General features: G+C 35.1%; 2 long non-coding RNA genes and 1 pseudogene across 3 annotated transcripts; 2 read left to right on the plus strand and 1 right to left on the minus strand.

Moving 5' to 3' along the window:
- Positions 1-15,418: 15,418 nt before the first annotated feature.
- Positions 15,419-15,576, plus strand: LOC112832103 (U4 spliceosomal RNA; annotated as a pseudogene).
- Positions 15,577-22,683: 7,107 nt separating this feature from the next.
- On the plus strand, positions 22,684-31,516 carry LOC141374091 (uncharacterized). The gene is made up of 4 exons (XR_012380659.1): positions 22,684-22,946; positions 28,924-29,024; positions 30,628-30,646; positions 31,379-31,516. It is a non-coding gene; the product is annotated as an uncharacterized lncRNA (long non-coding RNA).
- LOC112831893 (uncharacterized) lies at positions 24,845-115,502 on the minus strand. Of its 2 annotated transcripts, XR_012380657.1 has the most exons (7): positions 115,303-115,502; positions 98,400-98,498; positions 97,229-97,303; positions 80,920-81,006; positions 63,099-63,232; positions 61,179-61,265; positions 24,845-25,074 (listed from the first exon to the last, which is right to left on the minus strand). It is a non-coding gene; the product is annotated as an uncharacterized lncRNA (long non-coding RNA). The 2 variants fall into 2 exon arrangements; XR_012380656.1 differs by lacking the exon at positions 80,920-81,006.
- Between the last annotated feature and the right edge of the window lie 28,677 nt (positions 115,503-144,179).

Below are 144,179 nucleotides of genomic sequence, written 5' to 3' on the forward strand. Positions count from 1 at the left end.
TCTGTGCACAATATAGTTGAAAATGTATTGATGAAACATAATACTTTTGAAAGCTCTGCTTTAGTCTAATCCTCAGCTTTTTTAATAGGGGTGAGTAGCATTCTCTGGGAGAAGTATAATATGAATGACCTCCACCTTCAGGTGTGCAGAGGAATGAATGGGCAAAGCTCTTGGTGATGGAAACAGTTAATGTCCTCCACACACTTAAATGTCACAAATCTGCTTTATCTGCTAATCAAAATCATCTAGAATCACAGCTCCTCTCTTAAAATAAAGAACTATTTTCATTTATCAAACATTTCTGTCTTTGGGGTAAAATTTTTCAATCACATAATCCATCTGAAATGAGATAAAATAATCAATATTCAAATAAATACAATAAACATATGCTAATTATGAAGCCCTGGGATCCAAAGAGGAATAAGGCACATCCCTTGTCCTTATGAGACACATGATTTTCCTGTCCCATCTGTAGTATCTGAAGCACTATTTACTTTGGGTTTTTCTTTGAATCTGTTCTAAATCAACTCACTTTTTTTTAAACTTAGTTTAATTCTAAACAATAATGTCTCTCAAGTCATGGGTTTCAAGTGCATATTTTATTTTTTCTATCATACATCGAAATACACAGACACACACACACACACAAATATTTACATAAAATAGTGCATTTATGGATGCCTCATCTGGACTCACTCATATACCACAAGTTGCATAGATAGTGTTTAGGGAAACAGGCTTTGGGAGTCACAAACCTATGAACAAATACTATGTTTCCTTTATTACACATCATTAAAACAAACACTTTCTAACTGATACAGTAACATCATTCAGGGGGACAAAGAAAAACATTACCTCGTCAATTATAAACGGGAAATATAAGATGTAAATTCAGTATGCGCCCTCCTTAATACCCATCCCCCCTCACCCCCTCCCCTCTGAAACCCTCAGTTTGTTTCCGGGAGTCCATAGTCTCTCATGGTTCGTCTCCCCCTCTAATTTCCCCCCCTTCATTTTCCCCTTCCTTCTCCTAATGTCTTCCATGCTATTCCTTAGGTTCCACAAATAAGTGAAACCATATGATAATTGACTTTCTCTGCTTGACTTATTTCACTCAGCATAATCTCCTCCAGGCCCATCCATGTCAATGCAAATGGTGGATATTCATTCTTTCTGATGGCTGAGTGATATTCCATTGTATTTTTGTACCACTACTTCTTTATCCATTCATCTGTTGGAGGGCATCTCAGCTCCTCACAGTTTGGCTATTGTGGACATTGCTGCTATGAACTTTGGGGTGCATGTGCCCCTTCTTTTCACTACATCTGTATCTTTGGGGTAAATACGCAGTAGTGCCATTGCTGGGTCATAAGGTAGCTCTATTTTTAACTTTTGAGGAGCCTCCATACTGTTTTCCAAAGTGGCTGTACCAGCTTGCATTCCCACCAACAGTGTAAGAGGGTTCCCCTTTCTCCACATCCTCTCCAACATCTGTTGTTTTCTGCCTTGTTAATTTTTGCCATTCTCAGGTATTGCATGGAGCACTGGGTGTTGTCATACACAAACAATGAATCATGGAACACTACATCAAAAACTAATGATGTGCCGTATGGTGACTAACATAACATAATAAAATTAAAAAAATAAGATAAAAATTTGTCTATATTCTGGATTGGTTTTATTGATAGTACGTTGTGATGTCATCAGTGTTAAAATTTTCTCTTACTCCCATGCATTCTTCTCTGTTTTTAAGTAATTTAAAAAATTTTGAGTATAATTGACCCAGTAATTCCACTACTGGGTATTTACCCAAAGGAAATAAAAGCACTAATTCAAAAAGAAAGGAAAAAGATGTAAATTCAGACACTTCTAAATGAAAAAAAAAATGCATTTTAGAATCGGTGAGATAAGGTGATGGAAAAATGCACAGGCTACTTATATACCCACAAAGAGGAAACTAATTATTTCAAAAGCTAGCATTTCAATTAAAAAAAAAAGTATAAAGAAGAAAAAATAAGTTTGAAATGGGAAATATGTAGTGTAGAAATCCTACCTGATATCTTAACCTGAGGAATTTGAAAAGGCAAGAGAACAGATAGAGAGTACTAGGTACACATAAGAATGTTCCAGAATGTTGGGAAGTTGAAAAGGAAGTTTTATATAGGCTTGTAAGCTTGGATCCAAGAACCAGTGGTGAAAATCATTCACTGTGTCACACTGACACTAGCCCTTTAGAATTGCTGAAGTTTGTCCTATAATTTATTCAACTGGGGATCTGGGGGGCTCTGGCTATGTTTATAGCAAAGGGAGAAAAAAATGTTCTTGCTCTTAAAATGAGTTTTTACTTTTTTTCGTAGCTGATTTCTTTTTTTTTCATTTTTATTTCTAATGGTTAAAGTATTTATGTCAATGGTATCAAAGTTACATAGGACAGTTAGGTCTGAATATGGTCCCAGATTATGAAATATCTAAGGAAAAATATTCTAGAGATCACCCATCATCCTCAAAATTCTATAGCTGAATCAAACCCTTGTCTAAATAACCAGAAAACTAGGAGAAAGTCTTTGTTGTTGTTGTGTTGATTTTGTATTTGCATTTTAACATTTTCCATTTAAAAAGTATCTTAGATGGTAAAAAACAGAAAATCCAAAGTGTTTTCCCTGGCTGAAAATACCAGTAGTCCCTAAGCTAGTGAACATTAGAAAAGTCAAACAGTTTTAAATTTAGTTTTTTGGTAAAAATCAGATACCTCTAACTAAATTAGAATTTCAAAGACTATAGCTATAAAGATAAATTCTTGTATTTTAAACTTGAGTCAAGCCATTATTATCAGTTCCTAAGTCCAATAAATTTATGTAAAGGTCCAATTTATTTTACAGAATTTCAATTTGGAATCATCCTTACTTCCACATAGAAAAATACTTAGCAATAGTTTTGAAAGGAAAATGTGATATGCTGAAATTCAATAATCATGTGGGTTGTGATATTAAAATATATACCATCCTGACTTTAAAAGACTGTATGGACTACCTTTCATTCATGTTACTCTAAGAAAGTGTTAATTATGTGATTCATGGAGACATTTAAAAAGATTTGCTCATTTGACACTTGCCGTAGGTGGCATTAGTAAATTGTTGTTTGTTAATCTGGGCTACCTTCCCAATGCTATGATGCATATTATTCCAGCTGAGGTAGGACTTGACTGGGAAAAAGGTCATAAAGGATATACAATTAGAATCACAAAGCATAAATATGAAATGCCAAGTGGAAATGTAATCATTTTGAAAATGTCTCTTATAAAAATAATTTAGAATAATCTTAATGAAGTCAATATCATAAACTATGGGAAAAAATTCACTTAAGAGAAGGTTACTTATTTATTTATTTTTATTATGTTCAAGGTTATTTAAAGATGATTTCTTTTTTCTTAAAGATTTTATTTATTTATTTATTTGAGAGAGAGAATGAGAGAGAGAGAGAGCATGAGAGGGGGGAGGGCCAGAGGGAGAAGCAGACTCCCTGCTGAGCAGGGAGCCCGATGCGGGACTCGATCCCGGGACTCCAGGATCATGACTTGAGCCGAAGGCAGTCGCTTAACCAACTGAGCCACTCAGGCGCCCTAAAGATGATTTCTTTTAATCAGATTTTTTTCTCTGATTCATAAAGATAAATCTAAGGGTGAAGTCCTTGGATTATGAAAGAGATTGTTAACATTTAGATTTCAACTACCTCGGTATTAAACATAAAAGATCAAGACTAAATAATTGTTACATTTTGTCTGGTTAGTGGCAAAATGTTCGTCTAGTTAGTCTTTGGTCAACTGGGTCTTCATCTTTATTATGCATCGTAATTGAGTTATTTTAGCCTCAGTTTTAGGAAAATAACATTGATTTTGTACATTTCACAGTCATAAGAAGACCCCCTTTCTCCTTGATACATCCATGTTCACTGATGCATTTTTAGTTTGTTTGTATGTATGTATGTATGTATGTATTTATTTATTTATTTTAGTTTGTGATCTGTTTTCTTCTTCCTCACTTGTGGCATGGAATAATGCATTATATTTCTAATACGTGTTTACAATATTGTGGCTGATTTTCACTCATATGCAAAAGACCATATAAAGGGAGCTAAATAAGACTGGGAAGCAATATCCAGTAAGATGTTGAAAGCATATAGTCACAAGAATTTGTATGCAAGACTGTTTCATTTATCCCCATCAATTTGCAGTGCAAATAAGAACGTGCAACCCAGTTAACTGTACCATGAATATTCATGCCGGATTGTCTGTATTTAGAATCCAAAGAACTATGAGCATGTTTTCACATAATGTTGCATTAACATATGTTTTTCTATATAATTTTATTTTTTTAATAAAAATAAATAAGTGAATCCATTACCAGACTGACCAGATGGGAAGAGTAACGGGGCTTTGGCAGAGGGTCTATAGTTGTCAAGCCTGGATGATGATCAGAATCACTCTCAAAGCCATTAAAAATAAGAACTCCCACTTGAACCTGGGGGGGGGGGAGTAACTACAGGACAGTAGTGATCTTTCTGCTGCAGCTACCTCTTCCCAGCATGTGTAAAATAGCCTCCAAATCCCGAGAAGGTATATGATGCTCCCTTTTCTCCATCAGCAAAACCACTTTCAGGTTGCCAGAATCTCACCATCCTTGCTGAATTTATCTTGACTGGTGAGTCACAGTGTCAGAATAGGATTGTCCCACAGGTTGTACATGCCAGACAGGTAAAAAGGAGTACATGCAGTGATGAAGAACACTCGTGGCTGATAGACTCACAGTGCTAATATTTGAGCAACTTTCCATATATTATATTTGAAGAAAAAGGCATAACTTTGGTGTATATAAACTATACACATTTTTTAACTCCATCTACGATGATCCTTTAATTAGCTTCACTAAAATGTTAAATGTTTCAAGATACTGAGAATAATAACAGTCCAGGGGTAGTCATCAGAAAATAAGGTAGATTAAGTATGAGCCCTCTTGGAAATGAGTGATATGGAAATCATATGATTTAACTGAATGGAAGCACTATGATAAGTAAAAGGAATCAGATGCAAAAGGTGTCATTTTTTATTTATGTAAAAGCTAGAGAAAGTGAAATTTGTGATTAAAATCAGAGCAGTAGTTTCCAGGGACTGTGGTAGAAGCAGAGGACTGACAACCAAGAGCCATGAAGGGGATTTTTTTGAGGGTGTTAGAAATATTCTGTATCGTGATTGGTGTGGTGGTTAGATGATTATACACAGTGGTCAAAACCAATTGGAAGGCACACCAAATGTGGTGAATTTTGGTAAATGTTAAGGTCTGTAAAATTGATCTCAGTAAACCTGACTTGAAAAGCAAAAAAAAAGACTCAGAGAAGAAAAAAAAAGGGTGAATTGTTTTGGAACAACATTCATAACAGATAATTTTTATTTCTCTACTGTGAGCCAGTGCAATCAAAGAGGTGACAGGCAGGAATCTAAAGCTATGGCTGAGTCAGGAATTGGAGATGATCCCTGTATGTCTTAAGTTTAAGATCTAGTCCAGGTCTTGAACAGAACTTCATCTGGAGGACTGTGGTAAGAATAAACTTGTTGGATTGCATTCTAGAACAATTCATGGATAGCTATGGAGCTCGATGGCTCCTATTCCTGGGGCTCAGCCAGTGAGACCTGAGTTCCACGGACCTCCTGGCTATCCTATATTAAAATAAAACACAAGGGAATAGCAATGAAAGCAGGGATTCCTTATGAAACATTTTTGATGTGTTACATGTTTGTTGCATATATTGGAGTTGACTTCTTTAGCATTTCTAAGCCTAGATTTTTCTCATCTATAAAATTAGGGCACTAAAATCCACCTTGTAGAGTTGTCTAATAAGTGGAATCATGTGCATGGAAGCATTTTGTTGGTGGTAATCTGAAAGCTGCCCTTACGGGGAGTCCTGGAGACATGACACTATGTTCCACATTAGTAACAGCCAGATTATTGTGCTAGTTTTCAATACTGCTAAGGTGATGAAAAGAATCTGGTGAATCATAAAAATGAGTCAAGAGATGGAGAAGAGGCTCTATTGAAGAAAGGTTAAAGTGGTGGGGGAGAGTTGATCTGAAAGGAAAAAGTAACTGGAACTGGACCCATCAGTGTTTTCATGTGGAGAATGGGGGTCAGCTGTTCGTCATCACCAGAGTAATCAACTCCATGGAGTAGGCACACATTCACACACAAATCGCAGAAAACACAAGAGAGTTCAAGCAAGAATCAAACTTCTTGAATCACATGGCAACTGCATACTGGAACAGCCTTCAAGAGGAAGTTTACTTTCGGGGAAGTGAGAGAAACCATCAGTAAAATGATTCTGAATTCACGTACACAGCACCTGGGTTTGCCAGGTCACTTGATGAGGTGGCGTCTACCTGTCTGCATGGACAGTGAGCTCAGTTACTGTGTTTATTTACTAAGGGTAACTATGCAGGGCTGGCTGAGAGCTCAAGCTTAGCCCCATTTTCAAGGTTATTTCCCTGGTCTGGTCTGTGGACTACTTCAGCCAAAATCACTCGACTAACTTGTAAAAAAATCACAAATATCTGGACACCACCCATGCCAGCAATATTTAGATTCTTTGAGAGTTGAACACAGAATATAAATTTAATAAGCACCCAAGGTGATTTTGATGCACAACACAGATTGAGAACTGCTGTTTTAAACAACCTAAAAATCTGAGTCACTGCTCTATTCCTATGCAATTCTGTGTTAAAGCTGTGTCATATCTTCCAGAGTTCCCTAGTTCCTACCTGATTTAGTTAGCCTCTATAATATTTTAATTGGTAATTAATATTTTCAACCATCTTTATAAACAATTATTAAATTTTGCTTATTTGTCATTTGGCTTTTTAATTGTCCAGTTATCAGGGAGCAAACACACCATCTCTCCCCACATCCCCACCAGCTGACACACATACCCTTTTCTATACATATCACAGCTGCTTAGCCTTTCTAAAGGCAGTGGGGAGAAGGGCATTGGTAAAAATAAATATTTAAAAACTGCATGAGAAAAACAGTAAAAGGACATAGTTATTTTTTTTCTTAAGACTATAGGGGATTTTTATGGCAGTGGAAATTTCCTATATGATACTGTAATGGTGGATACATATCATTATGCCTTTGTCAAAACTCACAGCATATCGTATTCCTACCCAAAGAGTGAACCCTAATATAAATTCTGAACTTTAGTTAATAATAATGTGTCAATATATGCTCATCAATTGTAACAAATGTACCACACTAATCAAGATAATGGGAAAGGGGCGCCTGGGTGGCTCAGTTGGTTAAGCGTCTGCTTTTGGCTCAGGTCATGATCTCAGGGTCCTGGGATCAAGCCCTACGTGGAGCCCTACGTCGGGCTCTCTGCTCAACGGGGAACCTGCTTCTCCCTCTCCCTCTGCCTGCCGCTCCCCCTGCTTGTACTCTCTCTCTGTGTCAAATAAATAAATAAAATCTTAAAAAATAACGATAATGAGAAAAAGAAACCGGGTGGAGAGAAGAGATACAGGTATCACCTGCTTTTCTAAACTTTGCATTATGCCACTTGGTTTTTATGAAAGACCTACATTAGTGCTTGTTTTCACTAACTGAAAGAAATCTGAAGAGGATATTACCTTTTATTTTTAAAAAGCGAAAAATGAAAATAGTACTCACGGTTTTGCGGTGAGCTCTTATAGAGAGGCAGCGTGCACCCTGGGCAGTGAGTGTGGCTCCTTCCCTGGGAACCACACTCAGAATCTCGTCATCAAGCCACCATAGGTTTAAACTGTCTGTGAGCATCTGTGCTTTATCTCGATTTATTTTGTCCATCCATTAGCAAGATGTATGCTTAGATATCAGAAAAGCCTGAAAGAGGTTATTTTCTGGATCTGGAAATGCTCAAAAATTTTTCCCAGATACATTAAAGGTAATTGCTTCTTTGCTTTACATTGTTTTGGTTGTTTTGGCTTACAAAGGTCATAGGAACACTCCACTTTCAGATAGTGGGGGAAACCTGCGTCTGGTAACTGTACAGTTAGCCCTGTATCCTCCTTCCCTCTCATATAGATCCAAGAAGAGTTTATTTTTCAGTCTGTTCAGTTTTTTCCTTGTTGTTAGAAGTGTCAAGTTCTAAGCTCCTTGTATATGGAGCCAGAAACTAGAAGTGTGAGTTGTATATTTTTGCTAACATAATTTTAAGACTAATTTACAAAAATAATTGAAATAAAAAAATAGAAGCCCTGTGGGTTTGTGACAAAAATTATGACTCTTATTTTTAGGTTTAAATACACTATTTTGTTTAAAATTTTTCTCTCCATTAATACACATTTTTTCTTTGATATCAAAAAGCCAAGCATTAAAAAAAATAAAATTTGGTTGAAGTAAATATCTCAGGCTTAAATGAATGTGTATTCCTAAAAAAGGAAAAAACATCAAGCCAAAAGGACTGAGACCATCCTCTTCTCTAAGACTTATGGGAAAATAAGGTTTGGTGGTTTTTACTTCTGATTTAATGTATTTGTGAAAAGGAGACCCAGAAAAATGGTGGTCGATGGAAGGTATTCTAGAAAGCTGAGCTCTGGTGACAGACCAGTGCTGTTGTTGTTACATTCTGCCTGTTTTATTGGTGCCTTGAGGTCCATTCTGTACCATTTAGGCTGACTTTTGAGGAAAGTTTCTCCTCACTCTGTGCATTATGTTTCTTGCTTCTCTTTTATATTCTATGATTACACCCACATATAGTGTCTGCTTCTGTGCCCGCCTCCTCCAAATCCCTGGTCTCGTGGAGCTAATTTTCTGGTGGAAGAAGACGGACATATAATAACATCAAACGGAGAAGGAATCTAAACCACATAATATAGTCAAATAGCGGTAAGTGCAATGGAGTAGAAGCCAAGGAAAAGGGACAGGTCGTGTGTATGAATGGGTAGTCAGGTTTGAAAAGGGTTCAGTAATGCCTCATTTAAATGAGACATTTGAGAAAAGACCTTAAATGTGTGAGGGAGTGAGCCTTGCAGATCTCTCTGCGGGGGGTGGATACTCTAGACTAGGGGAAGATAGAGTGCCAAGACCTTAAGGCTATGGTGTGATGTCCCAGGAAGAGTTGGAATGGAACCGGTGAAGGGCAGAGCGGTAGGACATGAAGTAAGAGAGGTAGCAGGGAGGATTTATTGAGCAGCCAAATTTGCAGTAGAGATTACCAACAGGTAAGGATTATAGCCCAAACTGAAAGCATTAGGAATAAAGAAGAAAGAAAATATATGTTACTTATTACATAATTCTAGATACCAGAAATACTTGTGTGCACATCTTCTTTTCCTACTAGACCTTACATTGCTTGAATGTAGGTACTTACTCCTGTACATGTTTAATTCCTATAACAATTGGTATATTTGCTCGCAAAGAATAAGCACCCCATGCAAATTCTGTTGAGTAAATGAATGCCTGATTGGGTGAACTGAGTGAATGAAATGTAAATACATAAATACCCAAAGAGATTGTCTTAAGCAGAGTGGGAATCGGCTGGCTTGGATCTGAGTTGGCTTCTGACCCTATAAGAGCACCAGGGCCTCTCCTTCTCTTATCATCTCTGTGGTCGTCCCTGTGTTAGCATCATTTAAGTCTTAATGTAGTAAAAGGTCACTGTAAATAGCTCTAGCCTACATAATTTTGGATGCAATACTACAAAGAAATTAGGGAGAGAGAGAGAGAAAGAGAGAGAGAGAAGAAATTGATTTTCCCTTCCATCAATGAAGAAAATTTGGTGCATGATTCACACTGTCCCAATCTGGGTGAACTAATCATGATAGCCAGGGAAAAAGGATATACTGATTGGCTAATTGGTCAACCAGGGCCTACTTCTAGAGCTAGTTCCCCAAGAAAATTCCATTCAAATTTTATGACAAGAAAGAATAAATCTAGAGCAATAAAAGCAGATGTTTACTAAAAAGTAGAATTATCATAAATCTACAGATCTCAATTTTATCTCCCATGAAGGGCCAGATACCGTGAAGTCACAGAAGCCATGCTGGTCTCCCAAACTAGTTTTAACATGAATTGTACTCATATGCCAGCAGAGCCCAGTGGTTAATAGAAAGTTATTGTTATCATTAATAATACAATAATATGCATAAACATAATAGTTTAAAATAACACATGGAATAGTTTCTTTTTTTTTCAATTTCAGGAGCAAGTATATAATCTATTAAAGAATGTAGTTGTTAAGATTTGACTATAGCCCTATCACCTCTGCATTATTCTGTCCATTTTATTTATTTATTTTTTAAAGATTTTATTTATTTATTTGAGAGAGAGAGAGAATGAGAGATAGAAAGCACGAGAGGGAAGAGGGTCAGAGGGAGAAGCAGACTCCCTGCTGAGCAGGAAGCCCGACGTGGGACTCGATCCCGGGACTCCAGGATCATGACCTGAGCTGAAGGCAGTCGTTTAACCAACTGAGCCACCCAGGCGCCCTCTGTCCATTTTATATGATCTGATTTTTGGACTTCTGAGTAATGTTCAATTAAAATCTTAATTTGTTATTGCTACCTTAGGTTATGGATCATGCATTATGTTTTATCTCTCCATTGTTGGACTAAAAAATTACAAAACTCAGTGGTTTAAATAACAAACATTTATTATCTCACAGTACATGTCCATCAGAAATCTGAGTTTGCCTTTGCTGGGTACCTCTGGCTCGGCTCAGGCTTTCCTGTGGTTTAAGGGCTCTCAGGCTGCGTTCAAGATATTGGCTGAGGCTGTGATCATTGGTCATCTCAAGACTAGTTGTGGGGGGAATTTGCATCCAAACTTACTCACAGGACTGTTGGCCGACTTCAGGTTCTAGATTGACCATAGACATCAGTTCCTTGCCAACTGCCTTGCAATAGGGCAGCTCATTCTGGCTTCCCCCAGGGTGAGGTCTCTCTGAGAAAGTGAGTAAAAGATGGTGCCCAAGATGGAAGCCAGAATCTCTTTGTCACTTAATCTTGATAGTATTGTCCCATGGCTTTCACACTATTCTATTTGTGAGGAGAATCTCACAAGGTTCAACCTATAGTCAAGAGAAAGGGATCATTCAGAGACATGAACACCACAAGGCAGGAATCATGGGTGGCCACCTCAAGGTTCCCTACCACAATCTGGGCATCTTATCTATCTACAAAGTAATGAACAGAAGGAGGTCCTCAATAAATAATTGTTAACTGACAAGTGCTTCTTTAAAATTAATGATCTCTCCAAAGAGAAAAGAAGTGTTTTATAAGAATTTAGGCTTTCCAACAATTTAATTGTAGGAAAAGACATCTTTACCTTCAAAAGAGTTTTTGGATTTTTTCGTATATTAGGGCATCGACATATTTTGACATATCTCCAGGAAGTAAAATATAATCTGGATGCATGATAAGCAAAATTAGGTGATACTTCATTTTAACAAGATTATGCTAATAGGATTTTGTTCTTTGAAGATGAATACTCTGATTTGAAATGCTTTAGTGTATTCGTTCTTCTCTTAAGGTTTATTTTATCCTTAAATTTTCTAACATTTGTAAAACTTATACAAATCTCATTGGCATTTACTTTGAGAGTCTCGAGAATCCCTGGAAAATACACTCTCTGAATTTTTACTTTACATCAGAAGTATAATTTGTAGAGAAAAATGTCTCAGTGTATACAAAATTAGAAGTAGCCTATGAGTATGTTCTCAAATAATAAATTTCTCTATTTGCTAGATAATGAAAAAGGTCATGAGGCAAGATTGTTTCTATCTTTTTCTGATTTATTTTCCTGCTTCAATTCAGCAAGATCGAGAAGAAAAAACACAAGCTTTGGTGTAAGGAGTTGATAAATCCTAATTTTAAGTGTGATGTTGGGCAGTAACTCTGAGTCCCTATATGTGAATCAGAAATAAACACGGCTTACATAGTTGTAAAGCCTGGATGAGATAAAACATACAAAATGCTGTGTAAATTGCCAAATAATATAGAAATAGAATGTATTACTAGTAGGCAACCAAAAGACATGAAAACACAGATGGGAAATGCTCTCTAATGCCTTGATATCACCTTTAATAAAGTAGGATTTCTGGACTATAATGCCCATTTTTACCATTTATTAAATGCCTTCCTGTATCAATTTCTGTAATAAACATAGGAAATATAAAGATGACAAACACACAAGCATTGCCTTCAGAGAACTGAAAGTTTATGGATGAAAGTTGTAGTATAACTAGACATTTAATAAAATTGGGGAAAGTGTCCACAGCCTAATACTAGATTGATTCATTAAGTCTTTAGCTAATAATTGTACCCAAATCTTGTTGTAGGCAAGCATAACCTCTTCCCAAATCAATTCTGAGGGTAATGACTTGAGAAAGAATGTCTTTAAATTGCTTCATTCTGTAGGTTTCATTGCAGGATGTAATAAATGTTTTCAGATGCGGTAGTAATTTTATTTGAAACTCTTTGGGAATTCTCTGTAGACATATGAATTTGTGGATACTGAGGCTATTGAAATTTTCACTCCATATTGACTTAAAATTATTTCTTCCCAACTGTGCTAACAAAAGACAGTATTTCCTCACTTGTTAAACACCTAACTTTTGTAGTTGTTTGAATGGATTCTTCCTCAAGGGGAAAATACTAATCTAACCATTTACTTAAATAATAACAATGTATCCATTATAAAAGTCGATCTTCAGGGCGCCTGGGTGGCTCAGTCATTAAGCATCTGCCTTCGGCTCAGGTCATGATTCCAGGGTCCTGGGATCGAGTCCCACATCGGGCTCCCTGCTCAGCGGGAAGCCTGCTTCTCCCTCTGCCTCTGCCCTGCTTGTGTTCCTGCTCTTGCTATCTCTCTGTCAAATAAATTAAAAAATCTTAAAAAAAAATAAAAGTTGATCTTCATATCTATCAACCTATATTAGTCTGGGCAACAACCTATTAAATCAAAATGGTTTACATAAACTAACTTCTATTTCTTTCTCATGTTGTGTGAGGCCTATAGTTTGTCTGTGGCTCTGCTGTAGGTCTGTGGGTTGACTGGAGGGCTGCCCCACTTGACTTTTTTTTTGCAATCTTAGCTGAAGGACCAGTTTCTATCTGGGATATTTTATTCTTGTGGCAGAAGACAAAGCAAAAGGAAGACCAGCTGAACTAATCCATTTAGATTAAAGCTTTTGTTCATTCATGGCATGTTGTCATATCCACTCAAAAGCCATTGACCAAAGTAAGTCACACAGACAAGGTTGATACCATTGGGGTGGAAAAGGAAGAATATATTTTCACAAAAATAAAATCTACAGTAGAACTCTACAGTAGAGAGAGTAGACATTGTGTTCTTATTTAAAGATATACACTTGAAATGTATCACTTAAGGGTCAGTATGGTTTAGTGGTTGAGAACATGAGATGTGAGTCAGACAGATTTGAACCTGATTCCTGGCTCTGCCACTTATCAGCTGTGCAGTCTGGCCTCTTCATCTGTAAAATGGGAATAATAATCCATACTTCAGAATAATTATCAATATGTAATAAGATAAAATTTATGAAGAACCCAGTGCAGTATCTAGAATATAGCAGTCACCTTGTAAATGCTTGCTTTTACTTTAATTGAGATAAATTTCCCAAGTCACTTGGCGAGTAAGTGGGAAGAGCTGTAATGAAACAGAACTGATGTTTCAGCCTCGTGTTCTTTCAGAATGCTTACGTGTCTCCATGGTAAATGGCCCTTCTCAGATAATAGTTTACTGTTAAGTCTGAATCCGATCAGTACTAAATGGGGATTTCAAAAACGTTATGCAAAAATAGTTCTAAGGAAGTATAAGAAATTTGTATTGGAGTATACCTGCATCCTTATTTCATAAAGCATGGATAAACAAGAATGTTCTGTTACAGAGTTTTTTTAAGAAAGTAATTATATACCCCCACAACATGATGAATCACTTGATAAATTGCCATATTATTTCTTTTTAAGTAAACTGGTTTTAAGATAAGTAAATCACTTGACAGCTTTTCTTCTCTTTCACTAACTGGTAAGCCTTTATTAGTATTCCAATCAACTCCCTGGAGACTTGCCTTAGCACATTAGATATTTTCCTTTTTGAATTTGAACATTGAATAAATTTGTCTTTTACCTTGAGTTTCATTAAATAAATGTGATTTTTATTGAAAAAAAGGTGTTTTTAAATAACCTACTCATGTTTCTCATGAAAAATAATTTTATAATATAAATTATACGAATTGGTCACCTGGTGTTACATTATGAATTTTCTATATAACAGCGGATAAATACACCGATTTGCAGTCAAATCCAATGGCACAAAGCCTAAACAAAGGTATAATTAAAACAAAACCCAATAAATTGTTAGAAAAAAACTAGTATGAATAATGCTTACTAAAATTAAAAAGCTCTATCAGGTTATAAAATCATTTTGGATATAGATACTTTCTGATTTAGGATGGATGTCTGAAATTCCAAAGGAATCAAGTAAAGAATAACGTAATGCAGAACCTTTTATTTTTCAGTTAAACGGAGTGAATTCACAAGGCCGCTGCTAGTCAACATGGTGCCACTTTATGAATTAGCTACAAACTTCCCTTCCTGTAGTGCCGCTACAAGGCACGCAGCTTGGTGAACAGAGAAGTCACTGTATTTCTATCTCAGCCCCCCCTTGGGCACATGCTGTGGTGTAGGATACAAAATGTCCACATTGCTGGGGTGCCCCAAATGCTCAAAAGCATGTTATTGATGAGGTAAATAATCATTGTCTGGTCTTGAGCAAATCCTGACAATTTTCAAAGTCATTCCAAATTATAATCTTACGGTTTGAATTTAAAGTCATCACAGATGATGTTTATTCTAGGCATAACGTTATTTAGCCAGTAAATAAACACAAATAAAGAGTGGAAATAGTTTTTGTCGTTGTTGTTGTTTTTAAGGCTTGTGGTCATAAGAACCCTATTTGGAACTCACTTATAAATTGTTTAAGTTTAATGGGTTTAACTTAAGTTTAATGAGTTTAACTTAGGGAAGTAACAGATGATGATTTATATTTGTTAATCACTTATTTTAGCCAAACACTGTTTGAAGCATTTTACTTGAATTAAACATTTTCCTCAGAATAAGGGAGGTATTCCTACTGTTGCAGTTTTCCAGATATGCAGGGTATGAGGCACCTGAGATGCCCAAGGGAACATGTCTAATAAAAATGAAGGATTCTATAGATTTTTAAAGGACAATTTAAGAAGTTGACCTTGATTCATCTTCATGTGACTAGGAAGCTCTTTTAAAGGATGTAGCCCATTAGTTATAGTAAAGCTACCACAAATGCAATTACTTATTATTAGTCCATCATCCATTCATTCATTTCTTTCAAATATATTTATTAGCTTTGCGCAGTGGCAATATCATAGCCAATGAGGTTTATCCGAGGCGCGATTATTGCTAATTCAAATATATTTATTAAGCACCTACTATGTCCCAGTCACAGTTCTAGACACTGAGGATAGAACTGTGAATCCCTAAACCTCATATAGCTTAGTAGGAAAAGAACGTCGTTACAATATCTTATGTTGCTCCTCCCCCTGCTTCTCTTCCTCTTCCTCCTTTCTTCTTCTTCTTCTGCTTCTGCTTCTTTTCTTCTTTTTTGGTACATTTAATGTTCCCTATGTAGTTATTTATATGCCTGGAAAGCAGATTTCTTTAGATCATTTAACTTTCTATAAAATACTGCAGGGTTAGAAAATGTGAAATGAATGTTATTTTCATACTGATGCACTGGGTTTTTTATCCACTCACCTTGTATTATGTCTGATCCTGTGGAGTCTTTTAAGTCTTGACTTGGAAGTTCACTTTGTATGCTACTGTGATTGGTAAAAATCAACACACTGTAACAGTAAGCAAAATGGATATTGACATAAAAGAGAAGTGTTTTAAAGAAACAATTTAAATTCCTGTGATGCCATGTGGTTTCCCCTAGTTTTACCTTCTGAATGAATGCATAGATTGGTGAGACAAAATAGCGGGTGATTTTTTAGTGGACAGAATCCTGACAGCTTCAAACATTGAGAACATGAATGCAAAATGGGAAGTGAACAACAATAGTAAGAGATATTTACTCAATATCTAAAACAGTATTCTTGTTACAAACAACTCACGAGTATTATATCATGAGTGAGGAATAGAGCCATTAGCAACTAAACTGACCGGTATTTAAAGTTTACTAAAAGTTTTGTTTCTATTACCTCCTGTCCACCTGTCCTTAGTAAAATTGCAAAAGGTAGAACATTAGAAGCAGTGAAAAAAAGAAAAAAGGATTAAGGTTCATCAGTATGATTGTACTGAGAAGTGGGAGAAGAAAAAAGCAACAATCAAAATCATGACTACCTGGGAGACAGCTTGGAATCATTAGGTATAGGAGAAAACAACCTTTCACAGCTCAGTAACTCCTGAGGGCATTATCATCTGAATTCTAAGATGATAAGTTCAAATGACCCATTGTGCACTCTGTCTACATATTCAAGAAAGTGAGTATTGTAAACTTCTAATATCAACACAGGTGTAATCAATGTTCTGTGACATTAATTTAACATTATTTAGTATAGATCATAAAATGGAAGTTAGACTTTTTAAGAATGAAAAACAGATCGAGGAGTTTTACACTTCATGCCTTGATAATAATTTAACAGACATTTCTTTCTTTCTTTTTTTTTTTTAGATTTTTATTTGAGAGAGAGAGAGAGAGCGTGAGCAGGGGAGATGCAGGGGCAGAGAGAGAGTCCTGAGCAGACTCCCCACCGAGTGTGGAGCCCTTTGGGCTCAATTCCATAACCCTGAGATCATGGTTGAGCCAAAACCAAGAGTTGGTCGCTCAACCAACTGAGCCATGCAGGTGCCCATTAACACGCATTTCTAAAAGTACGACTCTCTCTAGGAGCACCTGGGTGGCTCAGAGGGTTAAACATCTGCCTTTAGCTCAGGTCATGATCTCTAGGTCCTGGGATCAAACCCCATGTCAGGCTCCCAGCTCAGTGGGGAGTCTGTTTCTCCCTCTCCCTTTGCCTCTCCCCTTTGCTTGTGCTCTCTCTGACTCTGTCTGTCTCTCAAATGAATTAAAAATACTTTTAAAAATTTAAAAAAATAAAAATATGACTCTCTGCCAAGACTAAGAATTCCCTCAGACAGCTGCTTTCATGTTAACCTAAGTTCATTATACTTTGATAAATTGGTGACGTAATTCCTGTTTGTAGAAGAGAAAACAATATCACTTAGACTGAGGACTAGAATATGCTCATTCAAACAATTGGACAATATTGGGTATCTTATAGATCTGTTTGATATCCTAAGTGGATAACCAAAGTTTTTGAGATGGGACCATTGCATATCATTAAACCAATTAAAACCCAGTATCAAATATTAACCTTCAGAAAGAGAACTTCATATAAGATAATTAGATAGGATTTTTGATTAGAAGGATATTAGTTTACATCAGAGTCCAGTGAACATCTACTGAATGTAAATGTGATTTAGAGATGTTTGGAATATAGACAAATGTCAAACCATTCTGTGTTTTATCTCACAATATGTTTTATCAGGGGATAGAACTTATTTTTTTTTAAGATTTTATTTATTTATTTGAGAGAGAGAGAGAGAGAGAAACAGTATGAGAGGGGAGAAGGTCAGAGGGAGAAGCAGGCTCCCCGCTGAGCCGGGAGCCTGATGTGGGACTCGATCCCAGGACTCCGGGATCATGACCTGAGCCGAAGGCAGTTGCTTAACCAACTGAGCCACCCAGGCGCCCAGGGGATAGAACTTATAATACTAGCATGTGAATTTAAAATTTTTTACGTTCAGAGTCTCCTTACCCATCAATAAACAAATGGATGAAAACTTTGAACACTAAAATTATTAGTACCTAACTTCTAATCATTTATTTTACAATGGATTATTACTCTGAAATGTCTGGTTTTGATTTTTAATACTTGATATGGCTAGTTATAATCACACACACAAACACACCCTCAGTCACTAGCACACTACATGTCTAACCTTGCCATTTTATTCTATTATTAAAACATATTATTTTGGAACAATTACTTGGATATTTGAATAAAGACAGAAAATGAGTATTTGATCCCATTGGACGCATTAGCACTGCGTATGGCTAAGAAACAATGTAATTATAATTACCCAAAAGATTCTTAGGCATAAAAAACAAATAGCATTACCATTTTTATAATTATCCTATTATTAAAAATATGTATGGCCATTTTTGCAAAAAGTATATCTGTGAGTACTTCCTCTTTGTTTCATGAATTGTCTCTTCTAAAAAAAAGAGGATTAAAAATTCAAGAATGTTTTAATCATCCATTATGCTAACCAAAATGTTAAAGATATTTCTATTTAGTGGTAAATTTTGCTTGAAGAATTGGCAAAGCTTCCATTTTCTAAAAATATTTTAGGGTTTTGCCAATATATGTAATGATATCTGGAGGCTATATAAACATAATAATAGTAACTCCATAATACACAAGGCAGTCTTTTCAACAATTATGTAGGAATAAACATATAAACCATGCTACCTTGTCCAAAGTTAGCATTTCCTAACAAAAGCTTTTTTGATTATAAGTAAGTCAGATTTGTACTCTACCTTAAACTTTACACAAAAACTGGCTCTATTATTAGTTACAGTTAATGAAAAGCCTACATAATTGCCACCTGCTTCCCATATTTCTCTAATTGGGTTGTCCCTTCTGTTTCTTCAATTAGGTAGTTCCTTGAATTTCCATCACTCAACGCATTTCTTTGGATTGAAGCATTGTTTGAAGTCTTCCGTTAAAACCAACAAAAGTCCAATCATATTCCAGGAAGTATCTTAGGAATGTACAAGCTAATGTAAAAAATATATATGAAAAGCAAGAGAGATAGAACAACTAATACAATTTTTAAAAAAAAAGATAAATGAAGTTGGAGGATTCATCTGATTTCGGGACTTACTATAAGGCTACAATAATCAAGACAGTGTGGTATTGGCATAAGAATAATCAAATAGATCAATGTAGCAGAAGATAGAGTACAGAATTTATATGATCATAATAGAAAGTTATTCACAATTTATATGGTCAATTTAACCTCTTGGAAATCTGCATGCAAATAAGTAAACCCTAATTTTTACTTCATAATACATAAAATGGAACTCAAGATATAGCATAGGCTTAAATCTAGGAGATAAAACTATAAAACTTCTAGAAGGAACAAGAAAAAAATATTTGTGAACATGGGCTAGGGAAAAATTTCTTAGAACACAAAAAGCAAAACCATAAGGGAAAAAATAGATAAATGTGATTTCATCAAAATTAAATCTTCTGATCTTGGAAAATACTAAGAGAATAAAAATCTGTCTCCTATATATGGTAAAAAAAAAATGAGAATCTGAAAAACATAGGGACTTCTAAATTTATTTTTTTCTTTATTATTGAGGTATTGTTGACATACAATGTTATATTAGGTTCAGGTGTACAACATAGTGATTCCACAGTTGTGTACATTGTCCAATAGTGAGTGTAGTTACCATCTGTCACCAAACAATGTTATTACAGTACTATTGACTATGTTCCCTATGCTGTGCTTTTTATCTCTGTAACTAATTTATTTTGTAACTGGACATTTGCACCTCTTAATCCCTTCACCTACCTCCCCAACCGCCTTCCCTCTGGCAACCACCAGTGTATTCTCTGAATCTGAGAGTTTGTTTGGTTTTTATTATTGTTTGTTTGTTCTGTTTTTTAGATTCCACATATAAGTAAAATCGTACGGTATTTGTCATTCTCTGACTTACTTCACTTAGAACGATACCCTCTAGGTCCATCCATATTGTCACAAATGGCAAGATTTAATTCTTTTTTATGGCTGAGTAATAAGCCACATCTCCTTTATTTATCCATCTATTGATGAACATATAGGTTGCTTCCATATCTTGGCTATTGTAAATAATGCTGCAATGAGCATAGGGTGTGCATATCTTTTCAAGTTAGTGTTTTCATTTTCTTTGGGTAAATATCCAATAGTGGAATTATTGGATCATAGGGTATTTCTATATTTTTTTAATTTTTTGAAAAACTTCATATTGTTTTCCACAGTGGTTGCACCAGTTGACATTTCCACCAACAGGGCATAAGGATTTCCTTTTCTCCAAGTCCTCACTACCACTTGTTATTTCTTGTCTTTTTTAATAGTAGTCATTTTAGGGGTGCCTGGGTAGTTCAATCGGTTAAGCATCTGCCTTTGGCTCAGGTCATGACCCTGGGGTCCTGGGATTGAGCCCCACAGCAGACTCCCTGCTCAGTGGGGAGTCTCTTTCTCCCTCTCCCTCTGCTCCTCCCCCTGCTTGTGCTCTCTCTCTAGCAAATGAATAAATAAAATCTTTAAAAATAGTAGCCATTCTGACTAGTGTGGTTTTGATTTTCATTTTCCTGATGATGAGTGATATTGAGCATCTTTTCATGTGTCTGTTGGACATTTGTATGTCTTCTTTGAAAAAAAATGTCTACTTAGGTCCTCTGCCTATTTTTTAATCATATTGTTTATTTTTTTGGTGTTTAGTTGTATAAGTTCTTTATATATTTTGGATAATAACCTTTTATCAGATATATCATTCGCAAATATCTGTTCCCATTCAGGATGTTGACTTTTTGTTTTGCTTATTGTTTCCTTTGCTGTGCAAAAGAAAATATAGGAAGTTTTAAAAATAACAGTAAGAATTCAAAAATATACAACTGAAAATGGGCAGAAATATATCAACAGGCAATTCTTCAGAGAAGATATATGGATTTCAAACATCAAGAAAAGATGCTTAATATCACTAGTCATTAGTAGAACAAAAATAGATAAAACCACAAATACTCTTACATGTACACTAGAAAGCCTGAAACAAATGAACAAGCAAGCAAACTATGTGACAATAACAACTGTTGGTAAGGACGTGGGGCAACTAGATGCTCATACATTACTAAAGGAAATCCAAAATGATAAAGCCAAAATGATACAACCAGTTTATATATAAACTACCAAAGAGCAGTTTGGCAATTTCTTGTGAAGTTACAAACATACTTAAACGCAGCCCAACTCAGGTATTTATCCAAGAGAAATATATTCATACAAGTATTTACACTAATGTTCACAGCAAGTTTGTTTTCCTAATAGTCAAATACAAGAAGGGACACCAAATTCCATTACCTGGTGAATGGCTAAATAAATAGTGGTACAACCATACAACGGAATACCATTCAGCAATGAGAAGGCATGAATACTGAGATATTCAACAAAATGGATGAATGCTAAAAACATTATGCTAAGTGAAAGAACTCAAACACAAAAGTTTATATATAACATGTTTCCATTACAAGATATTTGAGAAACAATGAAACTACAGGGATGGAAAACAGATTAATGATTGCCAGGGGCTGAAGTGGGAAAAGGGGATGACTTGGACAGGAACCCACAGAAACTTTTCAGGGTCATGGATATTTTATATTTTGATTTGGTGGCAGTTGAACAATTATATGCAACTGTCAAAATTCATCCAAATGTATACTTTAAAAGGATGACTTTTACCATATGTGTGATATACCTTAATAACCCTGATTAATAAAAAAATAAATAAAAATAAATAAATAAAATAAAAATCTTCCCATTTGATTCTATTTAACCCCCCAATACTGTATTACTCCCCAAACTACGCATTGGGGATTTATGAGATTGGTGTTTCTCAGAGCGGTAAAGGCAGACACCATCTTGAGTACAATGTAGAACACATTTGAAATGAAATGTTCAATGTAATAAAATAACTATCAATAGATCAAAAAACATAAATATATAATTCTCAAGACATGATAAGAGGTCAAGAAGCCACTAATCCTAAAATAAGGTGAGAAAATGTTCAATACCACATAGATAAGTCTAGGGTTCTGGGAAGATTATTGTGTGATAAAGTTGCAGGTCAGCTGGTCAAGATTAAACTGGCAGTTATAAAAAAAAATAAAATAGTAAGTAGACAGAATAGGCAATCATTGTTTTTTGTTTGTTGCTGTTTTTTGTTTTGTTGTTTTGTTTTGTTTTTTTACCTGCTAGCTATCAGTAAGCAGGTATGAAAGTTTAGGAGAGAGTGGATCACACAAAAAGTATGACGATGTGAAGGGTGGGTCAAGAAATATTTGGAGTGTGGGAACTCAGTTGCTTCAAAAGAAGTTCATGCTTCTGCTAGGAAAGGAGCACAAGTATATGAAGGCAAATGTGGGGAAAAAGCACTCACTGACTTCAGTTTACATTTTCTTGCTTTCTTATGTATTCATTATTAAAGACACATATTAACATAAAAAAACTAACTGTAAGAGCACCTATTAATTTAGATGTAGCGTGTTGTGTATTTGTTTTGATTTCAAATCTATTTGTTCATGGCTTAAGTGAAGTTGTTTTGATCTAAGGGTGGATTTGTTTACATTGGAGACCATCTCAGGATGATGTCATCAAAATTGTTGTGCTACAGAGTGCTTATCAACATGAACATATAAAGGAGTGACTATGACATAATGGGCATTTAAACTTTAAATACCATAAATTTGTGAGGACTTGACCAAGAGTGCTCAATCTGGACAAAGCTATGCTTTGCTAATCTAAATAGGTCCCTGAAGACCTTGGGACATTAGCTCTCATTGTGGCAAGGCTCCTTTTTGCCGGCAGTGATGAAAACCATGCAGCAGCTCCACGAAGGAGATTATCTTGCCTGCCATCTTTAGTACCTTTGTTCCACTAGCATCCTGCTCTAGCAACAAGGGATTTTCGATTCATGTTGGCAGCTGGATGGATGTCAGCTCTTGGTTAACTAAGCCAACTCTTCTGCAAACCAATTCATGGAAAGGTACACCTCAATTAAATTTTAAGTTTATTGTTTTCATCTCCCCTTTTCCTGGAATAATAGTGTAATCAATCTATCATTGGTTTGGAGTATGTTATATCTCTCTTGGTTTATTAAGAGACATTGTCTTGTATACTACTGGCTTGTGAAATATTATTTTTATGAATTATAATTCCAGCAGTCAACCTGTGTTAAATAGATTATTGGCAAAGACACTCAGTCCCTGAGCATAACTTGCTGCAGACAAAACATAGTATATCTGTCTGTATTTCTATAACTATGTATCTGTAGAGAAAGGTATATAATATCACAGTTTTAATATAAACTGCTACATTTCAGGAGTTACTATTATTCTATAATGTCAAAAGTTTGACTTTGTAAAAACAACAGCAAAGAAAAACCTAGGATAATTATTGCCAGGTTATAAAGGACTATCTCATGTTTATAATATATTATTATCTGTTCTCACACTTTTTCAAGTATTATATTAAAAATAAAGTTAAGATTCATGTATTTTATTTCAATAATTAGAAATATCTTGTGTGAGATAGAGACCCCAATTAAATAATTAGATAATAATGTAGTAAAATTTCATAGTCAGTATTAAATTCTGGATAACCTAGAATAAAGTTTGTTTTTCTCTCTCAACAAATCAGCCTTTTGGGTCATTTTACTAGTTTAGCTGACATATTTTCAATTGACTAAAATATTTTTCAATTGACTGTTCAGTTATTTTCAACAATTATTTTAGTAGCTCAGGACTTAAAAGAAGAACATTAGCTACTTGTTCCCATGAACACCTTTACCTGCAGTGTAGTTAATTTATAAATAAATAAATAATAAAAACTGGACAGTTTTTTTTTAACTAAAACATTATATCAGGGCTGGGTTTCCAACTCTTTATATTATGAGGTTGTATTTCTGTTCTAAAACTGCTAATAAAAAGTCAGGTTATAGGTAAAAGAAGTTCCATGAGCTCAGCTTTTTCAGTACTAAGATAAATCAATAAGCTCAAAATCAGGATCAGGTCTGTATGCCAAGGTCAGAAATACTAAAACAAAGCTGGAATAGGGGAGAAAATAGCAAAGCAGCAATAAGCTCCAAAGGTTTAATAAAAGGAGCAGGTAAAGTACAGCACAGGAATAAGACATGTTTAGTTTCAAACTGAACTTGGACTGCAATCTGACCCTGACTATAGTTAAATCCTGTATTTTCAACCTGACTGCCTCCTAACTGAACTTCAATATATTTCATCTTTTCTTCTCTTCTTGTCTCCTGCCTTCCTGTTCTCCTTCCTTCTTTCCTTCCTTCCTTTTGTTCTTTTCTTTCTCCCTTTCTTTCTAAGCCTTATTCAACAATTGTTCAATGAACACTAACTGTGTGCTATGAACTTTACTAGGCATGTGTATTTATTTTCAGTTATTTTAATATTAATGATGCATTATTTTTATTTAAAATTAAAGTGTTTCTTAGTGGGCCATCTGGGCGGCTCAGTCAGCTAAGCATCCAACTCTTGGTTTTGGCTCAGGTCATGATCTCCTGGGTCATGGGATTGAGCCCCATGTGGGGCTCCCCTCTCAGGGGGGAGTCTGCTTAAGTTTCTCTCCCTCTGCCCCTCCTCCCACACACACATGCATGCTCTCCCTCTCTCTTTTACTCTCTCTAAAATAAATAAACAAATCTTTAAAAAAAATAAAATGTTACTTAGTAACAAGGAACTTATTTCTTTTCTCTCTGTCTTTCTTTCTTTCCTTCTTTCTTTTTCTCTCCCTTTCTTTCTTTCTCACCTCTGCTATAAGAAACTCAAAAAAAATCCCAAAGAGGCAAATTCTGCATACCACATATTCTCCTGACACTAATGAGAGTCAAGGCTTTGAAGATCCAAGTTATTAAGGGCTTGATTCAGGTTTTGTAGTTAAGGAAGGTTAATTTTAAGGGCCTTTGAGAAAAAGAATACAAGGGGCACCTGGGTGGCTTAGTTGGTTATGCCTCTGACTTGATTTCAGCTTAAGTTGTGATCTCAGGGCTGTGAGATTGAGCCTCATGTTGGGCTCCTTGCTCAGCAGGGAGTCTGCTTCAGATTCTCTCTCTCTCCCTCTGCCCTTCCCTGCTCCATTTGCACTCTCTCTCTCTAAAAAAAAAAGAAAGAAAGAAAATTTTAAAAAAGAAAAAGAATGCAAAATTATGAACTCAATATGAAATATGAAAATGAACATTTATTTAGAATAAGGAAGGAAATCACAAAAAATTATAAATTTTAAAAAACAAAAAAGACCATAAAATCTATAAAAAATGCTTAATTTATTGCCTGTGATAATTTTTGTCCCTTTATCTTTTGGTTGTTTACTCTTTGATCATCTTTTTCACATAACAATGATTTTATGATATCATTATCCACAGAGATTCATTCCTATAGTAAGGTAGGTCAAAGTGAATTTTTTTTTTATCATTGATAATTTAGAAAAGTTTCATCTCAATTCTGTTGACTGACCTATGAAATCATGCTAGCAAGAATGTAACTATACATAGATATTATGCAAACCACATAAATACACTGTAATCCAACAAAGTTCACTCCCCTTAACCAGATCTCCAAAATACCCTCCTGTACCCCAGTGCCCTTCTACCCATGCTCCCACCCCTCTCCTATATCTCACACTAGAAGAGAATCTACCTAGAAGTCAGAAAGGAAAGAGATGGTCATCTAATTGTGAATACCATCCCATAATTCTCCTTGCTGGCCTTGGCTTGAACAATTTTTGTAACAAAATATCTATGAATGAAAAGAGAAAATGGAAAATTATATAAACAGAAAGGTAATGGTTAATATTATTATTGATATTATTGGCTAAAGGTATTTAGAAAATTAAATGAGGTAAGGGAAAGCACAGAGTGATCATTTATTTATTCAAAAAATATTGAATTAAACTGAGTACATACCATGAAAGATATGTGACAGTATTTCTACATGTGATTATATTCTCAAAATTAACATGCATTAAAATTGACCCTTTTTTTTTTGCATTTGACATGAAATTATATGAGTTTTAACACATGCATAGCTTCATGTAACTACTACCACAATCAGGGTACATGATTGTTCCATTACTCCATGCTCTACATTAGATCCCCAGAACTTATTCATCTGTAACTAGAAGTCTGTCCCTTTGACCAACATCTCCTCATGCCCGAGACCCCTACACCCTAGCCCCTGGCAAGCACCCATCTACTCTCTATGAGTTCAGCTTTTTTAGATTCCACATACATATAACTGAAATCACACAGAATTTTATTTATTTATTTATTTATTTATTTATTTCACTTAGCATCATGCCCTCAAGTTTCATCCCTTGTCCTTGCAAATGGTATATTTGGATGCCCTCCATCAGGTTTATTTCTAGGGTGTTGAGTTTTTGGTTTCAGTTTTTATAACTGGATATTGAATTTTGTTAAATGCTTTCCTTGTGTAAGTTGATAAGATCATATTTTTTTCCTTTGGTCTGTGAATAGGGTGGATTACACTGAATACTTTTTCACATACTGAACCAATCTTGCATTTCCAAGATGAATTGCTCTTAGTTGGTGCATTATTCCTTTTATATGTTCCTGGGTCTGATGTTAGTAATATGTTGAGAATTATTTGAAACTATGTTCACAAGGAATATTTGTCTATAGTTGTCTTTTTTCATGCTGTCTTTGTAGAGTTTTGATGTCAGGATAATTCTGACCTCATAAAATGAGTTGTATTCACTCTTATTCTAGTATTTGGAAGAGATTATATAGCATTGGTGTTATTTCTTACTTAAATGTTTTATAGAATTTTTTAATGAAACTATCTGGAGCTACAAACCATGTTTTTCAGAAAGTTTTGAATTACAAATTAAATTTATTTAATTATTTTATAACTATTCAACTTATCCCTTTCTTCATGTGTGAATTTTCATACTTTGAGACTTTTGAAGAATTGCCTTATTTCATATTAGTTGTTGCATTTATGTGTTTACGTTCTTCATATTTTTGTTTTTCTTTAATTATCTGTAAGATCTGTGGTGATATCCCTCTTTCATTTCTGCTATTGGTGGTTTGTGTCTTTTCCATTTTTTCTTTGTCAGCCTAGTTAAAAATTTATCAATTTTATTGATATTTGGAAACAAATATATAGAATATGTATTGCAAAGAGCATAAAATTTTCTATATAATTTTATGGTGAGTGCATATATTCATTATATATATTCATTATATATATTTATATTTGAATAAATAGATATATGTAGATATAATATAGTTTGATAGATGGATATGATTGGGGCAAAACATGAATAATTGGGGAATCTGATCCTTGTATAATTTTTTAAATTTTCCTTAAATTTGAAATCATTATGAAGATAAAAAGTCACAACATAAGTTAACAAATAAAAACACTAAATATGGAGAAGCAAGAGGAAGAGAATCAGATTACTATACAATCACCAGAGCAATTTAGATTTTTATGGAGGATTGGTAGAGGGTGGGATTTATTCAGCTGTGCTTTGTGAACCAATACATACAATGCTAGATGTTAATTAATATTAATTAAAGTCTACATAGAAAAAGAAAAAAATTAAAAAATTTAAATTGCAGAATATATTTTAAAAAGAAGGGGGAAAAGCAGACTGTGTGTTTTGCTTGTGTGAGACTGCAAGTCTCTTCTTGCTTTGTCGTGTTTGGCAGTTTGTCCATCTGCCATTGCTTAGGTCAGTCAGGGTCAGGGCCACCATATCTACTTTCAGAAACAAAGGTGGGATATCCGGCCATAGCCCTCATTCTAATTCCACCTTCCACTATTCTAAATTGCATTCTAGAAAGGTGGTATCGTTTTATAATACCTTCAGTAACGTACAGAGTTTGCCGGATTCCCATGTCCTTATTTGAAATAATATGAAAAACATTTGGACCTTTCTGTTTGTTTACTAGATCTGTAAGTGAGAATAGCCTACTGAATTCTATTCATGCAAACATAACTGACACTGGCCACTTTTAAGGCACTTGAATGAATCTCTCTTTGCCTTTTCTCTGTCTCTCTTTGTCTCTCTGTCTCTGACTCTCTCCCTCTCTCTCCCTCATCTTATCCACTTATCTGCTATGTGTTTAGTAGATACTGTAGCATACGTATGGATTATGCAAATATTCTGTTTTCTTAAGGAATGAATCAGTGACTTCTGTGATGCAACTATTACCTGTGTTGCTAAATTATTTCAGTCTAACTATATGTTTAATCCTAACTCGATGTATAAATAAAAAGTGTTGCATTTTAAATGTTCACCTGTACACTAAAAGAGAGATGGGATGTTGCCTGTTTTTAGCAAATGTATTACCAACACCAATAATTTCTACTAGCTTCAAATATACAAGTTTTTTTTTTAATAACTGACTTCAGGGACTATACTGTATCTGCCAAATTCCACTAAAATATGTAATTTTGTTCAGACTCATTCATATGCTTCCTACATAGAGCAACCCAATGTATTTAATGAAGAGCCTTCTCCTGAACTCTGAAATGACCTCAGGTGTTATTTTACATTGATTACCAGCCTATGTATACTGGTATGGATAAAAATTTAAATTCATAATGATTGATTTTAATTACTAAATATTGAAGTTCAGTTTAGACAACATGGAAAAATACATGGTCACACACCGAGAATACAATAGCCGGTTTAACATTAAAGGTAATAAAAAGTGACATGGGCACTGTCTTTATAGATATGGCTGGAAATTAACTTTTATGTGATCAAATCTGCTAAGATATAGAACGTAAGAGAAGAATCCTAAATAACTCATTAAAAAAATCTCATTTGAAGCTTTTTTTTTTCAAAATAAATGCATATGTGTCTTGTCAAAAAAGAGACTAATTAGTTTTGAGCTATTGCTTTAAAGATACCAGGCATTCTTTCAGGGGCAGGAGGAGAATGACGGTGAAATTTTATCTTATATCTCAAAGGCAGATAAATGTATTACGATGGTGAGGATTAATGGCTTCTCGTCATTGAAGTTTAGAAAATTTCCATTTCTATCTAGAAATGAATGAACTGGAATATTTTGGTAAGTGACACTGTATTCCTCATGTGAATGTTCTTTATTTACAAAATAAGTAATTCCTTCCAAAAATTCATTTTTATGTTTGGGAAGCATTCAAATGTGCCCTTTAAAAATACTACTTGCCTCAAGCCTATCAAGCTTAATGACAGTGACACTTTACATATGGAAGAATAAACAAAATATCTCAGCAGATTTTTCTTCCCATATAAGCTATATATGGGAAGCAGCTTTCCCAGTTGTTAAAAACTGTTTTTGTCTCCTAAAGTTTACTTGTCAGAAACAATAAAAAACAAAAGACTCTATACTTTAAATTATGCTAGCCTGAGGCAAAATATCTTTTAAAGCCTACTGCCTCCTTCTTTCCTATTTTTAAAGGTTACTGGCAATATGGAGATACATTAAAAAGCCACTTTCATAATATTGCAGAAATTGGGGTAGAAGATGAATAAGGCAGTATTGTGTATATTAAGTCAAATTTATAAATCAAGGGAGATGTTACTTATTTTTGCATAAATATTAGTAATAAAACATGTGTAAGTTGTAAATGAAATAATTTTATTTAGACCATCACCGGGGTATTTAATTTTAACTGTAAGTCTTTTCTCAATAGGAGTTTGAACAGAAATTCAATAAAAATAAATTATCAATCAGTAGTACAGTAACACTGAGAAAAAGATTCCATTGGAAGTATTATGGTGAGCTTTATTTATTAACAAATTCAACTTTCTTAAAGGCCGTTTGGGAGTAATTTACGGGAATAGTACCTAATGACTTATAAGAAATGGTCCATCCGTTCAAAGTATGGTACAATTTGTGGGAATGTCATATAGTAGTAACAATGAAAATTTAATACGTCTGAGAAAAAGGCCTGTATTTTGTGGCAATTTAAGTAGTTTACTGGATTTATGAGAATATTTTTAGAGGAATGCCATAATATTTTTACTTTTTATCATTGTTATTTTTTAATGTTCAATAATACAATGTTAATTTCTCTTACCATATTTAAAATAAACATTCTAAGTCTATTTAGCATGAAATATAAAATATTGTACATTTGAAAATATATTTTACATTTGATTAGTAACAGTAGTTGTCTTGTAAGTACATGGTTTTCTAATTTTTTGTCCAGACTTTATTAATGTTGTCTAGAACTTAAAATCTATGCACGTTAGGAATCATGATCATATTTGGCTTTATAAACTTATAATTTGACAATAAACTGATGTGACTCAGCAAACTGACAATTTATTTAATGTACCAGAGGAAAAATAATGGTACCCTGAGAACTAGTTTAATAGTGAAGGCCTCTGGGAAGGCTGAGAGCCATTTATCTCGTGGAAAAAATGCTGTGTGCTCACATAGGGTAGCAACAGAGAGAGGCAGAAGTGGAGGAAATGGAGAAACATATTGGATGTAAGAGCAATGTGAGAAAGGGAAGGATCTTTAGGATGATATTCTTTTCTCCAGCAAAACCTAAATGTGCTCAGACTATGATCTTCAGGTTTCTGTATAATCAAAGGAAGAAGTCAAAACACAGTTGAAAATGCATACTGACCACCCAGTACTTTGACAGCTCAGCCCTAATTATTTCATTCTTTGTTCCCAGGTGAGAGCCTGGAAATAAGGTAAGTTGAATGAAGTGAGCCCAGTGCCTATAAATGAAGCCACTGTAGGAGGTATGTTTTACCTAGGGGTACAGGTGCTCTTGGCATTGAGACAGTGCATGATATCAAGAGTAAAGCTAAGCAGATGATAAACACATAATAGTGATAAGCAAAAAACATAATCCCAGTGATATTGTAAGAAAAGAAAAAGTGCCTTACACAAATAAGGATCTGGAATGCAAAGCCAGAAGATTGACTAAATCAAACAGACAAATAGGAGGGTAGCTTCAGAGTATCCAAGAATTTCAACTTCTCTTAGAAAAACTGTGACCATGACACTTGGGCTTGTTTAAAGAGCCAGGAAAGATGTAAATTATACCAAAGTTCTTTAATTTTGTCAGGCCTGAGATCTTCATGTGTATAGGAATGTTTTGAAGTGGGAACTTTCTCCAGGCTTAGTTCTTTCCCAGCGTGGAAAGCATCAGAACTGACTAGAGTGTCAGTATGAAACCCAAAGCACCTCACGGATGTTCTCAATCCCTTACTCCATAGTCATAGAGATTGAGTGCTGGTTTTATGGATAGTGTCCATTGACATAGTATTTGTTCTGACTCTTTTCTGAAAGGACTGACTGAGACGTAAAAGTTTTGGGGAAAATAATAAAAAATAATCCCATTGACTGAAAATAAGGCATTCTGGATGAAGGGTTTCAGTGACTTGCTTTTTTTTTTTTTCCTTTTAATTAAAATTCAGCTTTGATCAAGTAGAAGGAAAAGTTGTATTGACTAAAGAAGACATAAAAGGAAGTGAACATGGATAAACATCACACTGGGTATAGTCTATAAAACTAAGCTGTAAGAGTTCTTGTGTTATTCATATATTCTAAGATTTAACTAAAACATTTCCTCTGGTCATTTATCTGTGGATGTTCAGTGGTATATTTAGATGTCAGAAGTTCCTAATGTTATCTTCCAAATCAAATGCAAACTGAGAACATTGGTTGTGTTTTAAGTGCCTGAGATGATAGAGAAGGAACATTTTTTATTAAATAGAAACATCTTTACAAGAACAAATGAAAGGTTGATAAGAGAGTAATTACACCACTTCGGTGAAGGCATTTGTTTACTTAATGTATGGTAGAAGATGGTTCTAATAAAATATATGCTTGGTTTATCTTGAGGTATTCAGGTTTACAAGTAAATGTTAGCAATATTTCAGTCTACTGGGATGCCTTTGCCCCAGGAGTATGTACCACAGGTGTTTGTATACTATTAGCTAATAAATATCATTAATATCTGGACCAGATAGTGTTCTAGGAACTGTGTGTATAGCAATGAACTAGTCGAAGTCCATTCTATTCAGAAAATTGAAATTCACAGGTTTGATAGAAGACCATCAACAGTCACTGTAGACTATGTTTAAATTTTGGAACACAGCTTTGTGCCCTGCCAGGGTGGTGTTATTTCCAGCCTGCCACTCAATAGGACAACTGTCTTTGCTTTCTCTCCACCATGGCTTTACTTCTGAATATCTCTGAATCTTGTTCAGATGTTGAGGAACAGAGGACTTGCCTTACTGTTGGTCTTTGGATTATCAAAGTCAATTGTAGGTGTGGTTATATGGTCACAAAGTTCTCAGACTGAAAAATTTGGTTGAATGGGTCTGCCTCTGTTTTGCCAAAATTAGATGTGGGGCAAGTTATCTACTCCTTGATTTGGATTTTAATATATATATTATAAATTATTGAATTTCTTGAAGAAAGCAGCCTAAATTCTTTGGCAGGAATTATAAGTCTGGCTCTGCATTAGCAGCTCCAGGATTATGGTGGTCCAGATGTATTATTTGGTGTCCCAAGGACCACCCAAAGTAATATCTGATGTCTCAAAGTTAGTTTTGATAGTCAATAGCACTCAGTACCACATGGGTTAATTTACTTAACTAGAACTAAATACCTACAAAAGCTGGCATAGTGATTTAGGAAGTGGACACCTGGGCCACAATGTGGTAAACAGACTTTCCTGCTGTTTGGGAAAATCATTTTGATGGTTTAAAACCAAGGATTAGGTAAAGCCATTACTGAGGCAGCAGTAAGTAGGGTTGTAGTGGATGGAAGGCTGGGAAATGATAAAAGGCTAGAAATTTCACTAACCTTTTCTGATACCATTATTGAGGAGCTCAGGATAGAGAGTTGGAGCATAAGAGGGGTTGACAACATTCATGGAGCTCCCAGAATCACTGATTATCCTTGAATGCTCCAGGGTTTTAAAACGGGACAACTGATATCATGTTGATACCTTGGTTAGGTAGGAATCTCTCCTATTGACTTTTAGGACACACTAGTACACGTTTCTGGGGCTGGGCAGCAGCAATGACACCTACCCAGATCAGGGGTTGATCAGAGATTAACCAAGTACATTTAAATGAAACTTCCATTCAGGAGATTATATATGAGTCCAATCATTACTCCTAAATCTGAGTTATCTGAACGATTTTCTACAAGGAGGCACCTATAATCTCTCAAAGGATGCCTTAGGAAATGTTTCTACAGTGTTAATAACTGAATTTTAAAGAGAAATAAAGTAATACCTATTGGTATAACTGATATCTTTTTTTACCTTTAAGGACATATTATTGGAACAAAGGAACATGAAGAAATAATTTTTAAAAAATTTAAATCTCATAATCATCCCTTTAAAGTTACGGGCTAGTGTGTTCTACCCTTGCAGCTAAATTAGGGATGCATGTAGTATTTTGAGAAGCTGGGTTGTAAGCATAATATGCTGGTGTTTACGGGATATCATAGTCCATAAAAAGCCTCATTAGTGCATTGCCTTCATTGCCCTGTAATTATCCATTTAAGTGTTTATATGTTGTCCACTTTTCAACAACTGTAAGACATCTTGCAATTAAAGCACATGTTTTAATATCTTAATAATTTTATGGACTAACAGCAGCCTAGCCCTTTCCTATTCACTTAGCTAAGTGGGCAATCAATACATTTTATTAAATGCATCAGAGTGTGACTCACTAAACTTACTGGTATTCTACCTAGTGAAACATCACATGGCGATAGCTCACTCACACTGTAGAAAAATTCTCAGGAGAAAATAAGCAAGCTCTTCATTCTTAAATTTGACAAGACACACCTATAAATTGAAGGCAAATTTCATATGTAGTTATGTCTTTAAATGTAATAAATGACACAGATGAAAAGAAATTAGTAACAGGAGCTACATATTGGAAGTCAAATGAGGTGCAGGAATGTTAAGGTCAAGCGTGACTAGAAGATGATGAGGTGTACATAATGTACAAGATATGGTTAGATATGTAAATGAAGTGGGGTAATGAGTTATATTAAAAGAGAAGTAATTAGAGCACCATATATAAGCATTGTAATGAGATGCCTCAGCCTTAGAAAAGTCAGATTTTAAGAAAAACAGCAGCCAGGCATAGGGAAGCACAGTTTGATCCTTGTCATCTCACATAACTACTGGGAAAAGCTCTTCCCACCCTCATAGCCCCAAGCATGCTTCTTGCTCTCCCCCCAGAAAATCACTTTATGATTTTCTTGCTTTGGAAAACTACTTATATTTCTATAATAGCACCTCCCAGTAGAATAAGGTGATTTGGTCAAGAGGTGGCTGGTGTGATTGAATTAATTAAAACTGCACTTTGACTAAGGTAATTCTGTGTGGATTTATTTATTTATTTATTTATTTATTTATTTATTTATTTGCATTTAAAATGATAAATGGATCCAAATGTCATGGCCAATAATGGAAAACGAAATAAAAACAGCAAGCTCTTTCTATTGAGTCAAATTAATAATGAGACTTTTATCTTAACAAAGAGTACTTTAAAAGATGCCAGTAGCAAAACTTATAATGATGAGACACAAATTATTTCAATAGAGTATTTAAATCTATTTTATCAACTTTGAAACTATAATATTTTTAATTTGGAAAATAAGCAAATTTACAGAGTAAGCACTGTTTCTCTTTTTCAGCTAGCTTAATTAAGTAAGTAAAAATAACTTATCCTTACATGTGTAATAAATACATGCTTGATACTACGTAAGGGAGGCAAAACTCTATTTCTGCCCATCTGAGGTTTTCAACTGGGACTCTTTTACAAAAAGACAGATTAACAAGAGAAAAACAAATGATTTATTAATGTGTCCAGTGCACGTCACATGGGAGAAGCCTAAACCAAAGTAACTCAAATTGTAGCTTCAAATTCCAGTTTATATAGCATCTTCAACAAAGAATAATACATTTGCAGAGGAATGACAGGACAGAGGAAAGCAAGTGTAAGCTTCCAGGGGCAGCAAACTATGACAAGGTAAATATATGGGGGGAAAGTAAGAATCGTTTTCAGATTCCTCTGGTGCCATCTATGGGATGATAAATCTGTCTCCAGTTAAAGGAGAGACCTGGGGAGATGTAGATCCTGCCTTTTGGCAGAAAAGGGGCAGCTTTTTCTGCATTTGCTGCTTCTGAATTGTCTTCAATTCAAAATGATTTTTATGTCAAAGAGGCATATTTTGGGGGTGACATATTCTGGTTTCTTTCAACTAAGAAAATTAAAAAAAAACAACTAAAAAGAGGGAAATGAAAACCATATTCAATTTCAACAAAGAAAATCTCTGTTAAAACTTTGGCATATATCTTTAACTTGATACAAGTTCATTTCCTGAATATTTGTAATATTAACTCCATTGCATTGCTCTATTAAATGAATCATATTCTTTGAAATGCTTGGAGGCAAAAGCTTTGGTGTCAGAATGAAGTTCAAATCTTTAAATTGTTCTATAGCTTCAGATTATTACTCAGTTTTGTGGCTGTTGTCATTTGCATGTAAGTCTATTTCCTGTGAGGCAGATCAAAATGTTTTTATTAAAAATTTGATTTGATATTGTAATTTTTCATTCTACAATTTCCATTTGGTACTTTCATTATACTTTTTATTTTTCAGCTGAGATTTTCTGTCATTTCATTCATTATGAGTGTATTTTTTAAATCTAGTTCTGTATAGTTAAAATAAATGCTTTAAAATCCTTGTCTGATAATTTCAACATCTGTAGCAACTTGGGGTTGTCTCCATTGATTATTTTATATCTTGAGAATGGGTTACATTTCCTTGGTTGCTTATATGTCAAGTGATTTTGCATTGAACACTAATAATTTTAAATGTTATATTGTGGAGATTCTGGATCCTGTAAGATTATTTTCAAGACTGCTGAATTTTTTTTTTTAAAGCAGGAAATTAATTTGATTTGATTCAAGCTACAAACTAACTCTGGGGTGGCAGCTTCAGCCAAGTTCAGTTCTTCCTTCTCCCCAGGTCATAGCTAGGCATTTTTTTTTTTCAACTGCCTCATGCTTAGGTGGCTCAAGGTTTAGCTAACGTGTTAGAATGAATTTACACAGAGAATTTGGGGCACCTCCTCTCTGGATTTCTTTTTTTCCTTTACTCTCCAACAGATGTGATTGTTCTGAAATCCTTTTCTTCTTCAAGCCAGAAAGAATGACTTATCAGAGTTTTAGCCACAACTGAGGCAGCATGACTTCCTACCCTCACGCTAAACTTAGAAAACACACACACACACACACACACACAGAAAACTCACACTTTGTGTTTTTTGTGTTTCCTTTTTCCAAGTGTCAAATCTCCTTTAGAATTTGCCTGATTTTTTCACTCTCCAGAGCCTTCAAGTATTTATTTTGATGTTTCTTTTCTCATCAGAATTTATAGCTATTATCTGGGATAGTGTCAGATGGTTAAGAATTTGCTTGCCTATATAAAAAGATATACATCTTTTTGGGGCACCTGGGTGGCTCAGTTGGTTAAGCGACTGCCTTCGTCTAAGGTCATGATCCTGGAGTCCCAGGATCGAGTCCTACATCGGGCTCCCTGTTCAGCAGGAGTCTGCTTCTCCCTCTGACCCTGTCCCCTCTTGTGCTCTCTCTCTCTCTCTCTCAAATAAATAAAATAAAATCGTAAAAAAAAGAAAAAAAAAGATATATATCTTTTACTTGTCAGGGAGAGTAAGAGAGGTGGGGGAGGGAAGGAGAAAGAGAGAGATCTGGGCTGGTTATTATGAATAGTATATTGTTTAAAGACTGCTTTCCTAGAAAATGTATAATTGAAGATGCTAAGAGTATCAGATTTTCAAAAACCCATCAAGAAAATATATGCATTACTAAATTTTCATTGGTGCCTTAGAGATTCCTAATGATATAGCAAACACTGGGGTAGGTGGGGAGAGAAGGAAAGACTAAATAAAGTGTTAAGCTATAGTGAGTGGCCACAGTTTGGTTTAAGAATCTAGTTCCTTGGGAACTGGAAAATGAACTGTTCCAGCAATTGTTGATAACTTGCCCAAAATGGGCCATGTGACAAACTGTACCTAGATGGATACTGGGATGGTGAAGCTTCTTCTTAACTGTATTCAGCCCTTATGGTGGACCAGCAAATTCCATATGATTTTACCATGCTCCCCAGTTGCACAGACTGTGAAATGCGCCATCAGACCCCATTCTGGTCTAACTTTCATTGGAGGAGTCCCAGTGTGACTTCCTTCTCTCAAAGGCAACTGGCCCAGGGGATCCAGCAGGCTCAGGCCCAGTCTGGATAATTCAACCCCTGAGGGACTCAATGAAGCTCTGCTCTGGCTACTGTAAATATTTGAATGTCATAGGGAAAAGTTCTATTCTTTTTTTCCCTTCTCTTTTACCTTTTCTTCCTGGATGACTTCATCCATTCCCACAGCCCTATTACCTCCATATGCTAATGACTACCAAATTTATATCAGTAACCCTCATTTCTCCTATGAGTTCCAAATTGGAACACCCAACTGCCTAATTTACATCTATTTTAAATGTCTCACAGATCTCTCAAATTTAGCATGTCAAAAATCAAACTCTTAATTTCTACCTCCCTCCTCCTCAAACCTTCATCTTCTCCAAACTTTCTTTAATGAGTTGTTCAAGTCAAAGACCTAGATTAGTCTCATTCCAACTTTAAAAACTTCTAGAAATCTATGGGAAAAAAGACAACCCATTGGACAATGAGGCAAAGAATATGAACAGATAGTTCACAGGACAAATATATGAAAACATATCAAAATTGACTTATATTAAGAGAAACACACTTATTTTAAAATATCACTTGTCACATATCGAGTGGAAAAATTTTCCAAAATCTGAAAATACTTTAGCTGTGAAGTCAGCACACCAACAATGGGGCATCTCTGAAGGAGGCAAATATTTGGCAGTATCTACCAAAATTATAGATGTGTTTACCCTTTCACGCAGAAACCTTACCTCATGTAATCTAAATAACCAGTAGGGTATTCTAATATATAGACACAGTTGTTTTGTGTGGGTGTGGCTTTCTTCAGAACCAATGATTAGAAACAATGTAAATATCCAGCAATAAGGATCTGGTTAAAGAAACTTGTATCTCTGCATGGAGCACTGGGTGTTATAGCAAACAATGAATCATGGTACACTACATCAAAAACTAATGATGTAATGTATGGTGATTAACATAACATATAATAAAAAAAGCAAAAAAAAAGAAACTTGTATCTTTTATTCTGCAGAGAAAAACACAGTTAAAAAAACAATTAGACTTAGAACCATGTGGAACAATTTTTAGGTTATTTTTGTAAAGAGAAAGAAAAAAAGAGTACATAACCATGTATATGTTATGCCACCATATATAAGATAAGAAGGTGATATGTATAAACACACTTGCTTTTATTAACTTAAAAACTGAAAAAATAAATGAGAAACTAATAAAAATTGTGAAATGAGGTGGAGGGACAGAGAGGGGAGGAGGAGTGGGGTTTCTTGGTGTATATTTTTAAAACACTCTTGTCTTGAAGTCATATGATACATTAACTGATCACAAACTTTACATAAATTAAATTAATAAAACTCAACAGAATAATTGAAAAAAGTAGCCATACATTGGAATCAAGAAGAGCTCATCTAGGAATCATTTAACATTAGAAATCTAATCTAATCTAGTTCTCAACATTAATGTTTTAAGGAGAAAATTTATACTATAATTGTCAAAGTTTCAAAAATAAATGGTGTGTTAGAATTTGATACTCATTTTCAAAACTCATCTCATCATTTTCTCTTCTATATTATCCCAAGAATTCACATAGTATGATTTTCCAACTCCCATAAATTAACAAACATCCAGTACTTGAGTGAAAACCGTACCTGTTAATTTAGCAAAGTTAATACTGAAAAATAACTGGTCTTTAGTAGCTATGTATAAGAATCCCTGAATATCGTCTGAAAAGTCATTTTCTTAGTCAATGCTTTAATTATATTAAGAGATGTAAAAATGACTGACCGTGTGTTAGAAACCTTAGAAATTATAGAACAGATGCTAAAGAACAGAAGCTAGGTCTTATACAACAATGACCCTGCATAAGAATAAATAGGAGGGCTTGTTAAAACACCAATTCCTGGCCTTGCCCTCAAAGATTCTGATTTAGGGGGCCTGGAGTGGGACCTGAGATTTGTGTTTCCAATATACTATCAGGTGATCTGTTGATGCCTGTCGGAGAATATTTTGAGTAGGACTGAACTAGATCATGGCACTAAGATAAAACACTACAAAGATAAATAGAGGACACACGGATAAAAGAAGACGAATTACAAGTGATAGAGAAATTTATGGGGCGCCCGGGTGGCTCAGTCAGTTAAGTGTCTGCCTTCAGCTCAGGTCATGATCTCAGGGTCCTGGGATGGAGCCCATGTAAGGTTCCTCACTCAGCAGGGAGTCTGCTTCTCCCTCTCCCTCTGCCCCTCCCCTCTGCTCATGTGCATGCATGCTCTCTCTCGCAAATAAATAAATAAAATCGTAAAAAAAAGATAGGGAAAATTATTAATTGGGTGCACATACATTAGACTTCATGATCTATATTACAGCAATACAAAAGTAGTTGGAGATCTCTTAAATTGCCTTATACATTTTAACTTCCTGCATCTTTGCACATCATATACTTCTCCATGTGTAAGGACATCTTCTATCTGCCAAAATTATGAAAGGTATTATAGACAATGTGAATGTGTCTTGAGTTTATTCTGTGGGGACTAGGGACTCATCAAAGAATTCTAAGTAGAAGAATACTATGTGTAGGAAAGAAAACTCTTCCCTCTGCATTCCAGGTTCTGTGACTGGCATAAGACAGATTAATGGGAGAAAAACACACACATTTAATAATTTTACTCACACATGAGAATCTTCAAAAGGAAAATGAAGACCCAAAGAAGGCTTTAGGCCCCTGAAGTTGTATATCTGTTTGAACAACGGATGATAAAGTATGGAGATGTGACAAGTCAAAAGGGCTTGGCCTAAAGGAAGTAAGTTGTAGGGCACTGACTGGGAGATATACTGGGGTGGAGGGCAACCCATGAACTCCAAAGGTTATTTTAATAGGTTTGTTTGTACAGGTCCATTCCAGCATCAACTCCCCATCTCTGGTGATGTTCTTCCTTTCTTGGAACAAGGAAGGCACCTTACTCATGGGAAATTTTATGACCTGCTTTTAGGTAGAGAAGAGGAAGTCAGAAAGCCTTTCCTGCATCTGCTATTTCTCAAGTACCATCAGCTCAAAATAATCAACATGCCAAAGTAGTATATTTTGGAGTGGCATGTTCTTAAACCCTTCACATAATAACATTGTTTTTTATTCAGATCAATATGACAGCAGTGTGGAAAACGGATTGCTAAATTTAAGTCAGAAAAGGCACTTAAATATCACAAATGATAGACCACACTTAAGTGGTCAATTAATTTTTGACAAATGTGTCAAGGTAATGTATTATAGAAAAAATGCCTTTTCAGAAAATGAGCCTAGAACACTTAGATTTCTGTGTGGTGAAAAACAAATGAGCCCAGACCCTGACTTAACACCACATACAGAAATTAACTTGAAGTAGAACATAGACCTAATATAAGATCCAAAACTATTAAATTTTTAAAAGAAAACATGATAGAAAGTATTTGTGCTATTGAGTAGGGCACAAATTTCTTAAACAGGACATTTAAAAGCATAAACTGTAAGAGAAAACATTTGATAAGATGGACTTCATTAAGATTAAAAACTTATACTCTTCAGAAGATACAGTTAAGAAAGTGAAAATGCATTGCCAGAGATTGCAAAAAAAAAAGTAAAAATAAATAAAATATGTATTTGACAGATGGTTTGCATCCAGAATATATTTTAAGAGAACCTCATACAACAAAACAAACAACTCATTTAAAACAGGTCAAATGATTTGAATAAGCACTTTACCAAGAAGATATCTGAATGGCTAATAAGCTCACGAAAAGATACTGAACATCACTAGTCATCAGGGATATGCAACCTGAGACCACAATGAGATCCTACTCCCCACCCATAAGAATTGCTAAAGTTAAAATAAAAACAGTTAACAAGGACATGCTGGAGATAATGTAGAGCATTTAAAACTTGCATTCTTGGTGAAATACAAAGCATACAGCCACTTTGGAAAATAATTTGGTAGTTTCTTTTAAAGTTAAGCATATATTTTCCATATGACTTAGGCACACTCTCAGTATTTTCCCCAGAGGAATGAAAGCATATGCCCACATAAAGACCTGTATGCAAATGTTAATAGCAGGATTGTGAATAATAGCCAAAACTGGGGGGGGGGGGGGGGAAATCAGTCCTTCAGCTGATAAATGAAGAAAATGTGCAAATATCTATACTATGGAATACTTCTTTGTAATTGTAAGGAGTTAGAGGGATATAGGGATTTATCAAGGGAAAAAAAATATGACCACACAAGCTAGTAAGACACAGCAAACTTTACTGAGTGGGTTTTAGACAGGGATGCCAAAGAAGAAAATCCTTCACAGGAGGAGACTGTTCCGGAGGTTTACAGGAAAGGGGATACCATCCAGGAGGGGAAGAGTGCAAGGACTTATAGGGAACAGGGGGATTAGAGAGAAAACCTACATGTCTAGTTGATATGTTTCAGCATCATAGTGGGGAGTCTCTAAATCAGTGACCAGTCACCTCTAAATGGCAATAGCAGCTCTGGTTTTTATAACCGTAAGGCTCTATCTTAATAATGATCAGCAGATACTGGGTGTAATTTCTCAAGGGATGCAAAGCAAGCAAATCCTAAATGCTAAAAATCCGTCTATTTTTGAAACAACTGGATGTGTAAAAATTTTAGTTTGGTGCCAGCAGCCTACTGAGTTAATGTATTTCAGGCTTCTGTGAAGAAACGAAAAAACTTAGGGTCTAAGAAACTTGGGGTCCATCTTTGGCTCATTTATATAATGGTAACAAGAAGGGGGAAATAGTAACACATTCAACATCATGCATAAATCTCAAAAACATTATAAGTAAAATAAGTTAAATGCAAAAGAATATGTACCTGTTGGTTCTGTTTATGTGAAATACTAGAAAAGATGAAACAAATAGCAGAAAACATATCTGTGGTGCTCAAGTCGAGAAGGGGAGGACAGACAGTAAAGGAGAGAGAGAGAGGACTGATCTTTATGTTGATCATGGTGGTGGATACACAATTGTATGGCATCAATCATACTAATAAAACTCGGTTTAAGTAGGAGAGTCTTCTTGTTTGTAAATAAAGAAATAAAAATAATTAATGATGAAGTTGATTTTAAATAAGAATTGTAACTCTAGAAGAAATATGAATTAAAATTCATTTTTGGTAATTTTCCTATTTTGATCCTTTCCAGTGGTAAGAATTGCTAGCCATTAGGACAGAGACAGAGATATTTTTATTGATTAGAGCCACAAGAGAAAGCATGTTATTCAAAAAGAGATGTGAGACAGGTAAGGTTCAAAATGTAGACAGAAGTATTTTTATAGGTTATTTATAGGAAAGTTTCCCTTGTTCAGGCATGATAACAGGTACTCTGGGTAAGCAGCAAAACTAGTCATTTCTGGGGGAACGCACATTGTGTTTTGATGGAGTGCCTCTGAATGAGCAGTACAACATACCTCAGATTAAACAATAAGTTAAGTGGGAAGTTGTAGAACACCAGAAAGAAAGTTCTTAGTTTACAACCCGCACCTGACCTTTATGGTAGAAGAGTTTACTTCTTATTGCTCCCCTCTGCGTTATAAGGCAGCTGGGAGGGTGGATGATACTGATCACTGATACTTTTAAAATCTTTTCCATTGTCTTTGGAATGCAACTTTTAGTCCAGTTTGCTTATTTAAGAAATTTGGTTCTATCAAAATTATGAGGCTACATGTTTTTAAAAATCAAGAGCAACTGTGATCTCTTCTTACCCAGAAACTTTACCCACAGCTCTTTCTATGCACTCTTAGCTCTACTTTAGCACAGACTTAGCCTGGCTTAGGTCTTCCAAGATTTCTCTGGAACAGGAACTTGTTAAATTGTGTGGCTTCAAGGAGGATCATCAGAGACAAACAAAATAAGACTTCATATAATCTGAGATAGGAACACAACTAGTAATTATGTTCCATAGATTTACTGTATTTCTAATCCATTTTAGAAGGTATTCTAAAAGAACAGATAATTGTGTAGAATGAAGCAACTATGAAAACTTAAAAAGATTTTTTGAAGTTATGTGGTACACAGAGTATTCAAAAAAGTGTAAAATTTATTCTTTTGAAAGCTTACTCTTACATTGAAAACTTGAGTCTTATCTGCAAGGATATCTTTCATATTATTTTGAATTTCTTCTTTCTCTACTGTGAATTAAAGATGGATAGTTCAGGACACCTGGGTGGCTCAGTTGGTTAAGTGACTGCCTTCAGCTCAGGTCATGATCCTGGAGTCCCAGGATCGAGTCCCGCATTGGGCTCCCTTCTTGGCAGGGAGTCTGCTTCTCCCTCTGACCCTCCCCCCTCTCGTGCTCTCTCTCTTTCATTCTCTCTCTCTCAAATAAATAAATCAATAAATAAAGATGGATAGTCTACCATATTTCATTGTAGACATCTTAATTTCCATAAATGATAGATAATATAAACTATAAGGTCACTTTATATTTTGCTATTCATGAAGTCAGGAGATCTGGGTTCTGGTCCAGTTTTATATTATCTCAGGTTAGTCTCTTTAGCTCTGAAAACCAGTGCCCTTATATCTAAAATGAGACAAATGATATCAGCTCTGTCTGCCTCATGGTGAGGTTATGAATATCACATGCCTTTGAGAGAGCTTTCAACACTGTAAAACCATCTATAAACAGCAGTGCTTAGCTCCAAAGTGCAATAATAGTAAACATACCATACCAGCTCATTTTTATTCATTCATGTATTCAATAATTCAATCCTTTTTCTTTTCCTCTACTAAATAAATACTGAATATCTCCTGTGTCCCAGGGATTATCCTATGTGCTGGAGATGAAGAGATGTAAAGGACACAGAGTTTATCCTTCAGGCAGCCAAAGTCCATCTAGGGTGGGAGACAGATGCATAAGCAGCTTATCAAAATAGAAAGTCATAATTGCCATACTAGACATAATAACAGAATGCTAAAAATAATCGGAGTCCAGTAACTCTGCGCAAGAGAAATGTTTCATAATAAAAATAATTAGAGGTGAATTTTGGTAGATAGATGCAATTAGAAGTTTGATTTTTGGTGAGACAATGGTGCAGTAAAGATTAAGACTCAGGTTAGAGTCTGAGGATAGAAGATCTGGGAAACCATTTGAACTGAGGTTTTGCATGAAGGAGATGTACTTTAGTCGAGATTTCTACAAAGGCTCCAACCTGGATAAACCAGTAACAGTCATCAACAACAGGCCTCTGAATGGTTTAGATTAATGAATTCAACCACATAAATTTATGCTTTTAGAAGATGATTGACAGCCACCCTCACCCTAGCAGTCATAAGAAATAGCACTCGGGCTACTGCAATGATTAAGTGTAAGTGTGGTTCATCAAGAGGGATTTTCATGCTCAATTGCAAAGGCTTACAAAAACCCCAACTGAATCTAAGAATTGATAGGGAATAATAAAGACCAAGTATAAGTATAAAACTTCCTGAATGATGGAAGTAAAGGGATTTACGCCATGCCAAAATATACCTCTTTGGCATTTTGATTATTTTGAGCTGAAGATGCTTGAGAAACAGCAGATGCAGGAAGCACTCTCTGACCTAACTTTTTCAATCTAACAGCAGGTCATAAAATTTCCAATGAGAAAGTTTCCCTCCCTGTATCAGGAAGAGAAAAATAATCTTATCATCAGAGACTGGGAGTCGAATGGACCTATGCAAACAAACTTACTAAAATAACCCTTATCGTTCATTAATTCTACCCCCTCAGATATTTCCTAGTCCCTGAACCACAATTTACTGCCCCTCACTCAAGCCCTTTTGTCTTGTCACATTCCCATGATTTATTGTTCTTTGTGTAAAAAGGTACACAAGTACACAAACATTTGAGCTTTTTTGGGTCTTCATTTTCCCTCTGAAGACTTGTGTACACATAAAAATAAATGAATAAATAAATTTTAAAATGTGCATGTTTTCTTTCCTATTAATCTGTCTTATGCCAGTTTAATTCTTAGGCCAGCCACAGAAGCTAAGAAGGTAAATGGAAGTTTTCCTTCCCTCAGAGGTAGTGGGGTAGTCTATAGACTTCTTTAAGTTGTGCAAATGTAGTTGTCTGACTATAGAAGTGCTTTGCAGTCTACTCCTTCTTCCAGACTTAGACCAAAGTGAGGAAATAAGGGTTTTATTTTCTGAGGTATTAGCATTTCTGAACTCAAATGTTCTGAGTGCTGAAAGATCTTAACCAAACAAGGTGATCTGAGCACTAATGTTTGATAAAGATCTTAGATTTTACCTTACAGGCAATGAGGACATTGGCAGAAAAAAAGTGACAGCTAAATTAAGTTTGTGCTAATGCTTATTCTGGCAGCATCAAGGTCAAAAGATAGAAATGGGGGTGAGCCTGGAGTTGACCAGAGAAAGTGAGAACAGTTAAAAGTAACTTACTGACTCTGAAGTGAGATCATCCATGGAGGGAGAGGTGGAAATGGCAGTAAAAGGGTGATCTAATCATGAGAAAAGACTGTCCTTAGAAGTCCTCCTAAGCACGGAACTGAATAAAGAAAACGTAAAGATTAAAAAAAAAAAGAAGTCCTCCTAAACAGGATGTGATGAGACTGGTGTGGAGAAGGGTGAAGAGGAGGAGTTAAAGATTCTGGTTTTGGAATCTGTGCAGTTAACAGTACCATTAACTAAGATAACCACATAAACCCGGGGCGGGGGGTGGTATGGCAGAGAAGATAATGAGTGGTTTGAATGTGTTCATTTCCAAGGCACTTGTGGGATATTCAAGTTTAGATGCCAACATGTTAGTTATAAATATGATTCTGATGCTCAAGAGAAAGATCTAACTGGAAATATGTATTTGCAACATCAACTTGGCTCAGGTCATGCAAGAAAATGGATTGATTTTAAAAAGATTATTTTAATTGATAAGAGGACAGCAGTAACAGCTAGCCTGAAGATGAGACACAAACAAAGGATTCTGAGGAAGAACCTTACAGAAAAAAGGGAAGTAGTGAAAGAATTAATAAAAAAAAAGTTTTAAAAAGGAGGAGAGGGAAAATGGGTGCCGATAAAGAGCCAAATGATATTGGTATATGAAAAAATGAAAAATATTTCCAAAGTACAAAAATCAAGGACACTGTTAACCTTAGTGTAATACTTTGGTATTGTAGTTGAAGTAAAGGTCAAGTTTTAATTAGCTAAGTAGTAAATAGATGCTGAGAAAGAGTACAGAAAATGTGCATCCATGTTTCAGAAGGTTTATTTCCAAATTACAGAATAAAAAAGATAGTAGCTTGAAAGGCAACTGGAGTAAAGGAAAAAGGACTTTTGTAATTGATTAATTAATTGTGAATTTATTTTATTTTATGGAGGGGAGTACATTGGTAATAATAAGAGGACATCATGACTGAATTCCAGACCCAATTTTTCTATTGCTGAAGGACGCAGTATACAATAGTTAAGGGTATGTTTTTGGAGTTAGGTGTCTTGTGTTCAAATATCACTTAACCACTTCGTACCTTAATTCATTTATATATACAGTGAAAAAAAAGATTATTCCTATCTCATAGATTTGTTGTGGCTGGCACATCTTAAGTATTTAATGTGTGTTTTAGATTGGTATTGCAGATTTCTTTTCAGGTAAGCATAGAGTACTTTTAAAGAATATATATGTGTTCATTAGGTAAGAATTTGGCCCCAAATCAATTCCTGGTCAAGATTTTATGCAAATGCCAATACTGTTCTCTTTCTACATGAGAGAATTGCTTTTTTCTACGATTAGTGAAAGCCTGTTAGAACATGGGGTTGTCAATCAAACCTTCTTTAGTGCCAGAAACAAGTTTTATCCATGTTAATACCAGAATATCACTGGGGATCAAGATCTTTTCTCAATGATACAGACATGCTCTAAGCCTAGGGTACTTATCCTCAGGAAGAACAACTGTTCTTCCAGTTTGAGGTCTCTGCATGTGTTTGCTGCCCCAAATCTTGTTCCCTGGATATATTTTCACTTAAAATGGAAAAACTATACTAGATATTCAATTAAAAAAAAAAAAAGAGTAATGATGGCCCAAATATCAACATCCTTAATCAGGTACCTATAAAGTAGAGCATAGTGGTTACATATGGAGGTTCTGTAATCAAACTTACTTGCTCAGATTTGGCTCTAACTATGGATAGAAAATGGGGGTATGGGGCACCTGGGTGGGTCAGTCAGTTGCGAGGCTGCCTTCGGCTCGGGTCATGATCCCAGGGTCCTGGGATCGAGCCCCGCATCGGGCTCCCTGCTCAGCGGGAGGCCTGCTTCTCCCTCTCCCATTCCCCCTGCTTGTGTTCCCTCTCTCGCTGTGTCTCTCTCTGTCAAATAAATAAATAAAATCTTAAAAAAAAAAAAAGAAAAAGAAAATGGGGGTATGACAAGAGAGTTGAGTAGAAGATATTTTCTTGAATAGTTTTAGGTGATCTGATATGTATTTACTTTCCCAGGGACCTATCCTGATCCTACTTAGCAACAATTTAAAGGTAAGTGTATAATTTCAATTAGGAGAAGACCCAAGACATATATTGTCATGGCAGTTGAAAGCAAGGTAAAACAGAGATAATAAGGTGATGTAGAAAAGACCTATTTCAATAAGAAAGAGAAGGGATAGAAGATGGAGGAGGAGGAGAAGTGGGAAAGGGGGAGGAGGAAGAGCAAGTGGAGGGGGGGATGAGAATGAGAGCGAGCAGGGGAGGAGGAAAGCAGCAACGCCACCATACCACTACCCAAAGATAGCGGCTGCATGAAGAACACATTGTCCAATCCTGCATGCCTAAGAAGATAGCCTAGCACCACAGTCCGAGTGAGTGTGCCTGATGACTCCAGTTCATTCTCACTCACACCCATACCCCTCTTTCTTGGTGATTGAGTGAGGACCAAGAGAAACTCCGAATAACACACTGGGAATGAGGCAGCTATAATCAAGAGTAGTTCAGACAATCTAAGTGGAAGATAAAAAGCTATAAAATAAAGAGATTAAAAATAATATAAAAAGTGTGGTATGGGAAGAAAGAAAGAAGCCTTCCTTCATAGTTAAGAGAAGAAAGTCTTGATGTACACATGAGCATTGAGAGAAGCTGAATTTCCGTGGCTCTGACTCTGGCAAATGTGAGGCATCCATATCTACTGTGAGTGAAAGGGCTTGAGGAGATTCAGAGCAGTTTGCAACAAACCTTGGAGAATCCCAGGGGTAGAGGGATGTAAAAGGATTATTGACAGCATTGCAAAATGGACTGAGGTAATGGGAATCACAGGGCTCCTACATTTCTCACTAACTCTTCACTTCTTCAGAGGAAGAGAAGAGGTCCAATGATCTTTGGAAATTCAGTGCCTAGCATATTGCAGTGATGAAAGTAGAATGCATGTGAGAACATTTTGTAAATTATCACATTTTAGTATCAGTTCAGTTTCCATTATATTTTTTAACTACAACTGTATACTTATAAACGCTCTCTAATTTTTATAACTGGTATGAAGGAGCAATGGGAATGTTTAAAAAAAGGAAATTGTTGGAAGTAATAAACTATTTTTAATATTACATTTTAAATTTTTTCTTACAAGTATAAGGTCCTTTTTATTAATTTAAAAGTATAAATCATGAATTAAATAACTTCATATGCTCCTATGAGCTTAATATATCCTGTGTGATATATTAAATAGTATATTTATAATTTGCATATTAAACTTATTTGTTCAGTGAACATCACACAGGAGAAAAATCCAATATTTTAACAAAACAAAGAAAATCACATATTTTATTAATAAATTTCCTCCATAGTGGCAAGCAGGTATCAAAACACTCTTTTTTAAAGATTTATTTATTGGCGGGGGGAGAGAGAGAGAGATAGCATGCAAGTGGGGGTAGGGGAGGAGGGAGAGGGAGAGAATCTTTAGGCAGACTCTGAGCTGAGTATGGAGCCCAATGGAGGGCTCGATCTCGTGACCCAGGGATCATGACCTGAGCTAAAATCAAGAGTTGGACGCTCAACTGACTGAGCCACCCAGGCGCCCCAAAACCCTCACTTTTAGAGAAAAGGACTATGAATGAACCCAAACTTCATAAGTCTGCATGAAACTTTTTCTAATCAATTATACTTGGAATTACATATTTCATGTGACAGATTTTGTACATAGCTTTCCCCCAATCCCTAGGATAACACAGGAAGAGAAATGCTTTCACATGCTACACGTTAGTTTCCTCATTTTTCTGAGTGATTTTTGGGGCTGGGGGCTGGGAAGTGAGGAGGATGTTAGCAGTGGCAAGGGACAGAAGTTGAAGAAGGGGTAGAAAAAAAATACCCCTCCCGAACTAGTATTAAGTTAAAATCAAGTTTCTTTCTTCTCAGTTTCAATCCAGTTATGCTGTGTTGATTTTTCCAGAAGGCATTAAACTAAAATAGGACTTTAATTATTTTCTTATCATTCACATCACTAAAAAATGTGTCAAGGCTGCTAATATTTAATTTAATAGTTTAAGTTCTGATAATTGATAACTTGTCCCCTTAATAAAAAGCATATTTTCAGCCACTCTGGAAACGTCAAACCCAAAAGGCTAGAAGGAATCAGGATTGCAACTACTTTCCAAACTAGAAATCCTTAAAGTCTTCATGTCCTTTCTCTATAGCCTTTTTTTTTTAATTATTATTTTTTGTCATGTTTTAAGAAAAAGTGGAGTTAACACTAATCTCTAATCTTGACAGAACTAGCATGGATGCTAATTTCCTGTTCTCTTCACTCTGTTTTTAAAGACATAGTAGAGGGGAAAGAAACAAATCCTCTAATTTTAAGCTATTGGGAAGGGGGAAAAAAAGTATTTTACCTATTTAGGTTCTTTGGATGGTCTAAAAATCAAATTAACATACGATATATTAAATAGAGAAAAATAAATTTATTGTGCACTATACAAGGGCCCTGTAAGAATAGGAGACCCAAGAACAAGTTGGACAGTTGAAGCTTATATGCCATCTTCAGCTAAGGAATGGGATAGGGGCTGGGGCTTCAAAAGGGAGGAGGGTGATTCATAGGACAATAAGAAGAGCAAATGTTTGGTAATTAGATGTCTGCCTTGCCTTACAGATAGGTCATTCAGATAAAAAAGTTATCCTGTCGTAATAGCTCTCTTTCTGAGCCAGGCCCCCTATCTAAATGACTTTAGGTAGTTTAAGGGAAAGGTAATAATTTTTCTTGAATCTTCTCAGTCTTGAATACCTTCAGTTCAAAAATAGTCTACATGCCAATGTGACACATTTTGGGGAAACTTGTTTTAAACCCCTTCAAAGTTCAAAAGTCAGTTACAATTAAGCCTGTAGCATAAAGTATATGGAATACATCATTTCTCATAGGAAAGTTTTACTTGCTCCTTCAAGTTGAAGTGCAATTTATTCTTGAGGTGCTGGATATAGTTTTATATAAGATTTTACCAATGATATTATGAAAATTAATAATAGGAAATCTTACTAAAATGGAATCAGGAGGTTTTGGCAGGGGGAGCTCTGATGCCCTGACACTCCTAGTCAGTTGCAGACCAAACAGAAAGAGATGGACTTGACTTTATATAGACTTGACCTTGAATGTGGATACCACTCTACTATTCCAGCTGGAGGAAGAGATGCTTCCCTTACCTCCCTGGGCAACAGCTGAACCAATGAAAAGCCACCCTACTTCGAACCTCCTATTCCAACAGACTTTTAGTTTACAACAGCCTTCCCAACTTACCTCTTTTCTCCTTTAAAACAAACAGACAAACCAAAAAACATGCCTCTCCTTTGTTCCTCAGACTTACCAATGGTTTTGCTGCGGCTTGTTTGTCTCAGATTACAACTCTTTTTATTGCTGAATAAACCACCTTTTGCTGGTAAAATAACTGCCGTTTTTATTTTTAAGGTTAACAATATAGTTTTTAGAAAATAACATTTTTGTGGTGCAATATTTAACACTTTACCTGAAATATTTTATTTATAAAGTAATGTAATCCCTGTTCCTGTTAGTGTTCTTTATGGAGAGCAGAAGAATAACTCTAGGTTACTTAGGCTCAAAGTAAAGATTCATTAGAAGAGCTGATGGTAGTCTGGGTAGCATAGAGAAATCTAATTAAGGGAAAACGAAGTGTCAGAAAAATATGAAATAGGAGAGTTCTATGGGCTCAAGTAGCGGGAAATAAGGGAAAGTCTCCTTAAGGCATCATCGTCATCTCTATTTCTCTTTTTCTTTTTGTTGTTTCTTTTTTTCTTTTTAACAAAGCCTGTTTCATTTTGTTTGCAGTCATTTTCTTTGAAAACCATATTATTGGGGTGGAAAAAATTTTACTCATCCTTTCTCAGTTCTTTGGCTGGTCTAACAATCAAATTAACACAAAACAGATTAACAGGAGAAAAATTTAATTTTGTGTGTATGGGTGCCCCACGTACACGAGAGGTTCAAAGGCAGGAAGGTGAAAGGAGGTATATGTGCCATTCTGAACTAAAGAAAGAAACAGGTACCTGGAGCTTCAAAGGAAAAAGGGACACATCACAGGGCCAGAGGAAGGTGATCAGAGGTTGGGGAATTAGATGTTTGCCCTGCCCTGCAGATGAGTCACTCAGATAAAGTTTATCTCTGGTAATAACTCTTATTCTGGAAAAGACCCCAATTTAGATTCTTCTAGGCAGTTAAGGGAGAGGGAAATTTTTTCCCTTGAGCCCACAGGATCTTGATTACCTTCAGCTCAAATTAGTTCACATACCAAAGTGGCACATCTTGGGGAAACTTGTTCTGAACCCCTTCAATATCCATCAGGAATAAAAATGTAATTTTTCAGTTTGGTCTTTTCACACCATACTAAAAATGTAATCTTATTCTAGTGTAAATTAAATTCCAGTTGAAAGCTATATCTGGGAGGGAAGAACAAAAGGCATAGTCATGCTATATTGTATTCATATAAATAATGAACAGAAGGGAGTATAAGGGAGGAAAAATAATTTTCCCTCTACTCTTCTAAGTTCTTGGCTATGACATGCCCTGTAATCTTTCAAGACAGACTAAAAGGAGAAAAACAAACAGAAGCTTAATAACATGTGCACCTCCTGTACTTATCTAGGAAAACTCAAAGTGTCCCAACATCATCATAAATACCATCTTCATGGCCAATAGACACACAAAAAGATGCTCAACATCACTCATCATCAGGGAAATATAAATCAAAACTACAATGAGATACCACATCACACCTGTCAGAATGGCTAAAATTAACAACCCAGGAAACAACAGGTGTTGATGAGGATGTGGAGAAAGGGGAACCCTCTTATGCTGTCGGTGGGAATCCAAACTGGTGCAGCCACGCTGGACAGTTTGGAGGTTCCTCAGAAAGTTAAAAATAGAATTACCCTATGATCCAGCAACTGCACTCCTAGGTATTTACCCAAAAGATACAAAAATACTAGTTCGAAGGGCTACATGCACCCCAATGTTTATAGCAGCGTTCTCAACAATAGCCAAACTATGGAGACAGCCCAAATGTCCATTGACTAATGACTGGAAAAGGAGTTGTGGTATTCCATTTTATATATGGAATAGTACACAATCATGAAAAAGAATGACATCTTGCCACTTGCAACAACATGAAGCTAGAGAGTATTACGTTAAGCAAAGTCAGTCAGAGAAAGAAAAATACCATTTGATTTCACTCATATGTGGAATTTAAGAAACAAAACAAATGAACATTGGGAGTAAAAAAGAGAGGCAAACCAAGAAACAGACTCTTAACTATGGAGAACAAACTGAGGGTTGTGGATAGGGAGTGGGCAGCGGTGGGGGGGTTGGGTTAAATAGGTGATGGAGATTAAGGAAGGCACTTGTGATGAGCACCGGGTATTGTACATAAGTGTTGAATTACTGAATTCTACACCTGAAACTAATATTCCACGGTATGTTCACTAACTGGAATTTAAATAAAAACTTGAAGAAAAATAAATACCATTTTCAGCTAATGACAAAAGAAAGATACTGAGGGTAAGGAGTGTCAGTTGTGGGAAGTTATCAGGCAAGCACAGTAAACAAGAGTATGATTGATATGCAAATTTAAGTCCTTGTCTTCTCCATTTAGGTTTCTAGAGATTTAATCATATTTCCTTCCTGGTACAGAGAAGAAAACACAAATGATTCTTACAAAAAGGTAAATTGTCTGTTTTCAGAAGTTTTCAAAAATTCTCCCATATCTGTTGTGTTTAAAAAAAATAAGTTCAAAATAATCCTTATGCCAAAGAGACATATTTTGGGATAGTATTTTCTGCTCCTTTTGAGGAGTAAACATTTCTAATTTTGTCTAAGAACAGAGAACTGTCAAACAGGATTTATCAGGCAAATAAGAAATGAAGCAGAATAACCACCTGTACATGGCAATTTTTTGAGAGAAATGTTCTGTCTTGCAAAAGCATTCTTCTTTTTAGCTTTGGCACACAGGAGACAAATTAAAAATTTCCTTTGACACTTCTGACTAGTCAATATCTGTGATAGTAATATAAGCTAAATAAAAATAAAGGACTGCTGTTTATTTGCCATACTCATATAATACCACCCGAACTATCTATGACTCTAAAATACTTTATTATAAAGATAGTTAGAAAATTATGTTTTTTTCCTGGTGAAATACATAAGCTCAAACAATGTGCATTTTGAAGTGAGTTTATGTTAAATTAATTTTATTTGTTTAGCACATAAGCAGATGTGCCTTCGATTGTGAGACTGGGTCTTCCTATAAAAGAGATATATGGAAAAGTGAAAAATGAACACATCTTGGTGTTGGGAAATTTGGTTAAGACCCAGTTTTGCTTTGTAAACTTGAGCATTGAATCCATGTCTTTCCGCCTCCTAAAAATTTGAGTATCTATCCTAACTCTCCATAAGATATAATACATGTTATAATTGTGTCATATATTCTGATGATCACTCTGACAGTTTCAAAGTAAAAGTCCATTGGGGTATTAAAGCAATGGCAAGGGTTCTAAAGGACAAGAGCTAATTTCCCCTATAAGCCTGAACTTGAAGGAAATAAAACAAGCACAATTTTTCAGTCACTTTGCAAATCTCTTATACCTAAGCCCTCTCTTTCTTCTTCATAAAGCATTAGCATGTAGGCATTGATACACTCATATGTGATCATAGTTGCTCTCCCTTCCTTAAGGTATTTCTGCTTTGAGAAGTATCTTCGGGAATGAACGTTTAACGTTTGAGATAAGAAACAATTTAAAATAGTAACATTGCTGACAAGAATTTTCAAATTAATAGGCTTGCTCAGCATGTTTTTATTAAGGAGTGATTAGCTGAAAAATCAAATTATATTTATGCCTATACATGTGTCTCAATGCATATGCATAGTAAAATGACTTGGAAAAAGGAATAAACCAAAATATTGGTAAGTGCTGGGATTTGTGGATTTTGACTTTCGTCTTTATGCGTTTTTACATTTCCAGATTGTCTGTAAGTATTAACTTTTATCAGTAGTAAAGACTTTTATAAGACTAGAACCTGATGTGTAAGAGAAAAAGTCTGGGTGTTTCTAATGGAATGTTTTGATAAGTTAATAGGCCTTAAAGTGCCCCCAAGGGTCTCTTTCTTCCCCATTCCTGATTTTGGAAAAACGAATTTTTGAAAGGTCAAGACAGTAAGGGAATTCTTTCAAGCATAGAAGGAAATAATTTCTGTATAAGCAGATATAAAAATAAAAATTGGGTGAGTAGAAAACAAGGTTCTCTTGCTGTTATTGTATTTAGAATATATTTTTGCCTTTAGGTCATCTAATATTAGTGTCTTCATCTGGTATCATTTGTTTGGTGATACAGTTTTATGATATTCTCCAATTCAGCTTTTTTTTTTCCCCTGTGTAACTTCTTTTAAAGATAGAAAATTACATTAACATACTTGCAAAATAATGTTAGTTTAAAACCAGTAATGGAGTAACTTTAAGGTACACAGTAACTAACTCTTCCACTGTCCTTGGAATTAGGCAAAATGTCTTCATTTATCATAGAAGGATTCATTGTAATTGATTCTTTAAAAATTCCTTTCAGATGGCAAACAAAAAAGATCACAGGTTTACAAAGTAACACAAGCTAGATTTTAGATCCAAAAAGGCCAACTAATAAACTTCCAACAATTTTTTAAAAACATATTCTAGATAATTGTTTCTTGCCATAGAGTTAGTTCTTTCCTCCCTCTCTCCTTCCTTCCCTCCCTCCCTTCCTTCCTTTCTTCCTTCCTTCCCTCCTTCCTTCCTTCCTTCCAAAATCAAGTAAAAAAATATTTGAAGCAGCTGTGTCTCCCTATGTAAAAGAGAGAAGTGGAGTTGCTTGGGGTAAAATGGGGGCTGCCTACCTGGCTCTCAGTTCCTGCTTTTCCTACCCATGCTGGAAATAAGGGGCCCAATTAGAAAATTCATTTTGTAAGCTAAGATTTATCACAGCTTCCTAGTGTTATACACATAGTTTGTGTTTTGTGTTTAGTGTGGGTGTGGTTGGGAAGAAGCAATAGAAAGGGAAGCAGCTAATCAGGCTATAACTTTCACATTTGCCCAACTCATTAGTTATTCTAAGTTCTCCATGTCATTCTAATAGACATCAAAAATGTTACTTTGTAAATTAGGAATACCTGACAGAATGGGATCCATCAGCAAAATCTCATTCTGTTACTCTTACAGCAAATAAACAGATTAATAAACAAATTAGTTAATTTAAGTGCAAATTCTCATTTCAGGGAGAGGTTTTATGTTGAAACTGTTAATTTGGCAATTAACAAACTGGGAAGACAATGACTTTCAGCTGAAATTTACAGGCATTTAAGTATATTTAAAAAATGTAAAAAAACACTGGAACTAGTTTTCACCCTATGGAAGACACCTGGGGATGGGGTGTCACACTCGAGTATCACTAAATTAAATATTATTATAATTTGAAACTTGAAAGAATTTTTAGAAAGAAAAAATTTTTAGAGCTGTCATGTAAGTGGGGGCTCAACAAAAATGGGAATAATCACAGTACTATTCTATATGAGCCCATTTCTTGTCACTCCTTCCTAAGGACTGAGCCAGTGGCATTAGGCTTAATGTCCAGAATGATCATAAACTTCATTTAGAAATAAGCTTTTTATTGCAATGTGAAATTTTAAATATTTAAATGATAATAGAGGGCCTGTATAAGGCCCTTTTTGGGGAACCTCTGCAATTTGTAGCATTTGTGTAAATACTTATTAACAACCACCAACCTTCACTATTCCACCCTAAGAAACCAATTACAGCCCCACATTCTCATTTCTTGGACAACAAAACTTGTATATTTTCTTTTTAAGATTGGAGTGGTTAAAGGACTTGTTTCTTGTTCATAAGGATAACACTAAGAAGTTGTATTAAAAGTGGCACTAATATGAGTACTAGCTTTTTAAAAGGACTACTTAGGAAAAAAAAAATTATGGATGCTCTTGTTTGAACACCAATTTTACAAATGAGGAAAAAAGATCCTATTTAATGGTATTGCTAGGGAAGTCTTATTAGTCAAGCCCCCAAAGTCCAAACACATGCCTAACATTAAGAGAAATGTTTGATCTGTGTTTTCTGTGCATTCAAGTGTTTCAGTTATAATCAAAGAGAAAGATAGATGCACCAACTTTATCCATTTTTACTTAAAATTTCTCTTTCCATATTTTACATCCAGTAATCAGCATAGCATATATTCAGAGAATATTGCAATAAGTGATAAATGTTCACATTATATTCATGTGTTTTTTTTCCAAGGAGAGTTGATCCTATTTCTAGTTTTGACTGGTTGCATAGACCTGGTCATTTTTTATATTGATAGTAGACTCAATGTTAAGAATATTAAATCAGCCTTTATTCAAGCACAGTTTTATTTACTTCACAAAACCAGGATAAGCATTATTAATTGACACCTTCAACATTTTTCACATGAAAAGGTAAATTTACTCTTGAACAGCCATGTGCTTGCTTACCATTTACAGAAATAATCTCAGTAAGTTCTCTTGAGATTTTATTCACTTGAGAAAGGGCTTTTTAAAGGTTCTGGACTTTGAGGCAAAACAATTGGCATTGTCCATTATGCCTAGATAAATGTTTGTACTTTATAGCAGTTTCCTTGCATTCTCCTTTTAAACAATGCCTCGTCTCAAAATCAACATTGTACTCAATGATGCTTCTATTTTTGTTTTCCTTGATCAGTACAAGGGGAAGAAGACTATAATGGGCCCTTCAGAAAGCCTGTTCAGGGTGACATGGAACTCAAGGGAAAGCTAATCATCTAATGATTTCAAGGCACTTTAAATTCTTGCCACCCAGTTCACTTCTGTAAACAATCGATGCATGATGAATGCCCGAAGGGCTGAAACACTGGCTGCACATTTCTGCTAGATTTACAAGAATAAAGCTGTTCACATGTACAAAGCATGTGAGTGGAGAACTACCCCCTGCTTTTGCCACAACTCAGCTCAAAAAACAAGACAAATGAAGCAATGTAAAACAGGTTATAAATATGAGTATATGTGCTAGTTTGACTTTCTTTTAATATATCTAAAAGAAAAATATGCAATTGTGCTGAATAAGGACATATTTTGAACTATATATATGTATATATGTATATATACACACACACCAAAAGAATGGAATTAATATTTAATTGGAAAGAAATAGATATTAAAAATCATTTCCCTTTCATGAAAGCAAGTTCATACAGGGAACATCACAAAGATTAAATAGGAAAGCACTGAAAATAAAATGCATTTTTACCTAATAGCATGGTACCTTGGAGGCTGAAAATGCCTCAAATAAAAAGTTATTTATGCAAATTTTGTTTTCTTTCCTAAACTTTTATTAATATTTAAAACTTGCATTTGTTGGTTTTTCACTGATACAACATTTCAAAATAGAATTACCAGTTTCATAGTTTTCTTTTCCTTGAACCAAAATAAAATCCCTTCACAAAAAGTCTTTTGGTAGTGAATCACTAGCAATGAATAGCTCAAGGCCTTGTTTAAAGAACCTCAATAATACCAAAAAGCAGAAGAGGATATGAAAGGAAAGAAAATCTGGACTAAGTATGGTCTAAAAAATTAATTTAAGACATTCTTTTTTCCTCTTTCTTTTTCCAACAAAGTAATAACATTTGGGAGTCTTTCATGCAGAATTGGCCTCAAGCATTCCATGAAATACAGAGAATGTAGAGACAGAGAATTGAAGTTGAAATTGTTTCAAAGACCTCAACCTACACTGTCTCCAATATGCAAATAGAAGACTTTAAATATGGGATTAGGAAAGCCTGATTTCTGGGGGGGAGAGATGGAATCCCGTGTAATTACTCAGACTTAGGACAAAACATACTTTAGAATCATGGAACCTAAAATACTTCACCTTATATTCCAAGGCAAAATTAAACATATCATTGTGGTAAAAATCATGTATCATTAATGGAATCTCTATTAATGTGACCACGAATAATGGTCATTTTTTAAACTGTATGTATTCATTTAAAAAATTACAATTTTTAAATTTATCATTTATCTGGACAAAGGAATTACATTAAAAGATCCCATTTTATATTGTACTAAAGCTACATAGTTTATATATAAATACACAAATATGGGTTACAAATAAATACAAACATAAATTATTCACACTCCAAATCATGTATGACACCACACACAATATTTTCTGTTTATATATATATATAATATATGTATTATGCATGTATGTGCATAAATATACACATTATATATGCTTATACTTATATATGTACACTATGTATACATATATATAGGTTATATAAATCTATTATATATGTTTTATTAATAGATACCAACTTCTTTCAGATTAAGACACAAAAATGATTTTTTTCATATAATGGCATGACATAAAAGGAAGAACTAAGGCAGTCCTGAAAATCCATTACTATGAATAGTCAAAACTTAAGGTTAAAAGTAAGATGTCAAGAGCCTCAAGCATAGAATACATATATATCATTCTTTTAAAGGGTGTTCAGGATGCCCTACAATCTGTCCCAGGATCTAATTATTCTAAATATATCTATTTATTTATATCTATATATCTTATTATTTCACTTTGCTTATATGTAAAGATGATATTAAAATAAGTAAAATTTAGGATACAACTAAGATTGTGTTATTAAATTATCAAATGTAAAGTAATTTTTGCAGTCCACCAAATACTCGTATTTCCAAAATTCCCAGTAATAATAATAGCAAGCGTGACATTTGTTATGTGTTGGGCATAAACTTATACTAAATCATTACTCACAATGACTTATGAGGTTTTACAATTGACATCAATAATAGTTTCCACTCTGGGGCCCCTGGGTGGCTCAGTTGGTTAAGTGCCTGCCTTGGGCTCAGGTCCTGATCTCAGGGTCCTGGGATAGAGCCCCCAGTCGGGCTCCCTGCTCAGGGTGGAGTCTGCTTCTCCCTCTCCCCAACCCCCCTCCCCTGTTTGTGCTCTCTCTGTCTCTCTCAAATAAATAAATAAAATCTTTAAAAAATAATAATAATTTCCACTCCTTTCAAACTTGATTGATTCCTGCTGTAAGACATAGTATGGAGTGGAGTTTTTGTCATTATTGAGCGATGTCACCCTCTTCCCAAGAGAGACAATTCCCAGATATTCCTCATTCATATTGACTTAATTATCTTTAATTATATTTTTAAATAAGTATGGTCACATGCTAGGTAGAAGGGGATAATATATAGGTATAAGCTCTTTACGTTTACAGGTCCAATAAAACTATAAAGCCAAATAGGCTTTCAAGTTAAAACTGAGCAAATCAGTTATCAAAGTTTTATTGTTCCTTTTGTACAATGGATAGTTTTTTAAATCTAAAAATTACTATTTTGACAGGTCCCAAAATGCAACATAAAGAATTTTAAGTTATTACTTTATGAAAAATTCTTCCTTGAAACAAATAAAAATAGGATGCACAAATGTTTTTGTGATAACAAATCACTTTCTTGTTTTATTAAATAAATTAAGAAATGGATAGGTTGCGCTATATAAATGTCTTCTTATCAGGCTTAGAAGCCACTACTAGACTGAAACTACTTGGTGAGGTCCCTAATGACCCCGGATTGCTAATCCAATGGTCAGTTGTTAGTCTTGATCATATTTAACAACCAGCAGCATTGGTTACAGTTGATTATTGCCTTTCTTGAGATGTATTTGTTGCTTGGTTTTCAGTGTACTATACTCTTCTGGTTTTTCCTCCCACCTCTCCTGCTCTTTTTTGCTTTCTTTGGTTGATTTCTCCTAATTTTTCTGACCTCTTATAGTTAGAGCTCTAGGGTTCAGTCTCATCTTACTCTGTCCTATATACACCCACTATTCTTCCATATTCATGCCATCCTGTATGGCCCCAAACTCTCTCTTACTTGGATTGTTGCAATAGCCTCCTGACTCATTGCTCCTTTTCCTGGACCTTTACTATTTATTTTTGACAGTGCAACCAGAGTGATTTTTTTTTCCAAATATGCAACATCACTTTAATCCTCTGCCCAGAGCCCATCAATGGCTCCTATCACACTCAGAATGAAGCTTAATCCTTATGATAGCCTCCAGATCCCCACCCAATCTGCCCTACTGCTTTCACCTTGCTTGTTCTGTCCCAGCACATTGATTTCCTTGCTATTTCTTGAACACAGCAGGTGTCCAGCAGCTCCGGATCCCCTCCTTAGATTGCCTCTGGCTGGATTGTTCTCCCAGATGATCTTAAGGCTTAATCTGTTCTACTTTGTTTACTCCCATCAGTTCTTGGATTAAATATCACCTTCTTAATGAGGTCTTCCCTGACCATCCTCTTTTAAATTGCAATCCCATAACCCCATGCATCTCCTCCCCAGGTCCTGATTTCTTTTTCTTTTTTTTTTTCACCCTCACTTACCACCATTTTCCATTCCATGCATTTTAATTACTTACTATTTAGTGTTTGTCTTCCCTCACCAAAATGCACACTCCATGAGGAAGGAATTTCTATGTGCTTAATTTCTCCTTTCTCTCCAGTGCCTAACAGAGTGACCAGCATATTCTGATCAATAAATATTTTGGAAAATAGAATGCAAAATAATTCACTTTACTACAATATTAGGTATGGACCAATTGTTGCTTCTTTCATTAGAAAATGTTGAACTCGTGGCAGTCATACATATTCACTCAAGTGGAATTCTCAAACTCACGAGAATATATCCACAAACTTTTAAGCAGGGGAAACAGTAACATACAGGTTAATGGCATGGACTTTGGATTTTACATACTTTGGTTCAAATCCTGGTTCTGACAAGTACTAGCCCTGGATCACCTGGCAGTCCACATAACCTCTCTAAGCCTCCATATCCTCAAATGCAAAATGGATGTGAAAATCTCATATGATTGCCGTGAGCGTTAAATGAAGCAAATCAGTTGACTGTAGCAATTATTTATTATTTAATTATATTACAATTTTACATTTAGTTTTAATGTTATTATTGTAAGACCTCTATGACCGGGATCTTGTGTTCCTAGTCGGGAACGGAGACTATGATTACTTAATTTAGCACAAACCTGACTGATCCATGAGAAACTCAAACCTGTAATAGCCCAGTAGCTTCTCTAACCTTTTGAACAATCATCCTCCAGTGGAAAAATGATGTTAAACACTAATTTTAATTCAGTTCCTGCTAAGAGACCATGATGTAAAAAGAGCCTTCAGAAATAAAGGATCATTTCAATTTCATAATTGGATGCTCAGTGCAGTGACTTTTTAAATGAATGCTTCTGAAAACATGATGTCTAATACAAACGCTCTACAGACACAGACTCTTAATTCATACTAATGTGTAAGAACTACTTAATTACCATGTAAAGTTTGAAAAAAAAAACCTCAAGTTTACATTTGTTTTTCCTTTGCAATTGCTTTGTTGGTGCTACTGAGTGACACAGTTCTCAGGTTTATCAAATAGATCTTGGAACTCTGTTTTTCTTTTCAGCTTTATTGATGTATAAATGACAAATAAAAATTGTAACATATTTAAAGTACGCATTGTGATTATTTGATATACATTGTGAAAAGATTCCCCCCTTGGAGTTAACACACATATTTGCTCTCTCGCTCTCTCTCTCTCTCTCTCTGTGTGTGTGTGTGTGTGTGTGTGTGAAAACAATTTCTACTTTCAGCAAATTTCAGTTATACAGTACAGTGTTACCAACTTAGTCACCATGTTATAAATTGGATCATCATCCTATTCATCGTATAACAAAGTTTGTACCCTATTGTTGGAGGAGGTCATCAAGAGGATCTGACTGCTGGTTGACTCAAGAGCTAGACCCAGGCAACAGGGAGCCCCGACCCCTCCCTTATCCTTGGAATGGACATTCTGCTCACCATTCCCATGCTGGGTGCCATTTTCAAGGATGTAACCTTGAGGAAGCACATGTATTGTTGAGACTACCTGGACAGTATACATGACCAAACCCAATTAAAGCCTCTGTAGAGACCTGTAAGATTCTGGCAGGCAGTTGCAGAGATCTACTCATCTTGCAGTCACCCAAGACAAGCCTCAGATGTATGTGAGTTCCTTTACTCATTAAACCTGCCACCTACCAATCTGGAGTGGTCTGCCTCTTTGCCCTCTCCTTGCTCTTCATATATGTAGAGGCCATTTTCAGTTTTTGCCTGGACAACTTCTTGAGGCTGCAAACTACCTTTTGTTAGCCTCTACCTATTTCCCCCACTTCTGAGCCCCTGGAAAACACTTTTATACTTTCTGTTTTTATGAGTTCAACTTTTTTTTTTTTTAAGATTCCACATATAAGTGATGCCATGCGTAATATCTGTCTGGTTTATTTTTCTTACCAACATACCCTCCAGATTAATCCATGAATTTCAAATGACAGAATTTCCTTCTTTTTAAAGATTGAATATTTCATATTTTTGATCCATTTATCCACTGATGGACACTGAGGTTGCTTCCATACCTTGATTGTTGTGAATAACGCTGCAATGAACATGGAAATACAGGTATCTCTTTGAGATAATAGTTTCATCTGAGATTCTGTTAAACTAGGGCTTCCTTAACTTTTTTGTCTGTGCCTAAAAATATTAACCTTAAATTAAGCAGGATAACCACATTTATCAATTTATTTAATCAAGAATATCTGGAAAGCATCAAGGGTTTCTCTAGTTTACATATTAGACTCATCATGTATTACAGAAAGGCAATATATTTTCCATTTAAATAATTTTCTTCTGAAAACATCAATAATAGAAGATTGAACATAAAAATTACACAATGAAATATCATATTGATATTGATTTGGAAACTTCCTCGACCTACCTATAGATCCTGAGAAATGGCTTCAATGAAGGTAGAAATCCTATTTTCCTCTAATTTATATTATTAGTGAGTCATGCCTGAGACAGTCAGCATTTATGACACAAAATTAAGCTATTATGAATAAACAATACATCATCATTACCCAGCATATGGAAGAATTCAAAGTCAAAAATTTTACCAGAATATTTTACAATTTGGCAATGCTTAAGTCATTTACTCCTCTAGAATTCACAAATTAATTCACTTTCTTTTATCTCTCAAACAAAAATGGGCTTTGTTTTTTATTTCAACTTTACTTCTGAAGCAAGATTTGGCTAACTAGATAATTTCCCTCACCTCAGTTCAAAACGAGATGGTCCTACTAATGAAATTACTCTCCTCTGTCCTTTTTCACCATTGGATCACAATTTACTGCAAGGGTTTACAGACTGTGGCCCTCATTTACTTATTGTAGTCTGTGAATAAGTATTTCCATAACTTCAATTGCCCTTCAATTCTATTTTCAGACATAGAGCTTCTCAGTTCAGTTCTATAAAGCATTCATTGAACACTTATGTGCGAGGCACTATACTACATACTGAGAGAGCAAAAAGGAAATTTTATAAATCATATATACGTATTTATAACATCTTCATTGCCCATAAGATCTGAGGTATGTTACAAAATTCATATATAATATAAAAGGATAAAAGAAACTTTTAAATTCTCTTTGAAGTAATATAAATATAAAAATGATTTTAAAAATTGAGATAGAAAGCAGAAAAATACAACTAAAAAATTCATAATGCCCTTAAGATTTTTAGGGATTACAGCTTTTCTAAATATTAGGGCCAAACTGAAAAATATTCCTTTAGTTATCTGTCTTGATAGAAATATATATATCCATTTCCCTGAGGACATTTTCAACATTTAGAATTTTCATACACACTAGATATTGGAGAATTATGGTTTGTTTTCAGGATGAGTGCCTGGAAGGTTAATATTCTGTGTTTTTTTTTTTATTCTGTGTTTCTAATTAAGAACATATCCATGGGCTTTAGTATTTGGTCAGACATTGAGTTAGATTAAGGGTGTTTTATAAAATAAAGGAATGATTGGTGGCCTCGCTCATACCTCCTTGGAGGTGGCACTACAAAGATAAGGAGCCCACAGTGAAATGGGAGAAAAATGTAATTCAATACCATAGTACCTCAATACAGCCATACCTGAAAAGAATATCTCCAAATTGGATTTATTTATTGAATAACCATCCACTGATTACCTCCTATGTATCCAGCACAGAGGAGGCAAAGATAAAATAAAACACTCCCTGCTTCCCGCAAACACAGCATTATGCTCCCTCTTGAAAGCCCCTGCTCCCAATAGCTGTCCCAGGAATAACAGAACAGAGAAATATGACTCATAACAACTCCCACAAGGGGTGATTTTTATCCTGCAACTTTTACAAAAAAAAAAAGCAAAATCAAAAATCACATGGGCTATCTTTATTCTAATTTAAAAAAACTGTCATAAACAATTTTTAAAATCATTGCTTGTCTACAATGATACTTATATAACTAAATATCTTAATCATTATAGTACATCTCTGGCTCATGAAATCTGAAATTCAAGTGAATAAAGACTTGGAATGCCACTCCCAAAAGGTCACTGGCCATCGATTTAATTGTTGAGTGCTAAAAGTAGTACACACTATATATGTCCTACTACTAATAAAAACCTTTGATAAATGAAGCATTTCTTTATTCTTATGAACAAAGGATACTTTCCTCTGTAAGGAAAAATCTCATTAGTACTTCAAAGATAATAAACTAGTAACTTGATCAAACTGTCCCCGGAAGATAAAGTGTCAAATATATAAATGCTATTCATCTGTGAACATCTTTGTTTTCTCCCTTTGAAAAAATAGATTCTCATAATTTTCTCTGACAGGGAATAAAAACAGAACACCGTGAAAAGCACCATTCATTTAATGAGCTTTTTTCTTATTGGAAACCCCAGTGTCTCAGAGTTCTACTGACGTTTGTGCCTTTTGATTTAATGGGGCAGCTTTGTCTTTTGGGCAGCTTCCTCTGACACAGAACCACTTTATATTTGCCGAATTAGAATTCAGAAGGCAATGAGAGGTTGGAGATCCCTTACACTGCTTGCCAAAAGTCTCCCTTTCATGGCTATAATTCAAATTCTTTAATTCAGTGAAAATTTTAACTAGAATCTTCCAAATCTGACAAATCATGACATAGCAACCAAGAGCACACCATTTTGAAACTTAAAGTGTTGTCCAATAATATAAATCAATGTAAATATATATAACAATTCAATATATATATATATAACCATGTAAAATTGGCTGGAGGATAAAAATTTTAAATAGATGTTCACTTGAACCTCTTAGAGAGGATCAACTGAAGAATCATTAATGATAAAAACTGCCTAGTCTTTTAAAATAATTTGTAATAAAAGGCACATCTACATCAGTATATTCAGGATCCGTGTTGGATGCCACTTTGTCTAAGGCTTTTATTTTCCTCAACCCCTCCATTGGTACTGTTCCTGGATCACACCCAAGACATCTGCTCAGCTGTGCTCTAGTCTTTAAATATGATGATGCAGCGATTAGTGGGCCAGAATGCTTAATGCTGGAACTGGGCTGTATAATAGAGTCCAGTGTGGCTTACCCTGCCCCTTCTGCTCATTTGCTAAGCAGATGGTCAGGATTAGGGTCACATCTGTGACCATGAAAGAAATGTGTTTTCAGTGCAACCCTAACTGACCTAAATAGGGAATGAACCCCTGGTTCTTGCCTTGTTAACTCTTACTCTAACAAAACAGGATAACTGGTCCAGGTGCTAAGTCAATAAACTAAGGGAACACTAATTATGCCCAAGAAGAAAATAATCAGGTTCAGGATGGTATTTTGTTGTGGCAATATTTATTCAGTTCAACATCTTAGAAAGAAAAAGGTAAACATTTCAAAAGTAAAGGACTAAAGACAAGTGAGGTCATACAAAAAGGACTTAACTGCTTTAGGCAGTTATGTGAAATGGTGAAGTGAGGAGAGACGATGTTTGGAAGTCTAGAGGAAGCTCCACATTGATGTTAAATCTAGAGAGTCACCATAACCATATTGTTGAACATTATCCTAAGTGCATACACATTATTCAGTGTAATTCTCACAATATTCTCCAGGGCTGAAATCTCTATCTATATTTTACCAGCTGAGGAATCTGTGATTCAGAGAAGTTGACTCTTTCAAGATAAGTATCTCCTAAGATGAACATTCTTAAGAATTGTAAAGAGTATGAAACAAAGAGCAATTTAAAAAGAATAGTATTATTGAAGTGCCAACACTGTAAAAGAATTAAAGAAGAAAAGGCAGGAAAGTATGAGAATATATTATAAAACAAGAAGTTACCGAAGATACGAGGTGGGTGGGGCGCTGAGTGGCTCAGTAGGTTGAGTGTCTGCCTTCTGCTCAGCCCCTGTCCAGCTCCTTGCTTAGGGGGGAGCCCGCTTCTCCCTCTCCACCACCCCATCACCGTTCCTGCTCTCTCTCACACCCACTCTCTCTCACTCTCTCAAATAAATAAATAAAATCTTTAAAAAAAAGTAGGAGGTGGGTTTGGAACCGGTGGGCCTGTTCTGCCAAACATTTACATTTATTTACTTGTCTCTGCACAGGAGTGACATGTTGGTGTTGATGTCGGTGGGTGAAAATGTGCAGGGCACCTTCTGCATGTAGGGACCATATGCTAAAGCAGCTGGTTCTGAAATCAGTGACAGTAAGGGTGGCATTTTGTTGTGTAATAATGATAAAAACAACAAGAGGTAAAGCCTTAAGATGTTGGATAAGAATAGCCTGATTAAGAGTCAATCTATTGTTGAGATTTGGACACTATTTCAATTTGGGTAAAAGGTAGAAATGGATGTTCACACCAGAAATATTTATATACAGATAAAGCTAAAGATCTTAATAAATTTCACAATTTAGACTAAATTAATGTTATATAGGTCTATGTAAAAAATGTGCATACCTATATATACATAACATTATTTTACTATTATATCAGTTATACAACACATATACATAACTATATGTACAATTAGCTATCTTATAGATAGAATATACATATAAAGTTAGCATAGTTATATGTTATTTATGTATAATTATTAACCAAATTATAGTTATCCATATATATAGTTTTAGATGTTGTATACATATATACTATTTATGATATGATTACCCATTGTAGTTAACGGTTTCTATGTTCTCTTTATCATCTTTTTAGGAGATCAAAGAGGAAAATTATGATATTACTTGCCTTTAATCACTCAATGTAAATAGGACCATATTATTACTATTATTATCTGTCTCTACTACTAGACAGATCCGTGTGGTCTGGAATTCTGAGTATTTGTAGGTCCCATTGATCTCCTGCACCTAGCACTGAGGTGCAAATATTATTGAATCTGTAATTTAAAAAAAGGCCAAACTATAAAATACCTAAAACTAAAGAATTGGAGAAGCATGATAACAAAATAGTGTCAATTCCTGCTTAACAGTTATTGAGAACTAATACACTAATAATTTATTGGAAGAAACCTAGCATCAATGAAGGGAAAAAAATACTTAGGAGAGCAAGTTGAAAGTTTGACATAAATTTTAAAATAACACAGTCCTTTTGATTACAGTTAGGACCTCACTTCACAGATGTTGAACTTGTGTGTAAAACACATGTCATAGTAAGATTTTTTTGAGATAAGGATCTAAAATATATATATATATACATATATATATATATATATATAGTAGTTTTGTCACATGGATGACTGGGAATATTTTCCTAGACTAGTCTATTCTTTTTGAAAAGTTGATTTGTTGAGAACTACCAGAATAGCAATGCTTTCATATTTGGAAGTCTGTAGTGCATAAATAAACCACATGTAGAAAGCTTAATTACTGGCTGTCCTGATAGACACTAATATGAAAACCTAAAATACTAGATATTTAAGAACAATTCAGATGAAGGCAAGAGATCATTCAGCTATTATGACTTAATTTGACATGGCTAACTCAAATATGATGTGCTTTACTATCATATTCTTGAATCATTCTCACTTTCTTTGTCCACTTGTCATGATATATGATGCATGTTGCAAAATAGTTCCTAGCCCATTATTTTAATGTGGGAAAATACGTAATTCTTCTTTTGCTGTTTACTTTGTGAATCTTCCACAGGAACAACTCTGCTCTGACATCTTCAATTCTGTTACTCTTTTTTGACCTCTCTTTCATTAGATGCCCCGATATTTTATTCTTCAAGAAGATTTACATTTTCTTTTTTTTTTAAGATTTTATTTATTTATTCATGAGAGACACACAGAGAGAAAGAGAGGCAAAGGGAGAAGCAGGCTCCCCACTGAGCAGGGAGCCCGACGTGGGGCTAGATCCCGGGACTCCAGGATCATGACCTGAGCCGAAGGCAGATGCTTAACCGACTAAGCCACCCAGGCGTCCAAGATTTACATTTTCTGATACGAATTCTGCATTTTTCCTCATCATCAACTTGACAACTTTTCTTCTATACCTTTCTTCTTGTTTTTCCTCTTTAGCTCTGGGAAGAAAGATCTCTTTTAGAGCTAGTGCTTCATCTTATATTTGCATTCCATTTCTCCCTGATTTTCAGTAGATCTGAGTACTAATCATAAAACCCCCTCCTAGCACTGATTTTCTTCTACTGACTACAAATTTTATTTCTGCTTCTCTTTTTCTCTTTTTGAACTCAGTTTCCCAAGAAGTGTACCATCTTCCTGTTATCTCTAAGTTTCCATGTCTTCTCTGTTCCTGCCTAGGGATTGGCTTTAGTGCAGAAGAAAGGTATGAGGAATTTACTAGATGGCGAAGACTAGCATAATACCATTCTGAGGAAATCCCCTCAGCTGTTGTCCAGATGATTGTTGGAACCTTTGGTCTTGACATCATTGTTAGCCTGAATCTTTGAGACTCCTTGTGCAACAATATTCTGATCTATCAGCAACCGGCTCAAAATCCCAGGTCTGTGTCAACAATGACTCCTATCATTTCGGTGGCCCGAACCCACTCTGGTACCTATTGATTTTTCTGCATTCTTAACCTTTAACCAGCATCTTGAACTCTCACACTCAAATTCAATTCATCTCAAAATACTTTCGGTATGCCTACTAAATGCCAGGGACGGTGATAGGCTCTGAGAACACCAACCTGAAAAATGATCCCTGTCTCTTTAAGGATGGATGGCTCTGTCTCTTCCCCATGCCCCACTGCCTTAACTGCCCACCCGCTATCTTCCATCATCACTTCTCTTCTGCTGTTCTCTCAAAGGTGGCTAATGGTTTCCTTGGTCCAAAATTAAATTTTTTTAAATTTCATATTCTGTTTGTTCTCTTGAAGGTTGCCAATGGTTTCCTTGTTCCAAAATTAGTTGTTGTTGTTGTTTTTTAATTTAATATTCTCTTTCTCCTTGACTTTCCTCCTATTATTGGTTCTATTGAACATCCATTTGCAACTCTGCTGCCTCATCTTGTCTATTACAATGTACTGGTTTTACTTCAGCCTCTACAACTGCTACATTTTATTTTCCATGATATTATTTTACTGAACTGCCTGATCAAGTTCGCCTCACACTAAATCCTGATTTTATGTTTTTTCACTGTGCATGGTCTCCCCAAAACAAACAACAGCAACAAAAAATCTGACTTCAAGACTTTAACTAATGAGAAATTATATTTTATTCATCTTGTTTCATTCATTCATTAAGCATCCTCTAAATCTGTTGTTTTGCCTAAACTTTGTACCTAAAAAGTGAGGAGGCAGAGTCCATCTCTAAATAATGATGACCTTTAAAAATTCTGTGGCTGTGTAATAGCAAATCCAAGTTGTCTTTGAAGTGCCAGATTTCAGTGTATGGTTGCTTGCTTAACTTCAGCATTTCTACCTCCACTAAAATGTTCTAGCACAAATGCTCTCAGTGTTAGCACATCCATAGTATAATGAATGGTTTTGCTCCTTTAATTGTGCCTTTTTTTCATATATACACATTTTCGTTAGTAATACCTTGAACATAGATCTGAATTCACAAAAAGTAAATAAATGGTAAGCCCAGGCTTTCTTCGAAACAGTGCCATTGTTTCAGTTATTTAGACCTAGGATCCTGGAATAATTTTTGAGTTTCCTCTTCTTTCCTTTCTAGGATAAAAGGAGTTGCCAAATCCTCTCTGTTTACCTTTAGCAATAAAAGCAATCATGAATAATACCTGATATTGGAATATAGCTTGGAAGTTTACATTGCTTCCTCCCACACATTATCTCATTAAATGGAGAGGAAATGGAAATGTAAGGAAATAACAGTATTACTTTACATAATCCTGTGAGCTTGGCTTAATTGTCCTATTTCCCATATGGTAAGCTGAGGCTGAGTTAAATGATCCATAATTTAAGATTTATGCTAACCCTAATATGCCATACAACAACAGTGACTTTCAAACTTGTTTTTTTCTTTCCATATTTGCTAATTATATTTAGTTTTGGTCTTTTTATCTCTAGCCTTAACTAGTAGAAGAATTTATTTTGTATCACTACACCTTTGCAATTTTATACTATTAATTCTGCTCATTGTTATCATTCTTTGTTATACTCACATTCCATTTAAAATAGGTTTTTTTCTCATTATAAAATGAATAAAGAGATTTTCAAATACCTGAAGATGTTTTATTTGTTGTCTTTTGGCATTTATTATTGTGGAGTAAAAATTTGAGGCCCTTTTAAATTTTGTTTCTTTGAAGGGTCTTTTGGTGTTTTTTTTTTTTCCTAATTGTTATGTTTGTATAGATTCATCTACATTTGCACATGCCTATGCCTAATCACTGGACTGTTTTTGTCTATGTTTTCAGTTATATGTTGTGTTTCTTTATATTATATTTTCTTCTCTCCTTCCCAAACTCATGTAACAAATATATTTAGGCTCCTGCATTTGTTTCCATTTTGCTAATTTTTTTCATTTTAATTTGTGAAAGGGGGGATAAAAAAGGAAACAAGGCAAAATAATTTGAAAATTAATCAATTAAAATTTCACCTTAAAAAGTCAGAAAAAAATCACAATAACCATAAAGTAAAAGAAATGATATAATATGATTTTGAACAGAACTTAATGACATAGAAAAAAAGTGGAGTAAAGAGCTTCAACAAAGCCAGAAGTTGGTTCACTGAAAAGATGAATAAGATCAACAAACCTTTGGCAAGACTAATAAAGACAAAGTCACCCTAAATTTTAGGAAACAGGTAAATCTCTTGGGAGTGATTTAAATACTGCATTGGTTTTTACTAGCTAATGTCTATATTACTTCAGTTCTCAGGATGGTATCATTTAACACCTGTTTCTGTTTAATAAAATGTAAATTACTATGGGATCTAAATTTTTTCTGCATTTAAAGATATATTTTAGACTAACAATATGGAAGCTGAATATTATAGAATAAAAGTTGTCAAATAAAGAAAAAACGTTTATCTTTCAGTTTCTGCTCCTAAGACCTTTTAAGTTTAAAGTTGTCTGGAGGAAAATGCAGTAGTTTGATTTATCTAGAAGATACAAGATTACAGCTCAACAAACCTTTGTTGAGTGTACCAGATATAGTGAAACACTTGAAAGCTTTTTCTCTCAAGTTCCTGAAGAGAGAAGTACCTGGTCAAGCTTTGGGAATGATGTGAAAACATAAGATTTGTATACAAAGAAAGATCCATATGAGAATTCGATGAGTCAAAAAGTGTAAGAACTACAGCAAGAGAAGACTTTATAGATGAAAATGGTGTGTGTGTGTGTGTGTGTGTGTGTGTGTGTGTGTGTGTGTAGATTAGTAGGATAGGGGAAAAAAAAAAAACTATGCCATGCCATGTATTGGTTCATACAAAGGACGCTGGTATTTGTGAATTCTCAATTCCTAGATTAAAAAATACTTTTTCAAGTATGTGTATATGTGTGTGTGTGTGTGTGTGTGTGTGTGTGTGGTTATTTCTTCACTGCATCAACTATATATATAAAACTATCAACCATATATATATGTGTGTGTGTGTGTGTATGTGTGTGTGTATGTGTGTGTGTCATTAGTTGTCCCTTTTTCTGTGATGCCTTTGGCACACTTCTTAATGGATTTCATTTAATTATGTTTGGAAATTTCATGGGGAAAACTTTCTAGTAAATCTCTTATTTTCACCATTGACGGTGGCAAACATAGTCATTGGCATGCTTACTATTCATCAGAACACATGAAATAGCATTTGCATGCATCATTAAAGAAAGGAGGTGAAAAATGTCTCACATTTATGAGCACCAAGGTCATAGTTTTCAGTTGTCCTAGTACTAATGAAATATGTGGCTTTTGAGCAATATCACTTTCTGTACTGGGGGGGAAATCCTGCACATATGAAGACTCCTAATCTACAAAAACAAAACTGTATATTTATTTTATTGAGGGTTTATTATAATTTGTACTAATAAAAGGTGAAGAGCATATTAGATACTATGTAAGTAGACTGACTTTTGCTAAAGCTGAGATCTTTATTGTATGTGTGTGCATGTGTGTGCATGTGTGTCCCAGAGAAAGAGACAGAGAGAGGTTGAAAGAGACATGATTGTAAAATGTGTTACTCTTAGCTTATTAACATTCCAGAGCTTGGATGGCAAATTTAAATGATATTTCAATGCTATTGAAGCACTATCTCGTTTACTACTAATTTTCTTTAAAAATTATACTTTTGCCATATCAAGTCAGAAATAGCTAATTCCATGAAGAGGGGGAAAGGAAAATAAAAGAGGTTTGGGGATAGTATATTCAAGGAATCCTAAAAATATGATGGTCCACCGTTCCCTTTATTTCATGAACCATATGTTCTGCTTCCTATTTAGGGGAGATATAACACAGATGACATCTGGAAGGCTTTTACTGGTATTAGAAGTGGTATAGAAATGCACAAGCTACAAGCATACTTTGTGACTAGCAGCAGTACTAAAATTTCAATGTAAAAGACATTCATTTTATATTTCATATCCAATTTACTCAGCATAAATGAGTTTTGGAACCTGAGTGTTTTGCCGAGCTCAATTAAGTAAGCTAGCAAATATAGACATTCATTTCTTAAACTAAGACATTCCTTATTTGTAAAAAACAAAAATAAAATAAAGGTAATGCTCATTTTAATCCCTCAAATCAGAAGCAAGGATATAACATAGGAATTCAGAAATAGGAAAATGTGTTTGATAGCTAAATTTGTTATAAATCTTGCTTATGAGTTTAATGAACAGTTATTTCAATCAGAAAGCACACTGGATATCATGACATAACCATGACCCAGATATGTGAGGTTGACTTTTAAACACCTCTAGCTGTCTCTAATTAATACACATCCCTCACCTTGAAATTGAAAATAAGTATAGCATCAAGGGGTTTCATTAGCGTTAAGAAGTTTAAACATAGCATCATAAAATGGTATCTGAGGAAAATCTAGTCTGAATGGCATTTATTTCAAAAAGTTAGGAAAACCAGGGGCGATTGGGTGGCAGTTGGTTGAGCGGCTGTCTTTGGTTCAGGTCATGATCCAAGGGTCCTGGGATCAAACCCAGTGTAGGACTCCCTGCTCAGTAGGGGGGAACCCACTTCTCCCTCTCCCTCTGCCCCTCCTCCCTGCTTGTGTTCTCTCTCTCTCAAATAAGTAAATAAAATCTTTAAAAAATTTAGGAAAACCAAATAGTTATATATATTTCATTTCATCAAGAAGATATCACCATATATGAGAAACATCATAGAAGTTTTTATAATACATAAATCAAGATTCTTAATGTCAGCTTCCTCCATAAACAGAAAGATTTTGATATAGCTAATTAATGTTCTAACATCAATTTTATAATTAAAGTCAAGTTTAAGACAATCTAAATTCAAATTTTGCTTTAAATAATGTGTTGGGACATGTTTTCCCCAAAAAACTTAAAAAATAATATCCTATTTCATATTTAATATGGGTCACCAACTAGTAAGTAAAATGTGCTTCTGCCTCAGAGCATATGGAATATTCCACAATTTCCAAAAGAACTGTGTTAATTCAGTGGCCACTAACTACATGTGGATATTTAAATTCCAATTAATTAAAATTAAATAAAATTTTAAAATTCAGTCACTCAGTTCCCTCACATTTCAAGTGCTCCTTACACACATATGGCTGGGGGTTACTGTATTGGACAGCACAGATATAGAACATTTGCATATGGCAAAAAGTTCAGTCGGATAAGGCTGCAAATAGAGTACAGAAAAAATTCAAGGGTAGGCATACAGAACTTTATGAAGTGTTAAAAATGGCAGGATTTTTTAAAAAACGGCAGAATTATTTAGTTTGGAAAGAAGAAAGAGGCCTAACTTTATGATGGTTTTTGAATGAAAAAGGCAAGCAGCTGTTGTTCATATACTGGTTTGAGACAGGAGGAACTGATTTAGAATGCAGGGAAGGGATTTAAGTAAAACAGAAAAAGTGAGGGTTATTTAAAAAGTGAATGACTTATAGGAATCTTCCCATTCATCTGTGAATGTTTATCATTAATAATCAAATCAAATGCCTGGGTCTCCTTTCTAAACTCAGAGAGATGGAGTCATTCAATCCATCAGTATTTATTGGGTAAATCCTATGTATCAGGCACTGTACAAGAGAGAAGGTATACAACAGGAGCACTGAACACAAATCATCTAACTCCTTCCCTGATAACGTTACATTCTAGGAATGAGGAAGATAAGGAATACGTAAACAACGAAATAAAATAGTTTCAGGGAATAAAAGGGTCATGAAAAAGATAAAATGGAGCAAGTGATGGTGGGTAGTACATGAATTTGAGAAGTGAAGGAAGATCCCTCTGAAGAGTTGATATTTGTGTTGAGATTTCCATAAAGAGAAAGAGGTAAACAGATAATCTACAGGAAGACTACTACTCCAAATAGAAGAAACGGGAAATGCCAAATCCTCAAACTTCATATAGAAGGGGCAGCGGGGAGCTACCATGTCTGGAGAATAATGGAGGAGGGGAAGAGTAACTTGAGATCAATTGGAGAAATATGCAGGGGCCAGCTCATGTAGGGCCTGTGGAGTTTATGATATGCAGTTTATGTAATTCTGGTTGCAACAGGAAGCCAAAGGAAGATTTAAGGAGATCATCCTGGCTCTTTTTGACAACTGGGATGTGAAGCCATGAGCAGAGGGGCAGTGCAATGAGAGCAGTTAGGGAAAGATATCCTGGTTGGACTACAGATTTATCAGTAGAGATGTCAATAAGATGTCAGATTTTAATATGTTTGGGGTAGAATGAAATCCACTAATGGGTTGAAAGTAGTGTGTAAGATTAAAAAAAAAAAAACATGGAGAAGACAGAGAGAAATACAAGATTATTCTTAGTGTTTGACCTGAGCAAAGGACAAAGGGATGAATAACGGTGGAACTTCCTGAATTAGTGGAGACTTGGTGGGGGGATGTATTTGGGCAAAGTTTCCTTTGTGAAGTCTGAAATATCTTTTAGACATTAAAGCTGACATGTGTAACAGACATTTGGATATAGGAACCCGTGAATCCAAGGAAGGTCCACAAGAAAAAAATAAGCAAGGATCAAGAAATTTGAACACCTTTGTTACACATCTTGTTCTAATTGACATTATTAAAATATGACTGCAACATGTGCAAAATGTGTAAACTTTGTGCATGTTCCCCAAGGTAAACATCTGCTTGGCTATAAAATAAACCTAACTCAAGACTAACATCTTATAAATTCTAGGATGCCTGGGTGGCTTAGCTGGTTGAGTGGCCGGCTCTTGGTTTCAACTCAGGTCATGATCTCAGCGTCATGAGATCCAGACCCAGGCTAGGCTCTGTGCTTCAGTGCTCAGGATTCTTTCTCTCTCTCCTCCTCCCCTTCTACCCCTCCCCCAACTTGTGCTCTCTCTCTCTCTCAAATAAATAAATAAAATCTTTAAAGAAAAATCTCATAAAATCTGATCTAAAATTATCATAGAATTAAATTAGTAACCAATGACAGTAAAATATCTAGAAAATATGCAAATATTTGGAAATAAAGTACACTTTTGTAGGTAAACCATGAATTTTTAAAAAACCACCAAGAAGACAATATTTTCACTGAATAATAATGAAAACATAGCACATTAAAATTTAGTGGATACAGAGAAAGCATTTCTTAGAAATTTATACTTTTAAATGCCTATATGAAGAAAAAAAATTACTAAAGCAATAATTCTAGGTTTTTAATCAGCACAGAAAGGAAAAGCAAATTAATCCCAGAGTAAAAGTTATTAAAAAAATAGTATGAGAGCAGAAAGCAATGAAATTAAAAAAAAAAACAGAAAGACAGTAGACAAAAATTTTAAAAGATAAAATTTGGTTCTTTCTAAAGGTTAAAAAACTTTACAGATTTACCTACAAAAAAAAAAGGAAGGCTCAAATTACCAAACTGAAATAAAGATTGAAATAAATGAACTAAAACTGTCTTTATTCATAGTTAATATATTTATTTCTGAAGAAACTCTTAGGAAATCTGTAAGAAATATTACTAGAACAAATACGAAAATTTAGAAAGTTCATTTCATCCAAGGTAATATATAGAAATTAATTGTATTTCCATATGCTAATCAAAAACAATTAAATAAAATTAAAATATAAATATTTATTTGCAATAACATCAAGAAAACTTAAGATAATCAGGAAGAAATTTAACAAATTTAACAGATGACATGCAAGACCTCTGCAGTGAAAACTATAACATATTGCAAAGACAAATTGATACCAGAATTTCACTTATCCTCAAACTGATGTGTAAACTCCAGGCACCCTTGATCCAAATTTCATCCGTCTTTGTTGTAAATATTAACAAACTGATCCTAAAACTTACATGGAAATTCAAAGAATCTGCAATAGATAACAAATTTGGAGGAACTGCACTTCCTGATTTTAAGTCTTACTTTAATATTATGGTTATCAAAATAGAATAGCTAAAGCTAGAAATATGGATAAGCGGACCAGAAAGGAGAGTTCAAAGATATACTGATACTTATACAGTCAACTGATTTTCAACCAAAACAACAAACTAGAAAATAAATCCTTTGAACAAATGGTACACAAACTGTCCTTTGAGATAAAACAAAATATAATTAAACTCATACTTCACAGCATACACTACCATTAACTAAAGATTGTTCAAAGATCTAAACATAACTGTTAAAGCTACAAAAATTCTGGAAGAAATCATCGGAGAAAACTTTCACAAACCACAAACTTGGGGTAGGCAAATATTTCTTTGGAAAGAATCATAAAGCACTAGCTACAAAAAAATGAAAATTTGAACTAGACCAAAATTTGAAATGTCTTATGAAAAGATTACATTAAAGACATGCAGAGGCAAATTACATACAGAGAGAGAAAATATATATAAATTTATAAAATTTATTTTAAATTTAAATATAAAATATATTTATATATATTTTCTCTCTCTATCTTTATATAAATATATATAAAGATTGACATAATATTTCTAATAGAAGATGTAAAATAACTACATAAAATAATTGAAAAGACTAATTAAATATGTGCCACCTTGAACAGGCATTTATTAGAGAAATGAAAAACATATGTCCACAAAGACTTATTAGAGAATATTAATAGTATCTTTATTCACAATAGCCAAACACTAGAAACAATCCCAACGTCTAACAATAGGAAAAATGTCTATACAAATTGTAGTGTATTCAGAATATGGACTACCTCTCAATATAAAAGGAATAAAATATTGATACAACAGAGTAATAGATTTCAAACTTCTTTTGTATGGCAAAAGGAAAGAATCCAGACATAAGAGTACATACTGTATGAGTCCACACGAAGTTCATTAACAAGTACTACTAATTAACCTATTATAGCAACAGAGGGAATGCTGCTGACGGAGTTTTGAGATTGACTAGAAAGGGACACAGGTGTAAGTTTCTGTTGGTGGCTAAGACTAATAGAACTGTAAGACATGATAGGACTCATTGTAGACATCATGTCACTTGGTGATTATATACCTGGGGACAGCTGCTATGTCCTGTAGAGAGACTGACACTTGAGCAAGTAGCAACTGAAGAGGGCAGTGGGTGGGTCCTGTGTTAGCCAGGAGCAAGTAAGGATAAAAGACTGATGCTGGAGATCTTGAGAAAGAATGGATGAATCTTAATATTTCTTTACTTATTCACATAGAAAATGCATTTCTTTAGCAAGCATTTGGTGTTGAATTCCACATTCTTACATAAGGCATTCTAATTCTATCACTCTTTAAAAAGATTCATTGATAACTTAGAGCAAATGGTTTCCTTTTTAATACTGTCATTAGCACATACTTCCATTATCAGGATCTGTATGTATAAATTAATCACCTAAAACCATACAAAAGGAGGTTACTCTAAATTTAAGCAGATGTGGTCTAGATTCAGTGATATTCTTCCGAAACTTTTCTACAAAACTGCACAACATATCCTAATAATTATGTCTTAATTGTTCTTATAGCTGCATAAAAGAAATACATTGAATCACTTAACTATTTTTTCACCAATATCACTAAAGAAGTATTTCATTCATTCATCATTTATTCATCCCACAAATATTTTTGAGTATTATGTGTCAGGCACTGTGCTAAATGCTGAGATAATCAGAAACTACTACAGTCTGGTCTAGTTTAGTTACACAATGAACGCTGTGTTATGTTAAAAACAATTCAGGATAATAAAAATTCAAATCAATATAATGTATTACTGTGTAGCTATAATAACAGGAAATGCTTTCTGGTTACTTATAGTCTGTGGATTTCATCTTCAGAGCTTCAGGGCTCCTGTTAATCCTTAAATAGTCAATGCAAAAATAGTCAAGACATTATCTCCAAATGACTGTAGAAGCTGAAGCTTAATATTGGACAGGACACATTTTCTCAAGGAATGTAGGGGTCACTTGTCAAAGGATAATTTAATTTCTGTCTTTTGTAGTGAGGGTGGGGAATGAAACATTTTATGCAAGTTTCTTATATATGCTAACAATTGTCCTAGACAGTTTAACATAATTATGTAACAAAAATCTTCACAATTCCTGATTCTTTATCCCTATTTTCATAGGAAACAGAGATTCAGACATACTGAGGGCTGTCTAATTTCATCTAGCTACTGCAAAGCCTTATCTACCTTCAGTAAGAGGCCATACACTTTCATCTCATCTCATTCAGAAGACTCTGTTAGAGTGATTCAAACAGAAATGATCACAGCATCTTTATGGGTATTTGCTTTAGAGTTTGTAAAATGATTATATATATATATATATATATATAATGTATACATATAATGTATATATATATGTATACACACATATATATTACATTTATATAATCTCATGTGTTCCATAAAATGACCCTTGTTCTTGGCATACACACTGATAAAAGTGTTTTGGAAAGAATGATGCACTAGAAAGATCCTTTTGATGCCTTCTCAGTGGGGGCTAGTTTAATGTAATTAGGTTTATTTCAGAGGTAGAAAAATGAAACATGGGTTCAAGAGCTTCATTACGGAAACACCATTGTGCTACACTACCCAAACTATTTTAGTGAGATATTCTGGACCACCTGATTATTTTTAAGAGCTAAATGCAATAAGGGAATCCTCTGGAAGTTCTCCAGGTATGTCATTTCGCTCCTACATCCAGCACTGTTAATTACAATATGGACGGGAAGGTTTGGCTGTTAACAGAGAGCCATGTGTTGGAAATGTTGAATATGACAGTGCTTCATGACTTCATTTCCTAACATGTGGACTAAGTAATCCTAGGGGTAAAATATTCTAATTTCAAGTATATTACCTTTCTGCCATATTTGGGTTGAAAACAAAACCTTTTTATTCTGAAATAATGTTAAAGTCTACATGGAAGTTGTAAAAATAATACGGAGTTCCATATGTCCTTTACCTACCTTTCCCCAATGATAACATCTTACATAACCGTAATGCAATCATCAAAATCAGGAGGTTGGTACAAGACTACTAACTAAACTACAGTCTATATTTATATTTCAAAACTGTTTAATTTTTAATTTTATTTATATTAGTGTATTATTCTATTTATTCATTTATTGATGCTTTCTTAGGAAAAGTTTTAACTTAATGGTTCTGTTGAGTTGTTGAAAGGTGTCAATTTCTATATTTACAGTTACAAGTTAGGAATGGAATAGAAGACTGCTTTCTAGGGGATAGAAGAAAATTCTGGAAGTTACCCAAATGGGGGAAGAAAAAGACATCTTGTCTTCCCTTGTATGAGAATAGCTAATACAGAAACTTCTTCCTTTAGGGTTTGGCTCACCCTATTGAAAAGAAGAGAAAGAAGGATAAAAATACAATCTACACTGAATATAATCTAGTATACAAAAGAATACAATATATTAAAATATGAAGTATGTATCTTATATTGTCATTAACAAATCAATTAAAGCCAAGCAAGAATTTTTTTATGGAACCTGAGCTACCTAAAAGTTGCTGATAAAGGCTCAGCTTAGGCATTGAGACTCAGGTTATTTCTTTATTTTATGGGAACTTCATGAGGGGGCTTTTGGGAAGGTAAGTTTCTCTTGGTGATTTTCTTGTTGGAACATTTGGGGCAGAAAGCTCTTAACTGGTGCCAAAAGTTTGTGTCATTGCAATTTAAGTGTCCAAAATTAACTGTAAAGTCACTGTCTTAACATGACTTCCCTCTAAAATTCCCTTTCCTATATTTTAAACTTTTGTTTGATTTTAGTTTTGATTATTTTCTTTTGTATTTTTCAATAACGTAAATTATTTTACTTGCAATATTTAAAGTACACTATTGTAAAACAATTATTCTAGTCATTCTTACTGAAGCTTTTCAGTTCACAGCAATATTACCAATAAAATGTAGAACTTTCCATATATTAAGACATTTCCTGAGTTCTGGTACAAAGTCAAGCAATGGTTTATTTCTGGAAAGATAATATCCATAAAATCCGTATTTGGGCATTATAGGCCTTGGGCCAAATTGTAATAATTTTCATTAGAAAATCACTTAAATGTATTGGGAGTGGTAAGGTTAGATCTCTACAACTTGTTTGTTCCTCAAAAAAATTATTTTTTAATTAATTAATTATTTTAGAGAGGGGAGAGAGGGGCAGAAGAAGAGGGAGCGAATCTTAAGCAGGCTCCATGCTTAGAGCCTGATGTGGGGCTCAAGTTCACAATCCTGAGATCATGACCTCAGCCAAAATCAATAGTTGATGCTTAACCAACCGAGCCACGCAGGTATCCCCCCAAAAATTACTTTTTAATTTTATTTACTCTGCATTACTTTAAATTTTATCCCAACTCAGAGAAAGCTGTTTATATTTCTAAATTAGAGAAAAATAATCTTTATAAAGAGTAGACTACATAATAAGAATTACTCTAAGCATTTTACATAATCATTCTAAAATTAAGTATTATTATATCTTCATTTTTTCAGATGACTGAACTAAGACAAAAAGAGATTGAAGAGAGAATTCCTATATTGCTTGGAAGAACGACCCAAAATCATCTATAGATTCAGTGCAATCCTTATCAAAATCCCAATGGGGACTTTTCACAGAGATAGAAAACACAATCCTAAAATTCATGTGGAATCACAAGAGACCTTGGCTAGTAAAGCAATCCTGAGAAAGAATAAAGCTGGAAGCATCACACTTCCTGATTTCAAACTATACTACAAAGCTATAGTAAGCAAAACAATATGGTACTGACATAAAAACAGGCAAAAGAAATAAAAAAAAAAAAAAAAGAATCAAAAGCCCAGAAAGAGAGCTCTGTGGATACAGTCAACTAATATTTCACAAGAGAGCTAAGAATCCGCAATGGGAAAGAGATATCCCTTTGATAGATGGTGTTGGGAGGACTGGGTAAGTTTATGCAGAAAAATGAAACTGGACTCCTATTTTACACCACTTACAAGAATGAACTCAAACTGGATTAAAGACTTAAACATAAGACCTGAAACTGTAAAACTCTTATAAGAAAACATAGAGAGAAAGCTCCTGGACATTGGTCTTGACAACAATTTTTTGGATGTAACAACAAAACCACAAGCAACAAAAACAAAAGGCATTAAGTGGGACTACATCAAGTTAAAAAGCTTCTGCACAGCAAAGGAAACAATCAATAACATGAAAAAGCAATATTCGCAAACAATAGTTCTGATAAGGGGTTAATGTCCAAACATACAAAGAACTCTACTATCCAATAACAAAGAAACAATTTGATTTAAAAATGGACAGATGGAGCACTTGGCTGGCTCAGTCAGTGGAGCATGCAACTCTTGATCTCTGGGTTATGGGTTCACGCACTACATTGGGTGTAGAGGCTACTTAAATAAATAAATAAGCAAACAAACACACACACTTTAAAATATGGGCAGATGAATTAAATAAACATTTTTTTCCCAAAAAGTACACAAATAGTCAACAGCTACATGAAAAAGTGTTCAATATCATTAATCACCAGGGAAATGAATATCAAAACCACGATGAGCTATCACCTCATACATGTTACAATGCCTATCATCAAGAAGCTAAGAAATAAGTGTTTGCCAGGATGTGGAGAAAAGGGAACATGGGCATGGCTGGTGGGAATTTAAATTGTTGCAGCCACTATGGAAAACAGTATGAAGATTCCTCAAAAACGTAAAACAAAAAACAAAACAAAACAAAAAACTACCATAAGACCCAATCATCCCACTTCTAGGTATATATTCAAATGAAACAAAAACAGGATCTTGAAGAGATACCTACACTCTCATGTTCTTTGCAGCATTATTCACTATAGTCAAGAATGGAGACAAGCTAACAGCTCACCAATGGATGAATGGATAAAGACGTGTTACTATGTATGCAATAGAACATTATTCAGACATGAGAAGGAAGGTGAGATGGATGGACTCTGCTAAGTGAAATAAGGGGGAAAAGACAAAGGCCATATGATTTCACTTACATGTGGAATCTAAAAAAGCTGAACTCACAGAAACAGAAAGTAGAATGGTGGTTACCAGGAAGGAGGGATGGGGGACATGGGAGATATTGGTCAAATTGTACAAACTTCCAGTTAGAGGGTGAATAAGTTCTGGGGATCTATACAGCATTGTGAATATAAGTAACAGGACTATATTGTATATTTGAAAGTCGTTAAGAGAGTAGATCTTAAATGTTTTCACCTCAAAAAAGAAATGGAATTATGTGACATTCTGGCATTGTTAGCCAAAGCTATGATGGTAACCATATTATAATACATAAATGTATCAAATCAACACAAATTTATACAACGTTCTATGTCAATTATATCTCAGTAAAGCTGGGGAAAAACAATGTATAAATACTAGATCATTTGTTTTTCAACTATACTAAAAATAATTAAATGAAAATTTGTTAGATTAATATGTCCATATGGATTAAATTATAATTTAAATCACACATACACAAAAAAATCAAAATGACAGGGGCACCTGGGTGGTTCAGTCAGTTAAGCATATGCCTTAAGCTCAGGTCATGATCTCAGGGTCCTGGGATCAAGCCCCGTGCCCGGCTCAGCACTCAGCAGGGAGTCTGCTTCTCCCTCTGCCTCTGCCTCTCCACCTTGCTCATGTTCTGTCTCCTTCTCTCAAATAAATAAATAAAATCTTAAAAAAAAATCAAAATGACAGACCTAGGTGTCATCCCAACTCTGTTATTTCTGCAAGTAATTCACTTACCACTAAGCTTGACTTCCTCCTTCATATAATATAAATAATGGTACAAACCTCATAGGCCTGCTTTGAGGATGAAAATTAGATGAATGTAAAAACCATGCCTGACAATTAGCAGAGGGTGCATCTTATAACCATTACTTTCTAAAGGAATTTTATTGTAATGGAAGCACATTAATGCTGGATTAAAAAGACATTTCCAAATTCACATGTATGGAGAGGAACCACTTGTACAAAATAACATGAAAAATGAATATAACTCATCCACCTGAGCTTCAATTTATAATTCCAACTATTAGATCTCAAAGTTTTAAAATTTCCACTGTCTTTTAAGGATGATTTATTGTATTTATTCCCACTTCTCAACTAGACTAAGAGTTTTCATCTAGAGCAGAATATATATTTCTCATCGTGCCGATGCCTGCAGATTAAAATTAGCATTTAATTACCATAAGAAGTGCACATATTTTGAATTCAGCTTCAAATCCAGAAATGTAGAGAATTCGAAGGCATCCTGTTTTCTAATATGTTCTTTAAACATTCTTCCCTTTTATGCTGGATTCTTTATCCCTTTTAGATCTTAAATATTTTCGCTTAGTTCATGACTTATACTCTTAACAGAAAAATGGAAAGAGCTGCATTTCAAGACAATGGTGTTCTACTTATGGAAGGGAGTTCTAAGAAAAACTGAGGCAGTTTTGTGCAAAAGAACACTCCATGGGACCTTTTCTCTGTGTTATAAATGGTAGAGAGACTGATTTTTTTTTTTAATTTAGGGAAAGGTTTTATCTAGTAGACTCTATAAATCAGCCTGAAGAGAATTTAATTTATCTCTAAGTGGGCTGAAAAATAAAAAGACTGCCTTCTCTATCCTCCCACATAATATTCAATATTCTAATAAGTAGTTCTAGAGCAGTATTTCAAACCTGGATTTTCTGCAACAAGAGCTTATGTCAGTGTGCTGTCAATGTCTTTAGGATTTTTTTTTTAAAGTTTGTAGGTTGATTGCATAATATTTCATATTTTACTTTGTGCTCTCATCTAAAAGAATTACCTTAATGTGTCCTTTTTCAGTTCATTGACATTTTGTAATCTCAACCTTGAAGATCATTTATTCTCTTTTCATTTTTTTCAGTCATTACCATGTGCGGGTGCATGCAATGCACAGCTCTAGAATGCAAACATTTATGAATCTTTATAATAGTGAGAATTTTTATTTCTGTATTAGGGAAGAAGAAATGTTCATAAATAATTTTGACTGAACTTGGTTGCTCAGTAAACCAAGGAGAGGACAGGAGATAAAAATTTGAAAAACAGGGGCACCTGGGTGACTTAGTCGTTGGCGCGCTTTGGCTCAGGTCATGATCCCAGGATCCTGGGATCGAGCCCCGCATCGGGCCCCCTGCTCAGCAAGAAGCCTGCTTCTCCCTCTCCCACTCCTCTGCTGTGTTCCCTCTCTTGCTGTGTCTCTCTCTGTCAAATAAATAAATAAATAAATAAATAAATAAAATCTTAAAAAAAAAATTTAAACAACATTCCCAAGACAGTGTGGTTTGGTAGAATCATCGCTTAAATAAAAAGCTGTGTACAAGAATTTTATAAAGATAGTACAACCTCTGAAGGAGGTACAATTGGGAACAGCACTGGACTATAAGTTTAGAGAACAAGTTTTATTTCTGGCTGGCACTACTTATGACTTTGGCCAAGGTACCTAACTTTCCTGGGTCTGCATTATGTCATATATGAAAGGATGAAGTTGAATTCATAGAACTTTAAGAACATGTACAACACTGAAATTTATAATATTCTTTGGTTTACTGCTTCATTAATAGACACTTAAATCAAATAGTGCTTTTGTACATGGAAGGGACGAGAGAAAGAATGTCGACTTTTGCTATATATTGGTTGATTTGTTTTATTTTCATTGTCAGCTAGATATTTAGAGAAAAGAACCTTATAACTTGTTCAAGTTCACACAGCTAGTAAATTGAGGCACTGTAAGTGTATAAATCATGAACCAAGTGGAAATCAGGAATTCCCAATCAAGAATTGATTCTCAGTCCCATTCTCCTTCTGCTAGATAGTGGTTACTCTCAATAGCTAATAGCTATGTTTGTTTTCCAATAGAAATTCAAATATACTTAAACATTTTCACCTATGTCACAGAGATGAGTGTGAGAAGTCAGGAGTTAAAAGTTAGTACTTCCTTTTTACATATTACATTTCTTAAAGATTAGGAAAATATATGCTTATTAATTAATAAATTTACATTGTCTTAAATGGCTTAAACTAGGTCAGTATTAAGACTTTTACTACATATCTCACTTAGAATAATAATCTTTACATTTTAAGAAAGCTGAATAATAGAAATTGCATTAGGTTCTTGTTATGTACAGTTGCACAGCAGAATTTCCTAGTATTACTTCTTAACAATTTCCTCTATATTCAGATAATATGGACAGCTCAATAGCTAGATCTACTTTATAGGATTACAAGGTTTTTCAAATTTTGGTGATTTATGTAGCTGTTTTGAGCCTAAGAAGTGGATATAGATTAAAAATAGCTTCTAAAAAGAAAATCAGGGGTGCCTGGGTGGCTCAATGGTTGAATGTCTTCCTTTGGCTCAGGTCATGATCTCCAGGTCCTGGGATTAAGCCCTGCTTCAGGCTCCCAGCTCAGCAGGGAGTCTGCTTCTCCCTCTGCTTCTCCCCCTGCTTTTGCTCTCTCTCTCAAATGAACAAATTAAAAAAAATCTTTAAAAAGAACATCATTAAGGCACCTGAGTGGCATCCGACCCTTGGTTTCAGCTCAGGTCATGATTTCAGAGTGGTGAGATCAAGCCCTGTGTTGGGCTCCATGCTCAGTGCCAGTCTGCTCCCAAGCTTCCTCTCCCTCCCCCTCCGCCCCTCCCCCTGCTCAGATGTGCATGCTCTGTCTCTTAAATAAATAAATAAATAAATAAATAAATAAATAAATAAATAAAATCTAAAAAAAAATAAAAAGAACATTATTTTGTTTTATTTTGTCCTCAGGGGAGAAAAAACAGAACTTATTGTAACTCTAGATGTGAGGTTTTTACATGATATAAAGATAGTTTCCTTCAGGAATGTTTTTGATTAAAGTTACTTGTGTTGTGCCATCCCTTGTTTCTGTATTCCAAATCTTGTTAGGAAATCCCTTTAGGGCATGCCTCATGACCTGAAGCATTTAACATTTGTAACCTATTTTCTTAGAACTTGCTTTTCATTTTCCGTGCTAAGCAAGTCTGTGAGTTTGACCTTTGATATATAAAAAATGATATATAAAAAAATATATAAAAAAAGTGGGAGCAAGGAGAATTATGGTGCCTTGTCATCTTTTGTACATTGAAGAAAGAAGATCTTTAAGAACATTGTGAGCATGCATACAATTGAACAAAATATATATTTAAGTTCCATAGAACATTTTCTTCCACCAGATATATTTATGGATTAGGTTACAGTCAATACCTTATGAATTTTGGGTGTTACTACAAAGACACTATTATTTTGCCTTCTTACTGTTTTTATATATTCTTCTAGTCATCTTATTACTCAGAAAGCAGGAATAATTAAGTAACTTTGTGCTATGTACTTCTAATATATTTAGTTTATTCTTCAGCCAGAACATGTAAGTGTGGCATGGATGCATTTAAATCTCCTAGGTGAAAATATCTTCATGTCATTTTTAATAGTAAATATATTTTGTTCATTTGAAATATCCTAAGAAAGTGTTCACTCAATCTGCCCAAATGTAACAAAATTTCTGGTGACTCATCATCTTCTTTCACATAAAAGTAACAACAACTACAGCAACAACAACAAAAAAAAAATGAAGGGAAGTACAATTAAGTAGCCATATTTCCTAGTTTTTTTTTCTTTTTTTTTTTAATCCTAGTTTTCTTTTTCTGTATAAAGGTAGCATTCAAATTTTTCATTTGCATTTGGTGCAACTTACTCACTTTATTTGGACTGTACTTAGTACTTCTAATGTAGAACTTGTAAAAACTACTTTTATAAATACAGACTTTAATATTTCATTCATTCAACACATTTATTGTGCATTTATTAATGCTGAACATTATCCTAGATGTTGCAGATACAACGTGAATAAGACTTGGTCCTGGTTTGGGGCGCCTGGGTGGCTCAGTCAGTTAAGCATCTGCCTTCGGCTCAGGCCATGATCCGAAGGTCCTGGGATCAAGTCCCGCATCAAGCTCCCTGCTCAGTGGGGTCTCCTTCTCCCTCTCCTTCTCCCTCTCCTTCTGCCACTCCCCTTGCTTGTGCTCTCTCTCCAATAAATAAATAAAATCTTTAAAAAAAAAAACTTGGTCCTGTCTTTAAGACCATATATAAACAAATAGGCAATTAGTTGAGGCCGATAATTTATTTGAATGGGAATAAGTGCTTATATAGGTGCTCTAGGAGAACATAGGAGGCCCACCAATCTCATTTGGAAGAAATGGAGGAGGCAAAAGGGAGGAAATGGTATTTTAACTAAGACCTGGAGGCTGAGAAGGAATTCGCCAGATAAAGAAGAATTATATTGGGAGGAAAAAGCACTCTAAGGCTTTAAGAGTTATTCAGATATACATTAATTCCTCTTTCACAACTCAGTTGATAAATATCAAACTAGAATGTACCTTGGAGAGCATAGTCAACCCCTCATTTTATGGTTGAGACTCATGGTTTTAATATGATTCACCTCAAGTGATAGAATAAATTAATTACATAATCAGAGCTCTGACCCAAGGTTCTTATGAACATCTATCCCCCTGAAGTTTCCCAGTAAATCCCTTCTGCATGACTCCTCCAGCAATTTCTACAGAAACCTTTAGCAATTTAGATACAGAATAAGATTACCTAAAAATTTATTTAAAATACATGGTATTTAAAGTCATAATTTAAAAAAAAAGTATTGGCCTTAATCAGTTTTCTAGATTGCTAGAAAAAAAATTTTAACTAAGTTTGTGAATTATTTTTCCCATCTTAATAACTAGGTTGCACCAAACAAACCAAATGATCAACCAATGTTACTGCCATATTATAATATGAAATGTTCAATTATTCACAGTTTAATTTGGTCATGTCATAATGACAGCCATGAAATGGAAATCAGTTTCAAAATTAAAGAAAGATGCAAAATATGTTTTGGTTTGATTGCTTAAATTAAATTTCAGTGAAGAACATATATGGAGAAGTCCAGACTGAGGAAATGAGAGTATTAAGCAGTGATCATCTGAAAATGTGAAAATTATCTTACTATATTTTGAAGAGTTATCTATTTTGGGAATCAGGCTTATTCTTTCTCCAGAGAACAATATGATATAGGATTATGATTTTTTAAATTTATAATATTTTAAAATACTATAGGGGCAATTTCCAGGGGTCCCAAAACATAATCATTTATTACCAGTGTCAAGAAAAAAGCTTTTATTATAAATAAGATTGTTAAGGTCACAGGGAGAAAAATCATAATTGATGGTTGAGCCATTCTCTTTGAAGACAATTATTTCTGCTACATTTTTATTTTCTATGCACACATTCAGATTAAGTAAGATGTCAACAGGTGGTTGGTTATATTGGCTCCTCTAATCACAGGTACTACACATATATTCAGGGTATTATACTGCAGAATTTCCCGAGACAACATATGTCTCTGAAATTGAACACCAAGTATTAAATCAATAGAAAAGCTACCAGCTCCAAATGGAGACCAAAGAATCATGGAGTTATCACCCATAGAAGCAATCGAATGAAATATGTATCAAATAGTGAATTATATTAATTTGCTGCCAATCTGAATTGAATAAAGCAATATGGCATATATTAGCCAATGGAAGAAAAAGAATGTAAGTTCACTGGACTTCCAATTACCCTCCCACCCACCTAGAATTGTTGGTCAACTTGAAAACTGCTCTGCTTACGTTTCTTTATGGACTGCTTTTTCTTATCTTTTCTTTTTAAAGTGCCTTTTATTTTCTTTCACTTCTAAATTTTTTAAAGATTTTATTATTTATTTATTTGAGAGAGAGAGTATGAGTAGGGAGAGAAGCAGAGGGGGAGGCAGGGAGAACCTGAACCAGACTCAGTGCTGAGCTGAGTGCAGAGCCCAACGTGGGGCTCAGTCCGGACCTCAAGATCATGACCTGAGCTGAAACCAGGAATTGGATGTTTAACACATTGGGCCACCCAGGCGCCTCTCTTTCACTTCCATATTGAGTAGAACTGTGAAAAAGTAATGATTTACTACAATAGATAAAAAAGAGACTGGTAGGGACCAATGGGATACATTTTGATCCGTGAAAGTCCTTATCAGGAAAACCTCATTCTTTGAGAACTGATTACATGAATTCCAAAATAAAAACTTGAAAAGGTTCTTAACTTGCCATCTAGTGTCCCAGAATCCCATGCACTTTAGCATCTGTCCCAGAGTTTTTAGTTTTCAATGAAATATTACTATTAGTTGTTGTATTAAAATAAGATGGGATGTATTGTGTAGACAAACAATTTGTACCTCCAGCTTTGGTCATGGTCTGATCTAGTGGTATGAGATACATGTACAGAAAACAGAGTTCTTCTTATGACTGCGTAAATCTGAAAGATGACCAGAGAAACTTCTCTAAGTTAGAGGAAAGTGAGGTAACTAACATCTTTTCAAGGATAGTGTTCAGGGTGTTAGCTGATAACTGAAGTGCTCTCAGAATTAGGTGGCCAGACACAGTTAACTCTTTCCAGTCTATGTAGGACTAGGAATTATTTGTCCTATTGACCCAGCCGTGTACCAGCTAGTTTAGTTGTGGCCTCTGTTAACACCCTAAGGAGATGCACTTAAGTCACTTGGCCACCAGTCAGTGGAGGCTAATGAAAATGGGGAAACTTATACTTTTGAATTTTAGACAAAATATACATGGGGATCAGAGGTTGAGCTGTCCTGCCCTATGGTAGTGAAAAATCTTGATGCCTTTGCTACAGTGATTTTCTCCAATCTTTCTCAATTTACAAATATTATTTTTTTGGTTTGGTAACGCATTTCTTTATTTTACAGTAAACTCTTATGACAACAATGAATGTAAACAAAAGTCAATGTTAGTAAAATGCCTCTGGCATTTTAATTTCTCTAGAAAGTTGATGATAAACATGTACCTTCCACAAAATCTTTGCTGATATTTACCACTTACTACAAGATATCCACAAGTGATATCCTTGAACACATGAAGACCAGAAACTGCCACAAAGCCTCGGCATCTACTTCAAAAAAATTAGGGGTTATTTTAAGAACCCACACAACTTCAGCAAGTATGATTACAATTTACTCTGTAAAGTTTGATTTTGCATTTAGATCAAATTTCTTGCTTTTTAATTCTAAGCTTTCCTGTGCACATACGGAATGTGAAGCAATAGCTGTGATACCAGCTCCATTAACAGAAGATTTTCAAGAACACACAAATAATACACATTTTACATGTTATCAGATACTCTAAATAGAATAACAAAAAAATTAATTCTGATAAATGTGATATTGTTTCATCCAATTCATGTAATCTAAAAAAAAAAGTTTTAGGAAATTTGTTAGGTGAAATGTGAAATACCTGACGTCTTGAATGCTAATATAAATTCAACTAATGTTCAAAATCAAATGTGATTTTTGAGGTGAGAGTGTGAATCCAATTTTTGCTGGAGCACATTGTGGAGGAAAAACCAGGTTCTTACTAATTAAGAAAATTTAAGGAATAGAAATATTCTTGGAATTGGTTGTGATAAACACCTAATTTATAATAGTGCAGAAACTAGCTTCATTATTATACCAATCCAAAAAGAAGTTGAAGTGTCAAAATGTGTAACTACTTTTATACAGACATAGGGAAAGTAACTTTTCTGAAATGAAGCAGATGTTGAACACAAAAGACTACTTCAGCTTTGCAGTGTATGTTTTCTGACTTAGATTCCTTTCATCAATTTGATTTTAAACATAGATGAGCTTTTGAAGTCTACTTTGTGAATCAACTGTATATACTATGATACCTTTTAAATGTTTTGGTATATCAGCCCTTTGAATTTTGTTTACATTTCTTTTAAAATTTCTTTGAAATCTTTCATCAAAGTATTAAATAAATAGAGCCCCCATTAACTTTGGCTTTTGAAGCTTTTATTGAATCAAAGTTTTATTTAAAATAGAATGGGAACAGGAAAACATTAAAATTTGTCCCCGTGAAAGCAAGGGAGGAATTGAACAAATTGGATGATGAGAGTTTACATAGTGTTGAAGATTTAATTTTGTAATTGCGCTTTAGAATAGTTCCACTTGTACAAGTCTCTTTTGATTGCGTTCCTATTTTTAATTTGATAAATTTATATTCTATAAGGGAAGGAACGGAAATTAAGAAGCCTTACAATTTCACAGCACCTAAGTTTGGCAACCAATCAAAATACACAAAGAGATATTATTTGATGAATTTTATCTTGCGAAAATATTTGTCTAAGAAGGGTGCTCAACAAGTCAAAACTACAGTACTTGTGAAAATACATGAGTTAAAGTGTTCGCACCTTCAATTGAGAAAAAACAATTAAGAATTGAGAACTCTCACTTCACAGAACGTAACTCTGATCTTGCTAGACGGTTCAGCACCTGTGAAGTATGTTCATCTATTAAAATATTAGAATCGGGGCACCTGGGTGGCTCAGTCGTTAAGCTTCTGCCTTCAGCTCAGGTCATGATCCCAGGGTCCTGGAATCGAGCCCCACATCGGGCTCCCTGCTCAGTGGGAAGCCTGCTTCTCCCTCTCCCACTCCCCCTGCTCGTGTTCCCTCTCTCGCTGTGTCTCTCTCTGTCAAATAAACAAATAAAATCTTAAAAAAATAAAATAAAATATTCGGATCTTTAGAGAGGAGTCAATTGAAGATGCCAATTTTGTTTCAGCTCTCAACTAGTCATAGTGTTGATGGATGGTCCCCTTACTCAGAATGGGCTGTCTATTCAGAAGTCCAGAACACTCCAGCTTTTCCACAGGCATATTATACCGATGGATGTTACAGTGGGAGGCATTGAACAATCTACGCTGACATTTTTCTATTTTGAAGCATTTTTTATTGCACACAGAAAAGTACACAAATTATAAGTATACAGCTAAGTGAATTTTTACAAAGTGAATATGTCTGTGTAAGCAGCGCGCATATCATAAACAGAACACAACCACCGTCCTGGACGCCCCTACACTCCCATGTCACCTCTCACCTTACTTCACTCTCACCCTCAGGGGAACCCATATCAACACTTCTAAAGACGGATACTTTTAATGCAAGTTATCATGTGCAGGTTTTTGAACTTTCTATGAAACATGCGAACATGCTTTTTACATCTGATTTATTAAATATTTTCATGAGATTCATTCACATTTTCTTAAATATTAGTAATTTTTAATATTCTCATTTCTGTATATTATCCCACTGTAAAAATAAACTATAGATCACTTACCTATATTACTCTTGTTGGATATGTGGGCTGTTTTTGGTTTGGAGCTTATCATGTATAAATGTTATGAATATTCTTATACATGTCTTCTAGGAATTTATGCATTTTCCTAATGTAAACTTTCAAAACCTCATTTTATATTTTATTTTAAATAAATTAAATGTTTTATTAAAACAATTTCTCTTTTTTTTCCCCAGATGAATGACAGGGCAGTGTAATGCTTTGAGTAGATAAGAAAACATTTTACACTTTTACCATAAGCTTCTACCATGAATTTGTTTTTCCCACATCCACATATTCACTCATTTTATTTTCTGCTCAGACATGGCATCCAGTAGCAGTCACCTTATAGTTGAAACGCCAGTTGAGGGATGGCCTCAATTTTCAATTAATTCTTAATCAAACTTTAATTGACTGCTTTCATAATCTTACAGAAAAGATCCAATAATCAGTGGAAATTTCAACTACAGTAAGTTGGATTCTACCTGATTATAGACTTTGTTCTTTTGGAACAAAGTGAGTTATAGATAAATAAATTAGTCAAATAAATAGGTTGTCCTAATTTATTGACAATACTTTTTCCGCAAATGCCAAGTACAGCTTAGGTAGAAAAATTAAATAATAGTTTCAAACCCATTCTAAAGAATCTTCAGAAAAAGTAGTTATGCTTACATAAACTATATACCAATACTGAATGGATATTAAACACTTGGTATGGAATTAATTCATGACTGGGAGATTTTTTTTCTTTCATCTGAGAAGCAGGATATTTTATTAAAATGGGATCAGTTGTTTTGATGGTACACTTTAGCATTATCTAGTTTAGTACAGATTAGCTTTGCAAAATTTGAAATTACTTGATTGAAATCATATGAACTCCTTGGGAAAATCAAGACCTGAGAAAGAAGTCTGTTTTCTCTAGATATTTCTGTGCTTAAGAGTCATGTTAGAAATAGAAATTAGCAAGAAACTACTAGTAATTGAGTAAGTGTAGGGGAAATTCAGCCAATTTAATATTGTTTAACCATCATTTTATATGCCTGAATCACTGTATACTTAGTGATATTATGTTTCTGTTTCTAAATGTTTAGTAAAATAATTTCAACCTCTATATGATTGAATAAATTGCAGTAAATTCAGACCTATTTAACCACTGCAATGTAAATATAAGTTATGAAATAAAATGGTGTTAGATAGAATATTAGTTCCTTGATACTGGAACAAAAAATGATGGAGTCTCTCCAAACATTTTTTAGAAAGAACTGGGAAAAAAACAAAAAACAAGCAACTAACCAGTCAAATCAAATAGATTTAGATCTGACTCAGGATAATAATAAAAACAACAGCAGCAGCAGCAAAAATCGATAGTAATCCACAATGCTTATTGGGGTTGAATCATCTCTGTGCTGGACCTCATGTTAGCCCCTGCTTTTGCAATGACTCATCTTACCCCAGCAAAAACTGAGACGTCGGGAGGTTCGGGACTTGCACAATGTTGCAGAGCTGGTAAATGGGAAACCTGGAGCTGGATTTCAATGTCTATTCTCTCAACCACTCTAATGGTTTTCACTGGAATCAAGAGGGATCTTTAATAAGAAATAATAGAGGGAGTAGAGATTGTCATAGCATGATTTTTGTCTGTCTTAAGTACTCCTTCATTTCGCAAAGAGCTCATCATGCCAGGAGAGGTGCATGAACTGATTGTCCTACATGATAGCGGCAGACAAATTCCTCACGTCTGCTACGAGGTGACAGTGTGCGCAGCATCTCTAAGGGAGCTGTAAGCACAGCCTAGCACTGTTTCACTGTGCATTTGGCTCTCCTGGCCCTACAGTAAATGATCTTTTAAAACTCAGTTGTTGTTGTTTTTTTCCCCAAGCGCCTCTCATTTTTATTCCTAAAGCACATTTTTCACTGCCTTCTCACCACCCACATCAAGGTCAAATACCTCTCTTTCCCGTTGCTGTGCTTTTGCTCCTGCCTACACCATTTCACTCATTCCTCCTACCCGCTTCCCTGATGTCGCCTTTCATTTTAAACAAGTGCATCTTCCACCTACCTGCACGAAGATCTGAAGATTCCTTTAGTGAATTCTAGCGGCTGATATATAAATAGATATATTTTTCTCAGGCAAACTTACTCCAAAAAACTATAAGTTTGCTTTTCAAGTAAAATATATGCCCAGTACTATATATATATATACTCTTCTGAATGCAAGTAGTTAAATGAATACACTTCCTTACTTACTGAGCCTTACCAATAAGTTATGAAATTTTTTTGGTATGATCTGATATAATCATGATTTGAAAATTTATTTTCTTTTATATTTTTAAAAAAGATGTTATTTATTTATTTGGGAGAGAGCACCCATGAGCAAGAGAGCACAAGCAGGGGGAGCAGAAGAGGGAGAGGGAGAAGCAGATTCCCCTCTGAGCAGGGGCCCGAGATCAGGACCAGAGCTGAAGGTAGCCACTTAACCAACTGAGCCACCCAGGTGCCCCTGAAAGTTTATTATCCTTTATATTAAGAATAATAATTCTGGGGCGCCTGGGTGGCTCAGTCAGTTGAGTGTCTGCCTTGGGCTAAGGTCATGATCCCAGGGTCCTGGGATCGAGTCCCATGTTGGGCTCTCTGCTCAGCAGGGAGCCTGCTTCTCCCTCGTCATGCTGCTCCCCCTGCTTTTGTTCTCTCTCTCTCTCACACAAATAAATAAAATCTTTAAAATAAAGAAGAAGAAGAATTCTATACTGTATTTTTATATTAGTAGGTCTCATGATAGATGGTTATTTTTACATTATCTTCTTGTTGGCCAGCAATTAAGAAATCTTGACTTTTATTCATTAAACCATTTTATATTATTTTTGAATTCTAAAAAAAATGCAATACAAATAAAGATTTTCTATGCAATGGATTTTATAACTTTGGTCAATTCATTCAACAATGTTATTTGGCACCCTTATGTGCCAGGCAATACTGTTCCCACAGGAATACAGTGGTATGAAAGACATCGAAAATCCCTGTTCTTATGAAGCTTACACTCTCTCTAATAGGGTAGACAGTAAAACAGTTAACAAAAAGACAAAGTAAGATATTTAGTATCTTAGAAATATTAAAGTTTTTTCAGTTAATGATCAGTGGCCCAAGGAGAGAAATAAAATGAGGGGAGTGGAGTACAACAGTGGTAGGGTCAGGTACAAGTACCTTCATGCTTCATTTACTATGTAATAATTGCAATTGTAGATTTTAAGGACCTAACAAAGCACTGCTATACGTGATGTTGTCTTCCAGTATTTCAATGTTATCCATCCTGTGTTACTTACTTCAGAGACCATGTGTGGCCTTTCAGCACTGGAATGAGAGTGGGGAGAACAGGCTTTCATTTTCATGCACAAAACCTTAGGATATAAAAAGAGTTCTTATTCACAAAATGAGGGATTTGTATAAGTCAGGGTTTTTTAACTAAGGGACCTCTTCAAAACCTTTAAGTGAAATATTTAGCATTTCCTTCAATAAACTAATAATCATATCAGTACTACTTGAGAAATTTTCACCAACAGAAGTCACAGATCTTCTTGTATTATATTACAGTTGTTATGGATATCCCAAGTTATCATTTATTACCATCACTATTGAGAAATCATAATTACTAGATACAAAGTATGATCATGTCATTAAATGCAATAAAGAAGCACAAACATTACTGCAACAAAATTTGCTTTAAACACCATAATAAAATCAATTTAATATAATTTGTGTTCTTTCTAATCCTATTTTTTTGTGAAATAAAAGAACAGGATGTTATTAGACGGTTCGAGGAAATAAAAATACATCAATATAAAATAGAATATATCTATATACATTCTATTTTAAAATACCAGTCAGGAAGGGACTTTGTAGGAAGTGATATTTGAACTGAAAGCTACAGAATGAGGAGCAGTGAATCATATGAAAAGCAAAGGAGGAGACTCCAGGACAAGGGAACAGCATAGACAAAAGTGTCCAACAGGAAAGAACTTACTTGGTGAATTCTGTGGAAGGTAGGAAAAGACAATGAGTGTGGTGAAGTCTAGAGCTGTGTGTTTGTCTCTAGCCATGCTCAGCTGCATGGGAGCATGAGCAAAATTGGTGGGTAGATGAATTTGAACAAGGGTTGCAATTTAACCAAGAATTTGACACATGAGGAGTGGTGAGGACATATGCTAGGTGTTGATAACAATGATCACCAGGGAAATTAAGCAAAATAAGAACTATGAAAAGTATAAAGGTGGAGAGATAGAAGTGGGTAGTGAGGATGAGGAGAGTGGGGCTAATGATATATAGGTTCTAGTGAGGTCTGAGGATTACTGGAGCTGGATATTAGAAGGAATGAGTAAGAAGTCTACTTTAGTAGTACCAGCAAGAGATGACAATCATTGTTGCCTTAATCAGTCCAAGCTGGTACAACAAATACCATAGACTGGGTGACTTAAACAATAGAAATTTATTTCTTACAGTTCTGGAGGCTGGAAGTCCAAGATCAAGGTGTCAGCAGCATGGAGTTCTGGTGATAGTCCTCTTCCTGGATTGTAGATGGATGCCTTCTTGCTTTACCTTCATATAACAATGAAAGACATCATGCATGTTTTTTCTCCTTCTACTAATCCCATTCGTGATGGCCCCACCTTCATGACCTAAGTACATTGTAAAGGCCCCCACCTCTAAATACCCTCAAACTGGTGATTAGGGCTTCAACATCTGAATGGGGAGGACATGGCAACTATGGAGATGCAAAGAAATATATAATTCAAGATACTTTAGTGCTGTTATTGCCAGGACACTGAAAAGGAAGCTCAGGGCAGTTAGGATTTTTTTTCTTTTGCCATTTTGTTCCCAACTCTTAGAATTGTGCCAAGCACACAGAAAATGCTTGATAAATGGTAACAAATTAACTTAATGGATCATATGCATAAGCAAGATGTAGGATGACTACCAGGTTTCTGAATGGATGAAAATGTTAAATTAAGGAGGAGGAGGTGAGGGAAAGGTTTGTGGTTATTTCTTTAACATGAATATAAAATTATTCATGTTATCATCATCATCTTCTATCAATAACAGTCTTTTCTGAGTACCTGTTCTAGTAGAAATACCATTATAGGCACTATAAGAAAAAATATATGAGATATATGATTCCTTCTTTTCTAGGGATAAGAGCATGTGGGGGATTTATTGAAATTTAGGCAGGTATGGTAGAAAAGGGCAACAGATTTCTCCCCAGAAAAACCCAAACATTTAAAGAAAATGCAGAAATGTTTCCAATGTCTCCACTGAAAACTGCTTTGAAATTTGAATCCCATTCCCAGCTAAACCACCAGTCAAGTGTGAACAAAATAATAACAGTTTTAGAATGTGAAGACTAAAAAAGTCTTCACATTCTAAAAGGTATTATTTGAAGGTATACCTTAGCAGGGCCAAAAATAATTCAAGTAAGCAATTAATTATGAAAAGTCCTTGAGTGCACTTAAAAGAAAATCTCTGGATTATAGACTTACTAAAGTCTAAGAAGTCTGCCTGATATTGTCTTTTAACAAATATATTATTTTTTAAAAGATTTTATTTACTTATTTGGCAGAGAGACAGCAAGAGAGGGAACACAAGCAGGGGGGTGGGAGAGGGAGAAGCAGGCTTCCCGCTGAGCAGGGAGACCGATGTGGTGCTCGATCCCAGGACCCTGGGACCTTGACCTGAGCCAAAGGCAGATGCTTAACTGACTGAGCCACCCAAGCGCCCCTAACAAACATATTATTAAGCCATAGGTCAACTTACTGATTTGTTGAAAATAATTACTTCTTACTCTATACACCATTGAGAAACAGAAGAAAGCAAAGGAAATTAGAAATACCAGGAAAAAGAGACGGTGAAGCTAGAAAGTCATAACCCAAATAATAAGTAAACAAAATGTAACATTACTTTTAGCAAATTACTTAAATAAGAAAAAGATAATGCATTTGGTTTTGATAAAGTTTTCCATTTAAATGATACAAAAGAAATGTAGATTTCTTTTCCTCTTCAAATCCATTCCCACTAGTTAGGCAGTCATGCAGGATTTCAATATTTTATATACTTGATATTAAAAATCCATTTATTTTAATATTAAATAATCAAGTGTCTTTAAGCATAGAAGACCTACCCCACTAAATTGGAGGTTCTGTCTTATTCACTTCTGTATGAATATCACCAAGAGCAATGCCTGCCCTGACACACAATAGCAGTTAGTAAATATATTTTGTTATAATCACGGGACAGAACATACCTGTCATTCACTTTGATAGAAGTTCAAGGCAAAGGGGTGAAGGGAAATATAAAGAAATAATTTGTTGCGAGTATTCCTTGGTAAAATAATAACAACCATAACAAATACATCTAAAAGAAAATGAAGGAACAGGACACATTCCCTGTCCTCATGGAATTCACAGCCCAATTAGAGACCATATATGAATATTTGAAAAAGAAAATATGGCAGTTTCTATGATGTTGTCATTAACAAAATATAATGCAAAAAAAAAGTCAGTTTACTTGAGAGAGGCTGAGGGGGCTGGGAAAGGAAGACACATGTGATAAACCTTAAAAATGAATAAGAATCCAGCAATTGCACTACTGGGTATTTACCACAAAGATACAAATGTAGGGATCCGAAGGGGTACATGCACCCCAATGTTTATAGCAGCAATGTCCACAATAGCCAAACTGTGGAAAGAGCCAAGATGTCCATTGACGGATGAATGGATAAAGAAGATGTGGTATATATACACAATGGAATATTATGCAGCCATCAAAAGGAATGAGATCTTGCCATTTGCAATGACGTGGATAGAACTGGAGGGTGTTATGCTGTGCGAAATAAGTCAATCAGAGAAAGACATGCATCATATGACCTCACTGATATGAGGAATTCTTAATCTCAGGAAACAAACTGAAGGTTGCTGGAGTGGTGGGGGGTGGGAGGGATGGGGTGGCTGGGTGATAGACATTGGGGAGGGTATGTGCTATGGTGAGCGCTGTGAATTGTGCAAGACTGTTGAATCACAGATCTGTACCTCTGAAACAAATAATTCAATATATGTTAAGAAAAAAAAAGAAGAAGATAGGAGGGGAAGAATGAAGGGGAGTAAATCGGAGGGGAAGACGAACCATGAGAGACGATGGACTCTGAAAAACAAACTGAGGGTTCTAGAGGGGAGGGGGGTTGGGGGATGGGTTAGCCGGGTGATGGGTATTAAAGAGGGCACGTTCTGCATGGAGCACTGGGTGTTGTGCACAAACAATGAATCATGGAACATTACATCAAAAACTAATGATGTAATGTATGGTGATGAACATAACAATAAAAAAATTTAAAGAAAAAAAAGAATTCTCAAGGGGGCAGGGGATGGAATGTGGCAATGAAAACAGCATGTCAAGAGGAACATCACAGGAGAACAGCAGTCTTGATGTAGGGGAGGGCCAGACACAAGATAGGAGAGGTAAATGAAGACTAAGTAAGCAAACAGAAGGAGTTTAAACCTTATGCTTTGTCCCTTTACACAGATACAGTTAAAACAAAACAAAACAAAACCTGTCAACTTCATCATTAAAAGAAATGTTCTCTTGGAAGAAAGGCAACTTGGCGAATGAAGTGAAAGCTCATTTGGAATAAGAGTAAGAATGTAAGAAAGATATGTAGACAGATGATCATGAAAAGAGGGATCACCTTCCTCAAAATGGTGACTCTAGATGATTCTTCATATAGTAAGAGTTTTACTATAAAGAGCAGCTTTTCTCCTTCCAGCAAAACACAAACTAGACACCAACACATGTATAAAAAATACAAATTATTTAAGAAGGTTGCTTATGGGCCCCAATGGTTCTTGAAACTCAATTTTATTTCATGTGTTTTTCTTAAACTTCTCTATAAATAAGGGGTTATAGTGCATCCATGCCTAATATCTGTTCCCTGCTAACTGCCCTTGTATTACAAGTATAGAAGCTATCACTAAAGCAAAAGAAAGAAAGAAGGAAGGAAGGAAGGGAATAAATAAAGAACAAAAGACCCAACAAAAGAAGAAAAAAAAATCAAGTTGATTAATGTACCAGGAATTTATGCACATTGCTATACTTAAGCATTTATTGGCAGAAAAGCAAATACGCATTTTGCTTGCTTTCATTTTCCCAAAGCACAACTTAATTAATGCTGTCATATAGCTTTTGGTAACAGATTCATACTGTAACTGTCCTCCCACGCCACAGGATCAATGGAACCCTAGAAGCTACAACAGAAAGAAATTAGAACGTGCATCAAATTTGTGAAGCTCATAAAGAAAACACATTTTCCCTTCATGTATTTTTAAAGAGATTCTGGCTTCATTATATCTTGTAAATGGTTTCTCTGTTCAGTACAGCAGATAGAATTGAACTTTGGTGGTATTCCATTTTTCAGAAGAAGAGAATGCCATTCAGTTTTAATAAAGATTTTAGTGGTGATGTTATTATGTTTAGATGCCCAGTTAGTCTGTAGGGGCTTTGTAATATCTGAGAAAGAACCTGGAATATACAATCATTAATTGTCTTATTTTCTTCTTTCCTTACTCCTTAGCATTTGAGAATCACGTCTGATTTCCAGCCTTGAAAGATTAACTTTTTGATCAGTTGTAGCTCATGCTTTGTTTTCAGTAACATATTGAATTATGTAATAGAAAAAAATAAAAATAATAATTTAGAACAGTATTTATGATTATGTATTCATTTTAATCAGTTTGCCTTTATAGATAATATAATTTTTAGGTGAAAATACTAGTCTTGGAGTCATAACACATAAGTAATTAATTTAACCCCAGGACCAAACTCCCAGTATTGATAGAACTGAATTGTATTTAGAAGAAATACATTCTCCTAGAAGGAAACATAGGCAGTAATTTCTTTTATATCAGCCATAGAAACATTTTTCTAGATATGTCTCCTCAGGCAAGGGAAACAAAAGCAAAAATAAACTATTAAGACTACACTAAAATGAAAAGCTTTTGCACTGCAAAGGAAACCATCAACAAAATGACAATGCAAGCTACTAAATGGGAGAAGATATTTGTAAGTGATATATCCAATAAGGGGTTAATATCAAAAATATATAAAGAACTTACACAACTCAACACCAAGAACCCCCAAATAATCTGGTTTAAAAACTGGCAGAGGACCTGAACAGACAATTTCCTGAAGATGATATACAAATGGCCAACAAATGAAAAGATGTTCAACATCACTAAACATCAGGGAAGTGCAAATCAAAACCACAATGAGATATCACCTTCTACCTGTCAGAATGGCTAGAATAGAAAGACAAGAAGTAACAGGTGTTAGCAAAGTAGTGGAGAAAAAGGAATGCTCTTGCGCTGTTGATGGGCATGCAAATTGGTGCAGGCACTGTGGAAAAAAATATGGAAATTCCAAAAAAAATTAAAAATAAAATACCATATGACCCAGTAATTCCACTACTGAATATTTACCCAAAGAAAATGAGAGCAGTAATTTGAAAAGATATAAGCACCCCTATGTTTATTGCAACATTATTTACAATGGTCAAGATATGAAAGCAACCCAAGTGACCATCAATGGATAGATAAAGAAGATATGGTATATATAAAAAATGGAATATACCCAGCCATAAAAAAGAATGAGATCTTGCCATTTGCAACAATATGGATGGACTCAGAGGGCATTATGCTAAATGAAATAAGTCAGAAAGACAAATATCACATGATTTCACTCATGTGGAATTTAAGGAACAAAACTATCAAACAAGGAAAAAGAGAGATAAATGAAAAAGCAGACTCTTAAATAAAGAGAACAAACTGGTGGTTGCCAGAGGGAAGGTGAATGGGGGGATGGGTGAAATAGGGGAAGGGGATTAAGAGGTACAAACTTCTAGTTACAAAATAAATCACAGAGATGAAAAGTACAGAATAGGAAATATAGTCAATAACATGGTAATAACTTTGGAGACAGATGGTGACTGCACTTGTGGTGAGCACTAAATACTGTTTAGAACTGTTAAATCATTATGGTTTCACCTGAAACTAATATGAACTGTATGTTCACTATGCTTACATAAAAAAATACTGTTTCATGCAAATTTAAAAAAATGAATCGCTCTCATTCCATATGTAGTTATTTATTGCACAACATATTCCTTCTGATTTTCTACTTTAGGTATTTATTATTTGCTTTTCCTAGATTAAGTCATTTCAAAATAAAATAATTGTTGAAAACTGAATAATTAATTGCAAAAATCTATTTGTTCAGTGTTGATTTTAATATTTTATAATATTGACAGCAAGTACTATTTAAAAACAAATTTAACTTACGGTTTATCTTTTTGGAATCTTTGAAAAAATATTGGGCCCAGGGACGCCTGGATAGCTCAGTCTGTTTCTCGATGGACTCTTGGTTTTCTGCTCAGGTCATGATCTCAGGGTCATGGGATGGAGCCCAGGCTCTGCACTCAGCAGGGAGCCTGCTTGAGATTCTCTCTCTCCCTCTCCCTTTGCCCCTTCCCCCTGTGCTCTCTCTCTTGCTCTCTTCTCTAAGATAAATAAATCTTTAAAAAAATGTTGGGCCCAAAATTCTTAGACTTATTGAAAAAGTTTTTGATTTAAAAAAATGCTTGAAACAGTATATAATTTTTCATACCTAAAATTGTTGATATTTCAACAACTCTTCTGAAAAGATATGATATGCTCTTATATCCATTGTTGTAAGATTTCTTGGATTGGTTGGATGATCTAGCATTACATAAGTGTTCCTCCAAACATGGTTTAATATTTTGGAGTCAGAAGAACAATTTCATTATATGTTCATTTTTTTTTTTTTACTGTTGTGATCACAGCCAGATTTGTAAACCCTGGTTTCCTTATTCAATGACTAATTTTAGCGAGCTGTAGGATTTTCAATAATAGATTTTATGACTTTGTATCTACATATTCTGCACAGACTATTAAACTAGTTTTAATTCATGCTGGCAGTATAATTTAGAAAGGAAAAGAGGTTCATTAACTTTTTTACTACCAATTTAAGATTTAGTTTCTTTATTTCCCTTCTGTTCTAAGTAATGATGCACAACTTCAAGATAGTGTGCTAAAGTGATTTTGTTATTTTGGAACAACATTTAAAGAATTTAATATCATCAATGCATTTATAATATTTCTAGGCTCTCTGCAACATGGATGAAAATATTGACTTTTTTTTCTGTAGGGAGTTATAAAAGGGTCATTATTAAAAATGATCAGAAAATTATGTGATCTCGATTAATTCTAGTTACTATTAATTTAATATATGAAAATATTTTGTCAGAGCAATGGAATTCAACTTTTTATAGTTGAGTCTGAATAGGAAAAATGATATTGATAATATAATGAAAAATTATATTGGGTTAAGGCATTGTACAATTGCATTATTGTATTACCTCATTATTGCATGCAATGAAAAATTGATACTCAAATATCCCAATGGCTAAATTCCTCTCTTTTCTGAAACTGTGTGAATGCAATTGATAAAATCCTGATTCTTCTGAGCACAATAAAGCACATGAAGAAAACATTTTTTCAGCTAAGTCTTTTTTCCACAATCATGATACATATATACATATATATGTATATATACAGGCACACACACACATATGAGATACATATATATATATATATATATATATATATATACACATACATAGAAAACTCAGCTCTTAATGATCTGGAATTATTTAATAGATATATTTAAGAAATATAATAATATATAATACAATAATATCAAAATTTAATCAAAATTCAATGACTATAAGTGCCCATTTTAGGTTTTTCTATGTTGTTCACCAAATCTCTTCATATGATATGCTAACACTTCACTCAAAGACTATCAGGGATAATCTAAAAGAACTAGTTGCCTAGCTGTGGAGTAGAGATTGAATTACTTTTGACAGGATTAGTAGGCTACCCAAAATCTTAGCAATAGGTCAAAATTTTAGCAGGAAAACTCTTTACCTCTTTAATGTAATTTTAGGTGGAGTGCAATTATTATATTGTTAGCATAGTCCCTTTTCACTGCATATGAGGCCTCTACTATCATTTTCTGTCAATTTAATTTGTGTTTTCTTAAAAGTGCTTCCAAGCACATGTGTGTGTGTGTGTGTGTGCACACGCACACACACCTATACATGTCAAGGATTTAGGTTAGGGATTAGCTATTCCGAAGTATTTCATATATACCAAAGAATGTTGCCATAACCTAGACTTTTGCTGTCATATAGTTAACATGGAAGTTGCATAAAATAGAGGGTAGTTTGCAATAACACATAAAATGACATTTAATGGATGTGCGAATCTCAATTCATGCCCAATCTCAGCTGGAAATTCAGAGAGAGGTCTTTCCTAGGAAACCTTGGAATAAATAAAGAAGAAAAGGCTGGAGATGGTACGACCATAAATTGGGATGAGTTGAACTTGATGATCTATATTTCTTTTACTAATGGGGGCAGCATGTACTAATGGCACTTTGTAAGTAAACACATATTGTATTCCAGGCACTTTAAACAACTCTTCACATGCATTACCTCTTTTAATCCTCACAGCAACCTCACAAGGTAATTATTACGATTATACCCATTTCACACTTGAGAATATTGAGGCAGAGCAGGTAAGCACCAATCATTTATAATGCCTGGAAGTGCCATTCGCGTTCTTAAGAATAAATATTCAATAGAATGTGAATTTTACCTGTTGGTATTGCACAAAGTGCACCCTACAAAGATGATGGATGGTAAGATAAAGGAACTGGAGCTGAATCTGTGTAACTGAAGTGTTGAGTCTGTGTTCTTAAGTATTTCACCCACCCATCCTAGGAAATAGTACTATTCTAGGAATCCAATTTTATTTTTTTCACTTAATTGTTTTTAGTCAAAATTTTATTGATCATATGAAACCTATCAATGTTGGTATAAATCTACTAGTGTTAGTAAAAACCACTACAGTTTTTTCTTTCCTAGTACAACCACTGTGATTATTGCTAAAGGATCTCAGGGTCTGTCCACTCAAACATCAGCCCACCAGATTTATCCTAGTAAATTATCGTTCTTCCTCCATACTATTTTGGGCATCAATTTCATGAAAAAAATTAAATATTGAGAAAAAATTACTGATTATATTTCCCAGATTTTAGAAAGCTTCTTACAAAACACTGTACAGATCCATAAAGCTTATAGTACATGATTTTCATAACCAGTCTCATAATTTTGTGCAACAGACCTTGACCAGGAAGAGCAATATCTTTTAAAAATACTATTTCTTGGGGTGCCTGGGTGACTCAGTCAGTTAAGTGTCCAACTCTTGATTTCTGCTCAGGTCATGATCCCATGCTCATGAGATGGAGACTACTTTAGGTTCCATGCTTATTTCCCTCTGCCCCTTTTCCACCCCACCCCATCCCCCCCCCTCACACATGTGCACTCTCTCTCTCAAATAAATAAATCTTTAAAAATTATGCTTCTCATGGAAAAGAAATTTTAAGTGTAATTATTTTTACTTATGCTTTCTTTTTAAGGAACTCACCTGCTAAGTTTTTGGGAGCTGATAAGGTACATGATATTATAAGGACAAAATAAACAGAACTCTTTATGAAAAAAAGATTCTAAATAGTATTCTAGAAAGCTGTTCTTGGAAGTTTGTTAACCATTGTTTTCTGTGCTTGTTAATGTATTAAAAAAAATTTTTTTGAGAGGGACCATTGACTATGGGGATAATTTCACCTCACTTTTCCATGTATTCAGCCACAAATTCTCACTAGACACTTCAAATTCCACAATAAAATCTTAATCATAACCTCAAATCTGGTTCATTAAGACATAAATATACACTTACCTGCAAAACAAAGAATTGTTATGGTCTACATGCTTTCCAGAGAAGATGTCACTATCTTGTTGAAACTCAACTTCTTTCAATCATTTGAGAAAAAAATTATTATAGGAAGATAACCTAAAAGACAAGTTCTTTTCAAAAACTGTGAAACACCATAATGTCATTGTAATATTCTTGTTGGGAATGTCTTCATTTGAAAAGTACATTAATAGCTTACAATATCATTAAAGTTCACTCTGATGTTCATAAGATTTTAATGAATAAACATTAGCATGAGTTGGTTGATTCAGATGTGTCACTCAGCTGGCCTAGAAGAGCATGACTTATTTATGAGACTGAAAATCTCCATCATTATAGAGTATTATTTATCTATCACTGAAATCTGAGAAGAGAAAAATATTGATCATCAATAGAGACTTGAATTTAAAAAGAAAAGATCATAAGTACTAGAAGAATTACAAAGAGGGCCAATAAAAATTTAGGAAAGCTGTTTTATTATTTGAAGCTGACATAAATAATATATCTAATTAATTTAGCAGCTCTTGATAATTGTTACAAATATCCATTCATATCAACAGCAACACAAATGTATATGGGACAGATACTTCCAATTGCTCAATATTTACTGAATAGTAGATATTTGGTAATGGATTGAATTTTGCTTGAGATGTCAATGTCTTGCTTAAAAAAAAATAAAATTACTTCTTGACCCCTTTGAAATAGGGGTGGTTATATGATATATTCCTGGATTAATAAGGCATAAGGTGATTAATTCTAAGAAAGCACCGCCTCTTCCTGCTTACTGCCCCTTCCTCCTGTATGCCTGTGGTTAAGCACCATGGTTAGAGTTGGAACAACCATTTTGTGCTCATAAGGATAAAAGTTAGAAGATACAGGTAACAGAGCAGCTCAAAACAGTCCTAACTGACACAGTACACAAAGGAAAACCAGAAAAGAGTAGAATCCTGAGCAAATTATATCAACTTGGGGGGTAATATCAGTGGATTCTGTCTTGCTGGACTGTGTAATACTGTGGAAAGCCTGATTCAGGGCCTTCGGTTCTTCCATATACAAGTAGAACAACACTTGACAAGATAGTGTACTTCTCCAGGACTTTTATTATGTCTAAAATCAAGAAGTTAACCTCAATAATTTGTTTTCAACTGAGGAGATGGAAGGTCAAAATTTTGAGACTGTACTTTTATATTGCATATGTATTATTATGTTTTTAAAACTACAAAGATAAATTATGGACACTAAAGCTTGACAGCTTCTATACCAGTTTGAATAGGAAAACATATTCAGCTGCATAGTGATTTTCAATAAAAAAAACCACAAATATCCTATGGAAAAGTTATATTCTTTGAGGGGGCATCACATTTGTAAATTTATCAAAAAGAAGATGTGGCTTATAGTAGTACATTGAACCATCATTCTAACTGATGTTTTTTAAAGATTTTATTTATTTATTTGAGAGAGAGAGAGAGCACAAGAGGGGGGAGTGGGAGAGGGAGAAGCAGACTCCCTGCTGAGCAGGGAGCCTGATGTGGGACTCGATCCCGGGACTCCAGGATCATGATCTGAGCCGAAGGCAGTCACTTAACCAACTGAGCCACCCAGGCGCCCTTTTCTAACTGATTTTTAAGAGGCTTTTAAAGTTCTATCATTTTGTGATTAATGATCAATATCACAATGCAGTTGGTAATGGAGCTGGAAAATCCTCGATTTCAAGCCCAAAGTGATTTCTTTTGTCTAGTGTATTTATGTATTTATTTATAATAAACATAAATATAGACCTTTATTTATAATTGGATTCAAAAAATATTGTGAATATGTGCAAATTTGGAAATCATTCCCTGCAAATTTAAATAAGGATTTTCTCTGATTCTCATTGCCTCTTAAATTTTACAGACCTGTAATGGTATATTTTTGTTTAAGAACTCAGAAGTAGACTAATATAAAAGTTGGGACCCTGGACTCTTTATTGCTATGACCTTGCATTTCTACATGAAAGTGCTTCTTTATGTGTTTTTCAATATACTCTCAGAATTTTATAGCCCAATCTAATAACTGTCACAGAAGTCTTAGAGGAAATATGGACATATATAACCAGCAATCTGGAATAGTGGCTTTGATTTCAGATGAGCTTCAAAAGCCCTTTAGTTCACATGTAAACAATCCGTAGTGCATGATGTAACTTCTCTCAACTTCACAGTAAATATCCATGAAAACATACAAAAAGACTAAAATGCCCAAAACAGAAAAAAACAGAGTAAGCTAAATGTAAGGAAAAACTATTTGGTAAAGCCCAGAGGTCAATTCCTACTTAATGCATTGTCCATGGTCATGTGTTGAAAAATACAACCTTGGAATACTCATCACGCCTCCATCCTCTGAATTAGAACACTGCAGGGAACCATTTTCTCCTTACCTCCCACCCCCTCCCTGAAATAAAAAAAAAGAAGAAGGAAGGAAGGAAGGAAGGAAGGAAGGAAGGAAGGAAGGAAGGAAGGAAGAAAGAGGAAGATTGAAAAGCATCCTAGCCTCAGCACTACCTTGTTGCCCTCCTCTCTAACTCTATGACATACAAAATTGTCACTCCTATTTCCAAATGCCCAGGGACTATTTTTGGAGATAGATTCTATCGCTCCCTTCCACTCCCATTAGCTTTTTTCTGCTTCCATCCCTTCAATGATACAACACCCAGTAGGTGACATGGCAGGAAGTGGGATATGATGTATAGAAACACATTGAAACGTGTGTTGCTAAATTGTTGAAGAAAAAAAACATTGTTGTCAGGAAAAATAGGAAGAGCACCAAGAAGTGCTGTGTGCTTTGGGATAGAATGTTTCCTATCTTTATTCTTGTAGTATAAGCCCTGACAGTTGGTTTTTCTTTTTTGTAATCCAAGTGCCTGACTTAAGCTTTATTTTTGAGGCATCCACTTAAATAAATGCATTGCCAGTCACACAACTATATGGATAAAGAACCACCTGCACCTGCCTCCCAGGCTCCTTTGTTTTAGAGATCTTGGTTGATTTTGATAACTGACCATTGGCCTTTCCTTTTTTTTTTCTCTCTCTTCTGTGCTTTAAATTCCCTCTCTTATGTTTAAAATTCACCAATAAAGATTGATCTTGCAAAACCCTAGGTCCCCACCCTTGACCCCAATAAAAGCAGAACCACAGGCCTATGCACTCTTTCTTTCTATTTGAGACTTCAGTATGTGGCCCCAGGTGTGCTGTGTAATTTCCAGGACTTGTAAGTAATAAACCATGTCTCTTTTAAAAGTTTCCTGGCAGTAATTGTTAAAGGCATCTTGCAACCATCATAAGAAACACAAGGGCCAGTCCAGCCACAAAACTCGTTATTGACATGCTGAGACTAGAACAAAACAATTCGATAGTAAAGGACACAGAATTTCCAGGTGAGAGAACCTGCATGAGGTTGAACCTCAGTCCAGCAGCCCTACTTCAATAAATCTCTACTGGATACCACAAAGTGAATTAGGATCCTTGTGCATCAACCTGGCTTCTTGGTCTAGGTCTGAGGATGTGTATAGTAACTTAGAGCAAAACAAATACACAGTGAAGGGGATGCAAGTCTCAGATCCATCAAGGTATCTCAAAAAATTAAAAATAGAAAAGCCATATGACCCAGTAATTCTACTACTGGGTATTGAAAATGAAAACACTAATCCCAAAAAGATAGATGCACCCCTCTGTTTACTGAAGCATTATTTATAATAGCCAAGAAATGGAAACAACTGAAGTGTCCATTGATAGATGAATGGATAAAGAAGATATGTATATTATGCATATACATAATGGAATATTACTCATCTATAAAAAGGATGAGATCTTACCATTTGTGACAACATGGATAGACCTAGAAAGTACTATGCTAAGTGAAATAAGTCAGGGAGAGAAAGAAAAATACCCTATGATTTCACTTATATGTGGAAACTTAAAAAATGAATAAACAAAAACAGACTCCTAAATATGGAGAACAAGCTGGTGGTTGCCAGAGGGGAGGTGGGTGGGAGGGTGGGTGAAATAGATAAAGGGTAGTACAAGGTACAAACTTCCAGTTATATAATAAATAAGTCATGTAGACGAGAAGTATAGCATAGGGAATATAGTCTATAATATTGTAATAATGTTGCATGGTGACAGATGGTAACTATACGTATTGTGGTGAGCATTGAGTAGAATTGTCCAGTCAATATGCTGTATACCTGAAACTAATAGGACATTTTATACTAATTGTATTTCAATATTGTTTTTAAGAAGGAGGAGGGGGGGAGGGAGGAAAGAAAATCTCTGTTCTACCAAATTCTAGACAGACTCATCATACCCCATTTAAGGGTAGCTGAATATTCAACAGACAAAGCAAACAAGCAAACAAATGAAATGAGGTCTTAGAAAAGGCAAGAACTGTCATGAAGAATGAGAGTAAGAACTGAAGTTTGAAAATTATTTTCTGAAAGAAAGAAGACATTCAGAACATCGATTTAGAACATCAGGTGCATGTTCTTGGCAAGATATGGAAAAGAAACATGAACAATAGCAGAGACAAGGCTGAAAGTTGGTCACTCAACCAATATTTATTGTGAGGTAGGAGACAGACACATGCACAAAACTCAATTTCAAAAATTCCAGAATTATTTTCAAAAAAAGAAGAATGTAAAGTATGCACCTGTTGTTAAAGAGGAAGAATGTAAAGTATGCACCTGTTGTTAAAGAGCACAATTGATGCTGCAGAAAGTCAGTTCTGAGGAATTGTAAACAGAACAGATGAAAATATAAAAGCAAGGGAAGAAAATGGAACTAAGAGTAGTTTTAACCTAAATAATGTGAAAGTAAAATAAAGAAAATAAACAAAAATTCTCAGCTAAAATAGAACAAATTAAAAGAGAAACCATCTCTGTAGGAAAAGAAAAGGGGGAGAAAGGACAAGTCTATGAAGGGCCATTGTAATTCCTAAAAATAGAAACAAACCTCACATACCCTAATAATTTCCTCTCTGAATTTCCAGGCTATTGAAGCAAATACATCACCTAAAGAGATATTCCAAATGTACTGGTCTCTAATCTAGAAGTTTCTGCTCAGCATCCCATCGCTTGTTCTCATGAACAAGTGCTTCGTCATGGCTTGCTTTCATTTTACAAAGAGAACAGAGGGCCTAAGGACCTAAAAGACAAGACTAATTAGTCAGCAGCAGAGCTGAGATTACATGCCTGATTTAGAATACCAGTTTAGAAATCTTTTCAAACATGCAATCCTTTCTTACTTGTTTACTACACATCTGTTCAGCAAGCACTTTTGCACATGGAATCTACTTCAATACAGCTGATTTTTTTTTAAAAAATAAAAAGGATAAAAGAAGAAGGAGAATAGCATTTAATAGGCAGTGGAGGAAGAAAAAAAAGACTTAATTCTGTCCACCTCTGTTATTTTTTTATTCAGTGAGAGTTTTCCATACAGGCAGCCTGAACATCACTTGTATGCTCAGAAAATTTCAAGTGACATGTCTAATTTGTTTTAGCCCTTGGATCATAAGAACTATTGGTTAAAAAATTGTGTTTGGCAGTGTACTTACTTCTTATTAATAAAGTCCTTAAAGTATGCACCATAAAGATTTCTATTATTCAATTTGAAAGAATTGCTTCTAAAGAAATATTTCCATACACTCCACTCTGAACACCAGTGAACAATCTGAAACATTATACAAATTACAAACTGCCTACCACAGTTTGTATGTAGTTAATGTTTAATAATCATGTACTTGATTTTCATTTTTGTTTTAGTAGATGAAATGTCTTGTGACATACCCAATTCACTGTTTAAAAAGTGATATCTTTTGGGGGAAAACTAGGGGAAACTAAGGAGAGCCTTTGAGAGATACTCTCTCCATATTCTAAAAGGATGCCTTCAACTCTTCACTGTTTTCCAGATGCAGTGAAATAATGGACCATATTTTTGCTGCCTTAAATGTGTGAATAGTAACACATTATAACTACTGTTAATTTATTTATTTTTCATCTCTTCCATCTAATGAAAATCATGGAGCTCCCACATAGGTGATTTGCCATAGAGTTTGTCTTTGTGAAAGCAATAGATGTTAGAATCTTAGAGAAAAACAAACCAAAAAAAAAAAAAAAGCACTTTTATCTCTGCTAAGAATGAGAAGAAACTGTCATTTGTTTCATGATTTTTTTTTCATAAAAATTTCTGCTCTATTCAAAGCTTACTTTCTCATTCGAATAAAAGAGAATCAGCATGCATTGAAATGTATTAATAGCAATAGTAAGGTATAAGGACAATTTGACATTTATTCTATCTGGTTCCTACTCCCTTATTCCTTACTTTGGTTTTTTTTTCTTTTTACAAGGAGGATTTTTATTAAGTAAATAGAAAAGAGCAAGTGTTTAAAAATTAAAGCCAATATTTTCACTGTGTTGTATTTTTTTAAGTTTATCATAATACATTGTTTTAATAATCCTGGACAATCAAAAACTTGAAAATAAAACATCTTTACTCTTAAGAGTGAAGATGATACAAAAATTTCTTTGTGATAAATTTTAAAAGTAGATTTTAGATGACTAGGTATAGCATGATCCCATTTTATAAAATAAAAACTGCTCCCCACATAAACAAACATGCATATGCATTAATTTGTATACATAGACATTTGATTATGCATATAGGATCTATATAATCATAGGACAAATACCGTGAATCACTTTTTACCCTTACCTTAAAAGCCAACATATTCACCTAATTTCCCTCTTACCTGGTTTCTCTCTCTCTTTTTTTTTTATTTGCTTGTTTCTCTACTTCTTCCAGTCCTCTAAACTTCAAGTTCAGCCAAAGATTTGTTCTTGAATCTATTCTCATTTCATCTACATTCACTTCCTTGGTGATTTCATCCATTCTTTATCTTTAAATATACCTATATGCTGATGACCCTTAGACTTATATCTGTATTTTGGATCTCTTCCCTGCCTCCAAATTCATATCCAACTGCTTCCTCACATCTCCACTTAAATAATTATCTCTAAGTTGACATGTCTAAAATTGAACTTTTCTGGGGCGCCTGGCTGGCTCAGTTGGTTAAGCCACTGCCTTTGGCTCGGGTCATGATCCCAGAGTCCTGGGATGTATCCCCGCATCGGATCGGGCTCCCTGCTCCTCGGGGAGTCTACTTCTCCCTCTCCCTCTGCCTGCCACTCCCCCTGCTTGTGCTCTCTCTCTCTCTGTCAAATAAATAAAATCTTTAAAAATAAATAAATAAAAATAAGATTGAACTTCTGGTTCTTACATCATCCTAAACTTGTTCTAACAATCCCCTATCTCACTCTATGACAACTCTGTCTTTCCAGTTCCTTAAGGTTAACAATTTGGGGGCATCCTTGAATCTATTCTTTGTTCCATCTAAACCATTTGTCCCACATCTACACCATTAGCAAATCCTGTTGGCCTTACCTTCAAATCATACTGAAAATCCAGTCACAGTAATCCCTTGTCATCACCTGTGATCTTCCTCTCCCACAGTTGCCCTGACCAGCAGTCAACCACAGTTTGGAAGCAGATGGTCCAACTGATGACTCATCAGAAGGTCAATAGTGGTCTAATGTTATGTCACAATGCCTGCATCATTTACCCCACTTCATCTCGTCATGGAGGCATTTTATTATCTCACATCATCACAAGAAGGCTGAGAATAGTACAATAAGATATTTAGAGAGAGAGAAAGATCACATTCATATAATTTTTATTATATTGTCATAATTATTCTATTTTATTACCAGTTATTGTTGTTAATCTCTTACTAGGCCCAATTTGTAAATTAAACTTCATCATAGGTGTTTTATGTAGAGGAAGAAAGAACTAGTCTATATATGGTTCAGTACTGTCTGGGGTTTCAGGCATCCTGGGGGGTCTTGGAACGCATCCCCCCATAGATACAGAGGGAGGGGACTACTGTCCTGGAATTTCCAGGGCTACACTAGTGCAAACCTATTTCTGAATCATGGCAAGACTTTGTTGTCTTCTTGAGTCGTGCTTTACCCCTTCGGTGTGTTTTCAACACAGCCAGCATGACCCTTTCAAGCCGGACTGAGATTGTTTCACTCTTTTTTAAAAATACTCCTTTATTTTTTTTCATCTTAGAACAAAAATCAAAGTACTTACTATGACATATATCCTTGCCCCCTCCCCATACCCACCCGGTAATAACATCATTTCCTTTTTATCTTTCCTTCCAGTTTCACACAAATCTTCTTACTGTCTTCAAACCTTCTAGTCATACTCTCAGTTCAGAGCCTTTGCTCTGGTTATTCCTTCTGCCTGGAATGTTCTTTTCCAGAGATCTGCATGATTTGACTTATCAATTCCTCTATAAAGTTTTCCCAGCCCCCCAACCTAAAATTTTAGTATGGACTCCCCTAACACTTCCTATCCCCATCCTAATGTCACTTTTCTCTGTACCACTTATCATTATATTTTTTTCACTTAATTTTTTATGTATGCTTTTCCAGTCAAAATATAAGTTTCATGAAGGAAGATAAATTTATTTTTTGCTTATGGATTCTGGGCACCTACAATAGTTCCTGGCACATGGTAGGTGTTCGGTGAATAATAATTATTTTCTCCAGGCAATAGATTGGAAAAAGTGAAGGAAGAAACTTTTAGTTCTTTTTTACATCATTTTAAAGAAGAGCATGGGTAAATTTTACTTTCCTTTCCATATAGGATTCAAAAATAGTGTGATGCAGAACTTCCTTGTGATAAAATTGGAAGTTCTAACAACATTTTTCTCACTGGTTGATAATTTCAAAATTTAGGGTCTGAATACTTATTATACTTGTCAGATCATATTCTCATTGATCTTAAAACAGGAAGCATTGCTAATTGCTTCCATGCTAAAACCAATGACATTATTATACCTCAGGACAACTTGGCAAATGTGATGATTTATTTATACCAGGCTAAGGAAATTTCAGGTTGGCTTTCACATCAGGCCCCTCTATAAGTAGAGATTCCATTAGAGGACCAAAGCAGCAAAAGTCTGCATAGGAGGGGCTCCAAAAAGAGCCATGGGTTGGAAAAGCCAGGAGTACAATATTCAGAATTGTAGGTAACTCAGATAAATATTAGATGGAGGAAAATGATGACTGTGGCTAACAGGATTTTGCTTGAATTGGAATTTCAATGAAGGGCTTCTATATGTTATGGGAATCTTCAAAAGCTATTTGGATCCCCAACTACAACTAGGACATTGTAGAAGCTGGCAACTTACAGAAATCAAAATGTAAAGCAGTGACCAAGTCAGAAACCTAAATCTGAGTGACCCTCCTTAGAGTGGGGAGAGAGAGGACTCAGGCTCTGAAACAAGGCATTAAAGCTATTGTCAGCAAAAGGGGGTAAGCTTTGGCTCATGCAAAAACCTAGTAGTCAGCACTGGGATAAACATCCCTACTCCCTGACCACGGATCCAATGTAGTAATGCAGCAGTCACTTATGGGGCACAGAACCTTGGGCTGCCTGGATTCTGAGGCAGAGACTGCACTGTTCATTTATCCCACCTCATGTCTACATTGTCCTGTGCCTTTGCAGGGTGGGGAAGACATGGGATCAAAGAGAGCTAGTGGTGGTTTACCTTTTTTTTTGAGATTTTTTTTCATTGTCACAAATTATTGTCATTCATTCATTCAACCGATAGTTATCCGATCACTGCGTCAGGCACTGACAATAGAACAACAAATAAGATAGATTCAATTCTTGACCTCATGGAATTTTGGTTTAGTTATATAACATTTTCCTTTAATGTATTGTTCTATATGGGAGAAATATTTAAAATATTCCTTTTAGTTTTATGTCTTGCTCTATCTTGAAACATTTTTACATTTCAGTCTGAAATGAAATGGCCTTTAGAGACATTTCACAGTGGACTAAGGAACGGCCAAATGGTCAGGGGGCTCTTTTCTTTAGTTAAAAATAGTCTGGGGTGATTCCCAACCTCAAGTTGTCATAGATCATATTTGGAAGGGATACTAAATTTTTTCTATACCAGCTTCCTTCTTATATATATCTGCAGCCCAGGGAAAATATAATGTATGCCAAAATTTATGTAAAAAATATCAGCTCAGCTGGGATTAGATTGGAGATCTCCCGATACCACAGATGAGTGCATTTTCTTCCATGATTCTACCCACTAAGCATCAAATTAAAGCCAAATTTTAGAGTAGATTTCATGTTTGCCAATCAGTACATACTTTGCCATTCCCTTCAAATTAGAGCATTCATGTTGTTTCTCTGGGGGAAAATAAAATGGCTTTCACTTATCTGTCTGTATTTCTCTTCCTTGTAACACATAAAAGGGATTGCTGAAAAAAAATAAAAATCACTGAAAACCATTCAAAATAATGAAAAAAGTTATGTTCTGAAGTTCAACCTGTTAAATCAAAGTCTGTAAGTTAGTCTTTGAATTATTTAAAAAAAATGTTGACACTGTAAAAAGAAAAAGATTTTTTTTTTAATCAAAGACTTTGGATAAAAAAATTAGTAAAAATATCAACTGTGTTCATAGGTGCATCCCTTATCATCTTTTCTTCTTTGTCTTTACTAGTTAGAAACATTTATATACAAGAGTAAGTTTTGAGAAAAATTGGCATTAGGAAAGGGGAAGGGAGAGGCAAGCACTTCTTCGCTTAACTGGTCATTGGTACAGTCCTCTGTTGGTTGCTGGTCTTCCTGCTGATAACTAGGAACTTGCCATGGGAGCTCCACACAGCAGCTGAGCTGGCTCTTACTAGGACACGTGAGGGTTCTTCTGATGTCACACGCCCCTGAGGTGACCATCAGTCTCTCTCACTACCTTATCTCCTTTTCCTTCACACTTCCACCCAGAAGAAATTAGTTCAACCTGAAGCTCAAAGGCAGTCTGGAAGGTAAAGGAGTCACCAAAACTGTCACGTATGCATATTAAACATTTTATTTTATTTTATTTTAAAGATTTTATTTATTTGACAGAGAGAGACACAGCAAGAGAGGAACACAAGCAGGGGGAGTGGGAGAGGGAGAAGCAGGCTTCCTGCCCAGCAGGGAGCTCGATGCGGGGCTCGATCCCAGGACCCCGAGATCATGACCTGAGCTGAAGGCAGACACTTAACTGACTGAGCCACCCAGGTGCACCCCTTTTTTTAAACATTTTATAACATATGCATATTAATGCTTTGCATCTCTTTTGAGCTTTATGTTTTATACAACACCTTAATAGGTTCTTCCTCAAAATATTCCATGGCCAATCATTCTGTGCAGGGAGATCGTCGGTACAACAAAATTCAGCCTCTAACCACCTGAGCAGAGTTGTCTTCAAGACTTATTTGGGCGCCACCACAATCTAGTTTCAGCACTGAAATCTAAGGCCTCCAAATCAGCAGAGGCTACTGTTGATTCCATCAGAGAGAAGTATCCTCAGTGGTAGTCAATTGTTCAAGTATTTATGCTGAGAACCCTTGAGGTATCAGGAGAACTTCTCTGCAAACCTCTTTTAGGACTTTAGGTCCAAACCTCTTTTAGGTCAATGGTCTGCTGACCACGGGCATAGTTTAATCACATTATCACCTAAATGTCTGGGTTTCAAACTGACTATGCCTAGAACATCAAAACCGGCTTCTCCCCACTCTTTCCATTTTTATTACTCTCAACTACCAACCAAAATGCAAAGTTAGCTAGTCATCTACACTCTATTATATGCAGACACTCTTCAAGGCATTGTGGATACAGAGGTAACACAAGAGTACATGAATCATACCTATCATACTAATAAGCTGTAGTTAGTGCATTAAGGAATCTCAAATTTATGGTATAAAAATATGAATGCTTTTCTCTTAGCTGTTTTCTATGGAATTCATTTTTGTTGTTGTTGTTATTGTTTCTTAAAGGGAAGAGTCCATAATTTTCTGGTACTTTTTGCTTAATAAATGTTAGCTTCTCCCAGTTTTAAATTGCAATCTCATACCTGATTCATAGACTTACAGCCCTCCTTTCTATCTGTAGGCAATTGTTGGGAGCATCAAGGAGTGAAAGGCAAAGAGACTTGCAACTTGGGTTTGTTTGTTGTCACTTTCTTTGCCGATGTTATGTTGTGGCTGATACCTTCTATACAGCAAGTATCCAAATTCTGCCTCTCACGTAAGGCCCTGGTATGAGAATTCCACATGACATTCTGAGGTCTTTGACCATAGAACCCCGTAATGTGGGAGATAATTCTAATGCTACCTCTTTTGTTGCCTCAGCTCACTCACCAGTGGTATACCTCATGGCCTCTCCTGGCTGCTGTCTTGGGGTTGGATACAAGCAAAACGGCAAAAGTCCACCTAACTTATGGGGTGTCCACTCATGGGAAACATCCACATACCTGCCTGAACTATCAGTAAGATTGCAGATGGGTCCAATGCTATCTCTTCTCTCCTCTTGTGAAGTCACTGCCATCTTTATGTAGGAACATTGACATAATAGCCTGAGAAGATATACAGTGGGGAATGAAATGTTGATACTTCTTTCTTGCAGACACCCCCAATTTCAACCCTTTATCCTACGTGGCTTCAGGGTAAGGATGAATAAAAGTACCTTCTCTCTGTGTTCCCCAATCATCTCTATAGATTCTTTATGGGATGGTTGTGTGTTATGGTACTGAGGGTAGGGCCAGTTTTGTGTCCTCTGAATAAACTTAAGGAGAATTGTCTGCCTCTAGTTGTAGATATCTTTACAGTTATAGTTCTTTAACAAGGAAAAAAATATAGGAATATTTAATATCCCCTGTTTTCAACTGCAAACAAGTTGCCAACTCTAGCATGGCAATAAATCCCAATCAACATTCTTTATCAACCCAGTAATAAGCAGGCAAATACCAGATAATAATACATATATGAAAATAAAGTAAGTTTATTTGTCAGGGCTGTTAGATTGAGAGGTTGTGAAAGCTTTCATTAAGAACACAATGACCAGATGGGTCAATGTTATAGAGATCTGGGGGGAGGAAGGCACAGATAATTATAAGCAGAGGAAATAACTAGTGAGAAAGCAAAAACTCCCAAGACTGAGAATGAACCTAGAATATACGAAGAAAAGAAAAAAAAAAAAAAACAATGTGACTGTAGCAAAGTTTCAGAGTAGGATGATATGAAATTTGTTGAAGAGGAAAATGAAGAGAGGTAAAGGTGGCTTAAAATAGAGGTGTAGAGTTTACTTCATTGAATTGTGACATATTTTAAAGTAGAGGTAAAAAAATCGCTGATGGATAACATGTGGATACAGACAGCAAGAGAAAAAAGAAAATTAAAAATAAATGAGTCCTTGGGTTTTTATTTCAACAGCTATAAGGATGATGGTAACACTTACCGAAAAGACAAAGACTAGGGGAAGAATATATTGCTTTAGCTGCTTGTATCAGTTTGCTAGGGCTGCCAGGACAAAGTACCACAGACCGGGTAGCTTAAACAAAAGAAATGTATGTCTCACAGTTCTGGAGGCTGGAAGTCTGAGACTGAGGTTTTAGCAAGGTTTGTTTCTTCTGAGGCCTCTCTCCTTGGCTCAAAGAGGGTCATCTTCTCCCTGGGTCTTCAGTCTTCCAACTAAACCTGTCTATGACCAAGTTTCCTTTTTTCTTGTGAAGAAATCAGTAATATGGGACTGGGGCCCACCCTAATGATGATTTTAATTTTATTATCTCTTTAAAGACCATATCTCCAAATGCAATTACATTTTGAGGTACCGGGAGTTAGGACTTCAACATACAAATTTTTAGGGGATGTAACTCAGCCCAGAACATAGTTGTTATTAATATGTGTGTATTTGGTGGTAGGAAATGAAAGAAATCAAGAGCTCTGTTTTGAAAATTACTTTAGGATGTTTAAAAAAGAGATAGGGCAGTCATCGTAAATGGATACTCCATACATCATATACTATAAGTAGCATTGGCTTTTCTCTTTCCCCAAGTGCCACCTCACAATATAACCTCCTCTTTATGGAAAATTCTTTATATGTAGTTTGTGCCCACAGTCAAACCTCATCTCCACGCCCATGCCTTCTTATGTTTTTGGTTCATACTTTTTTCTCTTCTAAGACCTGTGACATCTGTCTCAACAATTCCTCTCTCCACTTTAATGACTTCCATCACTTTGGGTGTGACTTCAACCCTGATGGGGTGAAGCCTACCACTATAACAGTCTCCATACTCCTAACATTTTGGACTATTGCACCCTTAAACTCTACTTCACTTTACCCTTCTCTCTAATTACCACAGCTCTCACCCACTCAGCAGATAGCCGTTGACACATACAATGTACCATCCTCCTGGGAAATGCTGCAGATATACAAAGATGAGTAATACCTGCTCTCTGCTTTCAAGGAGTTTGGGTCTTGAGAAGGAAGGAAAGAAGTAAAAAATTGTATTACACAATAAATTTATCTTTTATTTATTTGCTTACTCAACAAAGATTAAACAATTATAGCTTAACACTTTTTTTAAAAAATATTTATTTATTTGAGAGAGAGAGAGAGAGACAGAAATGAGAGAGTACACAAGAGGGAGAAGCAAGCTACCTGCTGAGCAGGGAGCCCGATGCAGGGCTGGATCCCAGGACCCTGGGATCATGACCCGAGCTAAAGGCAGATACTTAACCAACTGAGCCATCCAGGCGCCCAATAGCTAATACTCTTTGAGTGCTATCATTGCTTTACATGCTTAACAAATATTAACTCATTTTAATCCTCACAAAAACCCTATGAGGTAGGACCTCTCATAATCCCTGTGTTATAACTGAAAAAAAGTGAGTATTAAGAGGTTAAATAAGTTGTCCTAGGTTACACAGTTTGTAAGTATCAAATCTGGGACTTGACCCTAAGTAGTCTGGCTCTGGGGTCCATTCAATCACTATACCATGCTGCCTTTTCTATAAGTACAATTATGCAATGAATCTAAATTGACATCCTTGAAATGATTACTGATGTTGTGTAGCATAAAGAAACAGCAACGTGCTACCTAGTCACACCAGCCTGGGATCCAGAGCAACCCCCTCACTAGCCTGACAATTTGGCGGTCAGCCACATCCTGCCAATACACATCAGAGGTACAAAAAGGAGTTTGGGCATCACAAAGGTAGGATTTTGTTAAAGGTCAGAATAACATGAAATCAACTTGACTGGAGCTTAGTGAATCCACCACTTTCTCAAGAAGAGCTCTCCTTTTTATTATCATGGCCATGCCAGGACTTGCCCCAGACGTGTTAATGCACCTAAGTCTGATGGTAAAGGGAGCAGGATTACTAGGAAGGAAAAGCCAGAAGAAGAATGGAGTCTGCCATTTCTGGTAACATAACAGGTGCAACTTCAACACAGTTCCCTCTTTTGCCTCCTGGTTAAAATGGATCCCATTTCTCTGCAAGGAAAATCCCTACTCTGGCTCTTTACTACTGTATTCAGCAGCAGTACTTGAAGTTAAAACTAAATTTGGAAGCTCTTAAGAAAAAAAAAATTGGACACAGGCCAAGGACAGTCAGAAAGTGAATGAAAATCTTTGTAAATTTTGTTGATGATGGAAAATCTGGCACAGGAAATATGTCTGGCAGCAAACCTCTCTTTTGTAACAAGGAATCAAATGTGCATGACAACATTCTTTGTTTTATAATGGATTATTTATGTCTTTACTATTAATGCTTTCAGAAAATACATTTATTGAGAGATAATCACCTTTGTATCTCTACACTAGGCACTGTGGGAATAGGAATGGATCTAGATCTAAGGTATGCATTTGGATGGCAGAGCTGTGGAGGAGAAGGCATGTGACTTACACCTTGAAAGAGGAGGAATATTTGGCTAAGTGACAAAGTAGATACAGAGAGGAAACAACATGAACTAAGGCATGGAGAAAAGAATAAGTCAATACTAAGTACATGGAAGAGTCTGGTCTGATTCATTTAGGGAAGGTTCAGAGGAGGCTTGAGGAGTGTTGGGATACTGTGAAGTTTGTAGCAGAGAGTGGATGGTCAAGAACACTGGTTCTGAATCACATCACCTTGGATTTGGCTTAGCTTTGCAACGTAGAAGCTTTAAGACTCAAGCTAAGTTGAGTTGCCTCTCACAATCTGTTTCCCTTTTTTTTTTTTACCTTTTTTAAAATATTTTATTTATTTTTTTATTTGAGAGAGAGAGAGCAAACACATGTGAGTGCGGGGAGGGACAGAGGGACAGGGAGAGAAAGAATCTTAAGTGGGCTCCACTTGAACCTGGGGCTCGATCTCACAAGCCTGAGATCATGACCTGAGCAGAGATCAAGAGTTGGACACCTAACCAACTGAGCCACCCAGGAGCCCCTCGTTTAACCTCAATCAATTAAATGAGATAATGTAACTCATTTAGCACAAAATATTAGCTTTTATTGTTTTCATCCTCATTATTATTATTCTAAAATTAGCAAGAGCTGATATATAGGAAGGACTTGAGTAATGTATGAGGCTGGATTTGATATTGTAGATAGTGCTAGATTCTTGAGTAGAATAAAGTGATAAGATTTCATCTGATAGCATGTTGAAGCTAAATTAGAGAAGAATAATAAGAATATATGACTTTGACCTCTCGCCAGGGATAGGAATCTTCATAAAGATAGACTCCCTAATTAAAGATTGAAAAAACACCTTTTGTTTTTTAGAAATACTCTACATAAAAGTACTAGGGAGGGCACCTGGGTGGCTCAGTGGTTGAGCATCTGCCTTTGGCTCAGGTCATGATCCCAGGGTCCTGGAATTGAGTCCCGCATCGGGCTCCCTCCTCTGCGGGAAGCCTGCTCTCCCTCTCCCACTCCCACTGCTTGTGTTCCTACTCTCACTATCTCTGTCTCTGTCAAATAAATAAATAAAATCTTTAAAAAAAAAGTACTAGGGATATGGTGTTCAACATGATGACTACAACTAACCAAGCTATACGATAGGAAAGTTGTTAAGAGAGTAGATCCTAAGAGTTCTCATCACCAAGAGATCATTTTTTCCCTTTATTATTTACTTCTCTCTTTTCTTTTTATTGCACTGAAATGAGAAAATGTATGTAGGCTGAACCTATTGTGGTAACCATGTCACAATACATGTAAATCAAATCATCATGTTGTATGCCTTAAGCTCATAAGTGATGTGATATATGTCAATTATTTCTCAATAAAACTGGAAAAATAATTCCAGTTTTTCAATAATCTAGACACTTCAAATTGTTCCCCTTTTCCTTTTTCTGACTGTTTGGGGCCATCTTATTCATTACACCACATTCAAAGGCACAAAGGGCTTGGGAAGGAGGTAGAACACAAATCAGATTTTTCTACTTGCCTGGAGAAGTGTAACACTATTGACCAACTTAGGACTTCTTTGTGACTCTCATTGTATCTTAATACTCCCTTTTTCCCTGAAAGTATTTTATGGATTACTCCCCCATGCTTTGGAGGAAGGGTCAATGAAGGAAATAACCACACAATGGATAATTGTGCAATTTCAGAGCACAACTCTCTGGTACATATTAAATATTTTGTATTTAATTAGTAGTTTAATAGATCAAATTGCCTATTACTCTAATTATGTAAAGCTGTACTGAAAATAAATGATGCATGTATCTCATTCTTTTTATAAGAACACTGCTAATTACTAAATAATGGTTTAATGATTTGCAACTGGTTTAACCACATACATGGCATATTTTAATATACCAGTTTTATATCAATCTCAAGCAGTAAAAAAATCAAACAATCTTCAGATGCATATATTTAATACAGAACTATAATCTACACTCGTTGGAAAATAGGATTGTCTGATTACACTCACATTCAGTTAAAAAAAATCCTGTTACTACCAGAGTAACTAAATTTTGCTTTAGCCAATTCAAATTTTCTTTGGATTTTTTCTTGTCTTAAATGTTGATTCCTTTTTTGCAAAATGTGAAAAACAATCATATCATGAAATTATTTGAGAGTAGGAACTTAATACGTGTTTTCTGATAGTTGTGAAAAAAATAATCAAGGCTCTAGCCTAATTTAAATGAATCTATTTGTCTTTGCATTGCTATACAGATATATCAATCTAGCAGGAGCGCAGATTAATTTTTTCTTAGTAGTTCATTTATTTGTGCAAGATTTATATTCAAACCCATGCTGTTGGAGTCAGAATCATTGTCAGCCTTATCGAAGACTTCCTTCAATATTCCTTGCAATCTTATTGGTGTCACATTTTGAGTACACGTTCCAGTTCTATCATTCAAACATTTTATTGCATTTTGGTTTGCACAGATGGAGCAAAAAAAAAAAAAAAGTAACTAAGACAGTGGTTGAAAAATAAAACATTTCTGTTTCTTCAAAAGATTTTAAAAGATTAGAGGAATACAAAGACCAGTAGCGATTTTTCTTACCTTTTTCCACTCGGCAGCGTGACATTTGGCATTTACACTCCTAGATGGGATCAGTATAGAATGCGAGCATCTCTTTGAAATCAGATATTTCTGTGGCCTGTCAGATTCTAGGGAGGGTGAAAAAAAGAGCTGGCTGGGTGAAATGAACATAGTGAAGAATTATGGGAAATGTAGTAAGAAACAGTAACTCAATAGCAGTGATAAAAGTAAAGGGGAGAAAACCAATAACGTTTGAAATGTAGAGGTCCTGATTTTGGACCTGACTTGGCTGTACCATTGAAGTGCTCACCCAGGAGAGTCAAATACAGGAAATGGAAGCCACTGACACCATGCACCTTGGGAATTGGAGTTGAATATATTTGTGCATCAGTATGGAATATTTAAACAGCCTGGTATGAAATGAAAACTTCCTAAAATACTGATTGAGCCCTGTCAGTCTTGCAAAGAGCAATTCAGAGGGCATTAAAACTCTGATGGCCTCTGTTTCAAACTCTAAGTGTGTTGTGCTTGGTTCATATATATATTTAAAGCCAACATGTTAGAACTGCAATATGTCATGTAAATACCTGATTTCTGGCTTTTCTTAGAATTTAGTACCACGTAAAAATATGCAACCAGATTTCCTTGTTGCCACAAGATTGAAAGAGAGGCAGAGATCTGAGCCAGGCAATGTATTTCCCACAGTACACATCGTTCTCTCTTGTCATCCTGATACTATGACCAACTACTGATTGAGGTTTGTCATCAACCTTAGAGCTTATATTATAGCTTATTTTTAACACTAGAAAAAATTTTCTTTTCTTCCTGTTACATTTTGTCACTTTCTTGAGAACCTACTAGGAATTTCAATTTGGACACAGGGCTTGTTGGCTCCCCATTGTCCACAGTCCATGATTAAGCTACTCAGCCTGACATACATTTAATGTTCTCGAATTGTGTCACATGCATTCTTGCCTGTCATGCTGTTACATGCTGAAACAGTGGTGGTGGCACTTGTGGGGGGCATGGAAGAGTGCAAAAGGGACAGTCTCTGCTCTCAAGGATCCCAGAATATATGAAGACAGAGAGATTTCATGGAATTTTGTGAGAAGTGCTCTAACGGAGCATGTTCATCAAATATTATCATAGAAATACATGGGAGAGCAATATCAGTACACCCTCAGCTGAGACTTCTGGGAAGCTTTTGACAGAGAAGACAACACCTGAACTACACTGTGAAGAATGTATGAAGCATTGTAGGTAAGCATTTAATGTTTGTGAAAATAATAATAATGCTCACAATTCTTTGATACCCCTTTTAAAAAAAAATACTCCTTTTTCTTGTTATGGAAGAACTGGACACTCTCAGGTCTCCCTTTCCCCTCTCCATCCTCATCTTCAGGATAAAATGTCTGGATGTTTAGCACTCCTTCCACCTTCCCTCTGCTTCCCAAGAACCCTCAGAGCTCAAAGAGGCTCTATGGTCCTCCACTAATTTTAGTGTATTTATTGCATGGGTAAAATGTTCTTGTGTTGGGCAATCTGGAACAATTTATAATTTGCATGAGTATATGTTTTCTGAGTTCTGAGCAAATGCCTTGAATAATTTGTTGTGTGTGTGTATTTAAAGGATACAGAAATAAACAACGATGGGACATTTTCTGAACTCTTAGGATAATTTGAAATTTAAAAACACAGACATAGTAAAATCATTTCCTAACATACAGAGTTATCATTAAGATCTTCTACTGTAGAAACAAACAGTATACTTTCTCTTATATTCTATTTTTCTGAGCTAACTCAAGATGATTATTTATCTTTAGTATAAAGTACAGGACAGACTTAATCTTTCTTGGTTTATTTTGGTTTTAAATGATCTATTTATAAATCCGAAAAAACTGGTATTTATAAGAATAATTGACAGAATATGAATTGCCAACATTAGAATCAAAATATAATGCATAGCCTGAGAAATAGACTGTTTCTTTTTAAGTTGAAGAAAACATTGTCAAAGTGTAGAGTTATATTTTTTATATTTGACCAAATATTGAATTACTTTTTTTAAAGATTTATTTATTTTTAGAGAGAGAGAGAGAGAGTGGTGGGGGGTGAGGTGTGGGCAGAGGGAGAGAGAAAACCCCAAGCAAACTCCCTGCAGAGCACAGATTCCCAACGAGGGGCTAGATCCCATAACCCTGAGCTCATGACCTGAGCTGAAATCAAGAGTCAGATAGTTAACTAACTGAGACACCCAGGTGCCCCCAAAATATTGAATTATTAAATTCATTTTCTGAAAAAGAATAGTATAATCTTTATATTTATTCTTAAGTAATCAAGTAGGATTAAAGAAATATATTTTTCAAGTCTCCAAAGACATATGTTAACTTATGTACATGTGTATGTGTGTGTGTATATACATATATATGTATATACACATATATATGTAATGTGGGTTTTGTAAAAGATTTATTTATTTGAGAAAGAGAATGTGCGTGCAAGCAGGGAGAGGGGTAGAGGGAGAGGGAGAGAATCTCAAACAGACTCCACACTGTGCACAGAGCCCAACAAGGGGCTTGATCTCACCACCCTGAGATCATGACCTGAGGCGAAACTAAGAGCGGGACGCTTAGCCAACTGAACCATCCAAGCCCCCCTGGGTTTTTGAATATTAGGAAAAAAAAAACCCTCAAATAAACTGAATGTCTCCTTAAAAGCAAACCACAAAATAAATAATAGTTTCCCAAAATATCCCTAAATTTAGATATCTTAATATTTTTTTATTTTATTTTTTATTCTCCCTTTACATATTAGGAAAAGGTACCAAGTTATATCTCAAATTCAAAATTTCTGGATAATCTCTAAACAATACTTATTTAAACATCCAGGCGTTTTAAGCTATGCATTTGTCTCATTTTCCCCATAATTTAACTTAATTCAATGGCATTAATTAATGAAAATTGATGTACTCTTTGTGAGGCCCAAGTACAACTAATGTACTTGGTCTCAAATCATCATTTGAAAGTTATCAATCAATATATTGGAAGAAGAAGGCTTGGCTCTACCATTTTTGAAGTGGGACCAAAACTTAATGGAGGAAGCTTGAGTGCACTTTCCGCTCAATGTTGGGCTGCTTTTTAAAATACAGTTCACAATTGGCACCAATGATTTTAGAATTCAGAGAAAAACAGGAAATTCCATTTAGATTGCTGCCTACATTCTTCTGTTGTTCCAGTTGAATTTGTATTGTTTTGTACTATTATCATGGTTACACTCTTGATCCCACTGTGTGGTAGAAGTGCCCAACTTTTAAGTGTCTATTGTTAGAATATGAAACAGCCTTGGTTGTGAGACATTATTAGTTACTTGAATGAGCAGAGTTGTAGCTGAGGTTACAAGCAGGAATCTATTGTTCAAGATAGTTATGGGTTTTGAGAAACTGACTTGGTTTAAGAGACTAATTCCAGAAAGCTTAGATGGGCTTCTCTGGGCTTGTAACATAGTGCCCAAAGTGTCATAGGAAGCTCATGAGCTGCCAGGGTATTCAACCACATGGGCAGCGTACAAAGTGGGCAATTTAACAAAGCAATGATTATCATCCTGTTATCAGCCTATAAAAAACTAAACTCCAGCTGGTAGACTAGGAAAAGGTGATGGAAGTGAATGGCAAAATAGAGTACAGGGGAAACAGGCAAAGGAATGAGTTTCAAGGTATGTTTTTGCTTAGGAACAGTTTACTCATTTGACACATATTTATAGATGATTACTATGTGCCAAGTAGCTATGAGAACTGGGAGTGGCAAGTGAGTAAGGCGCAGTCCCTGTTGTCAAGGATCTCACAGTTCAGTGAATTATTTAGGCACTTGCATAGAGTGTTGTGTACAATGAAGTAAGTTACTAATTAATAAAGATACCAGAGATTACATAAGTTTTGATGAGAGGCAGCTAATTCATCCTACGGGGCTGTGGAGCAGGGAGATGAAAAGTGTTCCAGATTAGGAAACTGAATGAGCAGCCACTGAATGGAGTATATTCAGGTTGGCAGAAGTGAAAAACGTAGCACAAAGTGAAAATGTTTACCCAGAATTGAGGCTGGTGAAATAGGCAGATGTCAAGTCAGGAGGATTATTTTTCCATTCTCTGATGTTTCTATTCTACCCTGTACATGATAGGAAGTCACTGAAAGGATTTTATCAGGGGAATTTTACAGGTAAAATTTCCATTTTACTTTGATTATGCCTGCAGCTGTGTAGATGATAGATAGGAAGGGTTAAGCCAGTGGTAGTTTGGAGGTTATTGTAGTGGTTTTTTTGAGAAATGATGAGACCTGACCCATGAGAATGGATTTAGTTAAGAATAGAGGAGGTAGGGATGCCTGGGTGGCTCAGTTGTTAAGCATCTGCCTTTGGCTCATGTCATGATACCGGGGTCCTGGGATTGAACCCCGCATCAGGCTCCCTGCTCAGCAGGAGGCCTGCTTCTCCCTCTCCAACTCCCTCGGTGTTCCCTCTCTTGCTCTGTCTCTCTCTGTCAAATAAATAAATAAAATCTTAAAAAAAAATGGAGGAGGTAACAGATTTGAGATTTATTTAGGAAATAAAGGAGGAAGAAAAAATTTGGCATGCAGAGATAATGCTGTGTGTTCAGCATATCCCATTGCTTTTTTCCCCAGGCTTGTGGATAGACTACATTTTCTAACCTTGTTGCAGTTAAGGAGATCTTAGGACTTTATACTGACCAGTGGAATATAGTTAGAATTATTGTTATCTCTGGTTCTGACTCATAAAAACCTCTGCTATCTTGCAGTTATTCCTGTCACTCCTTTGTATGCATAGAGTTCTAAGGAGTACTCCAAGACCCCAGGGGAGGGCATAACATTTGACAGAAGGAGTCTGCATCCCTGAATGACTCTAGGAAAAAAAAAACCTCACTACTGACACATACTGGACTTTATTGTATCTACGCAGGCATTTATTTGTTTTAACAATGATTCACCTTACATAAGTGAAAAAAAATGAACCACAATGAGTATGTCTAAATGGGAAATTATCATTTCAGTTTTGACAGGATGCATTTGAGGTGATTATGAAGTGATTACCACTAAGTAGATAACCCTAAGTAGATAAGGTCATTCAGGAGAATGGCTGACTAAAGAAAATAATAAATAAAGAATGAAATTCTGAAAGCACTAAAAGTTAGGAGTCACAACTATAAGAAAAACAAGGAGCTGAAGCTGGAGAAAGAGAGTCAAGGTCAAATCAGGAAGAATGTGACTTTTCTTTTTAAGGTGTTAGAACTTTACTTTTGAGATGATGGAAAGTCTCCAACTGATTTAATCAAGGGATGTTATGGTAAGATTCTCATTTCCGTTAGATTACTCTTGTAGCTCAGGAGATGACATGTGTGGGCCTAAAATGTTAGAGAAGAGGTGAGAGGCTACCACAGTAGCCTCATGGTTAACATGAAGCTGTCTTAGAAACAAGTGAAGTTCCAAGGGAAGAAAATACATCTAATGCAGAGAATGATCAAAGGTGCCAAGTACAAGAGAAAGTTTCATTTTTATAACATTGTGTTTGGCAATATGGCAGTCAACAGGGCCATTAGCACTCTTGTGGTGAGGGTGAAGCATGACCAGAAGTGGGGAGAGACTGCCAAGGTAGACAGGCTTTGATGGAACACAATGGAAGAAACTGGGTTGTAGCCAGAGCCATGTATTTAGGGTTAAGTGATTGTTATTGTTGATTTTTGTTAGGAAGGAAAAAATGCAAACATGTTTACATACTAAAGGGAAAAAGTCAGAAGAGAAAGAGAGAGAGCGAGAGCTTGAAGATTACACAGGAAGAAGAGACAAGTGAGAAAGTGAAGTCCCAGAGTAGGGGTAGCATCAAAGTCCAAATTGGTGGGGGAGTGCACTTGAATAGAACAAGAGGAAAACATCATCAGAAACTAGAGGAAAAGAAGTGAGAGCTCCCACATTAATGTCTATCGGTGTGGATGGCTGAAAGATGGGATGGTCCATACTCTACCTCCTCTACCTTCTCTAGAAGAGATGAGCAAGCATATTGAACAAGGTGGTGGGAAATACATTTTTAGATGGTCATTGAGAGCAATGAAACATTAAAACCAAAGATAAATAAAAATATCTATGCATGGTAGTAGAAGTTATTTATTTTTATCAAAAAGCTTTGAGGCCAAGGACAATGATTGGTATGAAGTTTGCAAATTTTCATTATAATGAGTAAGTCAAGTATTAGATTTCAGTTTCCAAAACCAATTATTTTGCAGTGATTTGGGGCTTTAAAATGCAATATTTTATGATGAACACTGTCATTGCTGAGCTACCTTTTCTATTGACCATGAATATAAACATATTTACCATATAATTAAAAAATAATGGGGTAACTGGGTGGCTCAGTCAGTTAAGTGTCTGTTTTCAGCTCAGATCTTGACCCCAGGGTCCTGGGATTGAGCCCCGCATTGGGCTCCCTGCTCTCTCTCTATCTCTATCTCTCTCTGTCAAAGAAATAAATAAAATCTTAAAAAAAAGTAGCATGAACTGTATAGTTATATGGGCCCCTTTACCCATCTTCATTTATGAAGGCCATCTGGGAACACAGGTAGACAGGAGTTCATTCCGTCAGTAATTCTACTCATCTATCATCCTAAAGCATGAGCATAAGACATGAAAAAAAAGCCACCTGAAATGGAAATCAAAGGGTATGAGCTCTTTCTTCATGGGAGAATTTTATGAAATGAAGATTGCCTATAAAATAAGCCACAGGTGGTCTTGATGACAAAATCAATACCATTATGGAAATGTCAAACACCACTACTTCTGAGAGACTTTTCCTTAAACACTCAGGTTAAGTTGGAAGCTTCTTGGTACTCTCTTTTCAAACCAAACATGCCTCTGACATAGTACTCTACACAAGAGAATTAGTTTCCCTTTCCTGTCTCCCATAAAAAACTTAGTCCCTTGAGAATTGTGACTGTAGTTTGTTCAGTTATATTTCTAAAATTTTGAAGGCTGCTTAGTACATTGTAGGCAATCACTAACTGGTAATTGAATAATATATTGAAAATAAGTGAATTACTAAATATATAAACAGGTGAATATTCTCATATTCAGAAAAAATAGAGATTTCTCTGGTTTAGTTCCAGGCCTCACAGGAAGCTACAGTTTATTTCCTCAAAACAAAAATGAAATAAAAAAAAAATAAACTTTTCCATTGTTAGTAGCAAGAATATGCAGAGCATACATCTCATTTTTACATACAATAGCTGCTGTGATATCCTTTCTTACTTGTTTAGAAATGCTACAGAAAAATTTGAGAAATAGCAAAAAAGCAAAATGTGTGCTATTACATTCAAGAGTAACACTTCATTACACAGTACAATTAGCAAAAGACTGCTTTCTGGCCTAGTATTCTATAGCTCAGGAGAGAAAGTTCAATTAATAGTTAAAGTCCTGCTACATTGCAGCAGAGATATAAATCACAGACTAGATAGTGCTCTTCTATTGGCTTTTTGGGTTTGCTAAGGAAAGAAGAAACATGGAAACCTTTCTGCAGATTCTTAAGGGTTACCGAATCTTTACTTTGTGTTCACTTCTTTAGTTTTGATTTTGAATTCATTTTGGTTTTGTGAGAAGAGATGAGAAAGGCCATTGAATAGTCATTTTATAGCAAAACCATTACAACTACAAATAAAATCATTTATTTGATAAAATGCATTGCTTCTAGTATTAATAAAGAAAATATTACTTCCACTAATTGTTATTATTTTACACACTTGAAATCTTATTAAAATGAGTTCACATTGAATAATTTCTTACAAGATCAAATATTCAGAGGCTATGTTCAAATTTGAAAGTTACAAATTTTCCAAAAAAGTAGTCTTAGCCCATTTGAAAAATGAGTGATAATTTTAACACATTATTCAATGCACAGGTACTAATTTTGAATTGTTTTGGAGTTATTTCTCTCTTCTCAAGTGAATTCATAGCATTAGTACTTCTAAATTTAACCTGTCACAAAAAGATGATTTAAGTGCAAAGAACATTAGACATGTAGATATTAAAGGGGCTACACCACTCTGTGATCTGAAGCAAGTCACCTAACCATTCTGAGCTTCATTTTTTTTCCATCTATGAAATTACCATATTATGAACTGTTTTTATTTATTTTGGAGAGCTTTTGTGATGATCAAAGGATATACTTCAAATACTACTTACATGGAAAGTATTTTTAAATACTAGATGATTACATTTTCCACATATTAGAAGTAATTTGGAACTACTCATCAATCGCTTACATGTTAGCCAAAATTCCATTATGTTTTTGGGATTTTCTTCACAATTGAAAACATCAATCAATAAACATAATATATGAATACCCTCTGCTTTTGCTCCAAATTTGCTTATTCTCTTTTCCTGAAGTACTAATTATATTATGAGAAAATTAAAGAAAGAAAAGAGGCAGTTACGTGCTTCTAACAGAGGCAGTTATGTACTTCTAACTGGCACTTCTAACTCTTCTAACAGGCTATTCTGGAGCTGGATGAGAATATTCCTGATTTCTTATTGGTTCTAAGAGTGGGAACTAAAATTTTTCTTTGAGATATACTCTTTACTTTATCCTAGTGATGATGATTAATTAAGTCTTAACACTATATCACCTCATTACTCATTTACTTGAAGAAGACCCAAATCAGTAAAATAATTCAACTATGGGTGTTTCAGATTAGTATATTTGCCATTTTACAGGATGATGTTGATAGCTCACTGCACAGATTCATTCAACATCCCTCAAATACATGCTGACTCTCTATTGTTGAATAGGACAGAGTTCCTGTAACATAACATCAGCATGTAGGTTAAGGAGAAAAGTTGTCGATAACGACGGCCCTGTGAATGGACGTGTCTAGTCGTCATTAAGTGGAGACATATCTGAAGTTGTTAGGTTTTAAGTTTTCCTTTCTTGCATTATAGTTATACTTTACTATCTTCAAACCTTAGTAAAGCTAAAAAAGGAAAGCTCTCCATATTAGTTTCTTGTAGTTGCTGTGTCAAATTACCACAAGTGGGTGGCTTAAAACAACAGAAATGTATTTTCTCATAGTTCTGGAGGCTAGACATTCTAAATCAGTATACCAGGGTCAAAATCAGTGTCAGCAAGAGTGATGCCTCTGGAGGCTCTAGGGGAAGGATCTATTCCTTGCTCTTCCAGCTTCTGGCAGCTCGTGGCATTCCTTGGATTCCAATTTTCAAGGCCAGCATCCTCAAACCCCTTTCTGCTTTGTCTTCACATCACCTTCTCCTCATGTGTTTGTCAAATCTCCATCTGCTTTCTTAATAAAGACACTAGCTTTTGAATTTAGGACCCACCCACATTATCTACAACAATCTCTCCACCACATAATTCTTAGTTTAATCACATCTGTAAAAACAAACAAACAAACAAACAAAAACAAACCACCTTTTTGTTTCCCTTATAAAGTAAGGGATTTGCAGGTTCCAGGGATTAGTACTAATATCGTTGAGGGGGCATTATTCTGCCTATCATATTATTCCTCTTTCTATCTTTATAGTGGAGTAATGCTGACCATTTAATTCAAATCTTCCAACATACTCTTCAAAAATGATGAAATTAAGAAGAATAAATGAAGCAAAACCCATACTTATGGCATTACTAAGAGAAAGACAACACCCAATCATCAAATTCCCTGTAAGCCTAGAAAGCACTCTCCCACTGTAAGGAGAGGCAGTGTTGTTTATCCTAAAGTTGACTTTAGGATAAACAAGAAGAGGCTTATCCTAAGTTGACCTAAAATAGCTACCAAAAATTAAAGTCTATCTTAAGTAAAAAAAAAACAAACAAACATACTGAAAGGGAGTCATAGGAGATTAGAGCACTTATTTTGAAAGGGGACATAAAGACCCTATATCTACATCCACAAAAAATGTGTACGTGAGCGTTCATAGCAGCTTTATTTACAATTTTAAAATTTGAAAGTATTATAAATGTTTATCAACAGATGAATGGTTAATCAAATAATGGTATATCCATACAAGGAAAAATTCAGCAATAAAAAGAAATGCCCTTCACCTAAATGTGATTCTGCTTCTTGGAAATTATGCTCACATCTATCAACCTATCCCACACCATCTCATCTTCATACTTGCTGCTCAATTATGCTATTTGAATATTGCCAATGCAGAGCTTTAAAATTTACCCACATTTTAAATTAACTATCGTTTAGGACATCATCTACTGTCATTCAGACCTTAATGGTTTAACTACCTGGTCATGATAGTTCTGTGTGCTTCCCTGGAATCACTGTATTGTTCACCTAACAATGGTTCTAGTAGACTTCTTCTTAGTAAGCTATATTTTGAGTCTTGATATTCTTGATGCCATAGCATCCAAAAACCAATCACTTCTACCACCTGCACTGCTACAACTCTGATCCAAACCACTATCAGCTCCTGCCTGCATAGTTGCAATATTCTTTCCCTGCTTCTGAATTTGTTCCTCTATGATGTATTCTCCAATTTAAATTCAAGTCATATGATGTTATTCTGTTTTTCAAAACATTCCAATGACCACATCTCAATCAGAGCAAGAACCAAAATCCTCAGAGTAGCCTGCTATGAGGCCCTTAGATAATACAAAGGATCAGATTGTCCAGTCACCTCATGGGGATCAGAGGTCTTTCTCAGTATCAACCTTTACTGATAATTTCAAAAATAAAAGTAATCACTAAGCGCAGGCAAGCAGGGAGAGGTCTAGGACACAACTCCCCATATCTTTTCTCACTGCATCAGGATTTGCTCTGATGCAGAGTAACATATGAAATCTCAAAGTAATATATGCACCTTATTACTCAAGGTTTCTGTTTATGTAATGTAAGCATCTCTATTTTATTTTCAGGTTTGTGACATTTTTCTTAGAACTATGTTCTATGAATCCATCAATTCTAAGTTTGTTTATCACATGCAATCCTAGATCGATCAGGTATATCCAGCTGAGAGCATTCCATAAACAAGTATTCTCTGGCTAGCAAATACAGATATTTTGTTTGCCAGAAAGTTTGTTATCAGCATGTTGACAATCATCCGTGATTGGCTCATCTTTTTTTCTTTCCCTCAGGTGTTCCCTTATAAGGATTGCAGGCCTGTGCCTTAACCCAGTTTTTCCCCAGGCCCCCACCAGATTTGGCTTTCACTTTCTTGATGGTCTCATCTCCCACGTATCTTACCCTACTTCATCCCACCTTGGTCATTCCAGTCTCCTTTCTTGTCCGCAAAGATACCAAACTTCTGTTCCAGGACTTTCACATTTGCTAATCTTTCCACCTGGTAGGTATCCCCAGATATCTGTACAGCTATCATTCTCTTTTTAGTTCAAGTTGGCTCACAAGTCTCTTTGCTCCAAACTTCCTATATGTAGTAGAATCCCTTTTCCCCTTCAACACTCCTTACACCCTTCTACTTTATTTCTCTCCATATCATCTATCATGATTTAATGTACAGATATTTTACTTATACATGGTTGTATTGTACATCTCTCACCACTAGAATTAAGACCTGAGATTGATTGATTAATTGATTTTTATTTAGTTAGTTTTTGCTATTTCATCCACTGTTATATCCCCAGTGTTTTGAATGATGTCTGGAACTAAGCAGTCACTCAGTTAAATGTTCACTAGAAGAATGAATGAAATAAAATAAAATAAACATCACTTAATATTATATTGTAGCCCACATCAGCCATAATTTTTTATCTAATTCTCCTCTCACATCTATGAGTGAGAGAATGTTAAATCCACTTCACAGAATAATTATATTACACAATATTATCTCCTTTGGTATGCATTCACTTGGACTTTTTTGCTCCCAAATACTTCTTCCATTTAGTTAGCAGACTATTTCTTGTTTTTTGTTATCATGAAAATTGCACATTTTCTACTCACTTTCCCTCTTTTATAGTCCATTCATATTGAGGCAAGACAACCCTTGCTATAACTTCTATAACCTAAAATATACTCAGGTTGTCCCTTGACCTTACTGGAACACTTAGCAAGCATTAAATACTGAATTAAGAGTCTCATCAGCTTATCTATTCCTAGCTTTTGATAATATGACATAAAAACTTTATATACCCAATGGAGACATCATGGAGAATGTCAGTTTCTTTCTCTAATTTTGCTTCTCAAAGATCTATTGATCCCAAAGGTCGTGATTCATTAAGTTATTGAGCCAATTATATAACCAAGACTACTATGAAATACCTTACGTATACCAGGCATTTTATGATATTCAGGAATTCACAGCTGGAAAAAGTATGGTCCTCCCCACCATTTTACACAGATACTATTCTCATAAATATACCATTGTAATTCAGTTTAAGTGCTATATTTGCAATATTTACAGAATTGCTATGAGAGATCAAAGGAAGAAGAACCTGTTTTGCTTGGGCTGATTATTTTTCTGTTTAGTTGTTTAGAGAAAAATTAGAAATAGTAGGTGGAATCCTACTATTTTAGTTTTTGAATGGTGGAAGCGTGGAATCCTTGCTTCATTTTCGTTCTTCTAATATCATGTGGGTACAGAATGATGGATATATCTCTCATGGTTATTCTATGAGAACATGGTGTTTGTAGCCTACCTAGCATGCTTTATAACATGAAAAAAGGGGCCTATATTCAATTTCATCTTCTATAAAATAATGATAGCAATGTGCAATTAGTAGCATTGTGAACATTAAATAAAAGTATATGATGGAAATATGAAACATAATGTCTGGCCAGGAAGGGTGGCTTGAGAAACCCATACAGCACTGTGAATTACTGCACAGGCTTTTGAATCAGATATTCCTAGTTCAAAATCATGCTCTACCACTTATTATCTGTGTAATCTCTGAGCAGGTGGTTCAATCTCTCTGTGCCTAAATTTCTTCATGTGTAAAATTAGGATGATAACCATACCCAGTTCATAAAAATGCTTGAGGAGTAAGTATGATCATTACATGTAAATCACCAAGAAAAGTGCTTGACATATAGTAGCAAAGAATAACATTACCCTTTATTATTCTTCTGTTTCTTTACTGTACTTATTTTAAGGAGCATTATGAAAATAATGATCAAAGACAATGCTACCTAACAATACAGTGTGAATAGGCTGCTACTATGTACAGATACTGTTTTTGATCTGCTTTTGGCTTATAAACACCTTTACTAACTAATGCTTAATCTTCCCACCTCAACCATATGTGTTTGCCTTTTTATTTTCATTTCACCTCCTGCCATATAATTTAACTCAGCATTACATTCATTCTGTAATTTTTTTGTGTGTGCTTTCCTGTCTGCTTATTGGGTTGTCTGTGAACAGATATCAATTAACACTTCCAAATATATCTTTATAAATGTAAACATTGAAATTATTTAAAAAGCTGACAAATGCCCCAAATAAACAGCATAATACTGCCATATATTCTCATTAAAACAAATATATTTTATTTTAAATTTTATTTACAGCATTAAATCATTATTGTTTAGTATTTTGTTCTATTTTTACTTTTTGAACAAGTGTATAAGCATAGGCTTAATGTATGTCCAACATTACCGAACCCTGTCTCCTTCTTAATATTACTGAGATAGCCTAATAGGAACAACAACAACAAAAAAAAAAAAAACAAAAAGAAAAACAAAATGAAGGACATCCTAAAAAATACTCCTTAGATAAATAGAAGGAGGACTTTGACCAAGGGCATCCTAACAAATACTCCTTAGATAAATAGAAGGAGGCCTTTGACCAAGGGCATCCTAACAAATACTGCTTAGATAAATAGAAGGAGGCCTTTGACCAAGGGCATCCTAACAAATACTCCTTAGATAAATAGAAGGAGGACTTTGACCAAGGGCATCCTAACAAATACTGCTTAGATAATAGAAGGTGGCCTTTGGGATGTTTAAGTAATTTCATACTTTTATTGAGGTGAGGCATAAAATAATGATGGAAATAGGTCTAGCACTAAATATTCAATCTGGTTAGAAAATGTTCATCTCAAACTTATTTAGAATTATCTCACAGGAAAATCCTTGTCTTCCTGTAGTATATGCTAAGTGCCTTCCATTCACTGTATTTTCTGGTTTGCACTGGTTATCAGGAATATCAAAAGCAAACATATAGTTTAGTCTCAGCAAGTGTGTTAACTTTGAAAAAAATTGTACTCACATTTATTCATTACCTGTGGTTTTTTAATTTTTTAATTTAAATTCAATTAACCAACATGTGGTACATCATTAGTTTTTGATGTAATGTTCAATGATTCATTAGTTGCGTATAACACCCAGTGCCCATCACATCACATGCCCTCCTTAAAGCCTATCACCCAGTTACCTCATCCCCCTACTCTCCTCCCTTTCCATAACCCTCAGTTTGTTTCCCAGAGTCAAGAGTCTCTCATGGTTTGTCTCCCTCTCTGATTTCTTCCCAGTTTTCTCTCCCTTCTCCTATTGTCCTCTGCACTATTCCTTATAATCCACATATGAGTGAAGCCATATGATAATTGTTTTTCTCTGATTGACTTATTTTACTTAGCATAATACCCTCCAGTTTCATCCATGTCAATGTAAATGGTAGGCATTCATCCTTTCTGATGGCTGAGTAATGTTCCATTGAATATATGAACCACATCTTCTTTATCCATTCATCTGTTGAAGGACATCTCAGCTCCTTCCACAGCTTGGCTATTGTGGACATTGCTGCTATGACCACTGGGGTACATGTGCCCCTTCTTTTCACTACATCTGTATCTTTGGGGTAAATACCCAGCAATTGCTGGGTCATAGTGTAACCTTATACCTGTGATTCTTTTAAGTACGATTTATTTTTACATTAACCTTATTGTTATACATTGTTATAAAGTGACTCAATTCTTTAGAGAGGGAAAGAATTAGTATATTCAGTACATTAACAACATCCTCAAGATCTGGAAAACCTAGCAAGTGAAGACATTTAAGTCTCCTTTCCCACATCAATAAACTAATAGCTCCTGTTGATACCAATGAAAATTACAGGTAAGATAACTGGAACCACATTTGTATACCACAATAATACAAAATTACTTCATACTCCCATATTAAGCTGTTGATTGTTAATTACATTTTGAAAGGAGAATTAGACTGAGCTCTATGGAACAAATTATTCTGGCATGCATACTCTCAGAATGAAAAAAGATATACTGATAATGCTTTCCTCTTGACATATATGAAAATTCCTGTGAGTTTCTTTTTCAGTTCAATTATTTATTTCAAGAGGAGTCCAACATTATCTTTCTAGGAATACAACTACCCCACCAATGGAGTATGAATCAATGTCATTCCCTGACATGAAAGTTTTGCTATATCCAATAATGTAAGCTAGAGCTGTGCTAAACCACTTAGAGATAACTATAACTGGAATCCAATTGATAACCAAATCCCCCAAAACATTCACACGAGATATCTTTTCTCAGTATTCCCCTTTCATACATTTGTCATCAGAAGTAAAGCAAAGCAATAAACTAGAAGACAACATGTGTAACTTTTAAGGCAATCAAAGTGTGCTGGATATACCTACCCACATATCTGCCAAATTACAAGAAAAAAATCCAATTAAAAAAATAAAATTAAGACAGAATATTTACAGAAGAAAACATGGAAACATGGGAGATGAAATGTGAATATCTAATAAACTATGGTCAACAACATCCAAATTATTTTTTTTTCATTTAAATTCAATTAATTAACATATAATGTATTATTGGTTTCAGAGGTAAAGTTCAGTGATGCATCAGTCTTATGCAATGCTCATTACATCTCGTGCCCTCCTCAAAATTTTTAAAATTGAGATGTCTATAAGTTTTTATTCAGGTTATCAAAATTGAAAATATCACAAAGAATTAGAACATCCTCATATATTGTTTATGACAACATGAATTTCTATGTTTGGGGGAAGATACTTTTTAATCTCTTTTAAAACAGAAAGAATATAATTTGACTCCACAATCCCAAATCTGGGGATCAGTGATGCAGTATGAGAGTATCAATACATCGTATACATAAACAAGAATGCTTACTGCAACATTGTTTATATAATGAAAAATAAAATTCAGACTGGATGGCTCATGTGCTTTTTGAAAATCAGTGTCATTCTCCATCCTTCTTGTTTGATGACCTGGGAGGCTGATCTGTGAGAATTGCATCAGGGATTTCTTACATTCTGACAGACTTTTCCACTCAGATTTAAATAGTGAGGGGAAGGAAGAGAGGGGTGTAAGCCTGGGGTTTTATTCCCCAACCTCATTCCCTGCTAGGTTTCCATGAATTGGTTAAAACCCTCGACAAAGGCCACAACTCGTGTCAAGAATTAATCTTCGGGCTGCTCTCTCTGAATTCTAGTATCTACTCCCTTCTATTGTCCATTCTGGTTCTTGGGGGGGGGGGTTGGTGTTAGTGGTTCCCTGGTGTTACCAGCCCTTTGTTGTTGTTATAATCTTTCCTAACTGCTTTTTAAATAGTCATTTTATTAAATTATCTTCAGCTTGAATATGCCATTTGGTTCTAACTGGGCTATTGACTGATACATCTATCAATAAGAGAATGGTTCAATAAATTCACATCATTATACTCAGAAAGCACGTTAGATCTACATGTTTTGGCTTAGAAGAAAATGAATGGATAGAGTGAGAAACTCAATTTAATAGCAAAATATGCCACTAGCAAAAAGAAAAGACAAGACACTAAGAAAAGATATACATAACACAAATAACTGAATATATATTAGTATCCAAATTATACAAGAAATCTCATAAATCAGTTAGAAAAAGACAAAAGCCCCAGCTTTAAAAATATGTGGCAAATAATATGAATGAATAATCTGCATAAGACAAAACATCAATAAACTAATATATGAAATACGTACATGACAAACACATATATGAAAAATGTTCTACTTTACTTATAATCAGAGAAATATAAAAGAAATGCCATTTCACATACACTAGATTTCTAATATGAATTTTTTAATATGTTGGAGATGATACAGAGCAAATGTAGTACCAATAACTCGAGAACTGTATAACATATAGTTGATGAGCACGTGCATATGCTTTGATGTAGTAATTTCACACCTGGATATAGTCTCTCAAGTAGGAGTCAGCAAATTTAGCCCCTATCAAAATCAGCTGGAGATCACGCTAAAACACAGATTGCTGTCCCTACCACCAGAGTTTCTAATTCGGTAGGGCTGGGGTGGGCCATAAGAATTTCCATTTCTAGAAAGTTCTCAAGTGATACATCTCAAGTGATGCTGCTGACTCTGAGAATGACTACTGTAGAGAAACTACTATAGAGAAACATCTTATCCATGCACACAATAAGATATGTAAAAGAGTGTCCATTGCAACACTGTTTCCAGTAGTAAAAATTGGAAACAAACTTAAAGCTCATTTACAAAATAGATGTATAATTTGGAGTATACCATGAAATATATATATATAACTTGGAGGACACTTATACTAAAACCACCTGTATAAATATCAATGAAACTGGCTCACATAATATTGAGTAAAAAAAAAACTATCTGCAGAAGGATAAATTCAGCATGTTATTTATATACATTTTTTATAACAGGTAAAACAATACAGGGGTGCCTGGGTGGCTGTCATTAAGCATGTGCCTTCGGCTCAGGTCATGATCCCAGGGTCCTGGGATCGAGCCCTGCATCAGGCTCCCTGCTCAGTGGGAAGCCTGCTTCTCCCTCTCCCACTCCCTCTGCTTGTGTTCCCTCTCTCACTGTGTCTCTCTCCTAAATAAATAAATAAAATCTTTAACAAAAATTAAATAAAAACAATACAATTTGTTATTTGTGGTTAAACATTTATATGTGCATTTAT

Source organism: Callorhinus ursinus, unplaced genomic scaffold (genome assembly GCF_003265705.2).
Source record: "Callorhinus ursinus isolate GAN/ISIS: 27379988/994484 unplaced genomic scaffold, GSC_fseal_2.0 scaffold14, whole genome shotgun sequence".
Classification (NCBI taxonomy): domain Eukaryota; kingdom Metazoa; phylum Chordata; class Mammalia; order Carnivora; family Otariidae; genus Callorhinus; species Callorhinus ursinus.